Genomic DNA, 121,645 nt, shown 5'->3' with positions numbered 1-121,645 from the left:
ATAATACTGTGTGATCATTTTGCTTATCAAAAATGGATTGACTCTGCTGTCTTTTATAAGACACTTTTATTCCCACAAAAAACACAACAGAAATGTACAAAAGCAGCAGTCTTTGTACCATAGATTTTTTCACAAAAGCAGCAACAATCTTTCAATTCTTAAATTTGCATGGCATTAGCACTGATTCAGTAGATGGTCTAGTATACTTGTTCTGTATTCTCATACTATGATATCATTCTTCTTGAATATTCATCAAACAACACTTATCTCACACAGCAAGCATCACTCTCACGCCTCACAACAGTATATTAACAATGTTTCATATCTTTTGCAATTGTTTCATTAATCTTTATTTTTCTTTGCATGAATGTGACAGTAAAATGGGCCTTAACTGACTTTTTCACATTATACAAAATCTAATGCTCTGTACAATGTTTAATCTATAATACTGTACACTCACAAGTATACACAGAGTCTTTAACAAAAAGAACAAAAGTTTGACTTATAGACCCAGCGTGCAAATTCCGGGAATGTAAGTACATGCCGTTTAGATTTTTTTCCCCTACAAAATTCACATAAAAATCTATTTAGGTAATTATTTACATCAGATACAACATCCATAGACAACTTTGAACAACCACACATTCATCAACAAACCACCAATTGAGTGTATACTTTATATTGTACATATTACAAGGTGCACTTTTGATTACAATAGAGGAAGACAGCTACAGTATGGTTAGTCTTAACAGTGAGTACATACTTTTCAAGAGGAATGAGGATATGAGCTCTGAGTCTCGTTCCTTCTCATCTGTGCTTTTTGTCCATTTAATGTGCTGCTACTATAAGTATTCCATAAGTAATTTACCTTTAGGAGCCGTTAGGAGTTACTTTTCATAGCATGCTTCACTATGTTGTTGTTTTTACCCAAATAATTGTAGTTTTCTGCAGCAAAATGTTTTGCTTTTTAAATTATTTAACACAATGTGAAGAAATAAAAAATGTACATTATGAATAAACAAAATAATATCTTAATTTACAGTATAATGTATGATATGTAAGTGTGAATCCTCTTTTCCAAGTATAAAAATACAAAAGGGCTTGATTATACAAAACATAGATGAAGATTTATTTTATTTTTTACACATAAACAATAATTATAGTTACAGAGTTGTGTTATTATTATATGTCTTACAATACACCTCTGAAAGGATCTCTATTCTACAGCTTTTCCTGTTTTGTGATGCTTGTTTCTATTTTCAAGTCTAAATGATAATACATTTAATAAATGTACATTATTTAGTGTCATATACTGTAGCTTACTATTTCATATAGGTTATTTTGTGCCCGCGGTTCAAAGTCATGCTTGCAGCATGAGTTTCCTTGGCAGTATCTTGATACTTCACTCCAGCAAGGTGTCAAAGAGCATGTCACCTTCAGTTGGATAATCTGTCTTCTATTTTGTAACATAGTAAGTAGTACATTTTGTGTTAGGCCTAACAGAAAATCAGCTCCAATATTAACATCTATATTGATGTTCTTACTTGGCTATGACAAATACTGTGGGCTTGATGTAATAATGGCTGGGGCCAGTGAGCAAATGTTGTCCTATTTAGTTCACAATAATACACAAAACAAAGACTTTTACTCATAATTATGACAATGTATAAAGCCGCCTTGGTATCATAAGTGATTCTGTGGTTTCAATCTTGTTCCCTAAATCAACTACTTATACAGTATTCATTTGTTGTATTATATCCATGTACAAGGCTGTATTTTAGTACAAATAGCCAACATGATTATTGGACATCTCTATTCCTTTCAGTCCCTTGTTTGTCCCAAGGATGACACTGAAAATGCAGCATTCAGCATTTCCCTGTGTGTTTTGACCCTTTTAAAGGGTTGTCACTGAATAAAATAATCCTTAAAATCTGGTCCTTTTCACTCATTTGGGTAACATCTGGCAGTCACCACACCATGATTGTCTACAGATCCTTGGTAAGATCATTGGAACTATTCCATCCTTAGAATAATTGTATCTTAAGTCTTAAAAATGCAGAAACATCGTTGTTGGAATTTGGGGTATTTTTGGTCTGAGAGAGACCTGCAGTAAATATAGTTGAAACAGAGAGAGAACGCCAACGCCTCGAAGATTAAATCATAGCCCAAGAGAGCAGGCGAAATGGTTGTGAGGAACGCTCCAATTGGCAAGTGTCAGTTAGATTGTGAATTAGCCAGGAGAAAGGTTAATTGCAGAGGAAGTGATGTATTCACAGCTTAGTTCTGCTAAGGGGCTAAGACAATAGCAAAAGGGAAGTGATGCGTGATAGAAAGGCAAAAGGTTGCTTTTCTAATTCTTTTTGAAGGAAAAGGTAGATTTTCTAAAGATAATGCTGAAGTGCATCCAGTTGTGGGGTTAAAGTCCAAACTTAGATTATATGAATGAATAACTTTAGCATACCAATCCGACAACTTTAATGGGAAAACGAAAAATGCACCTTTGTGTATCAATGTTTAATCAAATTCTTGTTTAACATTTTTATTTGTTCTTTGAGCTCCTGTTGCATGAAAAATACAAATAGTTTCAAGGTGGAAGTTTAGATCATGAATTATCTTATGTTGTGGATCATGTTATCATGTTGTGCCTATCATGATCCAAGCTTAAATTTTGAACACACAAGTATGCCATCCTACTCAAAATGATAATAATAGGATAATAGTTGGAACAGAGTTAATAGTCAACAGAAGTGTGCAGAGGGAATGTATGCACAACACACAGTTTTCAGGATTTCAGCAAGCACACTGGTTACTCATCAAATACCTTAACTAAACTTTCAACCATCCTCTCTGATCTGATCTTTCCTGTTGCTGGAAGCAATTGACACGTCTTTGAAATGATTCTCAGGAGCCACAGGGGGCACTATGTGTCTGTTGGGCCTTGACGGCACTTACCTATATTGGCCACCGGGGATGCTGTGTTTGGTGCATCGGTGTGACAGTTGTCAGGCTCACTGGGAGATCAGAGAGAGCGTGTGGCTGTTGCAAAGCTGAGCGTAGGCAGAGCTGGGGAAATATTGCTGTGATCAGTAGCGAGATGCTGTCAGGGCTCTGGGACAAGCAATCTGTCCTGATTCAGCTTCTCGTTCTCCCTCCCTCTCTCTTTCTTTCTTTATCTCTCTCATTCTCTCTCTGTCTCTCTCTCTGTCTCTGAGGAAGAGGGGATAGAGAGGAAAGGGTGTGGTGGTGAAGAAAGCTTTGGAGAATAAGATGATCTTTTTATTTCATACAAATGAATTCCTGGAGGGAATAACAAACCTGAATTTGTTGTTTAGATTTCAAACGTATTATTCAGTAACCGTTTTGGATCCTAATATACCCTCTTGTCCAAACTCTAAACTAAACTCCCTCTTATAATCAGAATTTATGATTCATCTTTGCATGAACCAGTTAAAACTATTTGTTTGTCAAGACAATTTACATCCAAGAGTTAATGTACTTGTTTGAACCTCAAACTCAAGGGGGACTCCCACCAAGAGAAGGAAACAAAAAAAGTAAGGAGAAAAGCCTGTCTCACTGACTTATTTGGACATTCTTCAAGCTTGATCCGACGCCAATGCTAATGAATTGCTTGCCCTTTAGCGAACAAGAGATTTGGCCTCAGATTAGATGAGTATGGGCCCCACGCACACTGCTGCCATGGTGGTTTACCCATCCAACAGTTCAATGAGGCAAAAGGTTTACAGGGCCAAACAGACGAGGTTCCCATAAGACGAACAATGTGAAACTCCTATTTGAGCTGGGAGACGAGTACGAACAATGAGATTCGGGGAAGAGCAGAGGCATTCTTTTAAGGGTGCTAGTGAGTTGTTGCACTGATGTCGATTTAGATCAATGTCGGCTCTGGTGTGTTTGGTTCTAGTCATGACAAATGGGGCTGGAATGTGTCCTTGGGAGGCCTGCTTGCTCAGAGTGAGATAGACTGGTGTATGGAGACTTGTGAAGATTCCCGCAAGCTTTGGAAACAATGGGTTATGAAGGTACAATAACTCACAGATAAAGATATTGTACCTATAACGTAGGTCAAAATAGAAGTCATGTTACTGAAGGTATTGTAGCACCACAGGCAGAGTACAGGAGGCAAGGCTACATGATGACTACAGGGTTACCGGCCAAATGTTAAAACTACTGAACTAAATAACTATGCTCAAGTTACATGGGCAGGTAGCAAGAGAAAACCTAGCCAACACACACATTCCAATTGAAGGAAACTAAATACAACAATGTAGGTACAGTAACCTTACAAAGGTACATTCAAATCCTCTATGCAATTAGCTAATTTTACGCAAAACGTATTCAGCTGAAAAGGATTAATGTGATTAGGTTCAGGTTTCTGTGATCTCAGTTTTAAAGTAAAATACTATATCAACCCTCCATTCTCTACCTCTCTTGACCTTGACATTAACAAGGCAAGTTGAAAGTGGACAGCAAGTGGGAGCAACAATGTATTCTTCAGTATGCATGGAAATTATGTAGGCTACTGGAAATTATTTACATAATGTAGTTTTTTTTTTTTTACTTTGGTGTGAAAATGAGCTAGGATGAGCTACATGTGAAGGGAGGGAAAAGGGTCTCGTGTCACGATCCTCCTTCATGGCTCTGGGGCCATTGCTACATCTGCAGCTCTCAGAGTCCAATTGCAAATGTGGTTGTCAAGTAACGGAAGAGAAAGGTGCACCAATGCTCCCAAGCCATAGTATGCAGTTCCAGCTTATTTATCCGTAGTCCCTGTAATGCTTGTCAAATAAACTGTTACATCACAACATTTTGAACAAAAAAAATATATTTTCGTCTGTGTTTTAGAGATAAAGAGAATGTCACCTGGTCATTGTATTTACAACAGTAGGCAGTTTTGGACTTCAATTGTTGTCCATGTAGTGGTAGTGGGCTAAGCTATCTTATGGCACACTTGTAACTCTTTTTCTGCCAACTGTAATTGGGTAATCCTTCTCCATGTATACGCCTGAGGCAGTCATGTATTATGCACATCTTTTGATCATGACATGGACAACATTTCTGTTGAGGAGGTTTCCCCTTCCTACTCCTCACAAACAACACAAACACAAAGAAATAAAAAGAAATTACAGTCAGATAAGTGGTGGTGGCCTTGGGCTCTTTATGAAAGGTTATTGGTTTAAAAGCACCTTCTTTTTTTCTGTTGTCAAATCATGCTCCCATAACTACAATTTAAGAATGTCAGATCCTTATTGTACCCACGATATAATTGATATGTCATGTACAAGCATCTACTGTAGTACATCCAATGAATTCCAATATTATGCCTTTATGATTTGCATACAGTAAACCTTATAAATGCAACATGTATTTTGTTTGCTTGGTCACATACAGTTTACTATTGGACAGAACTAATTACTTATGTACTTCTTTACACAACAAACACTATACATGGTTGCAAGTGGATTGATGAACATTCAAGAAGACATCTAAAGCACCATGATTATACTCTTAGTAAATAGGAGTACCTTTTTTGCACAAAACCAATGCAATGTATAACTTCCCAAATAAGCTGCCTCATTTAATTAAAACTCAATCAATAAAAGTGTGGAAAACAATAACAGGAGGAAGCATTTCCCATAGTTGTTTTCACTGCAGAGCAAATAGTCATGAATACCATACTATTGCATGGGTTGTATTTCTTGTGACTGTAAGCTGCCCAGATGGTGCAACAATGTCAAGGTCAGCATGATAGCAATATGCTAGCATTTGCAATTGCTAATGGGCAGCGTTTAGGGGGGGGGGGGGGGGGGGGGTCTGTCCTTTTGGGGAGGTCGTCTTCACTTAGAAATACTTAATACAAATGTGCTACTTTGAAACAGATGACTGAAACTCATATCTGACCAACGATCAATCAGAATGTCATCATCACAACCCTACAGACCCCTACACAAGGTAGGTGACCCTTATAACTACCTGAAATAAATCTATTAGTTAAATCATAGGGTATGGATTAGTGCCATGAAGCCAATTACAGGATTGTGGCAGGCTCAGGTGCTAGCCAGGAGGTAGATGGCTAGCTGTTTTATCTTGAGCTCGCTATATTAAAAGCTTTTTTTTTCAGTTGAGGGCTACTGTAAGGTATGTTAAGGCTGCTCAAAATATTGGGGTTGAGTTGGAGTGTCTGCAGGATCAGATAAGACTACGGTTTTTGTAGGTTTTCATCTCAGAGGGAGACTGGCTGGTTGTGGCTAACCAGAGGTGTGCTGCACTAGGAAATTGACCCTTTATGTCATTTTTGATCATATTACATTGTCCGTAATGTATTCATTAATTATTAGTCTTTTTTTTAATTCCTTCCATTTTCTTTGCCTCTCATTCTTCTCTTTAATGTGTCTGCATTTCAAGCACTGTGAATATACGGCTGAAAAACATTGTGCTGAGAATTCAAGTGGGCACTTCACTACACTTTGAACACCGCACTACACCATTTGAGGGCTAACGACCCTTTAGCTTTTGAACTGTGCTTCATTCTCAGCTGTTAAGTAACATATAGTATTATATACTGTAGTATCTATACTACTGGACCAAGATTATCACTTTTTTTTTTACACAATAGGCCAAGACTTTGGCTATTGGGCCACAACAATATCCTAGAACAACAGGACAATGCTGCAAAATGAAAACATTAGTTTGAGGCACTGGGAACAGCCAATGATTTGGAGAAAGTGGATGTAGGATTTGATAGATGGAAGATCAAGGTATTGACATTGAGTTGTAGAAATGGTTCCGTGGCATTATCGATAAGAATGGTTTGAAGAAAGATTATGTAGCTGTATTGGCCTCTCTAAGGCATCGTTCACATTAGGAACCATGGAATAATCACAAAATTACTTTTCACAGACAAACTGAGTAATGCCAACTATTTAGGCATGCCAAGCACATCTACATCTGCCATTTGGGTTGTTACTACCAGTCAAAACAAAAAAACTGCATCACGTCAAAACTCCTGAAATTGTCCTTTGGAGTGGTATCTTTCCTCCAAGCCGTCTTGAATGAGCCCAGTTGGTATATCCTGGGTGGGGCAGTCATGGATGGCACACAATGAAGGACTGTAACTCTAAGAAGGGCTTTTCTCAGAAATGGAATACCTGTTGCTGGCCCTGGATCTTAGGAAAGTCCTCTTTCTGCTTCCTGGTCTTGGGCCTCTCCAGACTGCCCTGTTGGAGGTGCTTGAGTCGAGCTGCTACAGTAGGCTGAGGTCCCTTGGTTGGTCCTGGAGAGTTGCTGACAGTCTGGGCAGAGCATAGAGGAGGAGAGTTGGGTTTAATGCTGTGTCATCTTTCCCTTACTGTACTGGCAACGAGGTGGCATCCTTAGAAGATTGTATTTATGGACACTGAAACCGCAGGACCTGATGTAATTAGTCAATCAATCTGTTGAGAATTCTTACAGTGGAACATTTGCATTAGAAGGACCCTGTAATTAAATGATTTATATAATCTTTCTGTTGAGGCGTGTAAGTAGAAGAATTGTGAATGACAACATAATGTTGCACAGTTCAACATGGTGGACTTTGAGTTTAGCCAATTCAAACCAGGGGCGTAGCCACGGGTAGGCCTGGGTAGGCACAGGCCTACCCAATTTGTTCTAAGGCCTACCCAAAAACGAAAATATCTAAAAAAAATGCAGTAAATAAGTAAAAAAACTGAAAAGATGCCTATCCATGTTTTTCTAGGCCTACCCAAAAATGTTATTCTGGCTACGCCCCTGATTCAAACTGAGCGGATGAGATATTTAAAAAGTTATTTCTCAATCACCCTTTCCATCTGGAACTGTGACCCTAAACATATTCCATCACTGTTTCATGTTTTGACGGCTTACTTAGTAAAGCATACTAAGTTTAATTGTAGCAAAATGACTTTTAACTGAACAAAATATGTTGCTACTCCTGCCAGAAAGTCTAATCATCTGTCGGTCTGCAACCCAATGTGAATGCATTCTCCGTTTGAATAAAATGCAACTTTGACTCAATTCAAATTGCAGCTTTCCCTCCTTTGAGAAATCATTCATCAACTGGTTAATTTACTGTGCGATAGAAGGGCATTTGTTTTCCCTAAACAAATCACATGAGATCAACAATAATCGCATGGAAAGGAGGACAGAAAGATGCATATTCTTTTGAATGTTTAAACAGGTGACAAACTATCACAGTATAGATTCTAGAATGAGAAAATTAGTGCTCCATTAGTAAGATTGAATGCAGTCCATATGTCAGCTTTTAGAGATACATTGGAACTGTAGTTATGAAAGGAAGAGAATAATTAGACAAGGCAGTTGGATTTAATAGAATCTGTAATTGTTTCCTTCACTGGAACAAGCTAAGCGCCATGTTCTGGAAGGTATGACAGTAATTTTAAATGAATGAAGAGCCGCACCAAGGAGAATCAATGAACCATTTCATGCAGCTGTTTGTTTTTCTTTAAGGAACACCATTTTTTGACTGGTGGCTACAGGATATGGACAGGCTCCATACAAGCGATGAACAAACTGTTCTTAGGATGTTTGGCAGTTTTTGAGGATTACACACGTATGTTTCATGCTGTCCTGTATTCCTTTTTTTTCCTAGCAATTGGACGGGTGCATTTGATTCATCCTGCAGCACGTCCTGGGTGGGGCTGACTTAACACTCAGGAATGTTAGAAGCATGTTGGAGAAAGAAAAGGCAACGATGCAGAAGAGACGGAGAAGTTGAAAGTAGAGAAAGCACGGCAGGCAAAGGTTTTTTTTCGGGGGGGCAGGGTCGGGTGGGTCTGTTACCTGTCGTCCCAGAGACCCTGTGGAGCAGTGAGGGAGGTGAGTGGGCCTCGGTAGAGTGTTGGGCAGATAGTGGGGAGGGGATACTTTGACGGGGGCTCTCTGAAATATCTGGTGGGTGGGGATTGTCAGTGTGTGGGAGAGCGGTGTAAGGTTATCACATTGCCATTGAGCATACTGACAGCAACACATTTTAGGACAGCCACTTGGTTCAGAAGAGTCACTTGATTCCAATAATAGTTCTTTACATACATACAGTATCTGCATCAGAGCAAGCTCTTTTGCCAATGTAACCTCACATAAAGATTATTTATATTACTTTCTCTCTATGTTAGACATTGTGTAAAATTGGCTCCAAACAAAATATGTTTGAACAAAGGAATCAACATTCCATCTTGTATATCCTTTCCTATATATAAAATCCTCGACTTACACCAGCACATCAATGATCTAATCCCTTGCACATGTCAAACTTAAGAACTGTGACTCCCAAAAATATATCAGTGTGGTTTTCCGCTCCGGAACTGAATATTCCAACTGTATGTCTTGATAGAAGCAAATCATGAAAAACAATGTAAAATCCACAATGTAACCCCCCCCCCCCCCCCCCCCCCCCAAAACGGCCAACCAGCTCTTACCTCTAGTTCAGCTATGATCTTCTCCTCGTCATCTTCATCTTTGATCGCTGAAGCGGCGATGACAGGGGGCGTGGAGGCAGGGCGAGGGGCGTCACATGGTGTCCGCCTGAGCTTCACCAGGGTCTTGGGGACCTCGCCATCCTCTGACTCTGGCTTCTGTCAAAACGATAGTGTCACTACACCCACTTTGGCAGTTAAAACGTTTCGATTCTGTTGCTAGTCTGCGATGAGGAGTGGGGATAAAACATCGACTTCTAAAATGTCTCTGTGGAACAGCAATTCTGAATATCAAGAGCCACTTATTACGCGAATGCATAGCGAACCTTCTATGAGTGTTCCAAAGATGAATTGACAGTTATATTTAAGAATAGAAATGTATCCGCATACTAAATAAGTTGAATGTATAGTACTTAATGGCCGATTCACCTACCATTAAACTCTTGGTGGTGACAATAACCTCCCCGGTGCGGTTTGTGGTGATCCCATGGGCTGATGGGAAACTACGGCGAGGTGGTGGGGGAGGCGGGGACTTTGAAGGCTTCTCTGTGCGATACCTGGTCACTGTCAGCTCCGCTACAACCAACAAGCAGGTAGATTTCCGAAAATCCTGTCATGACAGTCGTCCCATACACTAACAACCACTTAGTCATAATACAAGAGTAGTCACTCGTTTCGAACGTAACGACAAATTAATCATCGCCAGGCACACCAGTTACTCAGCGAAAATACAACGATACATCATGATCACTCTGACACAATAAACGGAATAAACAAGAAAAAATGATTCGTTGTCATATTGGATGACTACCCTAGTCACAACACTCAACCCAAACCATGAAACCTAATCAGTAAGTAAGATACTGTAATGTGAAGACATTCCCCCCACCTGAACCACGACGTGAACCACCTTCCAACTTTTGGGCAGTCATCTGAACCTTACTCTGCTGCTGGTCTACACCGGTGGTAGTTGAGGACGAGCTTGTAGTAGTGGTAGAGGCAATAGCAGTAGTGGCAGCAGTGGTCATGGATGTAGAGGTAATAGGGGTGGTCATCTGGGGCTTGGGGGGCACTACAGGCTTGTTGATCTGCCGGGCAGCAAAGTCCAGGTCTGGGATGGCCTTCATTAGTTCGGCCTGGGTCTCCTCCAGGAGTCGGTTGATGTCCTGGGCGCTGAATTGGGTCAGACTGGCCCTCTTCTCCTCCCAGTCTCGTTCTGCAGCCTGTGGAACACATACAGAAAAACAGAGCATAAAACAACTTAGTTTGTGTATGTCGCATAATGTGGTTCCTCTAACCTTGAATAAGATTGTACAGAATGCACATCCATACATACCTACATACACACTAACACAGCATCAAAATACACAGGTAAGGTGTATGAGTATAGCTCACTGGTCGAGCATTTGATAAAAAGGTAGTAGGTTCCCATCCCCCTTGTGGGTCTTTATGGATAAAAGCGTTTGCTAAAGGAATACGTCACTATCATTACCAGTCGGACCTCCGCGGACACTGATTTGTCAGCACGGCGACTGGGCAGCTCGTCCAGAGCTCTGGACCTGTAGGTGGTCGCTGGCTGGGAGTCCTGCTCAGGACCCAGCGCGTCCGGATCACTGCCTGACATGGGCATCCAGTTGGACAGGCTGGCACTGCCCCCAAGGTCGTTGAGGCTGAGAGGCGGGCTGGACAGCATGTCCAGGTCTGAGCCCCGCCCCATTTCCTCGGCACGCTTGGCTGATTGGCTGGATACATCCTCTGGGCCCTTCCACATGCCCTCGGTAACTTGTCTGTACATACAGGGGGGATATAATACACTAACAAAACACATTGTGGTGTCAGGTGTCTGTGTAGTCCATCTAACCAAAGCACGAATCCAATACAACCCAAACATGATCTGGTTCTGAGTGGTCATGAGTGGTTCATGGTGTGAGACCCATCACATAACTAGATTTTAACATCTACTGAGCAAAGGGAATATGCTTTCATGTCTAGTTTATAAATCCTCGATTTTTCAACAATGCGAGTGTAGTAGTGCGGACTCCATGCATTACACATGTGCCCTACCTGATTGAGGCGGTCAACATTTAGAAGATGCATACTTGGTCAATGTGTCAGCGTCTGTGACTGCTGCCTGCCTAGGTTGGTCGTGGTATAACCACACTCAGTGGTCAGTTTATTGGAACCATACCTGCGTAAGGTGGTCAGCGCGTCAGTCATGGTGTTACAACGCTTCAGCAGGGCATCAAGTCGGTGTGGTTCCTCCTTCAGGAACTTGACTGCTTCAACTTCCACCCTAAGCACCACCCGCATCTTGCTCTGCAGACTGGGGAATTGGTCTAGAGAGGGGAGGGGGAGGCAGACAGAGAGACAAACAATGAGACAGGTAAAGAGACATAGAGAGCGAGAGAGAGAGAGAGAGAGAGAGAGAGAGAGAGAGAGAGAGAGAGAGAGAGAAGAGAGAGAGAGAGAGAGAGAGAGAGAGAGAGAGAGAGAGAGAGAGAGAGAGAGAGAGAGAGAGAGAGAGAGAGGAACAATATGGAAGAAGAGATTAAATTAAGGATCATATCATTTTGCTCTGTGAAAATGTGAGTATTATATTGCGCCAATAAAATGTGTGGAATTGAATGGAATTGAATTAAAGGCAAATGGGTAGCGAAAAAGACGGAAAATACAAAAGATGATTCCGAGAATAATAATGAATATGTCATGCGTCTGTGGGTGTGCACACAGGTCCATCTTCACGTGAAAGAACAGTTCATGTTAGTAAAGAATCTTCTTTTGGTCTCGTCACATTCCCCGCTGAGTGTCAGTGTAGTCTTGGCCCCCCTGCAGTTATCACACTGAGCAGAACAAACTGGGAGATTCTCTTTCGACATTCGACTATTTGAGGGGAATTTAGAGCTCGACACACACAGTCACACAGATGTCACCTTCCTTGTTAAACTTGCATCTGCCGTATTGTGGTTAAAAGTGTTACACATGTTCCACAATCTGCTAGTTGCAGCTGTACTGTCATTAAGAGGCAGTCACATTCATGGTAGGGGTGTGAATGCTCTTGTCTATTACAAATTCCGTTCACCTACGCACTGAGGGAAACAGCTAAGACATATTTCTAATGTGAGCACTGTATCTGGTGAAGCATATATATATTTTAATATCACATTTAATAAGAGGCCATGAGGACTTGAGTCTGTAAGAGCTCCACTCAATTTAAAATAAATTACATTTCAATTCAATACTTTATTTGCATGAATCGCTGAGGATTCGTGCCAAAGTAATATAACACAGAATGTTTTTAAATATATGAATAATGATTGCTATAATACAGTATAATGAGTTCTAAAATAAAATAACTCAAGATTATGCTAATGATCAAAAAAGTTAAGGTGGTGAAATTTTTATATTAAGAATTTGTAGAAACAGTACAGACATAAAATATTTGGGGGGAATATACTCTAACTAAATACAGTCCAGATCATCCAAATCTGATTCGTCCTTTGAAAATTCTAGAACAACCCACTCACTCTTGAGAGCTGTGAGGGTTTCCCCCAGAGTCCTCAGCTCTTTGCTCTTCTGTTCCACCTCTTGTTCAGTCACCAGTCCGTGGTTCACCGACGAGTTCCTCTGGAGTTCCTCCACAGACTTCTCCAGATCACTGAAACACCAACTACAGGTCACGACTCCAGAAAACTCAAATCCTGTGTCTACTTGTGTGTTCTGTGTTTCTGGAGTCTGTAATGCCAGCACCAGATGTGGAGGCTACAATACATTGCACAAACACTGAAACAAATAAACTTTTTTCCAGAACATGCAAGCTGTAAATTAACATTGTAGTGCTGTTGAATACACATTTAAGAACTAACTAACAAGAGTCCCTGAAATGTTTGGCATCAACCATGCGCAATGGATTATGTACCTATCTATAATTGTTATGTACCTATCTAAGAGTTGTTCAGTACAGCCTAAACTCAATGTATCTGAGTGGACATCAGATCATTACAAACATGCAGATGAATTTTTCCATGGTTGGTTATGAATCCTGGGGTAAAGAGGGTGCCTTAGCCATGAAGATGATTCGAGTTTTAGATTCTACTGCTGTTACTTTGATGATGATTATGGGCTTGGTTGGTTGGTTGGTTGGTTGGTTGGTTGGTTGGGTTTGATGTCTTTCATTCTCAAGGTTTGATTAATTGTAGTCTAGTTTTATCCTGTCACGGTTAGGCTTATTTTCGTTTACATCTTAGAGCTTAACTCACTGTAGCTGCTGGATGAGCAACTCTTCCTGGTTGAGGTACTTGAGCCTCTCCTCCTCCACCAGGAGGCGCTGTCTCTGGAGCGGATCCTCCTGGGTGCGCATGGCGTCCAGCATCATCAGGCTCAGCTCGGACTCAGTCTGCCTCAGCAGGGACTGAACCGAGTCCTGGTTCTCCAGCTGTGAGGTCACATGGGCAGGTGTTCATCTCATCAACACTGTACTGCACACACATGCACACTAACACACACCCATATGCATCAGATGGAGACACACACCGACACACACGGATGTATGTAAAATACATATTCAGAAGACACACACACACTCACCTGTATGTTGCGCAGCTGGGACAGTTGTTTACGCAGTGCGTTGGTGTTGTGCTGCAGGCCTTGCAGGTGGACCTGCATCTGAAGCCGTGACACTGTGATTGGCTGTGAGGCCCCCGTGGGCGGAGGTGGCATCAGGGCCAGGGGAGCCAATGGGGTGAGAGCTACCAATCAGATAGCAGGGTTTTGGTCATGTGGCTAAGGTTTATTTATTGTGACATTGGTTACGGCTAGGTTTAGTGTAATTGTACACCTGTAGTTCAGAGCAACATCAAGCATACGTTGAACTGGTGTACAAACAGCAAAACCTTTATCATTTGAAATTATTGAAATCTACTACATATTCTTATAGGGTATCAAATACGTTTCGGTAATAAAATTAAAGTATTGAGTCTTCACTGACATCAATCAATTCATGTTTTGCATCATTCACTGCAAAAAAACATTTTGTAACATATTTTGATATTCATATTTCCATGCATAATAAGACAAAGGGAGGGACTACAGAAGGCAATCAATTGCAAATAAAGGCAAAACACACTGCTGGTTCACTTGGAATGAATTATTATCAAATATAGATGAACCCTTATTGTGGTTATCCTTTATCTGCACAAGGTTGAATCAGGGAATCACTCACAACCCTGATTAAAGATATGGTTCACCTAAATTATCAAATCTTTCACTTGAAGAACATTTTATGGACTGGAGTACTCACACCCACAGCTTGTAAATATTCTTGCAGTTGTTAGTGGTCAGTATCAGCAGGAAAGTTAAAAGATGAGAGTGAACTGACCTTAGGTAACATGCGTCTATTCAAAAATAAGGAAGCAAATGCCATCTTTTAGGTGAACTATCCCTTTAAAAGGGTTGGTTAGAATACAAGGTCAAACAGAGTTCCAAAACACAATAGGAAGACCAATCACGCTGTACTAATACAGTGCACCTGATACCATGGAGAAACTAAACTTGTGATAAAATATATCCAGGGTGTTCAGAGAGCTTGGGTGTCTAACCACAGCTAATTCTAGAATGGGACTTTCAAGCGAGGGCATGTGGCTGTCACACTGTCCAGTTTTTTTTTTTATACTGCTTCATTCTTTTCAAAGTGACTTTCAAAGGTCCCACCAGATTTAGCACACAAGGAATAAAAACGAATTTTATTTAGCTGAAAAACAGGGATTATTGAGAAATAATGCCGTCTTTTAGACCAGAACTCAAAGTCTTGGATTGAAATGTTTGGAAGCTGGAAATCAGGAAGACGACTAACAGAAAGAACAGAAAGATCTCAATGCTAACAAAATACTAAAATAAATAGCTGCCTGGCCATGTCTTCATAATGATGGGATGGCATAACCATTTCAGCTTGGTCAAGATCACGACAACCATTGGACAGTACATCCCAAAGAGCAAGTCGCACATCACAACATGGGCTACAAGGCTATCCCACCCAGCTCTGAAATCAACGCCTAGCTACTGTAATACACCAGGCAGAATATGACAGACTGCAACATCTACTGTAACTTGACAAAAGCCTTTCAAAAGAAACTCACTTCAGACAAATCACGGACTGCTCAGTGCCATGTTGCTTAATGAGAGACTGAAAACAACTCAAGGACACAACCAGCACAGTACAGTGTGCAGCTTGTAGGTAGTGGTGTTCTAATGTCACCCCACCACACATGACTGAGAGCAGACAAAACATAATGAAACTTCCACCACTTCACACTGAACAGAGGGTCAACACGTACTGGACCGATTCCCAATCAAGACACTGAACACAGATGTGGATAATTGGAAATTCAGATCCATACACAGATTTTCTGCAGAACATAACGAGGGATAATGAACTCCACAGTGGAGTCAGAGAGACTAAAGAGAGACAAACAGAGGAGGAGGGAGGACAACTTTAGGACATAATACCTTTCTCTTTTTTTAACCGTCCAGCTAAAACAAGAAGCAGGCACGAGTTAATAGCAAAAGCGAAGACAGATACAGTGCGAGCTCGCAACAGCATGTAAGGCACATTGATCACATAAGCAACTCAGTACAATTCTCCTGGGCAAAGAAATATAAATATCAACGTCATGCAGTGGGATGGACTCTTTGTGTACGCTATGACAAGTTGTTTGGAAATGTTTCAACAACAAAAAAAGAAGGTCGTAACTATTGTATAAGTACTCACGGTCTGTCCCAGAACAGTCACTGGCAGTCTCAATCTTCTCACTGTCATTGAGAGATGAAGTGTTCAAGAATTTAGCAATCTGCACTGTATGCACACTTGCAGCTGGCAGTCGGTACTGAAGTAAAGATGCGTGTAAATTATATATTGTGGTGTATTGAGTGTTAAGGTGGGGACTTTTATTGGAGCACTCAAGGTTGACCAGCATACAAGAAGAGTGTATAAGTTTGTTTGTTTGTGTGAGTGTGTGTGTGTGTCTTACGGGCTGTCTGCATCGGGTCCCCTGCTCAGTACGCTCTGCAGTAGACCAGTCAGACTGGCTATCTGCTTCTCCATCGCTTCCATGCGCTCCCTTCACACACAAATTATGCCAACAGTCATTCAAACATTCAACATTGAAACTATAATCATTCTCATTAAATTCCGTCTCATATGGCATCCAATAAGGAGAAGGGCATAACAGGAAGTTCCCAGGGAGCTCCTCAAGCGTTCCCGTATGTATTACCAGCAACACTGACACATTCCAGACACCCAATACGCACCAGCGATGAACAGTGACAGACTGCTTTTCTTACCTGGTCTCTGTCTCGTTGCCTGGTAGAGGTGAGCTGAAGCCTGGAGCTCCGCCCCCTCCCTCCCCTCCCAGCCCAGCCATCAGACACAGCTGATCAGGCCCCAAACCCAGGCCGGGCCCCTGGCCCCTGGACTTGGGACTCTCCCCAAACACGGAGGACGTCACCGAGTCCCTCCGCAGGGTCTGCCTTCCAGGGGATCCTCGGCCAGGCATGGTGCCCGAATATGAGTCCCTCATGTCGGGGATCTTCTGCGGGCTCGAAGAGGGTGGCACCCGGAACCCCATGGCGAGCATAGAGGCTGCGTAGGTGTCGTTATACAAAGGTCCTCCGGGCCTGTAGAGGGCGCCGCTTTCCATCAACTCGCCTTGTAGGGCTGCTGCAGAGTAGGACGTGAGGGAACGCACTGATCCGGGACCCGGGCCTCCACCCCCGCCTCCTCCCCCGCGGCGGTACAGAGAGCCGTAGGGGTCCACCCTGGAGGGGAGGGGGGAGTGGGGTCCGGCGAGGCTCAGACGCCCCCCGTCCTGGCTTAGGGTGTAGGGGTCGGCGTAGATCCCTCCCCCGACCCCACCGTCACCCCTCAGGAGCACCACACTGCGGGATCCGCCCACCTCCTCGTCCGGTTTCACATCCCGACGTTCCAGGATTGCGCTGGGGGAGGGGCAGAAACCGCCCTGGGTGTGGTGTTGTTGGTGGTGCTGGGGGTGCTGGGGATGGTGGGGGTGTTGGGGGTGTTGGGGGTGCTGGGGGTGATGGTGTGGCCCTCCGTGGCCCCCGGGGGAGGAGTGGTGGTGCGGGTGAGGGAGGGAGTGGGTGTGGGGTTGGCCCTGAGGGTGAGGGGGGCCGGCGTAGGAGGAGGGTCGGCCACCGCTGTAGAGGAGGCGGACACGGGACGGGGATCCGGAGGGGGGCGAGGCTGAGGAGGAGGGGGGGTTGCTGAGACGACGGTTGGGTGGGGAGTCCTGGGGTGCATACACCATTTCCCTCTGGGATTGAAAGAAAGTTCATGTAAAAAGAAATGAAGAAATAAACATGAATAGAATACAATCCGCTACGAAAGAAATACTGCAAAGGGTAAAGACCACGGCTAAATACGAATGTACAACAAGTCTGTGGGAGGGGCATAATATCAGAAAAAGTTGACACTAAAGATGAAGATAGTTTGAGAATGGTTTCCAACATCCTTAAAATAGCCCCCTGTGGGCACCAGACACTGGACTAATGACTCTGACACCATGATTTCCATCTTGTATCTTAGCAACTGCTTCACATCTTACTTGAGCATCCTGTGATTATACCACACACACGTCTCTCAATCGCAAAGCCCCCAGTGTCACAAAATGTCTGTCATGTTTGGACAAAACACACAAATCTCCGGCCATTGCGTCAAATCCTGCCAATCAATCTCCGCCATAAGCCCTGTCAATCCATTCCCCCTCCAATCCGGTGTCTCCACAGTGCTCGTCAGCGCCGGTCATGGTTTATGACCTGTAATCAGATCGTAATCCAGGCTCTGCTGGCTCGCTTCCAACCCCACCCTTCACTCACCTCTGTATGGAGGCACACTAAAACATCCCTCACACGTAAAACTCAAGGTAAAGCCAGGTCACTCAATAAAGCTATAAAATGCTAGGGAGCTACACAGGGGTGGGAGAGATTCCCTTGGGAGATGGGGTAGTTGACCTCCAAAATGTACAGGGAGGCTGCAAATCATTCGCTCGTGTGCAAGCGAGCGTCCGCGCTCACTCCCACACACAGGGCCGTCTGGCTCGGGCGATTGACAAAAGCACAAGGGTCAGATTTATCTCGACCTTCTCTCCCTTTCTCACGCTTTTCATTTTGCCCGAACTCTCTCTCTCTCTCTCGCTTTCTCTTTACATCCCAGAATATACTTTCCTCCCCGTCCACCTCAAGCACAACGTCTTCAACGACAGCAACATTATGCTATTTGTTAGCAGTCTCCTTACAGCTCTTTTGAGGCATATTTTGACAATGCAACAGCACTGTTACTGTAATATCACATTACTCATTCATGCAGACACATTTAATAGAGACTGACTGGGTTTCATTTGTCTCCAGTAGGTTACATAATGAATACTCAAATTACCCGGTTTGTAAATATTCACTTAAGCATAATATCACTGTCAGACCCTCTTGAAGGCAACAGAAGTGTAAAGGATAACCCACTTGGCTGTGGATTTCAATTTGACACAATGGACAGCTTGTTAAATGAAACACATACATGTACATACACTCAGACATATAGATGTACAGTATGGACAGACATTTTAAATCAGCATTTTTCTATTGCACTGCATCTCAAACGTGTTGCCATGACAGCACAGTGTGCATTTGAGCAGCCAAACAGAGCCTTTTCAGGATGCACGCACAGAACACAGACACAACCCCACCCCCATACACACACTCACACACATACACACACTCACACACATACACACACTCACACACGCTATCACACACATATTCACATACACACACTAACACACTCACACGCATACACACACTCACACAAACTCACACACTCAGACACTCACACACATGCACACACTCACCCGGAGGTCCCCATTAGCCATATGTGGGTTGTGGTGCCCAGGATAAGTGCCATAAGTGGGCTCCTTGCAGTAGATCTTGATGACACAGCGATCCTGAACGTCTCGTGGGTCCTCCAACTCATAGAAGACGTTGCGTGTCTCATCTTTGATGAGCAGTGCTGTGCTGGGGCACCTGAGATAAGGACATGACAAGAGGCTTCAATCACATTTTCCCATATTTGCATCAACTGAAAAAAAAAAAAAACATTTTGAATCACAGATTATTCCACCATGAGGATATATTTTAGGCGAAATGTGTCTTTTTCCTGAGCCATCAAGTGTTCATGATCATGCCGACCACATGCTTAGCGGTGAATATACTGTTTATAGAAAATACAAGTTGTTGAGTAAGAGCAACCATTGCTGCATATTTTATAAAACAGTTTATGCGAGGTGACTGACTTGTTGTTGAATGAATTGTTCCTGAACAGAGATATTTAGCATATGATTGAGATTTACCTTTAGTAATTTTGCAGAGGCTTTTATCCAAAATGACATACAAATTGTGTTTACTGTAAGTGCTACAGATAATAAAAGACAAGAAGTGTACAGTTCTATCAGTGTTGTCTATCAGAGGTTGGAGCCAAACAAGGCTGTCTTTTACCAGGCACAGTGTAACAACAAGAAAATCACCACAATAAAACACGATCTGATACAAACAGCCACATATCTTACCGTTGTATAAATATAAGTACAACACTGCAGAACTGTGCAGGTGTTGTGTGTATTACATTGACAGTGCACAAACATCTCAAATAGAACAAACACAAACTGTTCTCAGATACCGCGAGAAGAAAAGAGCCGAGCATTAGCTCTGGTCACAATCCTGGTTCCGAACATGGTCGATGGGTATCTCTGCTCAGCGGTAGAGCATTCACCCTGTACCTCACTTTGGATAAGAGCGTCTGGCTCCGGTAGGTGAATGCACTGTGAGGACATGATACCTGAGCATAGCCATGGTGAGCCTCTGAGGGAACATGTGAACGATGAGAGCCCTCAGGGTCTCCAGGCTCGTCAGCTCGTGGGTCAGGTGCACCCTCCTGGTCTCCTCTCCCAACTGGAGGAACAAGATGCCTGCGGGTGCCGCAGACAGAGGATCGGAGGGGAGGGGGAGAGGAGGGGGAGAGGAGGGAGGAGGGGAGAGGGAGAGGAGGGAGGAGGGGAGGGGGAGAGGAGGGAGGAGGGGAGGGGGAGAGGAGGGAGGAGGGGAAGGGGAGAGGAGGGAGGAGGGGGAGAGGGAGAGGAGGGAGGAGGGGAGAGGGAGAGGAGGGAGGAGGGGAGGGGGAGAGGAGGGAGGAGGGAAGGGGGAGAGGAGGGAGGAGGAGAAGGGGAGAGGAGGGAGGAGGGGAAGGGGAAGGGGAGAGGAGGGAGGAGGGGAGGGGAGGGGGAGAGGAGGGAGGAGGGGAGAGGGAGAGGAGGGAGGAGGGGAAGGGGAGAGGAGGGAGGAGGGGAGAGGGAGAGGAGGGAGGAGGGGAAGGGGAGGAGGGAGGAGGGGAAAAGGAGAGGAGGGAGGAGGGGAGGGGGAGAGGAGAGAGGAGGGGAGGGGGAGAGGAGGGAGGAGGGGAGAGGGAGAGGAGGGAGGAGGGGAAGGGGAGGAGGGAGGAGGGGAGAAGGAGAGGAGGGAGGAGGGGAGGGGGAGAGGAGGGAGGAGGGGAGAGGGAGAGGAGAGAGGAGGGGAGGGGGAGAGGAGGGAGGAGGGGAAGGGGAGAGGAGGGAGGAGGGGAGGGGGCGAGGAGGGAGGAGGGGAAGCGAGGAGGGTTGAGAGAGGGTGCGTGAGAAAGATGGGGGTGGCAAATGTACACACACGTTATGCACAGTGCGCGGCCTACGCTCTCTGATCCCTCATTATCACTACTAGGATGGAGGGCAGAAAATGTATACTTTTGCCGTAATCACATTTGTATCAGTGCTACTGTCATTCAGTTAGTCACATTCAATTAAGCAATATGCCTCAGAGGCAGTGGTTTAAAGGAGGAATATTGTCAGGTTTAGCGGAAGCTGTAAAGCACGTCGCGTTCTGTAGCTGAGCAGAAGCCAAATACAACTGGACCCCTTTTGTCCCTAACAGTTCCAAATAAATTCAAAAGAATCCCAATTACAACTCCCGACACAATAGACTCCTGCGGTCATGTGTAATATGGGTCGAAACTACGCTGGTGACAAGCTGACTAATGTCTCCTCCGGTCCGGCCTCGTGGTCGTATAGCAACCTTGCTCGGTGAGGTGGTGACAGGGTCGCTGTCTCACCTGGCGCCCGGAGCTTGGCCTGGCTGGAGGAGCGAGCCAGAGGCAGGCTCTGGCGAAGGCGGTTCATCCTGTTGAACCCGAGGGGGATGTCTGCCTCCGACATGGTCTCCAGACTCTCTGCGGAGGCGAAGGATACCCTGCTGGCCTGGTCGGCTAGAGCCGGCTGTGTGGGGTTGGGTCGGGTCACGCGAGGGGTTCGGGCCTGTGAAGTAGAGAGAAAGACAGAAAGAGAGAGAGACAGAGAGAGAGAGAGAGAGAGAGAGAGAGAGAGAGAGAGAGAGAGAGAGAGAGAGAGAGAGAGGACAGTCACACACAGACAAACAACAAACCCTGAGACAAAACAGTGAAGTGAAACCAACAAATACACCACTGACCACTGACTGCAAAACTGTATAACCATGCACATTTCACACACAACACAAAAACTATTAAACTCACAAACCAACACCAGACCGAGGGAACAATTCAACTGTAGAGAAAATTAGACTGCATAAACCGTTACAGCATGGGACTTGCAATAAACCTTTCAGCTTCAAACACAATTTAATCAAAAGCAAGTTGAAATATTGAAGAAATAACATTTCCAGAACAAGAACGTCTGGAGAGCCACACATGTACATTTCCATTTACATACTGTAGATGTGTATGGGTACACTGGAGAAAGGGGAAGGATAGTGCTGGCTTCACCTGCTTCAAATGGAATTCAAGGAACCAAACAGCTCTGTTGGCTAATGCTAATCCCGAAAAGAAATGCAGGTACTGTGATGTGATGCTACTCACAGTAATGTGAGTGACTACTGATATTTCACCTGCCTAATTTAAACCACTGTGGAAAGTACATTCTGAGCGAAGAAGTCCTCTTGTTAAAGGGGTACCAAGAGCTGCTACTGCTGGATGTTTTTAATGAATCCTCACCGGCAGACATTTTCCAGCCCAAAGACTACAGTAATGAGCTCCCACAGTGCTCTGTGAACACTAGCCACGTTAGCTCATGCATCTGTTGTCTTCCCTACCCACTGCCATGGGCCCTCTTGGTATGTTGTGGCTGGCTGACTGCAGTCTGCACACAGAAATGACACCTATGGGTATGCTTACACATGCACAGGGCACACGCGCACACACACACACATGCACAGACATCACTTACATGCATGTCCTTAAGCATACAGTGTAATACTTGCATGTCCCCGTAATACAGTTTCCCGCAAACACACACATACACACACAACCATGTGTAACACATGCACGCATACACACACATCTGCAACAGCTTGCAGCTGACAGCTTGCGAGCAGTGCCCCTCGTTTGTGTGGATTTATGGTGTGTGTGTGGAAGTTCAAAACGGCGCACCTCCTGCCTTATTCCAGATAAGCATCAAGCTGCTGAGTAGAAAAAGTTTGCAGCTCCGGGGAATTAAAAGTTTGTGGCTATTCAGCTGCAAAAAGAGGAGAGTGAGCTTGCAGGGGAATTGGAGGTGTAAATAAAAGAACAGGAGAGAGAGAGGGAAGAAAGGAGGGTTCGTTTGGAACGAGGGACGGAATCCAGGACTGAAAGAATGCCTGTTTAGCGTTCGTTGTCAGAGCAGGGTATTACAAAAGACTAAACTGACCCTTACAGGGACTGGTTGGAGAGGATGTGTGGGCATCAAGGAGATGATTAAACCTACCTCCGATCTTCGGAGCCAAGTAGAGAACTGTTTGTTTCCCAAATGTGGGAGACATTGCTGTTGAAAACTGGATTCAATGAACGTTCTCAATTTTGCAGATGGAGCATTCTGGTTATTCCCCCTTTTCTAACCCCTATCCGAATCAAACCTTAGCCCTGACAACAGTAATTGACGCAAAATGCATTGTTAAAATATGAGGATGACGAGGCGGAGAGTGGAGGAAGAGTACGCAGTCTAGATACAGGTATGTCTGTGCATAATGCAGGAGGAGAGGTTGTTAGTATTACAGTGTGTGTGTTTGTGTGTGTGTGCGTGTACAATTGGAGGCACGTTGCCATGTGTTTCAGAGAGAAAGTGAGGAAAGGAGAAGGGTTGGTTCGAAGGTGGTCACAGAAACATATGGATTGTGACCAGGGGAGCAGGGGTGGGGGAGGCAGCCAGATCTCCATGGTGGCCCGACTTTCGCTCCCCTCTCTTCCCTTAATTAGTCCTCATCTCTGCAGACAGCCGCTGTGGAGAGGCCAGGGCTTCTCTCTCCAGGTGCTCATGGGAAGTAGAGGACAAGCTTGGCTAGGCTCGGTATGCAGTAGTATTATCCCTGCTGTGTCTACATTACTGCCATGACATTTTCACTGCGGTACTGCCCAATAAACACCCCCACATCCTTCCCCAGACAGCCCTCCTTTTCAATAACACTTTCCCAATGCCTGTGTTGGCTTGATCTTTTACAAGAGCTTGATGAATTATTTTCACAACTTTCAGCTCGGTGACAACTTAGGTAAATTATTTCCATCACATTTTTGAAGGTGTTAAAATGACTTAATTAAAATATATGAATGTTTACATTGCCAGGTACCCTAGATACTGCAGTCTTGCAATAGCTGGAAGATTACAGCCCACATCAAAACTCTCTTGTATGCACGGTAACTTAAACCTGTGTTATTTTTTAAATTTGTTTTTATGGATTCTTCCGGTGTATGACTGCGGCTGTCTCACCTGTCTTGGTTCAGTGATTTTCACAATGCTCTCAAGAGCTTTTATAAAAAGGATGTATCGAAAAGACAAAAAGGCCTATTGCTGCAACAAAACATAAAACAAGTAAAGTGTGGAGGAAATTATATCTACAGTAGATCACAAAGATTACTGCCATAAGCAAATATTAGAAAGCCGAATGTATGTAAGTACAATAAAGCATTACTGGCAAAATAATGATACTTGATGTATCAAAACAAAGGCTATAGATATTTAAGAATTTGCCGCTATTACTTACTCTCAAGAAGCCATCGCATATTTGAGATAACCAATAGAAAATAAACTCACATCAATTACTTCTTCATCCAACATCTTTCTGTGTTACTGTTTGTCTGTTTGGGTGAAAATGCAATCCAATCGATCAAAATTACTTTCCAACACTCTCTCCAATCGAAAACAGCTAGCGCTCATCTGAAACTCCACATATGGTTCTGTCTGTCAGTAGACTGCTGAACTTCATACATCAGTCATGTTGTCACAGTCCCTTACATCTCTGTGTATATCGATGTATGTGTCTTTCCCTCAGTCTATCACCTCCACCTCTGGTAGGTCAGCCTTACCATGTGAGGTTCCTCTGACCAATGAACAGAACTTACATTTTGACGGATGAGACAGCTGTGACCAGCTGTGCTGCCGGCACCTTCTCCGGGGTGACCTCCCCCCACCCCACCCCTTCTAGATTTCATGGGCAATACCATGTCGCAGTCCTGGAATACCGTTCCACTGAGCTCTGTAACTGAGGCAAGATGCCCAATCTCCAGTTTGAATGGATTTATTTAAACCATTTCATGTACTGTTTGAGCTCAACTAAATGCAGAGCAGCCTGGGAACGTTAATTCTCCAGTTTACTCACTTCTCTACCCACCCACCTGCCTACATCTACCTATGTGTGCAACCCGGTTCAGTTAGCACACACTCACATCCTGTGATGCACAGTACAACAGGCAGTGTATTCCTGGTGGAATCCAACGATTGCTCCAGTTAACTGGAGGAGGATACCTTCGAGCTATTTGCCTATTTGTAAGCAACAGTAGACACAGAGTGTGTGATCAAACATGGATTGAGGTTCGGCTTTTATAAGATGCACGTGAAGTAAAAAAAACAAGATTGATTTGGTCAGGACCCTTCTTGTTTTCTTGGATTTTGTTCTGTTCACCAGCGTTCCTCCTTGTTAATCGCTGCTCTAAAACCTCACTGTCTTGGCAGATCCCCGCCAAGTGTAGATAAGTGATTCTGGCTGCATGCCAGAGCATAAGGTCGCCAGCAAGGGGGTGCATGGCAGCAGGCAGCCTTTTAGGGAGAGGAAAACACTCCAGCTATTCTCCGAGTCGAATCGGGGAATGGCGTTTTCCCACCTGACGCAGCAACGACATACAGCGAAGGATAACAACAGCAGATGGCATGATGCTTTACGGTTGAGTTGCTTGTTGGGATATCCATGGCAAAGAGCGAACTGGTTAGGATGTGATTTGAGTGTGCGACCTTTCGTATGACACAGACGTTCTCTCTTGGGCTCTCTCATGCTTTCCCAAGTGGTACTGAGACATTTAAAGATGTGTAATTTATGTGTTTTTTTATAGTTTGTTCTTTTCAATCTCAATTTATAGATATTGTTGAAAACAAGGTACCCTACTATCTATAATAAAGTCATTTGTGTTGTAGCTGCTAAGGTACATTAAACTGACGTGTCTTCAGTAATCACCTGTAATGTAAAACAGGCCCTTCTTGGACAGCATCAGGAAGGCCTTTAATTGGAAAGGTGTCAAATCATCTTAATTTGTCATTTTAGTTTGTCATTTTAGTGTGTATTCCTGTTTTGTTTCCTTTAGTACTTACGGCAGATTGATGATACTTTCTAACAAACTGAATTGATTGTGTGTCAGAATGGCTTTCCCCCGTGTGAGCCCCCACACCAGATTCCTGTCTGCGGGCTCACAAGCCCTCCATTCCCAACGCCCACACACCCACCCCCCCACACACACTCACACACACACACTCCCCCCTCCATGCCCCTCCCTCTCTCAGATGCAGCGGTGGTTGCTAAGCAGGACTCTGGCAGATGATAGGCTGCCAACTGGATAGATCAGATCAACTAACGGTCTCCAAGGCAGAGTATAAGTGAGACAGCAGGATACAAAAGAAGTCCTCACCTCTGTGTCGAGGACAATGACTTTGTGGGACGGAGCATGGGATAATTGTAATGATTTTCTCCAGTGCACCACAATTACATGTAATGACAACAATTTTGGAGGCTGTTGTAATTTACCATCCAGTGCATTAAGATGACATGTTCTTAATTTCTCCTCCTACCAATGTATGTTATGGATTCTATTGTTCACGTTTTGTGTGAAATCAATCATTCCTTGTAACACCATTCATACAATGGTTTTCAAATAAGGATTTTGGTCAATCTTCAACCAAAAGATCTTTGTATACATCTAAGAATTGCCTGGTTGCACCACAGAGTTAAAGATACAGTGTAACTCCTTCTGGGGAAAAAACTGCATGTGAATACTGAATCAACATTCAATAAGAGTCTTTAGGTGTAGGCCAAGCTCTTCAGTATGAACGTGTGTTGACACAGTCTCGGCTTCAACAGTGGCGAGGGAAGTGAAGACAATATACTCTGAACATTTTTCCCAGTCCTGACAGACATACAAGACCCTGAGCATGTGATCTAGACTAAGGGGTATTCATATTTGTATTAGTCAAGCTCAGAGCTGTTAAAAAGCTTGTGAATTATGCAGCTGCAGTCCTCTGTTTTCTCAGTCGCTGGCTGGGTCTGTCACAAACACGGGCACCGCTAGCGTTTGAATCCAACCGGACCCCACGGAGCCTCAGTTTAAACAGGCTGTCAGTCCCTCGTTTTAGGAGGAAAATGTACAAAGCGGGATCGGGGTTTGTGTATATGTGTGAGTGGTATGTGCGTGCGTGTATCTGTGTGTGGGGGGGGGGGGGGGGCGCTCATGCAATCTAGGTACATGCTAGATTGACAAGGTGCCTTCCTAGGCTGTATGGGTTTGTCTGCCCACTGCACAGCCTCCACGCCCTTGACTGTGCGCATGTGCCCATATTTAATACGCTAATGAACGTGTGTGTGTGCGTATGTGTGTGTGTGTGTGTAGAGCTTAGTATGTTTCGAGAGAAAGCGAGCCAACGAAACATCAAAGGGGACCAGTAAGAGGACATCACAAACACGCCCATGTTCACACAAACTCGCACGCGTGCACACGCGCACACGCACGGAAGAGCACTGCTGCAGGGATTTCTGTTGCATCAGAACAGGAGCAGAGCAGACTGCCTCTCTCTCCCCGAGAGGAAAGGGAGCGATAACCGATCCTGTCGAAGCTCGAGGCCAGCAGCGGACTGGGGATTCAAGAGAGCTCGAGTGTGTGACGGGGGAACGAGATAACGGCGACGGACTGGCATTTGAAGGAACTCCAGTTATGCAATGGATCGGAATGGGTTGTGTGACGTCGTATGCAAATGAGAATGCAGTAAATGACAAGAGATGTGTATTTGAGACCACATAACAGGAAGCTACAATGTCTCTATAGTGCACGAAAGTGATAGATGCCATGCTTCTACACACACACACACTACAGTGTTGCTATTTCGGTCACCATATGGCAATTATAAATGAAATGTTTTGGTGTTAATAACAGCCTATTGAAATACACTATTGGAGTTGTATCTGGAATATTGCAATGCACTAAGAATTTCAACTCCTGTCTGCACTACAAAGCTTCAAGCCATAACACATACATGGGAGCACAGAGTACTGTATGACCCCAATTTCTGCTTCCTCACACTATTTACCTCTAAGTTTTTGACTCGATTGGACGATTTCACTGATCGCTTTTAAGACACTACAGGGTCTTGCCTTGCCCTTGACTCAATCACAGAGCATCCTTCTGAGGTGATGAACAGCCTAAGATCATCAGGCTGAGAATTCTTGGCTTTTCCAAAGTCTAAAATGAGAACCAAGGGAGATTGGGCCTTTGCCTTTAAAGTTCCTGGGATAGCTTCCCTGAGGAGATGAGGGCTGTAGGATCCGTTTCCTCTTTGAAGTCACTTTACATTAATACCATACTTTTCACAATTTGATTAACATTTTTTTTTCTTTTTTTTTTTTTACAAATACAGGAGTTGATAATTGTATTGCTGTTCATACACTAAACCAAAAAGTTGAATGTGAAAAGTGTGCAATTGATTTACATATTGTTGGCCATGTATGCAGACAGGCCACTTTCCATTAAATATATATTTTTCAGCTAAGTCAGCTTTTGATGAATATATTTATTATTCTGGTTCAAAAAACCTAAATCAATATATGCAATCATTTATTGCTCTATCTCGCTGTATCTCCCCTCTCTCTCATGCATGATTATATATATCTCACACATGCATACACAGACACACACACACACACTTAGTTATTCGGTCAGCAACACTCTCTCACCAGTCAGATCTCCCTCAAAAGGGAATTATTCATGTTAGCATGACCTGCACAGACATATTTAAGGCCCTCCAGAGAAGCCAGAATGTGCTGTCATCTAGGTTTCTGTCATATCATGCATATCGGCAGTGGGGACTGACATTTTGGGAAGCAAAGGGATTTTCTAGGTGCTGCATTAAAACTGCTTGTGTTTGCATTTACTGTAATGCCTCCTGGGGGCTGAAGATATATTGTTTAGCAGGAGTCCAGTGTCCAATGGTTCTGCTTAGACATTTATCCTCCTTGTGAAAAGGATAAAGAACACAGTCGAATACATTAGGAGGTTCATAAGACGGCTTCATACCATGTCATGCATGACAGGGAAAAGGGATGTCTAAAAGGCCTAATTGGTTGTATTGCATAGAGGCTGCTTTGATTGAGTGAAAAACCCTGTCAATTAATGTAAATAATAACATACGTATTACAGCGCATACAGTACAATGAGGCAATATTTATTTTATTTGATCACTCTGTCCCCACTGTATCAATAGGTGCTCCAAAGACTAAATTGATTGTGGCTTTAGTTTAATGGCAGTACAGTAGAAATGATCTACGATATAAGAATTGCACAGGTACTCCGGGATGCAAACTAAACAATTACTGAGAATGACAGGGAAGTCTATGTCTAGGGGAAGGACTACAGTAATCGTTTATTTGGCCATTGTCTCTGGATGTTAATCCATGTATTTACCCTTGTGGGTAACACTTTATAATAAGTCAACGCTTTTTGGCATTTACAAAGTGTTAACTAATAGTTAGTTAATCCTTTATAAAACATTTTGAAACATTAACAATACATTATTAAATAGTTAATAACCTTATTATTAAACACTATGTTGATCATTAATAAACACTGTTAAAACATATGTATTTTATTCATAATACAATTCATAAGGTGTTTGATAACTGCATTATCATACTTTATAGACAGCTTGTTAATATACTTGCAAACCAGTAGTTTAAAAGGTGTTAATGGTACATGAGCTGGTATAGAAATCATTAGCAAATGGTGAACAAACCATTTACATTACATTTATAAAGCATGAGTAAATAACTAACAACATATTTACTTTTTTTTAAATGGCTGTAATAAACTGCAAATGTTTAGCTACTCCTCGACAGGTCTGCAAACGCCTTTGAAAGCAGAGATTTGTTTATCGTTTTAACAAATTGAGGCGACAAAGCGTTTGCTGACCTGTCGAAGAGTAAACATTTGGTTTCTTATATACTACAACAATACGTGGGAAGATCCCAAATCAAACACGGCAAATCTGGAGCAGACGCCATCTTCAGAGCAATCAGCTGCATTTGTACTGGTGACGTCACTACATCTCCAAGGCAACATATCAACAACTCTTTTGAGAACGTCTTCTGGACCAATAAGAACAGCATATTGGTTCAATTGCAACAACAGTACGAGCGTTCTGATTGGCTAATGGGTAGTCATGCCATCCGCGTATTCATAGTCTATAAACACTATGAATACGCGGCTGATACGTATTCTTATTGCCCTCCGCTGATGTCATCTTCAAAATGAGCGAGATCCAGATGACAATGAAGACATCAACAGCGACGAGGAAATTCTTAACTTTCTAAAAGAGCAGAAAAGTGTGAACACAGAGAGATAAACGACAAGCGCTAGGCAGATTGCTAGGTTTGGTTGCTCATATTTCAGATTGGTTGCTACAGTAGGTGCTAGTAACACCTGAAACACACCGTGAGAAGACTAGAGCTGAACAAAACGACATGTTTTAAATGAAAAGAGTTAAAAATGCATATACTTAATGACCTCGACCGTTCAGTCATGCCGGGAAATATCAAACTGAGGTTTTAACGTATCGACCGCTGTCACTCGGTTAGTAGAGCTAATTAGTTAGTAAGACACATGCCTGTCATCACTTTAATAAAATAGTAATCTTGTGTATCACATTGTGTTGTGTCTGTTTCCTTTTGAGAAACGTATGTTCAGCCTTGTGAATGTGAGGTTCGAGAATGGACAAGAATACCTTAATAAATAACTTATAAATGTTTAATAAGGCTTAGATAGTTCACACTTTAGATTAGGTCACGCAAAAGCCTTAACTAACAGTTTGCTTTATAACTTGCATTACTAATCAGAAGTTGCATCATTAGTAAGTCTTTATAAAATAGTTGTTAAGATATCTGTTAAGTATTAGTGTACATAATGTATTCGACTTGGCGTACATTAATTAAAAACATAAGTAAATATGTTGTTAGTTATTTACTCATGCTTTGTAAAGGTAATGTAAATGGTTTGTTCACCATTTGCTAATGCTTTCTATAGCAGTTCATGTACCACTAACACCTTTTAAACTACTGGTTTGCAACTATATTAACAAGCTGTATATAAAGTATGATAATGCAGTTATCAAACACCTTATGAATTGTATTATGAATAAAATCCATAATATTTAACAGTGTTTATTAATGATCAACATAGTGTTTAATAATAAGATTATTAACTATTTAATAATGTATTGTTAATGTTTCAAAATGTTTTATAAAGAATTGACTAACTATTAGTTAACACTTTGTAAATGCCAAAAAGCGTTGACTTATTATAAAGTGTTACCCTATTGGGTATAGTATAGCGCGGGTATTCAGCACTGGACAGCGCCGAGTGGGCCACACTCGAGACAGCGGTTGTTTCAACTGGTTGCAGCTGGCTGCCCCTGATGAGGGACCACACCTGAAAGTGATCTCTCACCAGGGGAGCGTAAAAGTACTGGGGAAGCAGCCTCACGGGAGAGGAGATAGGAGAGACACGGCTAATGGTGTACTGCAGTGTCCTCACAGGTGTCAAGGAGGAAGACTGTAACCGACCGCCTGGAAGCTCAAGTCCGACATCCCCTACCTCACCCACACTACACCCCATCCACCCACCCTCACCTCACATCACCCTACCCCACCTCACCCACACAACACCCCACCCACCGACCCTCACCTCAACCTACCCCACCTCACCCTACACCATCCCACCCACCCTCACCTCACCCTACCCCACCTCACCCACACTACACCCCATCCACCCACCCTCACCTCACCCTACCCCACCTCACCCCACACCATCCCACCCACCCTCACCTCACCCTACCCCACCTCACCCCACACCATCCCACCCACCCTCACCCTACCCCACCTCACCCCACACCATCCCACCCACCCTCACCTCACCCTACCCCACCTCACCCCACACCACCCCACCCACCCTCACCTCACCCTACCCCACCTCACCCCACACCACCCCACCCACCCTCACCTCACTCTACCCCACCTCACCCACACTACACCTCATCCACCCACCCTCACCCTACCCCACCTCACCCCACACCATCCCACCCACCCTCACCTCACCCTACCCCACCTCACCCACACTACACCCCATCCACCCACCCTCACCTCACCCTACCCCACCTCACCCCACACCATCCCACGCACCCTCACCTCACCCTACCCCACCTCACCCCACACCACCCCACCCCACCCACCCTCACCTCACCCTACCCCACCTCACCCCACACCACCCCGCCCGCCTGAAGGTACACACACTGATGTTGTTGCAGACACATATGAGCTTAGCACACAAACATATAGTACACCCACATGCACATGCACACAGCATACAGGTTGCCGATTTCTCATCATAAACAAGGCCACACAAGGAAACTCTTTGCCATGAGGTTACTACTGTCCCATGTAACCCAACAGAAATACATTTTGTTCTGCTACGATTGTGAAGTTTACTGACTTAGCGATAAGAATAGAAGAGAATACCTACCATCTGTGTTTTCTCTGTTTCTATGAGTATGTTTAGTTAGTGATGTTTTGTCATTTTAGCTCGGTCTCATCGTTTGGAAATAGAGCTCAGTTTGATGACTAATGCATATGTAAGATTGTACACCAATAGTAAATATATTGTCAGTACACAGGGTTTGTGATATAATTAAATGGTATCAAGTATTTTTAGGTATAGGTTATTATGAAAGTGTACAAAGGCACAGTAGGGGGAGGGGTAAGGGGGGTCGATACTGTAGTTGAAGGTTGTGTTAGTTGAAAGTTGTTACCAAAACAAGATAAATGTTAAAATCCACATACGCCTGGAAAGCCCAACCTCCCCCATACCATGTTTCACTTGGTAATAACTTGATGTAATAACTTACTGTACCGCTAAACCGCAAAAAAGTGTAAGTTCACACATTCTTATGTAACTACAATGTATATTGCCATGGTAGTTCATGTAACCTTAAAGTAAAGTGCTGCCCCACACAGTAACATATTCACATTAAAACACAAACAATCTTAGAACTAACCTTGAAGCTCCAGTAGTTTGGCTGTTGCTAGGGAGGGAGGAGGGGTGTGGGGGGGGGGGGAGTGAAAGAGAGGAAGAGAAAAGGACTAGTGTTAGACATGTTCCCAACCCTTAAGCTGGACAACTGTTTTCTCCTTGACAACTGTGAGTCAGAGATAGAGAGACAGATGGAGAGAACCAGGGGACAGGGAGAACGGGAGAGAATGAGAGAGAAAGCCCTCTCTGTCAGTCTCCCCACAGGAACTGAGATAATACAAGAGTGACTAATGAAGCTTGACAAATCCCAGGAAGTTTGTTGGAGAAACTGGTCAAACAAGTTTGGTATTTACTGAAAATTCAGCTCCACTTCAAGAAAGATCCATTTGATCAAATACACATACATATAAACATGTTTGTCATATTTCCTATTCCATCAGGATTCAATGGGAAAATGAGTTCCTAATTATTGTGATGATAGCCAGATTAGCTTCCGTTGTCCTTCATTGCCATCATAATAGCCTTTTAATTGCTTGTAATTGCTTCTCAGCAATTAATCAAATGTTTACAGTGACTTCACACACACTAATGATATACACCAGCTTCTGATCAAACCCCCATGCATACCATTCCCACAATTAGCTGGCTGCAGTTCAGAAACGGATTAAAGCAAATAAACAGAGTGGATTACAGAGCTTGACTTTCTAATGCAATTTGGATGGCCTCCTCTGAAAAGGGCAAGGTTCATTGAATCGATTTCGATACGAGGTTTGTGCGTGGGTGAGGGGTTCAAGAGTGCCCCACACTCCTACTGTAACAGTAGGGGACAATGGTAATTAGCTCCTGCAATATGGTGTGTTTCGTGGAGTTGAAAGCCTGTGTTGCAGTGTGTGAATTATTCATTCAAGAAAGGTGCGAAACATCAAATAGTGTGGAACGTCAGAAAGAATGCCTTCAGGAGCACAAGCAATTTTGGCTACCAAGAAATAATATTCCATTGGGTCTCTTGGAGTAAACCCTATCCATCTCACCTTAACTGGTCCAATCTGGGGCACCCTGAATCATTTTCCCTTCCTCCCTCTAAACAAAACCTATGTGGAGACCAAACCACGAAGCAGAACACTTGCCTACTCTGCAGTAATATTTATGTATGGTAGATTGGACTTGTCAGTCATCTGAAGATTCAATACGAGCAACACAACCCAATGAGAAAAATATTATACTAAAATCACATATGAGGCCTAAGCTTAAACTAACATTATCTATTATGGTACAATAGGTCTAATCACTGTATTGTAGAGACACAGAAAACGTAATTATCTGTTTCGTTTTTTAATTAAAATAGAACAATATTCCTTAGATTGAACCAGGTAAGACAGATGTAGGGAGTATAGGAATCCAGTGAGCACAAACACATATGTCATAAACAGTGGAGATTTCATGAGAAATTTAAAATTTACAATGGGATTTTGACTATTTGATGGATTTGTGAAAAATAAAAAAACATCAAGAATGGTAGCTCACTGTTATAGAAGAGTACAGTGGTCTTTACATATGAGGATTGAAGACATTTTCTGATAAGAAAATAATGTACAGTTCCTTATTTTCAGAAAATGAAAAAAGAGACTTGGATTCAAGAATGGATTGCTTGAGACCCAGAACATAACCCCTGATGACTAAGACCCAGACCCAGAACATTAGTGGACCTAAAAATGCTTGAGACTGAGTCAAATAGACCAAGACTGTACAGTACCTGCTACTGGAAGCAACTGAATTCTTAACACATTGTTCCTACACTATGGGGGAATCCTAAAATCCTACCAGCAAATACTCTGTTGCCTGCCACCCTCTTTGGATTTGGACGGGAGGAAAGCTAGATGAGGATAGACAGGAGAAGAGGCAGGAGGAGAAGACTTGGGGATGAAAGCGACTGAAGCCTGTGGGCAGCTTTGACCCAGATACAGAGCTTTTGTGTGGCCTGCGGGCTTGTGTCCGAGTCTTCCTGATCATGTGTCTACCTGATCATGTGTCACACAGACACGCTCTGCCACCTAGATGCAAAGAAGACTTGTCCTTCTGCTCAAGACCAGGACTGACTTGGTTGACCTTGGTGTACATTATCACAGTACAAGGCAGTGGTGTAGTTATTAAGTCCAATACTTCTGTACTGTACTACATTATCCTATACTAGTTTACTGTCCATACTACCTCTTCATATACTCATGTAATCATCATCATGTACTCATATCTTCCCATGTCTACCCTACCTACATATACACACTACACTGGCACCAAGTTCCTTTTGAAAGATTCTAAGCTGGAAGACGCATTGTTTCTAGCGTACGCACATCGACACACACACACCATGACGTCATACAGTTACAGTATATCTGGCATGTTCCTCAACCATGGGTTGATGCATCATACTGTATCTTACATTTCCTCACGGGTGCCTAACAAGAAGGTGTTCCACAACATAAAATTGTGCCCCATACAACATTGAACTGGTCCCCTATGCACCATGACTCAATGATAATGGCCAGCAATATCACACAGACTCTAATCCCACAGTCCACGTAGGCATTGTGACAGAGACACATAAAGACAGATGGAGAGAGAATATGTGTTTGCGTGTGTGTGTGAGAGTGAGAGGAGAGAGAAAGAGAGAGAGAAATGTCTGACCTGCATGCCAAGTAGCTGTCTCTATACCCTCCCTCCTCTTTCTCCTTCTCTCACTCCCTTTCCCTCCCTAATGCTCTACCCTCACACACAGACATACAGACACATAAACACATGACCATGGTATAGCCCCCTCCCCTTCTGTCAGATACTGCGGCATCACAACCACACCTGGCTGACACCTGAATCACTGACATCAAAACCTGGCAACCCCAACACCCAACCACACACAAACACTGTCATATGCAAACAGCAAACACACACTGACACACAGATAAGAGAAGGCGAGTGGTGTGCACTTAATGTCTCACCTGCACTGGTCTCTCTGCACACACATGTACACCACCTGATTGGGTTCACACTCTCACACACACACACACACACACACATGCACACACAAGTAGGCGTCAAGCAGGTAGCACTGCTTGTTATATAGCCATGGCACTCTCTCTCTCCATTTCTCTCTCTCTTCCTCTCATCCGTGCTCTGTATATTCCTAACGCAGCAACATTTATCTTCACAGTAACGCCAGCCCACAAAAGATTTGAAAGCGTCTCTGCGGAATAATGAATGACAAGGACGGATAGGTAGATATATACCTTTGCTACTTAACGAGCCCTCCGGCCGACTGGCGCGTCCCCTCACTCCACAAGCCTCCCTCTTCCTCCTCCCCCCTCTCCATTTTCTCACTGCAACGGCGTGTCTTTTTCCTGCGCCCGGAGGACCGCTAAATCCCTCGCACTGGTGCCGTAGTAACGCCTAGCAGCGTATCGCTCCTCACACACTCGCTGTCTACTCCCGCTACGCAGAGACAGCGTCCTCCCTCAGTCTCTCTTACTCTCCTCCTCTCTCTCTCTCTTTTCTCTGTCCGCTGTTGCCAGTCGCTCTCCAGCACCAGGCATTGCCAGCCATATGATATCATTGATTCGCCTTATAAGGGAAATGAGGGTTGCCGTAGCAACCCTGGACTCCACCTGTTTCTCTGGTTCTCTTTCTCGGTCTTCTTTCTATATGTCTTACACACTTTTGTGCAGAGATAGGTGGTGTGTGTCACTAAGGTAAATACAGAACAAATGAAAAGCAAAGAGAGGGGGGGAGGAGCGGAGTGGCTCTATGATGGATTGAAGTATTCCCATGGAGGTTATTGGTTTGAGCAATGGAGGGAAAGAGAGAAGGGGAAATGCAGGGGGGGGGGGGGGGGTGAGAAGAGTTAGGATTAGCGGTTTACACAGTGACAGTTCGGCTGGTGCACTGATCCCCCCCTACTGTTGCAGCCATCAAGTCAAAAGATTCTAGTTTGATGGATAGGTGAACAGAGGGACTACGTGGTTGATGAATATTTCTCTCGAACACCGTCCATCTTATGATCCCTTCTCCATCTCACTTTTCTTTTGACAGTTGCTGACAGTCAGCCAACTGATCACCAAGTTATATGGTCCTCATTCTCCAGGCTCCCGTCTACCATCTTGTGTTACTGGGTCACGGACCAGAAAAGCTAAGTATGGTTTGACCTGCCTGAAGGACTACATCGGCAACAGTGTGTAAATGTCCTGGAGTTTCAAGTCTTGTTTAATACAACCACTACGGAGAGACGACTTCCAAGAGCAAGCAAGGGCTTGTACATTTCTGCATGCGGCAAAAACCCCATTACCTGTTGGCGGCCACAAGGTGCCGACCCCTGGGACATGTTGCTGGGGCTGTTGGGGTATTTGTTTTTCTGGAGATCCATGAAGGCGTCTCGTTGGCGCTCTATGTCGGCCTTGTGAATGTTTGTGAGGGCCTCCAGGCTTTTGGTGGCGATGGAAGTGTGCCGGCGGTCCAGGGATGAAGCCAGCCCTCCGTTGTTGCTTTCGGGGAAGCGACGGGCAGTTCCCCCGCCACCCAGGGTGTGGTAATCCCGCGGAAACTCTGCATCGCCAGCGGAGATCATGTGACCCTTTCTCTTGTCCCGACCTAGAAAAGGTCAAAGGTGAGGGGGCTTGGGTCAGGTTACAGAGGATGCTGTTATTAAACGATGGATGAACTATCAGACAAATGCCAATGAACATTGTCTAATTGAAGCTGTGAAGGCTTAATACAATTGCATTCTGAAGGTCAAAAGGACATTAGAATTCATTGTGTATTCTTTGAATATTACCTCAAATATTGTATTGACCAGTATTATATAATCTGGTAAAAGGTAATATGGAAATTATATTTTAGATGGATCAAATGCATTGAGCTCTTTTAAAACCTGTGTATATGTGATTCTGTCCTTGTACTGTGTTAGTTATTCTCAGCCAAGATTGCACACGCACAAACATGCAAACATGTGTACAGGAAGACGCTCTCTCTCTCTCTCTCTTCTCTCTCTCTCTCTCTCTCTCTCTCTCTCTCTCTCTCTCTCTCTCTCTCTCTCTCTCTCTCTCTCTCTCTCTCTCTCTCTCTCACACTCACACACACACAAAGTACATCCTTTGCCCACACACTGCAGCATGTGCCACAAACTACAACGGTCTACCATCATAATGGGGACCTCAGGGTAACTCAACTGTCACAGGGTGAGGTTTGAGATCTTTAAGGTGACAGTGAATTTGTCACCCAGACTTGTCAGGGCCGCTCTGTCAGCAAGCATTTCATGGAACATTATCAGTCCCTCCTCTGGGATGAACATCATAGCGCCACCTTGTGGCCATAGTTCAGAAAGGATATTTTGCAATACATTACAGTTTTTCTCGATTGCTAACACACAAAAATGGTATGTGTAAGCCATCCCTACAAAACCATTTTGCCAAATCCCAGCAGAAAGACCATGTACTCCAATCTTTAAACACAATTTACCCTTTGGGAGTCAGATGGCTGAGTGGTTAGGGAATCGGGCTGGTAATCAGAAGGTTGCTAGTTCGATTCCCGGCTATGCCAACCAAATGACGTTGTGTCCTTGGGCAAGGCACTTCACTCTACTTGCCTCGTGGAGAATGTCCCTGTACTTACTGTAAGTCGCTCTGGATAAGAGCGTCTGCTAAATGTACCCTTTTTGACACATTTCTCAGGTTCATTCACACTTCTTTGCAAAAGCCTAAACACACCTCTTACTTTAAGACACAATTATCACCATTATGTCATTCAGAAAACACTGTCATTTGATAAGTAAACCCAAAACAGCGCAATTCAAACACCCTTACCAACCAATTATCCATGTGTAAGCATTAACAAGCAAATATACTCAACAAGCAATCAGTGGTTTGGAATAAATACAAGGGTAAGCTCATCTGTACTTTGAAATCATGGATGAAAATATCAGAAGAAAAGGAAGAATTGTCCAAATGAGAGGAGGTGGACAAGGGAGAGGAAGAGGCAGAGGAAGAGGAAGAAGAACAACAATCTCAAATGAGATCCATGCCACACTATGACAGAAATCCCTATGATGATTTGTTTATTTCCTTGTTTTCTTAGCCTTTGTTCCCCAAATTACAATTTACAGCAATACATTTGTGTTGTTGACTAACAGTACTACTATTTGTATACTGTGACTACTACAGTAACAAGAGCTCAAAATGCAATTGCTGTATAATAGAAAATAAACAGCCTGTAAGAAGGACAAATGCAGTAATTGTGAGTTTTATGATTTACATCATGTCAAACTCATGAGGTGGAACATATCTAAAATTCAGGGACACGTTATAGTCAATGGTTCTTGAAAACCTTTTTACAGTTTTTCACAATTGCTAAAACACATTCTTGAAACAGTCACCGATTTTCTCAAAACTGTAAACACAAAACCTCATCTTCAAGCACTATTTACAAAACCTCTGAATCCTCTTGCAAAATGAAACTTTCGCCTCAAAACACTCTTACCTGTGCTCAAAATCAAGCTTTCGCCTCAAAACAGATTTACCTGTGCTCAAAATCAAACACTGCTCTCAAATCATAAACAAAGTGATCAAAATGATATACACCATCAAGCAGTCAGTAAACAATACACAAAAACATTGAAAACACATTGTTCAAAACATATAGTTCTGAAGGAGAAGTACATTTTTACGTAATCTCAAAACAAATTTCATATTTATCCGTCATTGTCTTTTGATGAACGACAACATGTTCTATCAAAGTAGCTCAAAATGTATCAGAAATTACTACTCTGCTTTGCTCTTTGCAAATTTTTTTGTTCTTTCTCCATCCTTGTACCTCTATACAGTACTGTACCCTGCATCTCACTACTCACAACTCACTCTTGTTCTTTGTTGATATGAACCTGCAACCAACCAGTCAAAATCTATTGAGCAGTCAGTACTGTTACTGTAACAAATGGAAAGCACAATGTTCAGGGCCATACAATTTGTTCATTGTACAGTATACAGCCTACAATGCACTGTACTACAGTATACAATACTACAGTAAAAGGGACAAAAATCTAAGGAGTAAACATGTGATCAATGTGCTTCTTCTTGTCTTTGGGCTGGGTCAGGCCAGAGCACTTCGTCGACATCACAAGCAATATTTTCCCACCTTCAACAACCTGTTTGCTCTCTGAACTGGCTTATATTGGTTGTGTCACATCATTTGAAACAAGTGAAATCAATTTTGAGTGGTTGTGTTTTGTCAATGACATGTTTTCTCTATTTGTATTTGATTGTTGCCATTTGTGTTTACCAGTATGGATGACATGTGCATTAGAGTGCAGAATGTGTTTTGAGAATGAGAATGTGTTTAGAGTTTTGCTGAAAAGTCTATGTGAGATCTGCAAATTGTGTTTTACCATGTGAAATGGTTTAAGGTATTGACAACAGACTGCACAATTAGCTACATGAGTTCAGGCAACTGAGAACTTTGTTCAGCCGATGGGTTTTAGTGTTTTAGCAATTCAGAAAAACTGTATAATAGTGTTTTCAATTCCTCCCAGCAGTGTCTAAAGGGTATTCAGAAGGTTGAATTTATTTGAGGGCTTTGTGTGTATTTTGAATGCAAAGTTAGGTTTATACGACAGATAACATGGTTTTGACTACAGTGTTTGATTTTGGGTCAAAAGTCAAGGGTTTGGCCAAAACAGTGTAAGTATGAAGATGTGTGTTTAGAGTTTGGAGAAAACACAGTACACATTCAAGAAATGTGTCTTAGCAATTGAGAAAAACTGTAACAGTAAGACATCATGTAATACAAGCGTCTATCACAGTCGGACCTAAATGTAATTCACCCATCCTAATTTAGAGTAGTGCATTATAGAAGATATGCATCCAAAAATCCCTGTGTGTTGACAGAATATCAATTTTCTTCGTCGTTCACTGATGGTGTAGTTCCCCAAAGCCTGTGTTTGAGAGCAACACGTGATGTGAAATGAAAGGATCATGCAATAAGCTGCTCTCTAAAATATATAGTAGCTTAGCTGTTGAGCACAGTTACTCTACTGTGTGTTCAACTACCTGAACAGCTGACGCTACTGAATCTATACAGTAACTCACGTCTCTTATGGCTGTGCTGATAGAGGGATCCTTATTGATCTTCTCATCTGAAGCCCATTACCCTGTCTAGGGCTGTGAAAATCCTTGTGAGCTAGCAGCCTAGACTGTAACTCAAAAGCTATTACTTTGTGGATATAGACCTACATGGATGAAACATCTTTAGGCCCTATAAAGTTGTTGCGACACATGTCAAAACGTCACCTCTAATCCCAGACGAGGACTTCCTTCATTATGCACAAGGATTCGTAACAACCAAGAAATCCAACAAGATTTATTTAAATGCTGTCTATTTTTTTATTTTTGTCTAACCTTCCATTCAATTCTTATGGGTTATATGCGATGTTGACTTTAGCGGTATTATGCACATTCTTGCTTTTGATTGACAGCTTCAAACCCCTGCGCTTCAGGAGGGTAGGGAACATGGGACACATGCTGATTGCTTAGGTGCATCTTGCATGAATACCCAAACCAAATGATGGCTTGATTGTGCCATCATTTTCACCCTTCAAATTTGACAGATCATCAACTATCCTCAGTCCTCTGAAGGGAAGAATGAATCACTTGTTTCCCTGGGTTTGCTAGTATATCGCATATCAGGTTTCACTGGTGAGCAAACCCTAACTGGAGAATTGGTTGTGTTTCCATCCAGAGGCTCCTGAAGATTGTGAGAGATTGTTCTTCCTTAGCAAGTACAATTGTAGCATACTAATAACACTAAGGTGGGATTTATTCCAGTCAATTATTCTAGGTCTGTTTTTATAATTGTGAATAATGAAATTACATGTCAGTGTCTTTAAGGGGTGCGACTGATAGTCCAATATGGGAATAACCAGAAGTAACTTCCTGCAAATTACATATTTAAATGCCTGTTATGTTCCTCTCTTCAAACAAACCATTGTCCATTGCTTGGAACCCTGGCCAGGGTACAATCCTTTTTTTTGTTAGCATGTTAGAGTTGAGTTTACTCCTGTGTTACCTCGTTACATCCCTCTGAATGGTATAAGCTACAGTGATACTACAAACTATTACAATGCACTGATAACAGCTTCATGATTTTCTTTATCTCTAAGTTTGTAGTGCGGCTTGGTTTGTTGGTTTTGTCTCCATCTGCCTGAATCCAGTCTGAAGCTAACCGGGACTGTGATACTTAACTTGGAGCCAGATGTAAAGCTCAAAATGGGCAGAATTCCTTTGGGTAGCCATGGCAAAGATGTGCATATAGGACTGAGGGAATGGCAAAAATAATTTGGCTACAATCAGATCCTATGTGGAGCCTTGGGCAATCTCCTACATTTCCATTGTAAAGAAAATATAGAATGTAGGACAGTCTATTCTATATGGTTTGACAGAGACTGACTGTACATTTTATTGCAATGTGCACAGCAACACCATGCGCTGAAAACAAGTTGTGGACATTGTTTTTTTCCCCGCTCCTCAAAAGTGAAGCCAAAACATCTAGATCGCCCACCTTGTGGCTGACTGCAGTACAGGTCGTAAGTACCGTCCCCTCCATGTTACCAGATGGAACATGAGCCAACTTTTTTTTCAAAAGTTGGTTTCTGTCATTATAGGTTGTTCTTATCACGCTGATGTCTATTCAAGTGCAAATAGTTTTCACTTGAAAATTTCTGATAGTTTGCTCGCACTTGGGTCTGTCGAGCTCCACCACTCGATCATTACTGCGCAGCATCTGGCTCCAAATGACATCACCAGCGCAAGATGGCAACATCCCTAGTTTGGCTTCAATTTTGTACACTGGGAGGAAGCGTCATCCATTCTTTTTACAGTCTGGTCTGAAGTGATTTAAGTAACGGTAACCAACCTAAGGCTTCTTTGTGGAACCTATTGAGGTTCCATTGGTCCTCGCTCAGTTCATTTATCTATGGGGATAAGGCTGTATCCCAAAACGCTTCTTTAAAACCTCTGGCATGAACTTATTACTGGGACCAGTGTGAGACTTAATCAGCTGTCACCTCAACGCTAGCTTCTATCATTACCTGTTTTTGAATGTATGCCTGAACGTTAATTGCACCATTAATACAAGTGATGAACAACATTGTAATATCTCCAGACTCATTCTGTTGAATATTTTATAACCGTCATTGTAGAAAACTACAAGGTCATTTATCTCTGCTCTGTCTAACCCACACAAAATCCACACTCATTCTATACACACACACACACACACAGAGGCACACACAAACAAATACACATCTACATTTCCTCATTTTTCCAATGTCTGCACCCACACACATTCATCCAAACAGACTTGCAGACTTTTTTTGGTGTAAATGCACCACTATCGTTTCCCTGTTGATGGGAAGCTGGAGAAGATTCATCATACTATGTTCATTAGAGTTAAAGCAGAATCTAAAATCGAGTGAGTGATAGTCACTGCACCGGCCATGTCATATTTCAGCCAAGCTAGACATCTTCCAAATGGCAGTGCTCAAGGCTACGGCCAAACATTTCTCATTATAGGGGAGCACTACAACCTTGGTCACCAGTGGCCTGGGTGTGACACAGGCCGTTTGTTAGCTTTACGATTTCATCTCAGTGAGTCCTAATAATTTGTACCTGTCCACAAGTAGTAGAAGAGTGTGCCTCAGCCCTTTTCACCTCTTTCTGTTGCTCCTTCCCTACGTTATTGTATACTGTACATATCGTATGTTGTTCCTGACTAGAGCCGTGCAATCTGCTGGCAATCCTTCCTTCCTTCCTTCCTTCCTTCCTTCCTTCCTTCCTTCCTTCCTTCCTTCCTTCCTTCCTTCCTTCCTTCCTTCCTTCCTTACTTCCTTCCTTCCTTCCTTCTTTCCTGTTTGCCTTCCTTCCTTCTTTCCTTCCATTGATCCACTCTTTCACTCAACTCTTTCATCACTTCTGTCTTCTCGTTTCAAGTTAGCCAGTAATCTACTGTCCAAAAACTTCCAGCCCCATGGCATTATTCACTGCCTTTCCTTGCTAATTTCTTTCTTTACCTGAGAGCAGTCATCAGCTGAAAAGGCAAGGGAGGAGGTTGGTGAGTGAGTGAGAGTGGAAGGAATGATTTGTATTGCTCAGAATTACACAGGACCTTTGTAGTGTATCTAATAACAGAACAATGTCCAGTTAAAAAAAAATCAGGGTGTTGAATTATGGAGCAATTTTTTTTGAAAGAATGTTTCTTTGTACTTAATTATGACTCGTCCATATTGTTCACAGAGTCTAGACATTCACCTAAATATACATATTATGTACAGTACCTGTATAGGTAAGGGTTAGAGAAAAAAAGAGGGAGAGGTAGAAAAGAAGAAAAGAGACTGAAAATCCTATCCTATTTCAACAAGAGTTAGCACTATTGCCATGGTGACATTTTGGCTGTTCTGTTTTTGGCTGTTGTGGTTGGTTGATGACATTCATACGCAATTGTTCTGTGTATTACAGTGATTACATTCTGCAAAATGAATACTTTAAAGGATGTTTATTCCGATTAAACGATCCTGCTAAACTTCAATGAAGCCAAATGTCCATGCCAATGTTGATTACACTTAGTGTCCACAACAGATAACATTTACATTTAGTCATTTAGCAGACGCTCTTATCCAGAGCGACTTACAGTAAGTACAGGGACATTTCCCCCGAGGCAAGTAGGGTGAAGTGTCTTGCCCAAGGACACAACGTCATTTTGCACGGCCAGGAATCGACCCAGCAACCTTCAGATTACTAGCCCGATTCCATAACCGCTCAGCCACCTTGACTCCCTAATGTAATCCCAGATGTTATATATCAACAAATGAGTGGGTTTATTTTCCAACGAGGCAACATTTGAATAAAGAAAATATAATACTAAGAGTTATAATTAAAGTCAAATTGCACTCTTGCTGGTAAACTCATGTTTCTCACTCCCACAGCAATTGCAGACCCATCACCCAATACCACAGTCATTGAAGAAGTCTCCTAATTGACCCAATTGCTGTGAAAGTACCAAGTCAATTAAGTCAATTGCCAATTAAGAGTTCAAGACAAAATCAAGGTATTTATTAAAGATGTGGAAGGTGCAGGTGTCTGATGCACTCAAGTTGAGCATCTCAGAGGACTGGACAAAGAATACAGGAATGAAGGGCAGTTAAATAGTATGACAATGTGGGAGGGTGACAATCAACACACGTAGCTTGGCACAGAAAGAAGATGCTGCATTCATGGTGCTAAATAGCTTTTGTTTAGTCTTGAGGTCCTCCTACAAAATGGCCTTGACGTTCCTCCTATTTTCCTAAATTGCACGGTAACAGTGTGACCTCTGACCTACAATCTAGTGTCACAGACATTTCCTCGTCGCATCTTACAAAGAACTAACTTATGGCTATGCAGGCATAAGCAAGCTTTGGCAAACAGTACAATGGGAATTTATCAATGCTACAAGCAACATAATTCATAGATAGGCATATTTCTCTCCTGGTCATGATCAAGGATCATGTTCTCATGAGCTAATATAGCAGGGTATAGATCAAACATTGTTCTTTATATTTTGAACATTCAAAAACAGTATACAAATAATAGAGTAATCGTTATTTGTAATCTTTGTTATTGTTAATTGATCAGTGGTTAATGACAGACCTCCATCATCCTATATCAGTATGTCATTTGGCAAGATGAAATGCTACCATTTCACGTAAATACGTTTTACAGAAAACTGTGAAATGAAAATAATACCAGCAAGACTGAGGCGCAGACAGTTGAACAGTTTCAAGGCTTCTGTACAGAACTACATGTGGTGTTCATGTTTTAAAAATCTGCCAAAACGGTGGGAGTGGATTTGGTGTTTTTTGGACTGTCAGCTTCACAGTGGTCATTCCATGCCAGTGGAACCTCGTGAGCCTCCTATCATTAACCACATTTATACTTGGCTCAAGACACAGTGCTCTAACCCACCAGCTGCAGCAACAGCGTTGAAGTACACTTAACCTTCCATGTGGTGTTTGTCATGGGCCTGGCCACAGGCCTGGGGAAAGGCTGATGACGGATCCCTCTCTATAGCACAACCAGGCATAGAGTGTTTGTGGGGGGCTGATGAATGGAGCTCTACTGCCTCTGCTGTTTGTTGCTTAAATGCTTTAGCAAATGTAGATGTAGTGACTGATGTGTGTAGAGACAGCATGTGTGCGTTTGTGTGTGTGTCTGTGTGTGGGTGTGTGTGCCAGTCATCTCACAGAACGCAAACCTCAGAAACCTCAGAACAAAATACTGACACATATTTGGAGCGGCCTAAGATAAATGTGCGCTCACAGCCAAAGGGATTGGTTCTGCTAGAGATAAACATCTCCTCATGAAAACTCAATGTCCTCTGGTGAAAAACGCAAACACATCTTATTACTCTATTCCCCCTCTCTCCCTCCTTACTCTCTCTCTCGTTCTCTCTCCATTGTAGTCCCTCCCCTACCCTACCTCTCTTCCCTACCTCTCTTCTCCTACCTCTCTTCCCTACCTCTCTTCCCGACCTCTCTCTCTACCTCTCTTCCCTACCTCTCTTCCCTTCCAACCCTCAACCCCTCCCTCTCTTTATGTTCTCCCATTATACTCGCTCAATACCACCTTTCCACATGAATTTAAATCGTATGCACTTTCATCTTATGCAATATTCAAATCGCCTCTGGACAGACAGAATAGCCAATGACGATAACGCGAGATATTAGGACAGTTTAAGCGTGTGCTGTTGTGGTATTCATAGATAGTGATTGATATGCACAAGTCCTCATTCTTCAGTTGCATTCTTATGTTTGACAGCTCAACAGGGAACAAGTGTAGGTGGGGAAATGTGGTTTGAGTGTGCAGCATTGCTTTTTGTAAGTATACTGGGCCTTGCAAAAGTACTGCAGATGGTTGTCTTGGAGAGAGCATCTAATGGCCATGTTAATTATACTAGGAACATGGTGTTCTGGTAGGGTGACAGGAACCCAGAAACATGTTTTTTAAGTACAGAACGTGAATGTTAATATTTGCACATTGAAATTACATTTACATGACATTACATTTAGTCATTTAGCAGACGCTCTTATCCAGAGCAACTTACAGTGAATACAGGGACATTCCCCCGAGGCAAGCAGGGTGAAGTGCCTTGCCCAAGGACACAACGTCAGTTGGCATGACCAGGAATCGAACTGGCAACCTTCGGATTACTAGCCCGATTCCCATACCGCTCAGCCACCTGACTCCCTATCCCTATTACTCTCACAGTTATTAACCAGAATGGACTTTTGGAGGATATAGAATGAAGAAATGTGTCTCATTCTCTATATCTCTCTCTCTTTCTCTCTCGTTATCTCTCTGTCTTTCTCTCTGTCTTCATCTCTCCCTCCTCCGTCTCTCTCTTTAGCATTCTTTCTCTGTATCTCTCTCTCGCTTGCTCAATCTATCTCTCATTGGCTAACCATCACCATGTGTGCATGTAATCAGTCAAACTGATCATAGATCTGTGTTCGAAGAAGGCTTCCACCTTCCTTTAGCTGGCTTAAAGTCACAATGAGTAATTAGTGTCATTGACTGAACACAGGGGCTCGATGAGTCAAAGTTCATGATCCATTAGTGTTGACTCATCAATGACTAGGGCTTGACCAGGGATACAGGCCAGCTCTGTGACAGAGTAGGGTTCCAACAGCGTGAGGAAAAATATGATAAGTGACTTGCATGTATACTTTAAGTTTATAAGTATATACTTCAGTAAAGGGTTAATAAAAAGTACATCCCTTTCTGAGTAATCCAAAACAGTCTTTCTACTCAAGCCCTGTGACAGTCTGACAGATGGGGACTGAAGTTTTCTATGTGGGGGGTGTGAGGTGTTATGTCTGTGTCCTGAAGTGTTTTTCAGCTACCGCAAAACATAATATATGACACAGCAATTGTGTGTTGGGCGGGCAACAGCTGCCTCTAAGAACATCCCATAATGGGAAAGGAGATACAAGGGGAAGGAAAAAAAACACGTTTGTTCATATTGAAAGGCCTGACATGAACGTTTTCTTGAGGCACATACGAGTTCTAGGGCACCTTGCAGATGGCTTCTACCACGTTGAATTGAGACTTGAAATGTAGACTTCATAGTGTGCACAGTGCTGGTTATATCACCGCAGGTACAAAGCTAATGATTCTGTCACATATTAAAAGCAAAACACCCCAAAATATGAAGTAAACTGTGCTAATTAAAATAACATTTTGGTGTGGTTAGTTTTTCCTTACTCTCTGAAGCCACTTGTGTAGTTAATCAAAGTAATATGCTGATTTCACTCATTTTGCCCAAGCGTTGCCTCAAAATGTGCTTTGCCTGCAAATACGATGTGCTGAGGCCTTTCGCGGGGCAGACGATTCATAACTGGCAACATTTGGCATAAATATTCAACAATGGTCATAAGTCAACTGCTACATGGAAAATGAAGTAGTCTAGGCAATTAAAAAGACTGATATGCTCAGAGGAACAGGACAGCAAATAGGAAATTGATTCAGCTTAGAAGACAGTTAAACAGGAAGAGAGAGAGGGAGAGACTGGGAGATAGCCTACAGAGTGCTAGAGAGTGCTGCAGAGATACATACAATATATATACAGACATATTGAGTCATGAGATCCAAAGACAAGGAATCCCTACAGTATGTATTATGCACTGAATTGACATACTATGTGAATACAGTGCATAGGTACATAGATGTATACATTTTACGCAGTCTCACTTATCTGTCAATGACTGGTAAGATGCATATAGTAAATTAATTTTACTATTAATAATAGATAACTTTTTTTATTATCTCTCTCATTTGGTTTAAAAAATGGACAGACCTTTGAAATCTAAATAGTGATATGGGCCACTTCAGGCTGTTTGTTATCAGATATATATCTCCTTTATCTCCTCAGAATCTGAGCAGAATGTCTTAGCCATTTGCAGTCTAGACAGTGAGACAGTCAGGATCTGTGTGGGTCTGTCTGGATGGGTTGGGGGCCATGACTAATGTAGTAGCCAGCTGTGCCAGCTCCCCTGGGTGGCAGAGTTTCAATCAGACACTAGCTGCAGTGGGCTTCCAGCCAGACTAGAAGAGAAGACTTATATTACTGACCAACACTGCTACTTTGCCTCAGTATCACTGACCAATACTCCTATACTCCTGTATCACTGACAAATACTATGCCGCTGTATCACTGACAAAACTGGTACTCTGGTACTTTTACTCCTGTGAGACTACTGCCCCATTTCAGTGCAGTGCAATGAATTGGCCTTACATCACTAACCTGAACTCTTCAGACCTAAATCATTACATCAGTAAGTAGTGCTTACTGTATATCACATACACTATTAGTACCACTGTCCTGCCATAAATTAGAGCAATATTAAGCAACACAATGTATCACTGATGTCATATACAGTATGTCATTGGCCCAAATCAAGTATCCACATACTTCATATGAGCGGCAAAAAGACTGTACTTAACATAATTAAAAGTCATCAAACAGTACATGTCAACATTACGATGGGTCAGAAAGACATGGTACTTTGTAAGCAGGATACAAGTCGGATCAAAGAAATCTCCAAACAAAGCTCAGTTCCTCCGGTTCGGAGCAGCAAACCTGCTGCAGGGCTATGACTTCATTCAAATCCATTTTCAACAAGAGAAAGCCCTCCATCACGGGGGACTGACAAACTGCTATCAAACTGGCATCAAAGGAATCCTGAAGTCGAAGATTCTGCAAGTCTCGGATTTTCTGAAAACACGTCAGCTTCAAAAGGGCTAAATGGAGATGGAGTCAGGGCATTAATCTCCCAGGGATGAGAAGCGAACCCCGGACATCACTGAAACGGACGTGCGTTCAGACAGAAGACTCGGAAACTTACACTCAACGCTAAATATGGAGTATGAAACCATCAGCTTTAAAATACCCCTTAGGGGTTCTCCTTTCAGTTTCCTACTTTGAAACCACAAACTCTGATTCCACAAACATGAGTTAATTGCCCCAAATTAATATTGCACCCAGCTACATGACCATTTGCATCTCATCTCAATTAGTTTCCTACAGCTCCATAAATATTCATGATCCCTACCAGTTACTGAAGAGACAGAGTGGCAAAGGCTAACCGAGCCGTTTTAAGAGGCCACGACTTGGCGGATAGTTCCCCACCGGGCAGGCATCACATGGTGGAAGCACTTTAAAAGTGTCCCGTTCGATAGTGCCCCCCACGCAAGGTCAATCCAGGTGATAGCCTAACTTGCCGCATGCCACTCCACCCTTGAGGAATAGGGTAGCGCTAAAAGATTTGAGCTTCTCACTCTCCCTCCTCTCCTCTCCTTCTTCAACACGTCCCTTTTTCGCTTCCTTCTCCTGGGCAATGCAAAAAAAGAGAAAAAGCCAGCTAATCTTGGTGCATGAAGCCTGCAACACTATTCTGCAGCTTGCCTGCTCCTTAGCTCTCTGTAGCATTCTAAATCCAAGTGATCCATAAAGTCTTAATTGAAACAGGAATGAATGGACCATACCTGGCTATAGTCCTGTGCTGGTGTATCCTTTTGCAGAGTCTCTACATGGCGGTGGAGTGCGTGCGTATATGTGTGTGTGTGCATCTGCGAGTGTGTGGGTGAGTGTGTGTATTGAGCTCTACTGAGAAGATAGAAGGAGTGCACAGTGCGGTGCTGGAGATTGGGAGGTTGGGTTCTCTGTGTGCTGAGGCTGTGTGCTGAGACTGTGCGCCTCTCTCTCTCTTTCTCTAACTCTCTTGCTCTTTCTCCCTCCCTCTGCCACTCCCCCCCCTCTCTCTCTCTCTCTCTCTCTCTCTCGCTCTCCCTTCTCTCTCTGAGAGTATAATCCTTTCCACAGTCTACAGGGACGAGTCGCAAATGAGTCTCTTTTCTCTCTCTGTCCTCCCTCTCTCTCTCTCTCTCTCTCTCTCTCTCTCTCTCTTGCTGTATCTTGGCTGTGCACATGAGCCTCGAGCAGAATTATCCTTCCCCGAGCCTCCACCTTCAGTAGATAAGGGCTGGGATGCGGAAAGCTGTCTCTCTCTCCATTAACGTCTACATGGCTCTATCTTTCTTTTCTTTTGGGAGGTTTTGCTAATGCTGCCCAGTGTGCAGCTTCTGATTAGACTCTCTCTCGCTCTCTCTCGCGCGCGCGTTGTTTATACATGCATGTTTAGTTGTATTTACTTACTCGACAATTTTCACACACTTGTTTACGCTGTGATTCTTTATGTGTTGAGGTGCACCCCACCGCAGTCTTTCTGAAGCCCGTAATATTGATCACAGGGATGTTTAAATGCTTTATGTTTCCCTTTGTGATGTTTGTATATCAGACCTGTGCTTAAAATGTGATTATATATTCCAATAGAAAAGACTTGTTTCTCGATTCAATAGGGTTTATTCTGTCCATGTTCACTTCCATTACAAAGCACATTTCTCAAGTTTATGAATGTAACTTGTAATGAAAGGATGAAAGCAGCAGTGTGCCTATTCTTAGCCCTTGTGTGTGATACTACAGTAATCAGGCACTCTCTGTTTAAAAACAGCCCCGTGCATAGGGATGGAGCTGTAGTAGCCCATTTATTTTCCTAATTCATTGTGACAGTGAAAGGGGAAAATAAACCCAGCCATTGAAGCAGCAGCAAACTGGCAAACGATATTTGCATTGTGCCAAACATTTAGCTACATTTTGTCCAGCTAGTCTACTATGCAGATAGTGTAATATGTTATTGTATATTATCCTAACTGGACAGAAACAGAGGGGAAGAAATCGAGGGATCATTTCGATATTTCCTTGTTGTGGTAGGAGGAGGATAGAAGGGTGTTTTCAGCAGTTGTAAAATCCGACCTCCCATGTAGGAAAATAGCTCATTACTCCAGACTTCTTTTTAGATCCAGGCGGGAACGCTTGTAGCAGAAATATGGAGGGAAAGACCCACTTGTCATCCCAATGAAATCAGTTTGGAGGCTGCCAAGACAGTCGAGGAGGGGTGGTGTGAGGAATGAGGTTCTTGCGCGTGCACGCGCGTGTGTGTGTGTCTGTGTGTGTGTGTGTGTGTGTGTGTGTGTAAAAACCCAGCTAAGCGCGATGTAATCAGCAAGCACTTTCTTCTTTTGCTCTTCCACTGTTCTTACTCCATCTCTTGCACACAAGCACGTTCTAGTCCTCCACCCAAGGTTTCTGTTCTTTCTGGTGGACAGATCCATCATGGAGGATTTATGTTGCCAAAGTGTGTTTTTTTATGCCGCCATTACTTGATGGTATGAACATGCTCTTCCGTTTACATTATTCTCTCATCCACTCTCTCTCTCTCTCTCTCTCTCTCTCTCTCTCTCTCTCTCTCTCTCCTCTCTCTCTTTCTCTCTTTTTCCAGCTTTTTTTGTTTGCTTCTCTCTATCTCTGACTGTCATTTATAATTTGCCGTTGAGAGGGACAGCAAGCGTATAATCATTAAACGAACAGCTTGTTACACGTTGCTCACTGTAATTTAGTCATCAGCATAACTAGAGCCTTTATTTGTCTGCTTTTTATTCGACGTGTCAAAGCCGTCCCTCTCAGAAAAACAAACACGATGGAAGGGTCACACCTGTCACTTCCAAGATGTGCTGACAGGAGCCTGAAGATGCCTGCCTGTCCTTCTCTTGCTACTTTGACAAAGTGTCACTCTTTATTTTTTACAAAAATGCCCCATGACACCAGTTAGGTCTCAGTTTCCTTCCCCCAAAAATTGTACTGGGAGTACGGGAAGTTTTGATTAAAAATAGTTCAAGTTTAGGTACAAAAATTATGCACCATGGACAACACAGGCCCCAGTGACAATTACGTGTTCTTGGAAAATGGAAGAACGTTTAACTTCAACATTAACTGTAAATTACACATCCTGAGACAAATATACAATTAAAAACTGTGTTTGACACCACACAGGTGACTGAATCTGCAATCTTCAAAGGTCACGGTAAATGTATTTTCTCATCTAGGGGTCTGTTTTTTTTTTAATAAATATAAAAATCGTGGTGTTGTACATTGCTATCCGGTACTAAGCAATAGGTTTGCACGAGAGTATACAATGATGTTGACTGTCATTTAGAAGTTGAGTTGAAGCATGCTGAATGCATCTGTCTTCTGACTGATGTCAGCCCGCTACCTCCAGCTACCATGAGTTGAAGTAGACTGTGAACGATACGCAGTGCAGCACATCCTTTACTGGGGACAGAACTGACTCCCCACCCCCGATATCCCCCCTCTTTTAATCCCTCCATTTCTCCTCCTGGGATAAGCATCAGCTTCCAGGGACAGCCTGACTTTCCTGAAGAGACGGATAAAAGTAGCCTAATCAAACTGAATTTGGATCTCCTCAGAGGTAATCTGTGGATTGATAGGATCTCTTCACAAGCTCTATACTAATGAACAGGCCACATGGAAAGAATAGCGGACCAAAGAAATCTCTAATTTTTTCTGCTTCGGGTAGTCTTGCATCGACTTGTAGTTATTTAATCAGTGTCAAATAAAATAAAATGTACTTGTATAGCCCCTATTACAAGCAATGTCACAAAGGGCTTCACATACGCCCATAGAACTGCCCCTCAACCAACCTTAACCCTCAAGGATATAGTGTCCTTTGATATAGTACCTGAGTCACATGGGTGCATTTTTCTATAATCCAATCCCCCCAACCTCCACACCCTTCACAATGACCATTAAAGTCAGTGACAGTAGTGGTATCTATAAACTTGATCATGTCTACGGTGTGTCTTTAAAACAGACCTTTTTGTCTGGTATACATGTGTTTGCTAATACTTGGAAATGAATGTGCTGCATATAGTTTGTGTAAGGCTGTCATTCATGTTTAATGCCATCAATATTCTGTTAAAATAAAGACATGCAAGTCAAGTCAAAAGTCATCTCCCCTGCTGGTACCTGGCATGAAGGAGCCATCTCTTGTTTGTGGAATACTGCATTTCACAACCTCTCCCTCTATTCTCAAACATCTTTCACACTCTCTCTCTCTCTCTCCCTCTAAATCCTGTCCCTGTCAACAAACTAAACAAAGTGACCAAAAAAAACACTATTTGATTCTCTTTCCTAGTTCCTAACCATTGCTATTTCTGTGTGACAGACTTCCCTGTAACTCTTTTCTTCTCCAGTCAGCTTTGCTCTTTCGTGTATCTGCTATGTCACACTCTCTTGGGGGTTTTGACAAGCCACAGAGGTAGGTTAACTCAGCTTCAGAGTCACACAACACACGAAGAGATCAATTCCAGGCATTCAAAGAAATCAATCTCTTCATCCCTGTACACACAGCTCATCTCATATCTCACCTCCTTAATTCACACAGCCCACAGCTTATTCAGAAATACAAGCAAACGGAATAATATGGCAGGCAATTTAGGACAAAGGCACAGCACCAGGATAAGGAAAACCCTTAAATGCAAGAAATGCTAGCAATAGCGTCATTTATGTATTTGTGCAGCGTTTATGTGAAGATCTATACGTTACTTATAGTGACAAATCTGCTTAGGTCAGCATGAAATAGGCTCGGAAAATCAATATAGTGCATATACTTTGACGGCAACCTTGAGAGTAAGCCAAAACCTTTACAGGGAGTGCAGTGAAAGCTATCTAAAGTTACAGTAACAATAAGCATAATATCATCTTGAACATAGCTGAGCATCCATCTCCCCATGTGTCCATCTTCTCTTTCGTTCTCCTCAATCACACACACACACAACCTTACCTACAGTATGACAGCCAATACCTTCTTCTCTCTCTCATTGGGATTGCTGGAGACTACCCACAATCCAATGCAATATCAACAAACTCTTCCATTCAGCAGTATTTATCCAGCAGTTCTCAACCACACAATTCAGTTTCTAAAATTGGATTTACTACGTCTTACTAAATACTTGCTTACTACATATATTTCAATAGTTACACTTCAGCCAGTTATAATTCATGCAAGATACCCATCAAATACATTAAGAAATGTAAGGATGAAGTGAAACACCCAGAAATTGCACCCTTACAATGCATAAAACAGGCTATGGCAAAATACAAAATCTGACTCCAAAATTGCCATCACTCAAATGTGAGTGGTGTGAACCACAGTAAATACTTCTATCCCCGACATTTGAGAAAAAGGCACTCAAGTTAAAAATACCTGCTACTACAGAATGGACGGAGATAGAGTTGACATGCCTGGAGATGAAGAATTGCCCATTCTGCACCACGACACTTGTATAGAGTCCTGTGCCGTCTCCCCCTCTCTCTCTGTTCTTCTTACTCTCTGTTTTCTTCCCCCTTCATAGTAGTTCTTCTTGTCTTTGATCTTTCCTCCTCTGGATTTTATTCCCTTGTAGTCTCTGCATCCATGCTTTTTCTGTTTATATCTTTAGCAGTGGCCATGCTGTGTATGTGTGTGTGTTGGAGTGCCTGATAGGTATGGTGTGTGTGAGTGTGTGTGAGTGTGTGTGTGTGTGTGTTTGTGTGTGCGTGGTGGGTGGGAGAGTGGGCGAGAGCAAGCATGCTAGAACGCAGAAGAGCTCCAACCCATGTCTTTGCATGACCACTGAATAATCTCATGTTTTATTGATGGGAAACCCTCCCCATTCCACCCCTCTTAAAGGGGTAGTACCCCTCCAAGATTTGCCTTTGATCTTTGTCATGGGTTAAGGAGGACCATCTGAAGTAAGGATTTCAGTGAGCCATTTCAAAGGAAAGACTTTCAATTTTGGAAGATCAGTTAAGTTGTCACATTTTCATTCAGATACATTTTAGGTTCGAAATAAGATACACATTAACGACCATACATCTTCCTGGCCTGCGAAGTGAGATGGCAGAATCGAGATTCAGGAAAAAGATCTGAGGTCTGTATTTAATTGTTTTAGAAGGGGTGTCTCAATTAATTCTAAAAACAAAGCAGGTCGAACATTCCATGGAGAGGATGATAGCATTTACAATGAAATGTTTTCTATACAGGTAGAATACAGGTAAATGTGTGTGTCTGCCTGTGTAATGAATGTGTGTGTGTTTGTGAGTGTTCGCGCATGTGTGTAGGAATACGTGCCAGGCTGGGACAGACACAACGTCAAGCCTGGGTTCCAGTGGCCAGTAACTCAATCCACGATTGAAGGCTATGAATTAATGAGAAGGAGCCAGTGTGTTTTCAGGGTCAGTTCTGGAGTGCATCATATTCTGCATGAAGCGAAATGACACATACTGCTTGCAAGCTAGAGTCAGCTGTGAGAGGAAGCATGACTCTTTCCTCTTGTTCTTACTCAAGAACAGATAGGTAATGTCTCGTAAATGCCTACAAGATCGTACGTTCATAGGTATGTATTTATACTCATTGTCTTGTTCCCCAGCTGTCCAGTGGTATTTGTTTGCCCGCTGGTTAATAAAACATGATGATAAATTAAAGATGGAGTCGCCTGGCATTATGGTGTAGATGGTCTCGTACTAGTCACCAGTGAACAATACATTCTCTTCGCCTCCAAGCTGTTCTATCTCTCTCTCTCTTTTCCTCTTGTGGAAATTCACAAAAAAAACGTTTAATTTAAGACAGGGGCAAAAGAACTGGATGTTCTACTTGTTACTTTAAACACTATGTAGTATATTTCAAAAGGAAAAATATAACTTTTACTTACATTATCCGATTTTCTTGGAAATAAGTTTAAGAATGTCAGTGACACTATAAGCACGGGAGGTTAAAAGTATTCAAAGTTATGCACAGAAAATGTCAGAGGGAGAAATATTAGAAAGAGGAAGGAGGGAGGAGAGAGGGAGTGAGAGAGTGCAGAGAGGAATAGTGGGAGATGTGGAGAGCATGCTAAGTGTGAGAGACTGGTGGCAGAGAAAGAGAGAGGGTCCTTCTGCTGAAAGAGAGAGACGGACAGAAGAAGGGTACGATAAATACAGAGAGAGAGTGGAGATGGGGAGATAATGACAGATCCATTGCTGCTCTTTGACTGCGAGAGCCACTCCTCTCTGTCTAGGTAGTTGAATAATGAATCTGGTGGCTGGCAACTATAGACATATAGTAACACTACATTCATTAGTGGGAAATAAAACTAAACATTCACAAACACAGCCCCCCAAAACACTGTATACTATATGTATAATCTATACTTGCATACAATGCCTTTTGTCTTGTCCTTGGGTTAGAACATCTACTAAGGAGAACAGGAGAAATAAGGATTTATATTCACACTGTGGGTAAAGGATATTTCACTTCACAGCAGTTTTTCCATCCCAGTTTTTCTCTTGAAGAAATGTATTTATTCAGAGGAATGATATAACAGCAAACGCCAGGTAGTGATATGCAAATTAAAGCAATCATACAGTATCTACCATCACTACATTCTTGATTGAAAACATACAATGGACCTAGACCTGGAGCTCAACATAGGATTGGATGTCAGACCATCCTCTCCTTTATGCCCCTTCATATACATGACTATCCAGGCCTTTGGGAGAAAAAAAAAACTATTTCCATGGCAACCGGTCTATAAAAGGTGGGCAGGTATTTGAGTGTATGTAAAAGGTGAGCCCAGCTCACTGGTTTTCAGTCCCGCACTGACTGTTCAATAGAGAACCCAACAGGGACAAGACATGTGGGATGTGGGAAATAACATGGACCACAAACACACGCATTCTCAGCATACAGTAAGCAGTACTGAGGCAGTAAAGTACACATTGTTGGAAAATGCATCAGTGTCCTGAATTCCTGCAAACTGTAAGCTGTTCTAATGTTGTGATTTTTAGAATGCTGGTCCTTTTTTCTCAGTTGAAAATAGGTGCCTTTGTATTGTGCTCTATGCAAACATGTAATAGCGTGCAAGTAATTTTTTATTATGAATATATATATTATAGGTACATAAAATACAGTTTGATAGAATCTCACAATCTTAACCTTGGAATTCAATTGTTTGAAAAGGGGACACAAAAAGATTAACTGGCCTTGTGTATCGAATAACTTGGTGTACAAGCTTAACATCTAGCAACACTACTTGAATATATGAAGAATGAGAGCAAGTGCAAGATTCAAAGGCATACAGTAAGTACATGTGGAATGTCATTGAAAAGAAGGCTGCTAATCCTTAAGCTTTACATGTGAACACAGCGGGACACTAAGGGGTGAAGCCAAATGCTTCTCAAGCAAAAAAAAAGTTGTAAGGCACATCAATACAGGTTTTCCCTTCACCAACAATGTGCAAATATATGCAAGTTAAGAGTGCTTTGTGTTATATTGATTTATAAGGACTTATAGGGTCCATATTTGAGAATTATACGTTCACTAAACATAAAGACACATTGAAACAAATCACCACGAATAAGCACAAAGCCCCATCTTTCAGAACACACAGAAGACTGACTAGACATGTTAATGTACCTTTAACAACTCAGCTTCATCAGGTTTCTGTTACTGAGTGGTCGAAGAGACAAACACGTATATTTATTACTGAATTGATGAAATATTCACCATTATTTTGTATTTCTAAATAACAATCTTTTTTTCTCACTGTAGACGCCTTCTGTCAAAGTAATATTTGTACTATTTGGTGTTAAAGACTGCCCTCTAGAGGCCGAATGTTCCACAGTCCACTCAGGTTATTGTGCTAAATCAAATGACTACATCACAATGCAGTATATCAGGACCACAAAGCTAGCTGTTTCAGCAAGTGCAAGCAAAATTGCCTAATTATACAGTCATCACAGGAAATACAACTCATTTATTGTAAGTGTAAAACTAGGAGACATCTTCAAAAAACAATATGGCCATAAAACTGAAAATACATCATAAAATAAGCTACAGCTGGTGGGTAGAAGGGGGTGTACTCTGATCTGCATTTCAACTATGAATAAAAGGAATAACATTCACCTGACAATTTGACCTGAAAATGAATAATTTAATTCTGTTAGTGATTATTAACAGAATAAAACTGGATAATTTAAACATGATGAAAGAGGATCAGTTTAAAGAACATAGGGAGGGTTCAGGGTCAGACTTCATTCACCAGAAAACAGGAAATACACAGTTGTCAGACTTAAAACCATCTTGGCTACCACAGTGGTGTTTTTTTTATGTGTCGTCAGTCTCTAGGCTACATACATCTAGGCTGCCGCACCATTGGTCAGTCAGAAGTACCTATGGTCCTACACAGTCTCCCTTACTGGCAAAACAGGGTTACCCAAGGACAGCAGCAGGGGTCAGAGAGCTACACAGACACAGGGATGTTTGAGGCAAACAGGGAGACTGCCTTTGTTGATCTGGTGGAACTCAACCAATTGGAGCAGGTCGATGAAGAGCGTTTCTCCGTCGTTCATGGTGTAGTAATTCCTACCTCCCTCATTACACTGTTTGGTGGGGGCGGGGGGGTGACAGGCAGGTTTTACAACACAATACTGTTCCGTATGATTTGCTAAACATTAAACAGCTTGTAAAGTTCCAGACAACCTCTATGTTAGTCCTCGTACAGTTCAAAAACAGTGATTATCCGTGGATGATTGTAGTGAATTCAATACAATTGAAATACAAACTATGAATACTCAGATTTGAAAAAAAAGATAAGAACTTGCAACCTCTTGATCTGATCAAATGATCACTGATACCAATTCTTCACAGTAAAGTCTAGACAGGAACTATGAAGCTCCTTAGCTACTCAATTATTTTTATTGGGTTCTCTCAGAAAATACCCTAGAATGTTTTTATGGTGTGATGGTGTATTATGATATAAGTAAAATAAAATAAATGTAAAATTAAAAATGATACTATATTTATAATACAAATGAATATGAATATGATTTTATTATTTAGCAGTATTTATTGCATCTGAAGACTGGAAGATTGGATTGAAGATCCGTATATGTTTATTGTTTGCACCTTCCGGCCACATTAAATTCCGTGTATGTGTAACCTACATGGTGAATAAAACCAAATTCAGATTCTGAGATGAGTCAGTACTTAAAATGGTGAGTTGAGAAAGTGATGTATTTTGAGAAACCAAAACCAAGGACAGGAGGGAGACCAAGAAGATGAGGGATGAAAGTACTCACAGGAATGACGAGGTAGTGTTTGGTCTTCAGCTTGTGACACAGTGAGAGGACGAAACACTGGGTGTGCTGCTGGCTTTCACGGATGAGGAACATCCTACACACAGATGAACACACACGTGTACACACACGCATCCAGAAACGCGCCAAAACCACAAACACACAAAGAAATAGCTGTGAATACTTGCCATTGTTGTCCACACAAATGATTGGGTCTCCAATGTCTACCCAACCAATATTATATTAAGTTGGAAAGGCAGCTAGAAGCAAACAATATACACTTCAAGTTGATGAAAAAAAAGAAAAGAAAGGAGCAACAAAAACAAACATAAAGATACACTTAAGCAAAAGTCAGAGGAAGGAGTGTATTGGGGGGGGGGGAGGATGAGGTAAGGATGCACTCACCCATCCACGTGTCCCTGTTCCTCTATCAGCTTTTCAGCCTCTTTTCTGGATACACCACCATGGAACCAAGGCTGGGTCCTGTGGATGGCTGACATCCACACAGAGAAAGAGAGAGAGAGAGAAAGAGAAAGCGGCTGAAGACCTTACTCGTTACATGAAGGTCCACAAAGCCACAGATACATAAAAGGTATCTTAGAGTGGGTTCATGTTGGTCTCCAACTTACAGGAGGGGCGTGATCCCGGGCTGGGGCTGGGAAGGCTGCACCTCAAGGCCTCTCTTCTCTACCACAGAGCAAAGACAAAAGGATCTAACTGAACTGCATTACACAATTAAAATGCACAGTAACACTAATTGTGGCATCCCCAGAGCGACAGAGCCCAAGTCGCCTCACGGCCGCCTGTTCCCTGCTCCCCCACTCCGCTGACTAGCCACATGGATGTGACTCATCAGATAGTCAGCACGGAGCTGACTATCAAAGGAGGGAGCCCGAGTGGAGGAGATTCCTCCAGCCCGAGTGGAGGAGACTCCTCCAGCCCGAGTGGAGGAGACTCCTCCAGCCCGAGAGGAGGAGTCTCCTCCAGCCCGAGTGGAGGAGTCTCCTCCAGCCCGAGAGGAGGGGACTCCTCCAGCCCGAGTGGAGGAGTCTCCTCCAGCCCGAGTGGAGGAGTCTCCTCCAGGCCGAGAGGAGGTGACTCCTCCAGCCCGAGAGGAGGGGACTCCTCCAGCCCGAGTGGAGGGGACTCCTCCAGCCCGAGAGGAGGGGACTCCTCCAGCCTTGTCTTGCCTTTTCATCTCGTTTCATTTCATTTAATCACCAAAACCCCTCTTTATCTTTTTCCTTCTTCTGACCCCCTTATCTCTACCCCTCCATCCTCACCCTCCAGGCCTGCCCCTCTTCTCTCTCTGCACTCTGGGCCTCTCTGGGGTTCTGGATCACCCGACCTCCAGCCTTCCCCGAAAAGTCCATGGCCACAAGGCTGTCCTCGCACTCACTTTGCTGACCAGCACGTGTATGCACACAAACACACACACACACACACAGGGAAGATCAATGTTAGCCCACTGATATAATACAATGTAATGCATGTGATGCTCACAAACTTCAGACAATTCAAGCAATGCTTGAATTGAACAGGACTAAACATGAAGCAAACACCACACACACACACAGCAATGAATACATGTAAATGTGGGCAGCTGTTGACTACACAGGATATTGTCCTGCCGTGTTCTTAGCTGACCTTGGTGTCTGTACACAAGGTCCCCTCTGCACACTGTGGTGTCGACTGGGACAGCTGGAAGTTGTACTGAAGCTGACTCCCATACTGTCAAAGAAGATTGAAATGTAACTATTTAAAAAGGTACAATAGGCACGATTGTTTCCGTTAAAAAGTTTGGACCCTGTAAACATGTTGTGTAAGCCAACAAGGCCCTCTGAGAGTTGATTAGCAACACTGACAGTTCAGTGTTAGCGGAATGTCAATTTCTAATTTTGGAGCATCTCGCTACTTTCCATCCAATTATGTTCCAGAAATCCTGTTCCAGCCAATTGGCTTTAGCAAGGAGAGCGTTCCTCTTTGGCGTATATTGTGAAAACACTGTCAATCAAAGTTGAAGGAAAGCGTGGAAGTTGATGCAATTTCTCATTTTGAGAAATGGCTCAAAATGAGCCAATCATTTATACAGATTATTTTACTTTTATTATTTTAAATAACAGTTGAAGTTGAAGTGAGTTTACTTTACTCCAAAAAGTTACCTATTGCAGCTTAAGTTAGAGTACGGTAACTTCATACACATATTAAGTTCTAAGGTCTAAATGTCACGTACGAAGCATTGGTGTTGTGACAATATTTTAAACAGTTGGACAAGATCAGTACCTCAAGTGGAGGGATGTTTATGTTAAGTCTCTTCTCACCTTGAACAGTCTGAAGGCTGAGATCCAACAGGTGCGGGTTTGTTCATTCTCTGCACACAGAAGCGTTAGGTTCTGAGCACGAAATCCATCTTTACAAGGCTACAGACATAGATACACACACACAAACACACACACACACGTCACATAAACTCTTTGGGCCTTTGGGTATTTTATAGAAAATCACTGATTGTTTTCACAGATACATTTTCACTCTGTTGGGGTGAAAGATATAACGCTCCAGTTAAGAACAGAAACAGCTTGACACATAATATTGTGCAAATACTGTTAACACAAACAATGCATGTACAGGGAGCAAATGTCATGTACAGGCAGAAACTATTCTCTGCTAAAATACTTATTTTAACATTTAGAAACATCAGCCAGGGTAATGTAACATGTTAAACTCTTACCTTGACACAGAAAGTGAAGTCAACAGGGGCTCCATAGAGCTTGCGGCTATTGGTGACTGTGTAGACAATCAAGTCCTTCAGCTCATCTATACACTGAAGGTGGCGCGGTTCCTGCAGAAACACAGACACACATATGCGTGACATCGGAGAGATAAACAACCAAGCACACCAGCAGACAGTACATGGCCTCCAGGACATTCTCCAGCGCTATCCCTTGATGTTTCAAAAAAACCTGGATGACTTCATGATTCCATGAAGATTCCCCTTTTGACATTATTGCAACATCATCAAAGGCAGTTGCAACAACACGGAAACAACCGTTGCCGATCGCCCAAACTTTTGTTTTCTCAATGTCTCAGTCCATTTGACCTTTGACCTGCTGACCTTGGAGGAGCCCTTGATGGAGAAGTAGAGGCCTGAGCGTCTAAGGAAGAAGAAGACCTTCTTCCAGGTCTTGCGGCTGCGCTCCTTCATATGCAGGAAGCCCTGGATCTCTGGACACGCTCCAGACATGTTCTGGGGAAAGGAAAGATGTTAGCAAAAATGTGTACAACAGAGCAGTATGTTCAATCCACAATGTCTGGTAGTTTTAGTCTCTGTGTTATTAGTATCCAAGAAGAAAGAGTATACTTATGTCTTTATGTGATGTTCTTACCTTGCTTCTATAATCTTAACTGTAGCATTTTGAGATTTGATTCAAATGTAAAGTGCATTACAAATAAAATCTATTGTTATTATTATTATTATCATTTAATGCTAGCTTTTTTCTTTCGTTATAAGCTCATTAAGCTTTCATTATGTTTATATTTTTACCTTTAACTGAAAGAGTACTTGTGTACAGATGTACAGATTTTGTATATTCACATCCTTATTGAAAACGTTAATATACAGTATGTAAGTATGTTTGCATTTTTTATTATTTTTTGTTTGTTTGGATTAGTAGTACGACATTTCAAACTCAGACCTAACACAGACTTATAACGTTTTAAATTACAGCAGGATTGGGAAATGTATTTTTCAAGTTACTCTTTTTTTTTTTTTTTTTACAAATTTAAACAGCTTAAAATAAGAAATATTTAAATACATTGCACTAAGCTAGACAAAATGTTTGAAAAGGGGAATCTTAACGTCTTTCGGTTCATTCTGTCCCTTGCACAGCCTGTCATAGTGATTCACGTCTAGTTGATGCAGAGCTAAATTTGAACAACAGCCTTCACAGTAAGGATTGGAGGCTGAAGATGCCGGCCTCCATTTTTATTGGCTCACCTGAATAAGCTCTGATGATGTCATGCCCTTGGTGACATCAGCGCTGTCAGAGATCATGTTCTTAGGAAAGAACTGCTGTAAGTGGAGCCGGCAGTTAACAAACACATTTGTGAGGCCTAAAATGCATTCATTTCAGACAACATTAATGATTTAGTAAACCAGTTTATGTGTGTTAAGGTGTTTCTGGAATAAAACTGTTTCAATACTAGAAATATTGTTAAAGGCTTGTTCGTGACAGTTGTGGGTTACAACATGTGGTGGTAAGCCATTATTCAAAGCAAACGTTTACCTGGATATAACATTTACTAACACTGTAAACGCAGCTCAATCAACAAATTCAAATGCATGTGAACACTGAACAGACAAAGATCTAAATATACATTGTGAGTGTGAGTATACTTTATATGTGTTTGTCTGTGGGTGGGTGTCATCAGCCCTGTCAATGACGGCATGAGCAACATGATGAATGTGACGAGAACAAGATCCTAACACTGATGAGGGACTCAACCAGGAAGTGTTATTCAAGAAAGTGCCACTCCCACACTACAGACAAAATCCATGGAATACAGCCACATGCAATTCATTTTTTTCCTCAGACATGATTTCAGTCAAAAGTGTCTAGAGATTACCTGTGTTTCGAATATACAGAAAGTAATGAATGTGTTATGTATGGAGTAGAAGGACATTTGGTCTCTTTGTGGGTCACAAATCCAGAACACAGCGAGACATTGCAAACTGACAGTTCCAAGACCAGAAATTGAGAATCAGGTGTTTCCTTACCATAGGTTTCCTGAAGAATTCATATTTGGCATAGTTTTTGCGGAAGACGAGCTTGGTGTCGCCCTCTGGGTGCCACCGAGCCTGCACATCCTGCACCACCTCGTGGTCCTCCAGACATCGCTCTGGGAGTTGCACAAGGGCAAGTAACTCTTTCAAAAACATTTCGGATTGACCTGAAATCTGTGTCAATCCCTTTCTTACACACCTGACATGATAAGTCTTAGTAACAGAAATGATGATTTGAGCATATTTCATGCTCTTTGCAGTTCAGATCTTACACTGATATAGGGGCACATTCATGAGTATAGGGGCCCATGAGACAAGCATCATCTAAAGTGCCTGTTTGTTAAACTATGCTATACAGCACTAATATACTGATCTTACCCAGACCCAGGGCTTGGTGCAGCTCAATGAGAGCCCAGTTCTTCTGGTCTGAGCAGTGAGCTGTCTGGACTAGTATCTCACACACCTCCCTGACTGTAGCCCCCGCGGAGACCCATAGACACCTGCTGTGACTGTCCTCTCCAAACACCTTGACAAGCTGGAAAAAAAAGAGAGATAAGGAAAAAGACACTGAAAGAGGAGGCGTTAAAGAAAGAGATAAGGCGTGAGATAAATATGAGGAAACTATTAACCCGAGTGAGTCACACAAGGATGCACTCAAACACAAAAAATATGCCATCCTCATCGACAATTCCCAGTTGTACACAGGTGTAAGGAGAGTACGTGGACAATGGGTAGTTATAGCAAGAGAATAAAGCAGCTTTAAAACCTGGTTCAGCCACAATACAACTCATCAAAGGCACAACAATGTTGGGGTCTGCCATGAACCAGTCGACAGCTTTCAAACTGTCAAATATCAGCCTTAATTCTCTAAGGTCTGACATTGGAACCTCCCCTTAAACTTGTTCACAATCCTAGTTTTGCTCTCCAGGACTATCTCTTTGTGGTATCCTGTCATTCACTGCTTTATACTTTCTCTTTCATAATCCACATCCAAGGTCAATCAGGTTCAACAAAAACAGCATTTTGAAAGCACTAAACATTGCCGATTGACAAATCATGAATTAATTCAGACTTGAATGACATGCTGCTCATAGGTGATTTGATTTGTTTGCCTAGTTAATAATAAATGTATTATTTTATCAATTTGAATGCACCGACAGAAACAACAAAAAACCATTCAAATTCAAAAAAAAAATCTATCTCATTTTCCAAGAGCTACCTATCTAACTTAAAGGGAGGTTGAGGAGAAAAAGATAGAGAATGATACCTTATTGTCTATTATAAACTCCTCAAAAAAAGTTCAGAAAAATGTTATTTCGGTCGATTTCCTTCCCTTCAGTAACAATACCAATTGGTATTGTATTTTATATAGTTGGAAAGCCTGATTAGTCACCTTTACAACGAGGTAGAACTTGTGAAGATCGTGCATTCGTGGAATGAGCAACACAGCTAACCGTGTGGGTAGCGGCCTCAAAAAAATGCCAAAATCCCCTGCAATATTCTTCTGTTGGTATTCACTCTCGTTTTGAGCTTCAAGTGGGATCAGTTTGGGCATGCTGTATGTGCCAGAGTGACCAACGCAAACATGTTGGTTGACTTGCAACAAATCCTGGTTGAGGAATGGGATGCCATCCCACAGTAGTGTGTGACCAGGCTGGTGACCAGCATGAGGAGGAGGTGCCAAGCTGTTGTGGCTGCGTATGGATCTTCCACACGCTACTAAAATGAATCAAGTGTAAAAATGGCCAATATGTGTTGTTTTTTCCTTATTACTGTGGGAGTGCGAAATCATCCAATCCACCAAGCAACTAAAAACGACAGTGAATACCAACAGAAGAATATTGCAGATTTTGGCAATCTTTTTGGGGCCGCTACCCACACGCTTAGCTGTGTTGCTCATTCCACGAATGCACGATCCTTACAAGTTGTACCTCGTTGTAAAGGTGACTAATCAGGCTTTCCAACGATATAAAATACAATACCAATTGATATTATTGAAGGGGAGGAATAATCGACCAAAAAAGCGTTTCCAAACTTTTCTTTAGGAGTTTACTACATTTCAGCCACTTCTCTCCCTTTTCTTTTATTGCTTCTGCCTTACTTTGATTACTCCAGAACAGGTCTGATGGGACCTTCAAGCAGCATGGCGTAAACCCCCCCACCCCCACGCATGTGTCACCAACTGTGTGTCACCAACTGTGTTTAAAGCCAACTTTGGGTTATCCTGGGGCCAACAAGGACCGGTTGACACAACTCAACAGTCTGACAACTGACGCAGCGTCTGGTTTCTCGGCCAACCCCTCACTCACGCAGACACAAACCTGTACGACCTGAAATCTGTCAATCAACAAGAACAGACTTGTTCCACTACAAGGTGACGGCAAGAACAATTATGGTTATGTATTTGGGAGCCTTGTGGGGGACATGGAAGGAACATTACTTTTGGAGGAAAACTCTTGGTTCATTATCTTCCCAATTTGTTCATTCAGAAATGTTTTCTTGCACAAAAAAACAGCTACTAAGCTTAGCTCTGCTGTTGAAGACCCACAACATATTACCAACCTTACTGAAAAGTATGCAGTATTAAGTATGCTATTCTAGATTACCTCAAGGCACTACAAATGCTTTAGCAATGGTGACAAAGCAGTGCAATGTCAAGGTGTCCCTGTTCATATAGGCCTAAAGAGTAGATAACCCTGTGCTGTGCAGTGGAAGGACATGAGGGGTGCGGTGTGTGCCCCGGAGTGTCTATGGCAGTGTAATAGTATGTCTGACGTTAATTACAGACAAGCAGCGCCCGGGGCATCTGCCAATCACGTTCACCCAGAATGAGCACACAGCACTGAGTCTATCACCCAATATACCCCTAACACTTTATCTTCAATCTCTGCCAGTCAATTTGAAGTGCAGGTTCATTGTGTATACCTTATACTTTTTCAGTGGACGCTTAAGGATTGGTTATAGTGAAACAGTCATTCACACCTCTGCAAATCCTAACTTAGATCACACTGTTGTAAATGGTTTGTCAGTTGTATTAAATAGGCTAGCTCTAGATCTGGGAGAAACATCAGCAATTGATGGCATTTCTCAAACATCTGAGGTTGGTGAGCACTGGCTGAATGTTTACAGACAAAAAACGTACATGAGTGTTACTTGATTGAGGTGAGTGTGAACCAATCAGGACAGGGGACTGAGAAGGGCTGCAGAGCTCTGGAAAAGGATTTGGTATGGATGGGACGGAGGACGACAATGGCCTAGACCCTTTTGTTCTGAGAGAAAAAGCAGTGGAAAACAGGAAGACAAGCATTCAAAAACATTGTCTTTTTTAAATACATCCTATCCTCTGACAATATTTTTTAGCAAACATTCAAATACATTATAATGATATTTGAATCAGTGACAAAGTCAGCTTTTTGCCAATATTTGTGATTCTGTGTTTTTTTCTTGACTGTTGATTCCATCATCAGAGTATGAGTCAACAGAGTAGTGTCAATGAGTCCATTCCATACCACAGTCTTGAGTTTATTTAGTAATGCTGATAATGTTTACATGCATGTCTATCGGGTTGGCTTTAGTGACACATTTGAATATGGAACAAAGAATTAAATATACTTTGAAAAGAAAGTTTTTGTTATCATTATTTTCAATGATGTTTAATATCAACATTTTATTTCCATCTGATTCGGAAACACACAGACCAAGGAAACCATAGAGACCAGCATATTGGATTGTGTCACATTATTTCTCTACTTCAGAACAAGACGTCTAAAAAGTTGTGTAAGTGTTTGTAGGTCTGTGTGTTAGTGGTACCTGCTTTTAGTGATAACGAGGGGCTGGGAACGTTGAACAGGAGGAGGTCTGGGTACCAGGGGAGCCAGAGTAAGGGTAGAACTGCCCAGAAGCTCTTCCTCTCCATGGTCCTGCTTACTCTCTGAGCACTCGAAGACCTCTGTCCATGGCCCTTCAACCTCCATCACATGACCTGAATGGGTTAGAAGCATGCATGCACACAGACACACACACACTCAGTGAGGGAGGGGGACCATAATCTAGCCGTATACAAAATTAACATAATTTACCTTAGGCGCAGATTGTTATCAAATCAGATTCATACACAACAAGCAGTATTTCCACAGAACCCACGCAAACTTGCACAGGATTATTTTATCTGTGACTGAGCGGTTGAGTGTGCATGTGTATGAGTGCGCGCATGTCCATCTATATGTACACACTTGGCAGACTTTCTGGCAGCTGAATTGGTTTGACTCACTGTTGCTATGCAGAAGCTGAATAGAAAGCATGTAATGGATGAGGAAGAATGCTGGTAAGCTGCAGTTTCGAAAGGGACAAATTGTCTGGATCAGGCCAGGCAGGCAATCCTGGGTAGGGTGAAGTGTAGTAATTACCCATGTTTTCTACATAGCAAACAGTGGTGGGTGGCAGGGCCTTTTACTGAAAGTGCATACAGCAGCTTCACAAAGGCCTTTTGTATGGCAGCTCTGCCACTGTATTGGGTTAGGCTTGCTGCTCCTTATTTATGAGACAAATTAGTGTGTGGTTTGGCGTGGTGTGTTTCGGTGAGCGTGTCTTCAGCCAAAAGCACAATTGAGGTTCATCAGATCAATATCAGTGCTCTCAAGTGTTACCAGAAGTATGAGAAATGGCGAAAACGTTATATAAACATTTGTCTCATTAGCTCCTAACAAATATTTTCTTGAGATATCAACCTGTAGTCAATATAATTCTTTGTATATGTTTGAGTTTATTTGATTTTTTTTAACTCAAGGGTTTAGTAATTCCTTTGGATATTAGTCGTCGTCTTAGCTTCAGGCAAATAATAATGAGGTCATACTGTTCTACAGAAGGTGCACACCCTGCCAATTCTATAGGGTTCAACAGTTCAGCTGAAAAGGAGACCTGACAATAAACACGGTGTATGTTCACTTTGTACCATGAATTAGTTACTGAAACACAAATGAGACATCTGTCATGTTACCCAACAAAATCAGCCACATACGAATAAACACCTTTTAAATCGTTGCTTTTGATAGAAATGTTGTGGGTGACTATAGCCCGACTAACAGCTCAGCTGGTTGTCTTGAAATGATTCACACAACAGGTCACAATAATTGCACCTTTTATTTAAAAAAATAAAAAAGAGCATTGCCGTAATTCACCTGTGGAGTAGGCAACAATGGCTTCAGTATCGCTCACGCACCTTGCTCTCTCGCTGTGTTGTTGCACGTCGTAAATAGAAAAATATAGAAAGAAAACTTACCCTTCATTCAGGATGTTTTCAGGCTGTTTAGGAGGCTATCAACTGACAGTCATGTTGAAAGTACGTTGATAGATGGACGGTAAAAAAAAATGGTTACTCTACTTCTAGTAGGAATCCTATATCTGAAAAAAGCCGTGAGGACCCGCTGCTTTCTCAACAGTCAACTCTGTCCCATACCTGACTCCAGAGGGAGGAGCGTAGTTGTTCCAGCTGTACAGCAAAAGGTGCGCCTTTCTCACTTACCAGCACGACGTCTTGGGATAGAACTGAACAGGTTCAGTCCTACGAAATAAATTAGCACATGCCTAAACCATTCATGAACAATTTGTATTTATTTAACAAGTTTCCTAATGGAACTGTGAACATGGTTTCAATTAATTTGATCGTCAATTCTTTAACATAGCAGTTTTGTTTTAGTCTAAGTGTTGGATCAAAAAAATAAAAGGAGAAAAGTCTCAAGTTAACACATTCTTCACACCAGGTGTTCGGATCAAATTATAATGTTTAATGTGTTCAGGAAGCCCCACAGAAACAGTTTTGCAGGTGGAACTTGCAGAATTACAATCATTCTTGACATAAGTGCCAGCATAACACCCATGACCGCACACTGAAAAAGGGTGCTTAGCTCATAACCAGTTAGCCTCCCCCTTCTCCCGAGTCCACCGCAGTCCTTTTAGCACTGAGGATGAGGGGGACTGATACCAATACCTGCAATGATGTGGTAACTCAAGTATGAAGCATGTGTTGTGAAAAGATAGTTGCTTTTGCTATCATACCCTTTAGCTAGGTTTCCTTCATTAGCCTGAAGTCTTACATTAAGAGCCTTCATATTTGGTGCTTTCCTTCTTCCCAACCAGGAAATTAGCAAAGCAGGCTGGGTACAGCCTGCTGAGGTACTGCTGACGACCTTTTGTGAAAAACCTCATGGAACATATTAAGGTAGAAAACCAATCTAGAGCGGCTAGGCCCCTCGGGGTACACTACTTTCATATACAGGATTTGTCATACTGCTCAATTGCATTTGGTTCAGCAGTTAACAAAGACACTAGAACTACACACAAAACAATACGTAACATTTCATTGAGGAATAAAGTTTGAAGCCATTGAATAGTCAGTGAGAATTAAAGCAGCCAGTTTTGACCACCTTTGAAATGCATTGGTGACTTCATTTTACATTGTGGGCGCAACCGTTTTCATTAGTTGAACCTCTGGTATTGTGTTAAATAGGTACAATAAATCAAATCAGTCAATTAAAATGTCAAGTGTACACATTTTGAAAATGACAGAGGAAATCATGTAACATTTATTGATTTTAAATCAAAGCAAATCTGACATCTTAGGGAGTTATCCTATTGTTTGTGCTTCATGGTCTCTTGCAGGGGAAAAGGGTAGTGTTCACTGGAGAACCATTGCTAAGAATTATCTGTAATATAATAATGATATAAAAACAAACAGCATGATTTTCAAATGATGCAAAGAATGATCGAGGATGTACGGGGGGGGGGTCTCTGTGGTCTCTTCGATTTGCTTCAACCTGATACAGGTTACAATGCAATTCATTTCAGTTTTCTATTTTCTTTTACAGCTGGGTCAAAACAAAACACATGTTTAAATGAGCATGCTATTATTTAGTCTCTACACTGGTTGTACAAATCATGTAATATATTAAATAGCCACTATGGGGAGGGAGGGAGCTGGCACCCTTGCTCTTTCTTTGCCTAGTGAAAACCATGCTTGCTGGGGGGGTGAGTAGGAGGGTGGTAGTAAGGGGCCGTGCAAGATCGAGAGTTGGGGATAGGCTGGGCAAGGTGGTGAATCGGTGGAAGGGGGGGGGAGGGGCTTGAAGAGCCAGACCACTGTTACCACAGGAGGTGTGTAAAAGGCACGCCAGGGTTACTCCCAATCCCAGCTAACGAACACAGAGACGCCTTCACACCCACACACACGCGCACACACACCCGACTGCAAACACACAATAAAACACACAGGAGCAGCACAGGCTAAAACCCCGTGAGGATGGATGAGGAGAGAAAGAAGATTGGGGAGGGGGGTCGTTATGTGAAACAGACCAGAATGGAGAGGGAACTGGAGGGCTAGGGGCTTGAAACCGGTGCTGCCATTGTGTCAGACAGAGAAATAATAAAACAAAAAACAAATAGGTGGAATGGATCATTTCTGGTTCTTCAGCTGGTTGGACAGCCAGTCCAGGCCCTCGTACAGGCCGTCCCCGCTGGTGGCGCAGGTGGCCTGGATGTACCAGTTGCGCTGGCGGAGGGAGTGCAGGCCCAGCTTGTCTGTGATCTCTGCAGCGTTCATGGCATTAGGAAGGTCCTGGAGAAAATAAAAAATCAATCTGTCAAATATGCAGTAGTGCAGACTAAATTAATTGAGCTCTGTATCTAAATCTTTTCAAATTGAGTAACACGCAAGGAACAGGAAAAAAGCAAGGTAAGTGAGTATCACAGAAACACATACAGTTCGAATGGGGTCCCCATTATCCCAGAAGATGACATATTCAAGGGATATGAAACAGACAGCGCTACAACTCACCTGTTTGTTTGCGAAAACGAGCAGCACAGCGTCTCTCAACTCGTCCTCGGCGAGCATTCTTGCCAGCTCCTCCCTCGCTTCGTTCACTCGCTCCCTGTCGTTGCTGTCCACCACAAAGATGAGTCCTGGGGAGGAGAACCGCGGTCACATGGTTGGAAAGCGTCAAACATTGACTGAACTTATTTTTATGAAGTTCATGAAAATACACTCCTATCAGGGGGGCTGAGGAAACAGGGCGAGTTGGAATTCCGTAAAAGGGGAAACCTGTTTTATAATTATTACCTGCGGGGAGTTTAGTGTCTCACCTTGAGTGTTCTGGAAGTAGTGGCGCCACAGTGGCCTGATCTTGTCCTGACCGCCGACGTCCCACACTGTGAAGCTGATGTTCTTATATTCTACCGTTTCAACATTAAAACCTATGATAAAAAGATAAAGAGTTAGTTACCCAAAGAACTTCTATTAGCCTATGCAATAGATTGATTTAATTCAATCCACTCCTATCGTCACCAATATTTTTGCTGATGTGTCTCATGCAAAAGTTCTGAAAACAACAAACCAGGGACTTTTCACATGGCAGGGGAGGTCATCAGTCAAGGTTACTACCGTTTTTTTTTACAGTTAATAAACTAGGCCAGGTCTGCATTGCAATACTCATAAGACATTGAGTGGTGGTGCAGGACAAGCTCTATAGTTAAGATGCAAGACTGAATGATCCTCACCAATAGTGGGAATGGTGGTGACTATCTCTCCTAGTTTGAGTTTGTACAGGATGGTTGTTTTCCCAGCAGCATCAAGTCCCACCATGAGAATTCTCATCTCCTTCTTGCCAAATAGGCCCTTGAACAGGCTTGCAAACATATTCCCCATGGTGGTAAATCTGTAAATGAAGAAAGATACATTCTAGTGAAGGCAAATAAACAAGTATTTGAATAACATCGTATGCTGATTGTGGGACAAAGTGAAAATAACAAACGTCACTGATATGAATGTAATCGTGAATTGTGTTTTTCAACAGCTAACTACAACCACTACTATTGGGTCATTTCTTGATTCTGTTAGTGATATCGACCTGTCCTGTCTAAATACCCTACAAGCAACTTTAAAAAAGAAAAAAAAATAAGCCAACTGAACTGTTCATTACATCTTGCGGTTATAAAGCAGTAGGATTTAGGCTATGTGCATCCTTAACGGTACCTTGGTTTCGAACCCTTCTCCATATTGTTATATAGTACAGCTAGCAAGCTAACTCATTCTAAAAGTTAAATCGGCCCACAAAACAAGCTGCAATGACAACTCTAACAGTAAGTGGTTAAATACGTGCGTTTTAATCGTAGACATGTTTTTAGACCATATGTTCATAAGTCTTCGCTTGCTATATTCCTTCTGCAGCGCAATAACAGTATGGTGCATTTAGCCAACATGTATATCCGGCAGAGCCAGTGCAACCTCGCTGGCTAGCCATCACTCTGTTTGTAGCATAGTGTATGTGGAGCAGCCGACAGGGATGCTTATCTATGCGAGCTAAGCTACCTTCAACAATCTAGCTATACAAACAACGGAAATACGAGCTTTGCTATCTAAACTAGCACTAACCAGCAGGTGATTCACCGGCTAAATTAGGCCTATCTAGTTCACAGGCAAGATTGACTTCGCACTAGACGCGCGTTAAATTAGGACACCGTAATTTAAATGTGATATTCTAGAATAGCTTGCTACCCGTTTTAATTGTTTTGAACGATTAACAATCCATTACTCGTCAGCCACAGGCTAGCTAAAATAGCTAGCCATTTTAGGGCGTATGCTGGTAGCATAACCAAAAAGCTAGCTAGATTAGCTGGCTAGTCCGTCTCGGACGCAGTATCTAGTGCTGCTAGCTAGCTCAGCCATCATCTCTGTCTGACAACTTGTCTTAACTAGATATCATTGGGTTTGTCACCAAGAAGATTGCATAGTCAATTAGACGATGCCAACAAGCCGTGGGTATTTAACTATGTATTTACACTCAAGTTAGCTAGTAATGCACGTACTGTAGCTAGGGTTACCGGCCCCTAACGTTCCGATTGCTAGCTAGGCTAAAGCTAGCAGCTGATGATAATGGCTAATGCCGCGTCAGATGTAGCCAGAGGAAATGTGACGTCATTTCAAAAACGTATAACGGGGAAACGAGTCGTGTGGGATCAATTGTGGCTAGGTCAGATACGAAATATGTACCTTACAATTACAAAACGGTATTTCAACGCATATTTACCTTAGAAAGACGGCGTCTAGACCTTTCACTTCTTTTCCACTGTCACTCCAAAATGGCGTTTTGCGCAACTCGACAGCGAAACCGGCGTTTGGGAACTTCCCACTAAGACATCATCCAATCATATCATCCACTATGCGAACGAGTCCATGCCTTCTCATCACACCGTCCTATCACGGAGCGGAAGGGATTTGGGGACAACGTTGAGGAAGTGAACTAAGGAGGTTGTAACAGTGGACATTCAAGACAAGTTTATTCGGGTCTCGACCAGTCTTTCAAAACATTATTTGCAGATGTTGTTAACTGTCCTCTATATAACTTGTGGACAGTGTAATGTATTTAAGTCGGGTGCCTGTTGAGTCAGTGTCAATTTTTCTAAACAATTTGCAGTAATGTGACCTTGTTTCATAGACCACATATGGCTACTCACGCGCATCCATGCAATGAAACGTATCACCTGCGGTAAAACTACTGTATTCTAACGTCATCATTTGTCAAGGACTGATTAATCTACCGCATAGTAATTAATGTGACTTGATAATGTGCAGCCTATATAGACAAATCCTGGTGAGCGAATAGTTTGACAGTATGGTACCCCAAGCGGAAAAAAGGAAGCCCACAGAGTAGCCTACTTATACTTTGTTAAACTTTAAAGGCAGGATACTGCAAGTTTTGCGAACTTAGCAATTTTAGCTCGAGTTTGAAAGGATTCAAAGCAAAATATCAGCCACTTCTCCAAAACACACAAAAGCTCGGCCTGACACCTGCCAGGAGGTAGACAGACAAGTGCCCCGTCCAATCGCTGCATTCGGTCCGAATGCCGTCCAATCATTAGTGCCGGTCTGACCTTAATTATTGGTTGTGTTTTTGACAGTACTGCGACGCCCACAGATATTGGATTGATTACATTTTGCTATCAAACCTTTAGCTGTATGGGAATCAGCATTTTGAGTTTATTTTAGCATATGACAAAAAGTGCTTCTCAACATTGCCTACCGTGCCTTTAAGTATAATTGTTTTCACTTAGGACCCCAGACCCTAATGCAATTTGACTGTCAAACTGTCAAAATGATCCTGATAAACCTTTACATATCAATACAATTTATTTAACAAGTAAAAAATATTTCAAACACAAGCAATGGTCACCGGATAGTCATGAAAATATATCTTGACAAAAAAGTAGAGGTAGCCTACATAGTCCAAAAATGTCCACCAGGCAGAATTACTGCATAAAAGTCAGTAAATCATAATAATACATGACGTTCATTGTCACATTGATGGAAGTGCTTTGAATAAAGTATATACAGAATGTGAATAGAGTTTATGACATTCATTAATCCCGAATCTCCAGCTTGCCCTCCCTGATTCTCCAGTTCCAAAGCTGGCATCCATCTGGGGCAGGAACACATCGAAGCCACAGTCCTGACTCCTGGATCTCCTGTTGGAAGGACACAATCTTCCTGTCCAGGGTCTCCATGCTGAAGGCCTTAGCTGTGATCTGAATAGGACATATACTGCATATCATTCGTCTGATAGATAGGATATTAATATTTCAGGCATGACTTTAATCAGTGTTTGTCAGTTAGTCAAATTATAAATATTGAGTATCCAGTGACCTACAACATCCCTATGGATACCAAGAGCAGTACAAAACTTGTTTGGTGCATTCAAATATATATCTGGGTGTATCTTTGAAGCCTGATTAGGGCTAAAAAGACATTTAATTTAACAATATTTTCCACAATAGAATGACTGCACCTTAGAAACAGGCAGATGAGTGTAGGATGGAAAGATTCATATCAAGTCAATATACTTACCTGTTCACTGATCCCTATGGCAACGTGGCCTACTTTGACCTGCCGACGTTCTCGTATCCTGAGACACTCGCCACCAATGTTCTCAATCCATATATCAACACCTAGAGTAGATACGCAGAAAACACTGACTTATGGACTAACCAATTAAAACTGGCTGGTAAAAACCAATCAGGTGGTCAGGATGTAGGATTCTTCAACAATTAAAATGCACTGCCATATCTGATTTATCTGACAATGAAACTCAAAAGGTCCATTTCTGACCTCCTACCTTCAAAGCAGTGAGATTGCGTCTGATTGGTTGAGAGCAGCCATTCCATATGTCCGTCTGTCTGGCTGTTGTAGGAAGAGAATACCCCTGAACTGAGGTCGTCTGACCAGCAATCCAAGTCCTTTGTGAACAAGAACATTTCAAGAGAACAGAATAATTTGTACTTGACTAATACAGAATGCATCCAGATGTGATTCGTCTGTGTGTTTGAATGGACACACCTTGTCTGTGGCGTCTATATAGGAATCGTCAGTGTTGCTTAAACAGGATGGGGGGTGGTCCCGAGGTTCAGGTGATGGGGTCTGGGCCACACTTCCCACAGTCACACCTAGGAAATACAGTATCAAGAAAGCATCTTTATTCCTATCTCACCAATTATTAACAGCCCAGGGTCTCTACATCGAGAAGATACTAAACAAAGTCATACATAGTGCATACTAGGACCTGAAACTGAAACAATAGCGAACTTAAGATTTTGGACTATGAATAACGAACTGAACATTCCGAATTTGATAGTGCCTATAGGTGTTAGGTCCTGACCATCTCTGAGGTATTCTAGTTCTGGTTCCGATCCCCAAGACTGACGAGTCGGCTGGCCTTGCCGTAGAACAGGGAAGTGGGCTTGTAGTACACGGAAAAGCTCAGTGGATGAGGAGGAATCCCATTCTGACTCTTCTTCTTCCAAATCGCCCTCATAGTCCTTCTCATCATCCCGCTTTCCCGAGGCAACCCTTTGTTTGGAATATTCCTCCTCTCCCAAATAAATATCCACCTCAGAATCCGTCTCCCATTCCCAGTCATTGTCTTCCGTCTGAAGGTTGTGGAAGGAACTTGAATGTGATTCCCAGCCCCCGGCTTCCATGGAATCTGATTCCGATTCAGAGTACTTTTTCCATTCCGATTGTCCCTCCTCTGCGTCAATGCTGTCTTCCTCAGCTGCCATGGATCTCCAAGGGCTCACCCATTGCATTGTGGATGCCGTTTTGGTGACTACTTGTTTATCAAGTGCAGATGGGATCCTGAAGGATTTCCTGCAAGTTAAGATGCAAGACTGAATGATCCTCACCAATAGTGGGAATGGTGGTGACTATCTCTCCTAGTTTGAGTTTGTACAGGATGGTTGTTTTCCCAGCAGCATCAAGTCCCACCATGAGAATTCTCATCTCCTTCTTGCCAAATAGGCCCTTGAACAGGCTTGCAAACATATTCCCCATGGTGGTAAATCTGTAAATGAAGAAAGATACATTCTAGTGAAGGCAAATAAACAAGTATTTGAATAACATCGTATGCTGATTGTGGGACAAAGTGAAAATAACAAACGTCACTGATATGAATGTAATCGTGAATTGTGTTTTTCAACAGCTAACTACAACCACTACTATTGGGTCATTTCTTGATTCTGTTAGTGATATCGACCTGTCCTGTCTAAATACCCTACAAGCAACTTTAAAAAAGAAAAAAAAATAAGCCAACTGAACTGTTCATTACATCTTGCGGTTATAAAGCAGTAGGATTTAGGCTATGTGCATCCTTAACGGTACCTTGGTTTCGAACCCTTCTCCATATTGTTATATAGTACAGCTAGCAAGCTAACTCATTCTAAAAGTTAAATCGGCCCACAAAACAAGCTGCAATGACAACTCTAACAGTAAGTGGTTAAATACGTGCGTTTTAATCGTAGACATGTTTTTAGACCATATGTTCATAAGTCTTCGCTTGCTATATTCCTTCTGCAGCGCAATAACAGTATGGTGCATTTAGCCAACATGTATATCCGGCAGAGCCAGTGCAACCTCGCTGGCTAGCCATCACTCTGTTTGTAGCATAGTGTATGTGGAGCAGCCGACAGGGATGCTTATCTATGCGAGCTAAGCTACCTTCAACAATCTAGCTATACAAACAACGGAAATACGAGCTTTGCTATCTAAACTAGCACTAACCAGCAGGTGATTCACCGGCTAAATTAGGCCTATCTAGTTCACAGGCAAGATTGACTTCGCACTAGACGCGCGTTAAATTAGGACACCGTAATTTAAATGTGATATTCTAGAATAGCTTGCTACCCGTTTTAATTGTTTTGAACGATTAACAATCCATTACTCGTCAGCCACAGGCTAGCTAAAATAGCTAGCCATTTTAGGGCGTATGCTGGTAGCATAACCAAAAAGCTAGCTAGATTAGCTGGCTAGTCCGTCTCGGACGCAGTATCTAGTGCTGCTAGCTAGCTCAGCCATCATCTCTGTCTGACAACTTGTCTTAACTAGATATCATTGGGTTTGTCACCAAGAAGATTGCATAGTCAATTAGACGATGCCAACAAGCCGTGGGTATTTAACTATGTATTTACACTCAAGTTAGCTAGTAATGCACGTACTGTAGCTAGGGTTACCGGCCCCTAACGTTCCGATTGCTAGCTAGGCTAAAGCTAGCAGCTGATGATAATGGCTAATGCCGCGTCAGATGTAGCCAGAGGAAATGTGACGTCATTTCAAAAACGTATAACGGGGAAACGAGTCGTGTGGGATCAATTGTGGCTAGGTCAGATACGAAATATGTACCTTACAATTACAAAACGGTATTTCAACGCATATTTACCTTAGAAAGACGGCGTCTAGACCTTTCACTTCTTTTCCACTGTCACTCCAAAATGGCGTTTTGCGCAACTCGACAGCGAAACCGGCGTTTGGGAACTTCCCACTAAGACATCATCCAATCATATCATCCACTATGCGAACGAGTCCATGCCTTCTCATCACACCGTCCTATCACGGAGCGGAAGGGATTTGGGGACAACGTTGAGGAAGTGAACTAAGGAGGTTGTAACAGTGGACATTCAAGACAAGTTTATTCGGGTCTCGACCAGTCTTTCAAAACATTATTTGCAGATGTTGTTAACTGTCCTCTATATAACTTGTGGACAGTGTAATGTATTTAAGTCGGGTGCCTGTTGAGTCAGTGTCAATTTTTCTAAACAATTTGCAGTAATGTGACCTTGTTTCATAGACCACATATGGCTACTCACGCGCATCCATGCAATGAAACGTATCACCTGCGGTAAAACTACTGTATTCTAACGTCATCATTTGTCAAGGACTGATTAATCTACCGCATAGTAATTAATGTGACTTGATAATGTGCAGCCTATATAGACAAATCCTGGTGAGCGAATAGTTTGACAGTATGGTACCCCAAGCGGAAAAAAGGAAGCCCACAGAGTAGCCTACTTATACTTTGTTAAACTTTAAAGGCAGGATACTGCAAGTTTTGCGAACTTAGCAATTTTAGCTCGAGTTTGAAAGGATTCAAAGCAAAATATCAGCCACTTCTCCAAAACACACAAAAGCTCGGCCTGACACCTGCCAGGAGGTAGACAGACAAGTGCCCCGTCCAATCGCTGCATTCGGTCCGAATGCCGTCCAATCATTAGTGCCGGTCTGACCTTAATTATTGGTTGTGTTTTTGACAGTACTGCGACGCCCACAGATATTGGATTGATTACATTTTGCTATCAAACCTTTAGCTGTATGGGAATCAGCATTTTGAGTTTATTTTAGCATATGACAAAAAGTGCTTCTCAACATTGCCTACCGTGCCTTTAAGTATAATTGTTTTCACTTAGGACCCCAGACCCTAATGCAATTTGACTGTCAAACTGTCAAAATGATCCTGATAAACCTTTACATATCAATACAATTTATTTAACAAGTAAAAAATATTTCAAACACAAGCAATGGTCACCGGATAGTCATGAAAATATATCTTGACAAAAAAGTAGAGGTAGCCTACATAGTCCAAAAATGTCCACCAGGCAGAATTACTGCATAAAAGTCAGTAAATCATAATAATACATGACGTTCATTGTCACATTGATGGAAGTGCTTTGAATAAAGTATATACAGAATGTGAATAGAGTTTATGACATTCATTAATCCCGAATCTCCAGCTTGCCCTCCCTGATTCTCCAGTTCCAAAGCTGGCATCCATCTGGGGCAGGAACACATCGAAGCCACAGTCCTGACTCCTGGATCTCCTGTTGGAAGGACACAATCTTCCTGTCCAGGGTCTCCATGCTGAAGGCCTTAGCTGTGATCTGAATAGGACATATACTGCATATCATTCGTCTGATAGATAGGATATTAATATTTCAGGCATGACTTTAATCAGTGTTTGTCAGTTAGTCAAATTATAAATATTGAGTATCCAGTGACCTACAACATCCCTATGGATACCAAGAGCAGTACAAAACTTGTTTGGTGCATTCAAATATATATCTGGGTGTATCTTTGAAGCCTGATTAGGGCTAAAAAGACATTTAATTTAACAATATTTTCCACAATAGAATGACTGCACCTTAGAAACAGGCAGATGAGTGTAGGATGGAAAGATTCATATCAAGTCAATATACTTACCTGTTCACTGATCCCTATGGCAACGTGGCCTACTTTGACCTGCCGACGTTCTCGTATCCTGAGACACTCGCCACCAATGTTCTCAATCCATATATCAACACCTAGAGTAGATACGCAGAAAACACTGACTTATGGACTAACCAATTAAAACTGGCTGGTAAAAACCAATCAGGTGGTCAGGATGTAGGATTCTTCAACAATTAAAATGCACTGCCATATCTGATTTATCTGACAATGAAACTCAAAAGGTCCATTTCTGACCTCCTACCTTCAAAGCAGTGAGATTGCGTCTGATTGGTTGAGAGCAGCCATTCCATATGTCCGTCTGTCTGGCTGTTGTAGGAAGAGAATACCCCTGAACTGAGGTCGTCTGACCAGCAATCCAAGTCCTTTGTGAACAAGAACATTTCAAGAGAACAGAATAATTTGTACTTGACTAATACAGAATGCATCCAGATGTGATTCGTCTGTGTGTTTGAATGGACACACCTTGTCTGTGGCGTCTATATAGGAATCGTCAGTGTTGCTTAAACAGGATGGGGGGTGGTCCCGAGGTTCAGGTGATGGGGTCTGGGCCACACTTCCCACAGTCACACCTAGGAAATACAGTATCAAGAAAGCATCTTTATTCCTATCTCACCAATTATTAACAGCCCAGGGTCTCTACATCGAGAAGATACTAAACAAAGTCATACATAGTGCATACTAGGACCTGAAACTGAAACAATAGCGAACTTAAGATTTTGGACTATGAATAACGAACTGAACATTCCGAATTTGATAGTGCCTATAGGTGTTAGGTCCTGACCATCTCTGAGGTATTCTAGTTCTGGTTCCGATCCCCAAGACTGACGAGTCGGCTGGCCTTGCCGTAGAACAGGGAAGTGGGCTTGTAGTACACGGAAAAGCTCAGTGGATGAGGAGGAATCCCATTCTGACTCTTCTTCTTCCAAATCGCCCTCATAGTCCTTCTCATCATCCCGCTTTCCCGAGGCAACCCTTTGTTTGGAATATTCCTCCTCTCCCAAATAAATATCCACCTCAGAATCCGTCTCCCATTCCCAGTCATTGTCTTCCGTCTGAAGGTTGTGGAAGGAACTTGAATGTGATTCCCAGCCCCCGGCTTCCATGGAATCTGATTCCGATTCAGAGTACTTTTTCCATTCCGATTGTCCCTCCTCTGCGTCAATGCTGTCTTCCTCAGCTGCCATGGATCTCCAAGGGCTCACCCATTGCATTGTGGATGCCGTTTTGGTGACTACTTGTTTATCAAGTGCAGATGGGATCCTGAAGGATTTCCTGCAAGATGTGTGCTCATTCTGGGCCTTGCTGTTCACCTGTTTCTCAGATTTTATAGAGCTGGAGCAGAGGCCTCCAACTGGAGAAAGATAAAGAGACACAAAGAGAGACTTCACGATTTGTGTGTGTTTTCTCTCTTTCACATGTAAACATACAAGAAGCACTAAGCAAAGAGGCTGTTAAATGAACCATTAACACTTCACATCTGCTGCAGTTGGTTTTGAAACCCCGAACCGCTACTAACTATTCTTCTGAAATAGATAGTATCTTTTGTTTTGTACTCACAACATCGACAAATACAAACATTTTTCAAAGGTAGTTTTTATATGCCAAGGTTTTGACTGTTCTTTGAAACAATACCTGCCCTCAGGGCATGGGTTGTCCTTTTCCTCAGATCAGTGGCCGATGCTCTTCTGACGGGGTCTTTCTGTAGTCCAGCTTTGAAGACCTCAGCAGTAAAATGGTTACAGCTGGCAGGCACCTCCCACAGTGGCGCAGGTTCACTGACAATCTGAGCAATGGGTGAAAATATATATGAATCTATTCATTTTAATTTGTTGTATTTAACAGACAAGTAAAAGTTAAAGAAAATTATGGACATATTGAGTATAGATATGTGCAAGGGAGGCAAGAAATGCCTTATGTTTCATTATTAAAGTTTTAGTTGATTTAGAACTAATGGATTACCAAACAAGGGAAGAGGATTAGGGCCACCGAGCTGATAGTACTGATGGTACTCTGCACAAAATACCCATTTATTATATACCTATCATTTTTGTTGTTGCCGATACGTTTCGACTCGTTTCTGACCTTGAGACACAGTGGATGGGAGTAGTACCGGATCCATGGGTGGCATCCATTGAGCATGTGCAGTAACATACAGCAGCTGCTCCACACATCTGCTTTGGCACAGCGCCGGTCTCCTCGTGCCACCTCTGGTGCCATGTGGCTCTCTGTGCCAGGGAACCCTGGCCCTGCAATGAAAATAAACTGTTGAGTTGATTTGTCAGACTATTGCTTTTTTCAGACGTCTTCATTGAGGCAAACCTTTTGGGGGTCAAAATGAGTAGAATGGATTATCTGCTTCAAATATCCAAAGGCACAGTTACAAAGTTCTTTGAAACCTTTTTCTATTTTACAGCTAATCCAACTGTTTCATCTTGCAACTGTGCAAATGAACTGTTCTGTGAAGTGGTGATCTAACTATTTATATCCAGTGGACAAAATAAATGACAATAGACAAAATTAAGGATCGATTTGATCAGAAAGGTTCTCCAGTTGACCCAAGTGCTGTACATGGCAATAGTGATTGAAGTGCCTGTCACATCTGAATTCACACATGTACAACCTACCTATGAAGGTGTTGGTGCTCTGGAAATTGCTGTCTATGGTTTCAGAGAGACCAAAGTCACACAGGAAAGTGTCCATCCCGTCCACAGACAACAGCACATTGTCAACTGTAACAGGACAGAAACAGAGACAGGAAATATGGTCCAATGTAGACAGAGGTAACTTCACAATTTTGATAGAGCAGAGAGTGTAGTCATACTTCCAAGGAGAAATTGCATTACCTACATAATTGGATGTGAGAACAAATCTTGAGACAAGAGTCAGCATTGTTTCAAACTTTGTCACACTACAGAGGAAAAGTCTTAGAGGGTGCACAACTGCTCCAAACGTCTTCCAACATTAGACTTTCCAGAATACATGCCATGATGCCGCACTCTCCCGCATATATATTCTTATAATTGGTCACTACCTCCATTGGATTTAGGAGTACTGACTTACGGCATGGAGGATAGGGGAACAGTAAGGGACCAATGCTTAAAGTATACTTGGTACCTAATATTGGCCATTGAAATGCTGGTGATTTGTGTAGCAGGAGTATGAAGACTTCAGGGCACAGACATAAATGTATAACTTTTTTTTTTCAGGATTGGACACGACTGCCTATCCTTGCACATCACTTTCAGTAGAGTTTTTAAAAGTAAATGACTTGAAATGATTCGACCTACCTTTAACATCCAGGTGCAGAACATGTCTGTGGTGTAGGTGCTCTAGCGCCCCCAGTAGCTGATGGAGGTAGTGCAGGGCAAGATCTTCAGGCAGACTGCCTCTCTCTCTCAGAAGCTGGGCCAAACAACCTGGGCAGATCAGGGAATAGGATTACATGCTCTGTGCTACTGTGACTAACATTGTGTTGCTACAGGATACCTTCCTGTTTAAAAATGGCACTATAAGGAATCTGAACAATTTCTTGTGCAGTGTGCATAAGTGATAAGATAATAACTGATTTGAAAAATCAATCCCCCTTTTTGATTTGTCTGGTGCATTTCTTGTCATTTAAATGTTGGGCATTTTAAGGATGAAACATTTTGAGAGAGATACTTCAACTATGCTCTTCCAGGGTTTGGGGGAATGTTCACCTGGCTTTAGATCCATGAAGAGTGTGATGTTCATTCCCTCTCTCACAGCACCAAAGAGCTCAACAACCCGAGGAGAGTTGAGAGCACTCCATGTGCTCACCTCCTCACTGCTGAAGTGACTCAGTGGGATCTAATATGATAAAACAAAAACTGTTAAAAGGGCTTTTAGGATTTAATCCGATACATGAAAAAAAAATCAAACAACACAATGAAAAGAGTTATGGTTTACGGGCAGGAAAAATCCTAAACTGCACCTTTAATGAGATTTTAGACATTATTTCCCAAGACAAATTTAAACATTATAATTAACACAGAATAATAATGGATTGAATTGAATGGGAGTCAGGTGGCAGAGCGGATAGGGAAGCGGGCTTGTAATCAGAAGGTTGCCAGTTCGATTCCCGGCCGTGCCAGATGACGTTGTGTCCTTGGGCAAGGCACTTCACCCTACTTGCCTCGGGGGAATGTCCCTGTACTTACTATAAGTCGCTCTGGATAAGAGTGTCTGCTAAATGACTAAATGTAAATGAATTGATTTAGCAAATAGTGTGTATGTGTGACCTAATTCCTCTTGGTTTACCCTCTTGGCTGCACACTCAAATCCTGTGGATTTGTCCTGCACACAGAACACATCACCATACGATCCATTCTGGATGTGGTGAAGAATGTGGTATTGCTTTCCTTCCCTGTATTCAGACTTGCAGACTCGGAGTTCCTAAAAGCACACACACATTCCTAAATTAAGTGATTCATAAAGTACAAATCAAAAAGCTACTGAAATACATTTCAGAAGTTGTGCCACTGTGTTTAACAACAGGAGGATAAGACCAAGGGTCATCTTACCTTATGGAACATGAGGCCTTCATTGGGTTGCCTGTCACTCTCAACTAAAGCCTCTCTCACCACCTCTTTGAAGAAAGTTGAAGCGAAGCGCAGATCCCTCTGGGTAACTCTGCCCCGTAATCCCTTCACTGATTCAGATTCTCCCCATGCGCTGTTAAGCACCCCATCAAAACTACAAGACGAGCCGGAGACTTCCTCCAGACTGTGACTGGAAGAGTTGGTTAAAACATCTTCACTGGAAGCGGATCCTGACTCATGCTCCAGGCTGCAGGTGGATGTCAAGTCAGACACACCCATGAGGCTGCCAGATGCACCCCTTTGAACCAAAAAGTTGTCTGACACACACATGATGCTGGAAAGGCAATCTGACACATCCATAATGCTACAGACAGAGTCGGACACACCTCCTATACAGATGGATGAGTCTGATTCGCTCTCGTGAGTACAGAGAGATTCGGACACACCCAGATCCTCTGAACTACAGGACGAGTCCGACACTTCCCTGAGTCCGCAGTGGCTGTCAAAGAGTAGCACATCATTTAGTCCACAGCCATTGTCACAGACATTGGCAAAGCTGCTGCAGGTTGCAGACACCCTCCCATGTCTACATGGTTTAGACACGCCCTCTAAGCTATAGCCTCTGGTGCTGCAAGGGTTCCAGTTACTGTCAGTGTGTTGGGGGCCCACAGGAAGTGGCAAGAAGTCAGGTGCCTCGACCGCCTCTTTGTCTGTCGATCTTAACCAATCAATCTCCTGCACCCATAAACCCTGGATCACCGGAGGCTCCTCCCCTTCATCCCTCCTCCGTCTCTTCTTATTCTGTCGTTTGCGATATTTCCTCCTCAAGGGACGGTGATGGACTTTGTGTGGAGCTGCATATTCCTCTTCATCAGTGTCACTTGTAAAGATTGATTGCTTGGCTATGGACCTATACATGTATAAACATACAGAAGTAAATGAGTGGATCTTGAAATAAGTATCTTCAGACTTAAAGCAAAACATTTGATAATGTCAACTTTTAATGAACTCCCCCCGAAATGTACGAATTATTTTTACTCATCAAGAAATCGGCAGTTGATTTGTAATGTAGTCAAAAGTACCTGTACCTTTTGGGGAGGTGAGGTCGGGAGTAGGGACATTCAGTGCTTGTGGGGCTGAACTCTTGGCAGCCTTCACCTTAAAACACATGGTTCAGCATCAAAGGTAACCCACCATAAACCAGCTTCAGGATCCTCATAACCATTTCTGGCAAAAGTAGTCCTTTGTTTCTGATGCTAACAAGTATAGACTTTTAATACAACTGCTAGGTGTCAAAAGGAATAAAAAAAGACTAATGTTCTGAATTGAATCTCCAGTCAATAACTTTTCCCTGACAATGAGTGTAGTTTTCCATTAAATACACCAACTTTATATATTTACCAAGTTGTCTGTTAACAAGTATAGCAGTGTCATCTACCTTTGAATGGGTCAGTGCACTGATGGCAGCCTTACCCTCAGCCTGAGCAATGATGGAGACATAGGGGGTCTCTTCAGAGTTCCCCTGGCCCCCTGTCCCCACCTGCTTGGCAGTGCCATGCTCCATCAGCAGGCTGAGGTGAGGGGCAATGGTCTGAATCAGTAAGTTATTTTCTTCTTCTCCCTTGACGCCATTGTCCTCAACGACAAAGGACAGCCCTGACCCTCCTTTTACTTCAATGAACGGTGTGTTGGAGTCGAACATTCTGGGGATAGCCATTCTTCAAGCACTTGAGTGTCCACTTAAAGAAACTGAAAGAGAAAGAGAAACACTCTGGATAAGAGCGTCTGCTAAATGTAAATGTAGAAACGGGGAAGTGTTATTGTGTCTTCCCATATACTGAATAGTGAAAGACTTTAACAAAAAGGTACCCAAGGTTAAAATATAAAATGCAAGGCTGTATGAATTTGGTTCATGTTTTGAGAAGAACAGGAAAAAGACAATCTAACTTTGTCTCTAAACTCTGAGAGAAATGCAAAAGTAAATTATGCATTTGGCAGGCACTTTAATATGGTGGCATTTGGCATGGCTGGGTGTGAATGAACAGACACCACTGGTGATCCAAGCAAGCAGAGTATAAATAGCATGCAGAGATGTGGCACTCATAGAATTTGCTGCATGCTTTCCACTGGGCTACCCAGCTGTTCAAGTCTCTCTTCTTTTGCACCCGCCATATTGACAAGGAAGTCTGAGATGAAAACAATTTTTGGGTCAACTTAGCTGAACGTAGCTTTATACTGTAGGTCTCTAAAATTCCAGTCTGTACATACACACCTGAATATGACCAACTCTATTCAATATCGTTGAGAACGTGTCTATTTCATAAGTAATTTTTTTATAAAATGCCATATAATGTAACAGAAATATGCATAAATGTAATGTCTGGTCACGTATACAAAGATAAAGCATCATTACAAAGTGCACCTCTGTTACAAATGTTAGTCCTAGATAGTAAGTTCTCCAGTAGCTGCCTCAACCCTTTGCTTAAACGTAACTTCCGACTGCTGGACTGAAATAGCATACGTTGCCTTTGTACCTGTAACAAAGTGATTCTGTCCATCTCCCACTCTGTCCAATGTGTCCCAAGCTTTTCCAATCCTAATCCACCATCCCCTGTTTTCCACCACTATGAGATATAGCAGCATTTACCTAGATTAAAAATCATCTGTTAGATTAGAAATATAACCGTAAGAAGTTGCATACATACCCCAAAAACGTAAAAACACTGTTGCTCCTTTTCAGTTTGATGTTGTCTTACTTGTAGTAAAGACAGATTGTAGACTTTGACCAGGTATACAGTTCTTGTATCCCATTTGTCCAGTGTGTGTATATGCTCCTGTCCTGAGTGAAATCCACCGGCTTTTTGCCGGCAGGCCCCTCTGATTGGTCGATTTATCTGTGTGAGTTATGAGACAGTTTGCACCCCCTTATTAACACCCGCCCCAGTCCCGCATAACACACACTCATACACAGATACCATCTTTGAAACTGAGCCTCGGGCATGCTGTATCCATAGAAACAATATTTAGCCCATACACTGTAGTCCCTTGTGTAGATGAGAGGATATGATAAGTTTAAGCAGCAATATAGTTATATCCTCTTAACATTTGTGGAAGCACTGCAGTCTAACGTGTATACCTTTAAGATCAATTAGAATAAGGTAAGGAGTTATTTCTGGACAAGACAATCAAATGATACAATACTTCTAGTGACTTCTAGTTAAAACCACTTGAGAGGTTGTATAATTGCTGTAACCTACATGAGTAAATGTATCATTTTAAAATAAACTTAAATGATTTAAAACATTTTCATTGAACACAGATGGAAGCAAATTTGATGAATGGTTGCCTTACACCCAATTAAAAAGGGCTGTTTTCCAAACATAATCTTAGTCCCAATTCTCAGATTGCTTATCTAGGATGAGGACAGCCTGTCTGTGCATGTAAATGTAAAGCTGATTTTGGATAACAGTTTTTACTCTGAGATGTGTGGTGAATACCAGGCCTTAATGTCATTTTAATGTATGTTTAAGAAACATTCCCTTAGATTAGGAATCCAATTCTAAATCTTTCTACTGTATACTTATGACCCATGGACTAAAACTTTAATGATGCTCTTTAATGAAGGATTAGGCTAAATCTAAGTCTAGGACAAGATTAACTAAACTGCTTGTTTACGATTAACTTGATGACATTTTGGCTAAATCAATGCCTCTAAATTGATCTCTCAAAAGCATTCAAATGAGATTAATCTGTTTCCACTGAAGAGTTTGGTACAAAAGTCTTTGAAATTGAGCTTTACATTAGTGCCAAGTGGAGCTAAATTAACATAATCTTTTATTTATTTTAATACAATTGACCAAATAAATGTAGCCCTTCTGTAAAAACAAATGAACCGTTGAACAACTCATGGCACTGCATTCATGCAAGTCAGCTCCTTGGCATTAGTTCAACAATGCTTCCCATTACTTCTGCCCACCAATGCACATTTGTTGCCCCAAATCCCCATGAGAGGAGGCCAACATTCCCATGAGAATTAGTAGCATGCCAAAGGAGGGAGGGGAAGTGGGGGAGTTAGAAAAACTAGTCTTCCCACAACTTTCTCCCTGGCAACATCTCAATGGAAAACCAATGGTCCAATGAGCGGGCTTTGACAAGCACAAAAAAGCAGGTCAATGGGTTTCATCAGTGCACTCTGCTGCCCTGACTTTCTCATCACAGTGTCTATACATAGAGGTGATCAAGGTCCAATAGGTCCTCATTAGTGATCCGTTCAAATATTAAGGTCATTTTAACACATTTTAAGATCTGTTCAATATTTAATTGTATGTTAAATTGTACTTGACACGTCTGATTTAAAGCCCCTAATGTTGTTTACATGAGGGTCAGTCGTCAATGAAGTTGAGTACTATACTTCTGACTATAGTTAAACTTGTCAACAAAAGAGGCAAAGAGATGCATTCATTGCTGGCATGCCTCATTTAGGGTTAAACATTCCCTTTTACCCATTGTCTTTCACAGATGCTGATTTACAGTCAATGTTTCTTTACAACCACTAGAGAGCACTACACCAGACACTGGCTGGATAATCCACTTGAAGTGGTCTGCCATCCAGATAGCAACAGATAGTAACTGGGAGATATGGACACAACTGTGCTATGCCACGGTTAGAGCTACTGTTACCGTTCATGCCTCTACATGCTTTACACCTCTTGTTTTCAACAGTTGTCATAACATCTGACGTATGAGAGGATGTTTGGGGGGGAGGAGGGGGGGGGGGGGGATTGGGGAAGGGCAAAAGGGAGCCCCCTCATGGCTCCCCTTTATTTATTTATTATTTTATTATTACATAAATAATCTATATATATGTAGTAGTGTGTCTGTATCAAATAAATAAATGTGGAATTATTTTGAACAATTTTATTTCACCTCAATTCGCATACACTCATCTGTGATAAAAGGAGATCATACATTTCAAAAGCACTAAAGCCAAATAAAAACCTAAAGCCGAAATTTCCTTAATTTACAGACCTTCACTTAAACGAACAAAAATATCAAAACAACCACTAGTCAACCTAGAATGCAATTAGAGGAATGGAGGTGTGTAGTGTTTTAGAAATCTATACTACAAAGACATTTTTTGGGGGGGATTGAATCAAATAACTAGCACTCCTTGTTTCAAGTACTGTTAAATTACCACTGTTGAAATGTTGAGACCAAATAATTGTTTTTAGCAGAGCTATTGCCTAGTGTATATAATCAATGTTATTGACAATCATGAGAAAAATGGCTGACCAAGGCTTTTGCTAAACTGAATGTACTGTTTCTGTAAAACATTCATTTAAATATACATTAAGCTAAATGTCTTCAATAATATCACTATACTTTATCAATGTCGTTATGTTTAAATGGGCTTGAGGAGCAGAATCTGTAATTATAATGCTGGAAACCTGTTCAGTAAAGAGAGCTTTTAAAATCAGACAGCAAAATACAATCAAATCTATCAAAATCACAGTCATCGTTTCACCCTTTTAAATGGTTACTTCTAACTACAGCAAAGCACTACCCCAGGTTTGTGAAACGGTGTTAAATGGTTTGACATGGTATCATAGTATTTATTGTGAAATTAATCGCCATTGACATCTCTCACATGCATAGAGAAGTGGAATGGCAAATGGTCATTTATAAAGAAGAAAAAGCACTGCAACATATGGTCAATATAAGCAGCCTGATGGTCAAATGTCTTAGTCTCCTCCACTTATACTGTTGTGTGGGTCTAACAATAATAATAATAACAACAGGTACTAGGTGGACAGAACTACAATATCTTAAGATGGGCAAGGAGGTAGAACTGAATTCCATTTTCTAAACAAGCTTACTTCTCAAAGGGTGCTTGGAAAGTAGAAACACACTTAACAACTATGATCGCTGGTTGAAGATGCTGAATTGTCAACGTCAGCGACCTTGTCAAAAGGCAGACATATGTGAATATTCTGAAGTTCAACTGTCAAAATGAAAGACAAGAAATGAAAAGTTCGTTCCCTTGACCTTCATGAGTTGTGGGTTAATGTGTTTGAGGACAGGAGGATCAGTGTGTCCTGGTTGGCTCAGAGTCCAAACGGAAGGAAGTCGCTCTTTTTGTCCGTAAAGAAAGTGCCCCAGGTCAACTGAGCCTGCATTGAGCAACCCCCTGCCACCAAGTCACATGTGTATCCCATGGGGCAACAGTGCTTCCCGTCTAAGCAGCATACAGCCTGTGCAGAGCAAAAAAAAATTGGTTAAAAAATTGTTGCAAAAAATATGACTTAAGGCTGATAAGGTTACTGAAGGCAGCATTTAAATTGTCTATTCAACAAAATAGACACCCTGTTTACATCCCTCAGTGCAAAACTGGGGACAAGTTAGCATAGAATGTATTTTACAGTATTTCACAATTGCTCAAACACTGAACCACATTCTCTGAACAAAATTATCAATGGCATAAACTTATTTGTCGAATCAGTCACTCTTTTTGCAAAACTCTAAACACATTCTCACTCACTAAAAACATTTTGCACTGTGATGCACTTATGCAGTAAACACAAACTACAACACAGTTGTCATCTGTAAAACACAATGACTCAAAATTGTTCACACTTGTTTCTAATGGTGGTTTGGGACCATATCAGCTTTCACCGTGGTGTCCGTATACAAGAATGGTTCAACATCAACCAGAATTTTTTACTGTAAATGTTTGCCTTCCACCATACAGCCCTTTTCTCAACCCAATTGATGAGTTTTTCACTGCATGGCGGTGGAAGGTCTATGACCGAAACCCATATACCAGGGTACATTTCCTACAGGCAATGGAATTGTCCTGTGGCGACATAGGTGTGGAGTGTTTAAGGCTGGATCCAGTTTTTACCCCGTTTTTTCATTGTTGACAGTACCAAGTTGTGATTGTTACTATCATATTTTCTTTATTGCTAAATACATACATAGCTAAATACATTTAAATACATATTTACATGTAACTACATGCCCTGGATGCTGTGTTATTAATTGTTCTGTGTTGTGTCTAATGATTGCTCCATAGTGTTGATATATTGATTTGCTGTGTTTAAATTCTGAGCTACTGAAGCAGAGACCAACAAATTAAAGGCTCCATGGATCCTGTGAGAGACTTGTTGCTCTTGTTGGTTAGTTGTAACGGTTTCAAATTCTTGTACTTGCTGTGAAATATTTTACTGTTGATTGTTTTGTCTACAGGTACACTCTTGCACTCTTGTGGAGTTTCATGTTGTTCAATTGTAACTTGTTTAACTACATGCTCTTATGGTTCTTCCCTTTGGCACTTATTTGGTTTTCCACAATGTATGCTTCATGTTTTGGCTGCTCGCAATGTTTGGGTCTATCTCGTTGTTATGATCAGTGACCTATGCTCTTTTGTAAAGCTCTCTCTTGGAAGTCGCTTTGGATAAAAGCATCTGCTAAATGCATAAATGTAAATGGTTTAGGGGCGAGTATTTGATTTTGCCAGAAGAGTCAGAGGTTTTGGAAATTGAGTTTGAAGATTTGGTTTTGTGTTTACAGCTTTGAGAAAACGGGCGACCGTTTCAAGAAAGGCGTTTTAACAATTGTGAAAAACTGTAAAGGGCTCTCTCTCTCTCCATTTCCAAAGTAGATCCGTACCTGAGGTGAGGGGCAGCATGCCCACTCTGTGGCTGAGGCCTTGCAGCAAGTGTCCTGCTTGGTACAGCGAAACTGCCCCGTGCCGTCACAAGGAACGTCCCCGGCTCTGTCGGCGGCTCTCTGCCGGAGCTCCTCCACTCTGCTCAGAGGGACGCTGTGGAGCAGCGGCCCTTTCATCTTCTTCTCACAAGTCCCTGTCTGCATGTTGCAGCTGTAGCCCTGGGGGCAGCAGTGCTCGTGGTCTGTGCAGCAGACAGCCTGAGAGGCCATGGGGAACAGACATAGACAGACACACACACGCGTGCTAAGTAAACACTCAAATTCATTTACATACTGGTGGCATGCAATTATCAGGCTCATGCCAGACCCCCAAATGTACTGTGAACTCAGACTGTAGTTAAAAGTAGAAAGCCATGGTCAAAAAGGTTTGCATTCAGATCTATGTGTAATGTAGGCTACATGAGAGGTATTGACAAAAGACATGTATGCTTACAAGCTAAGGCTCGATTCCAGCATGGATAACAATCATTCTTAAAACCAAACACTTTTCCGGTCTCCTGTCTAATGTTCTCCTGTGTCTTGCACCATTTTCTACATTAGCCCAGCATTATCTCAAGAACTACAAGTCAGAAGTTCGTCACACCATTCGAGTCGAATGATATGCCACAAGGTTTCGTAATCCATTTTGAAATGGCAGTGATGGGCAGTGCCTGGAGAAGTTTTTCATCGTATTCAAGTGCCGGCTAAGCCCTAAAATTAGGACATTCCCTTAATCAGTCTACAATTAAGTCAAAAGCTACCTTGACCAGCGGGCAGCAGCCCCACTCTCCTGTGGGCAGCTTACAGCAGGTGGCCCCTGAGGCACAGCTGCTTTTGTCGTCACACTTGACGTCTGACACGGCATTGTCCCCGGCGAGGGACTGCTCCTTCCTGTACCAGGGCACGCTCAGAGTCCCCTTGGTGCAGGAGGTGCGCTTGGAGTCGCAGGTGTAGTCGCTGGGGCAACAGTGGTCGCCGTCAATACAGCACACTGCCTGAGGGGAAGGCGGGGGGACAAAATGAGCCTGTGTTTCAAAGTCAAACCAGACAGATTACACTCATCAAAGTGAAATCTCCATAGAGACTTGTCTCCAAGTCTACTAGCCTCCATTTGAAGACAATCATAAATCAATAAATCCCTCATTTGCATTGAAATCTAGTTTTGCGATGGATATAACGCTAATATTCTTACATTTGGCAGAGGGCAGCATCCCCACTTGCCAGCCTTGTTCATGAAGCAGCAGGTGGTGTCTTTGGGGCAGCTAGTATGAGCGTTACACATGTTTTTGGCTGTCCGGGGTTCAGGGGCATTGAGATGGGCAGACGCCCTATTCAGTGCTGGTGTCTTGCGCACCCAGGGCACATTGAGAGCACCGGGTTTGTCACAAGCCTGCTGGGAAACATCACATGTGTAGCCTTTGGGGCAGCAGTGCTCGTGGTCGTCACAGCATACAGCCTGAGGATCAACAGGACAGAGTCATTTTAAGCACACCCAACCTGTCATTCATGGATAATTCTATAGTTATATATTATATATACACAATACATAAAAATGCATGTAACATGTTTTAGTCAGTGCTGCCACTACAGTTAAAAGCTAAATAGATTTTGAACAGCTGTACATTTTTGTGTTGCCCCAAACTGGCAAACCTTTGAATTTATCATAATAATGATTCATTCTATTTGTAATGCGTCTTTCTTGCACTCAAAACATCACAGTAGGTTCCAATCACCATTTTCTGACATAATATACAATAATGACAATCACACTCAGATTCACTATAAAAAATAAAACGTATTGAAAAGGTTTGATTGCTTTTCTTAAAGCAATCATATCCTAATGGAAACAGGTAGCGAGTTCCACAGTTTAGGAGCAAGCAATGCAAGAAAAGGCTCTACCACCCATGGTTTTCAATTTCCCAAAAAGTTCCTACAGCGAGATAGAACCAGCATTTTGAAAAGCAACTGTAATAAAGGATTTTGAATGAATTCTGGAATGGCTCAGAAAACTGTTTCTATGCTACCAGAATCCTTTAGGTCTACTGGTAGATGACTGGGTTTCAATGTGAAAGAATAGTCGTTCGAGCCACACCTGACAAGGCCACTATCTTCCATCGTACCTTGGTAGCAAAAAGGTCAGAGTTGCGACTACTTAATCATAAATAACTGTGGATCAGAGTACAGTACATTTGTAATCGAATTGGTTTAAAAAATCTAGACTGATGCATTTAATGTTCTGTTTGTGCTGGACAATTTTGAATGTGTGCACTTTGAAATCGTGTTCGATTGCAGAAACTGAATAACCTCAATCCTGATTGGCATGGTGTGCGTGTTATTGTATGCCCATGGTTTGCCCGAGTTTTATTAAAAGTATGGTTGCACCTGCACATTCCTTAATTATGCTAAAAGGTTCCAATGTCTTTCTGGATTTTACGAAGCCGAAAAGTATTCAGTTTTCTACATGCATGGAAGCAACTGAAATTCCATGCAACCAGAAATACATGTGAGGTGACTAGTGAAGGACTCATGACAGCACAGCTCTTCAGATATTCTGCATGCACAGGGATGTTCAGTTTGGCATGTGTGGTGTGTCCTCACATGAGCGAGGCGACAGCATGCATGTGTGGTGTGTCCTCAGATGAGCGAGGGGACAGCATGCATGTGTGGTGTGTCCTCACATGAGGGAGGGGACAGCATGCATGTGTGGTGTGTCCTCACATGAGGGAGGGGACAGCATGCATGTGTGGTGTGTCCTCACATGAGGGAGGGGACAGCATGCATGTGTGGTGTGTCCTCACATGAGGGAGGGGACAGCATGCATGTGTGGTGTGTCCTCAGATGAGCGAGGGGACAGCATGCATGTGTGGTGTGTCCTCAGATGAGCGAGGGGACAGCATGCATGTCTGGTGTGTCCTCACATGAGGGAGGGGACAGCATGCATGTGTGGTGTGTCCTCACATGAGGGAGGGGACAGCATGCATGTGTGGTGTGTCCTCAGATGAGCGAGGGGACAGCATGCATGTGTGGTGTGTCCTCACATGAGGGAGGGGACAGCATGCATGTGTGGTGTGTCCTCACATGAGGGAGGGGACAGCATGCATGTGTGGTGTGTCCTCACATGAGGGAGGGGACAGCAGGCCCACTGTCCAGAGTTCTGCTGGCAGCAGGTGGTGCCACCAGGACACATGGTCTCTTTGTCACACTTCTCGTTGTCCCTTGCCAGGGTTAGAGCGGGCACCTTTGACACCCATGGCAGGGAGAGGCCAGAGCTAGAGGGATCGTCACACGTGCTGGCCTCCATGTTACACACAGTGTCGTGTGGGCAGCAGTGGGTGTGGTCGTCGCAGCACACCGCCTGAGGGGCAATCCAAAGATCGATTCAGGTCAGTTATTTATCTTCGATACTGTACAGAGTAGGGCTGCACGATGATGGCCAAAATGATAATCACGATTATTTTGATCAATATTGAGATCCCGATTAATTATCACGATTATTTGTTGATTTGAACCGAAACAACTTTTTTTGTCACATGGGCTAATTATACCATGCAGTTCGTCAGTGATAAAGTAAGGAAACAGCACTTGATCGGCCATGACTGACGTCAACGCAGCAAACCACGAGAAGCAGGAATGTCCGACTTTACGCAGCCATTTATAACTGCTCCCCAACTGCAAGCTGCAACTCCTCGCTGGTCGTTTCGTGCAGCCGCAGCTGAATGCACCTATGGTTTACGGAGCGCTAGCTTTGCCAAAAAAAAAATATATATAATAATAATAATATTTTACATATCGCTCGATCACGCGAATTTGATCGTGGGAAGCCAAAATCGTGATTACAATTTGATTAATTGTGCCGCCCTAGTACAGAGCATACAGGAATGCATTTATGGTTAGGTGTGCCATCGGGATCTTTCCTTCAATAAGCTAATGTATATTTGATTCCAAATTGTGTATTTTGAAACCAGGCACAACTAAATTGTGGATACCTCGAAGCCATTCATTTGAATTAGCTGGAGCTCTTGACAGCTTCTGACTCTGGTCAATTGAAAAGCTTCCAGACTGTGCCTTTCAGTATTAAGCAGCAAGGTTGTAGCTACATTTTCCATTGTCGAAAGACAGTAATCCTGAAAAGACATTGATGCCAACTGCCTGGAAGTGGGTTTTTTCTGCCATTCCTTTGTGGAGTCGCAACAGTTTCATTCCTACCTCTCGAGGCTAGGCGGAGACGCACCTTGACCAGGGGGCAGCAGGCCCACCCTCCAGCGAGGGTCTTGCAGCAGGTGGCTTTGCCCGGACAGAAAGTGGACGCGTCACACTTGCTGTCGGGTGTCGCCGACGCCCAGGGGAAGGCGGGAACCTTGGCCAACCAGGGAAGCATGGCGTTGCCGTCAGGGTCGTCACACGTGCTGCTGGCCAGGTTGCAGATGGTGTCGTGGGGGCAGCAGTGGAGGTGGTCGTCACAGCACACCGCCTACGGGGAGGGGGGTGGGGGGAGCAGGGGAAATGAGGGTTACAGTTATAATAAATGGGTAGACAATAATCAGATACGTATTGGTGGATTGGAGCAGTTTTCATAGTTTGATGTTAGACACAGTCCAGTCTTTATAAATTTACATATAAAAAAATAATCACATTTGTTTTTTTTTTGTCCTAATGCAAGAGTAGGAGAACACAACACATTATGAAAGTGCTATGCAGATGACAGACTTCTGTAATGGCCGGACCTTTGTTACATTTGCAATTTGGTCATTAGTGTGCAAAGGGCATTAGCATGAAAAGGATAATAAATGGCTCAGTGCTTTAATGTGACAGTGTATTTAGAGCTGCCAGAGTCCTGCTTCCAACAAAGTGTCATGGAATTATAATAATTACACACAATCATGTGACACCAGGTTAGCCAGGTTAACGTTTTTCTTGAGTACTAAACTCAATTAAAACAGATAGGTGCACACAGGCGTGGAGACGCACACAATACAAAATGCTCTTACTTTGGGTAGGGGGCAGCAGGCCCAGTCACCCTGTAGGGCTTTACAGCACGTGCTCCCATCAGCGCAGGCTACAGACTCGTTGCAGGGCACAGCGTTGACTGGAAGACACACCAAGCAACCACAATGAGGCGACTGTACAAAAACCTTTTGGAGAAGAAATCTCAAGAAAGGATTAAAAAAAAAAAAAAAAAAAAAAAACAATCCTCTCATCACACAGGGTGTCTTTAATTTGGGGGAATGAAAGACAAAATCAGTTTATTGCTGATAAAGTTCATCCTAAATGCTGACCTGTATTCTGGAGGGTGGTCACTGCAACTCTGGCAGGGATTTTGGTGGCCATTGAGGTCTCACCGTTTGCCGATGTACACTTGCTATGGGCCAGGTCACACGTGGTGTCCTTGGGACAGCAGTGGACGTGGTCCGAACAGCACACAGCCTGGACAGAGGGACGCAGAAATGTGCTGTCTTTCAACAACAAAAAATGTTTGACTAATTCCTTCTTCACCCTCTCTATATTGTTGTCCACAGATTCATGGAATACAGTGTATCTAGGTTAAGTCAGATATGAAAAGGCATATCATTGATGAGGTTAAATATTAGAGTAAACAAGAGAGGGGGATTTCAACAGTCATTTCAACCCCTAATCATGACAGTTTAACAATGATTTGTTCACGAATCCTCCAGAAGACAAAAACAAAAAAAATCTGCCGAAACATTAACGCTGTAGTACTAATGCATCTCAATAAATGCCTTTCTTCTCTTTTTTCAACACCTAAAAAGGATTGAAGTGCATGAAAGGTTCTGAAACTGCATGCAGGTGCACAGTGCTTACATTGAATTCATCATCATCATTTTCCCGACTAGGGTGCTTAAATCGTTTTGAAATGTACATTTCCTGTAGGCATGCGAATCTGGTGTGAGAGTGAGACTGGGTTGTTCTACTGGAGACTCACACTGGCCATGGGGCAGCAGCCATAGCTCCCACTGCCCATCTGACAACATGTGGTGTCGTCTGGACATGTTGATATCTGATCTGGACACACCACTGGAAGACAACGCAAAATGTGATTTAAGGATCAAATTGACATCATTTGATGGTGTGCAGGACTAGTATGGTTCCCTACAACAGATCAATCCCAATTCCAAACTATTTGTATTCTGGAACAGTACCACCTGTTCTTTTCAATCCTCAAATTGTGGGGTTCCTCAAGGTAGCATTTTCAGGTCACTACTCATGAAACAGTTATATAAATACTCAAAATAAATATTCAGAACATTTTTGTCACATGTACGAACAGAAAATTAAGTATAAAAAGGTTTTTTTCCCCACAGTGGGGGGAGTATTACATACAGTAATATGTTTTATAACTACATGCTTTGCAGAGAAATGTTTACCAAGCTACCTTACACATAATTCTTACCTATAATGCACCTCAAGTACCCTCATGCATTTATATTGTACTGCATATTGTTGACTTTTTATGTTTAGCAAACTGAACAGTGAAACATGCTTTACACAGCTTTCAACATGGCTTTAGGGTTGTAGAGTTACACAAAGAAAACTCACCATCATTGGGTATCGCCAAAAACTTCTTGGCTAATGTGAAATGTGATTCAGGGGAAGTGCACATCTCGTGTTCGAGGTCACAGGTGGTGTTACTAGGACAGCAGTGTTGGTGGTCGCTACAGCACACCGCCTGAATCCAGTATCCAATCAAATTAAATTAGACCCCCGGTCACCCATGACTACATCGAGACAGTTTTACAATGGCGTCTAAAATATATGGTCTTAAAAAGAACAAATGTCTACACAAACATTTTAAGATTCAATAAACCATAACATTTGACAGTAAAGTAGATCTAGATGATGTACAAAATGGTTAAATGTGCAAAAGAAAACAGCTTGTTTTATGATAAACATTAAATGCGCCTGACAGTAATTCCAAAACTCCCAAGTATGAAAAGGTCCTTTTGCATGACATTGCTTCCTTGTAAGTGTGTGAGCGTGTTTACCTCTGAGTAAGGACAACAGCCATAGTCTCCACTGGTGAGCAGGCAGCAAGTGGTACTCTCTGGACACCTGCTCTTACCACCTGGGCAGGTTACTGCTTTACTCACAGCTGCAGAGACAGAATAAAGCACCATAAGAATACTAGCATAAGACGCTGTTAGCTAGCACAATATATCTCCACGCTTTTAGAATTCAAACTTACTGCTAAGGCCTTCAAATTGAAGGGGTATAAAAAGGTATATCACACTATAAGACACAAAGAACTAGGCAAGAGAATGGCATAGAGCAACAAAGTATGTAGACTGAAATACTAGCTAAACTACACAGACTGAGGTTTGTTCTGGAACAAACGCATAGGAGGGTGTCAAGATAAGCCTACGCACAAAAACAGACATTTTACAGACAGTATACATTGGTGATGTCACACACATATTGGATTACCTGGCTGATTGTGTTTGGCTTCTCTCCTCCTTGCAGGTAGCTTTTCAAACATAGGGAAAGACTCCAGGGTAGGGGAAAAACATTTGGAGTGAACAACGTCACATCTTGTGTCCTCAGGACAACAGTGCATCTTGTCCTCGCAACATACAGCCTGGCGAGGACAGATAAAGATGGGATAAAGGTTGGTAACATTTCTGAATAGAACATGTTTAAGTACATATATTCCTGATGGGGTCACAGTGTAGGATTTATTTCTTCATGTTTGTCTGGACAGGAATCTTGCTCCTCCTCTTGGAAACAAAAACTGATACACTATCGTTTGAGTTAATAATTGCTATTTTGCAACAAGCCCATGGCAGTGTTCCCCCCCTCCCCCAGAGATACCAACGATACAAAAGGAACCTACTGGGCTGATACTGCAGGTGTCAGCCTCAGTGCACCTGGGCATTATTTGTTAAAATACAAACTCACCACAAATGTTTATTTGGATACTTTCAACCAGCTCTAAACACTGTTCAAAAAGGGGTAATCGTTGCCAACCGCTAAGCGACAAGCCCAAAGAAAAGGTGCTAAATTAAATTAGACCCAAGCAGGCTTTCCTATGAACACAAACTTGAACATTTGACTTTGAGGGACATTTTGTATCAACCGTTCATCTGGTTTCTGTCAGACAAATGAGTTGGATATATCTCCGTCTTCGTTACTCGTGTACAAGTGAATGGATTGGGCGCCATACCCTGGCCAAGGGACAGCAGCCCCAGGAGCCGTCCAGAAGCTGACAGCAGGTGGTGTCGTCTGGACACTCGGACTCTTTATCAGGACAAACGACTGCCTTCACTTCCTGCCCTGGTAGCTTATGTAGTAACAAGCCATGCATATCAATGAGAGAAATAGGCATGTTAAAACAGCACAGGGAAGTATATGTATATGTGCGTACAAGTATATTTTAGATCTCAAAACAGACTTCTATTCAAACACATCCTTTTAGCTTTTCATTTGTTGGCGAAGCTAATAATTGACTCCAGTTCAAATTACTTGTGCATTTGGTTAGAAGCTGTTGCCATAAAAACGTGCACTGCTGAAAATATTAAACTCCAGCACTCCACGTGTTCAAAAAGTGTGTGTAGTGTTTTTGCAGACAGCCATTAGCCTGCGACCGCTATCTATTGATAACAATTGCAAAAACATGCAGTTAGTATGAATAGTTATCTGCATGTTATCATGCAACTACATTTCTTGCACTAAACAGTCTTGCAAAAAAAATTTGGAAGGAGGCTGACTACCCCCCACTTACCTTAGAGCCAGTGGGATTTTTGGCAGGGACCTTTTTCACCCAAGGCAAAGAGATTGTTTTATTCAGGCACTTGAAGTGGACCAAGTCACACACAGTCCCCTCATAGCAGCAATGCAAGTGGTCCTCGCAACATTCAGCCTAGGACAGAAAGATCAAAATGTAATTATTAAAAGAAAAAAAGGTAATAGGCAAGGGGATTCAAAAATAAAATATTGATAGCTTTCCTCCAGGTATGCAAGGTTTCAAATGCCAAGAGAATGCCTGAATATCTGACAGCTACAGTATTTTAATACTGTTGCAGCGCACATATACAATTCTGGTGAAAACACTCACTTTTGGTAGAGGACAGCAGCCATACCCACTGGAAGGGGTCTTGCAACATGTGTTTCCATCCTCACACATTCCACCATCAGGGCAAATGAGGGCAGAGGTGAGGCCCACCAGAGCCAGGAACAGTAACCCTACATGCATTTTCTGTGGAGAGAGTTTGTCAGTGTTTGGGTACTGTAGAGAAAAACTTTACTTTACTTACCTTGCAGTTCATATAGGCATATTCTGTATTCTGATCTAACTATAAATATGAGGTGTTAAGTAAAGACAGTGTTTATTAATGGTCAACTTACTAAATTACTTAGCTAGCATATCATTCATGCCGAATGTCATGCTTCCCAAATAAAAGCCTAATCAGCTGTGTATTTGTTCTAAGGTTCATGTCCTTTATTTGCAAACATCATTCTGTGCTGCATCAGAACTTCACACAGAAAACTAATATTTGATTGCTTAAGAATGTTTCAAAACACCCTCTACCTGCCAAACATTCCAAGGTAACAATAGAATACGTTATCTGCATAAACTTTAAAACCACAACATGTTTTTCTTTGAGTGTGAACAACCTTTTATCAGCTAACTTATCTTGTGGGGTAATATATGTGGACAATACAGTACTATGAGATTGAGGGCTGATAAAGCAGGTCTGATGTATTCATTGACTTAGGGAACTTTTTACATGTTCTTCGTGTAGCAATAGTTAACGAGGGAGCTAGTGCTATCTAAAACAAAAAGATAGTTTAGCTAGCTAGCTTGCTAGCACTAGCTACATCACTAGTTACAGCTGGTTAAAAAAACAGCAAAACAACATGGGACTGGTAGCACTTTGTCGACAGACACAAATATGATGTGGCTAATGACAAGTTACAGTACACCAATGCCTATAATGTATCGCTCAACCGAACATACAACATAGCTCTTGTAGCCTAAATACAGTGTGTTTCTTAGGCTATCTTGATCTAGATGTATTGCTAGTTAGCTAGCCGCTGACAATACTGACTAAGCTGCTTTATTCATTTACCCCTTGTGTGACTCGACATAACAAAGTCCCGTAATGACCAAAGCTGCAGCTCGCTACTGTACTGCACTTACCTTTAAGTTTGACGTCGACGTGTTAAGTGTTACATGTATGTTATCTCAAGTAGTTCGCGAGTATTCTCCTTGAAATCCGGCGACAGTTTAAGCTAAGCTATCCTAACAATCTGACCTGTTGGTTGATATCTAGCTCGTGCTAGCAACATAGCTTTTCTAATGTACAAATCACATGACACTGCACATCATGTGACTTGTGATTTGTAGGTTAAGACAACCAAAGTTTCCACACCCGACTCAAGTCATGCAGACATACTGCTTACAGGTCCTGTAATATTTACCATAATGGTTGGATTTATGCTCACTTAAAAAAAAGACATAAAGACTGCAATGACTGTGTAAACAAGTTTATTTCTATTGTACAGTTTCAATTTACAGTGTAACTGGCCAGTGCGTTTATGAAGCAAATGTATTTGAACACATAATGTGTCCTCTCTCTCTAGGTGTTGATAGTGGCCCTTTTCGAGAAGGCATGAGTGACAACACAGTAACAAATTCATATCTAATCTTTTAGCATTTCTTTTTGCATCATAATTTGTAACATCTGTACGTATGCATGACTGTTGAAGACAATTTTATAGCTTATATTTGTATCGTAACACCACCCAGATAAAATCTCACAGGGTGGGCTTAGGATAAATGTTTGTACTGTATTGATTATGACTTCAAAGCATTCCTTGTTTGATAAAAGCCTCACGAAAAACCTATCAATGAAATCACATTGCACTACAACAAAGCAGAAGTAGACAGCTGAGGGCAAATTAACCCTTGATGACATGTTCCTCTTGCCACTTTCAATTACATCACATTTCAATTTGCACTGAATTGACAAAGCCTTATCAACAGCAAGCTTATGGGGGAAAGACAAAACAACAGCTTAAAACAGTAGATTCAGAACACAAAGGAATCTGAAAAATGGGACTATACAACTCTGCATCTCTATAGTCAGTCAGTGCAGCCAAATCGGTATGAACTGAAATATTGAAGATTCAATTCACAAAAGCAGTGCACTTATCTCGATTGTGTGTGAGATTCAAACTCTACAGAGTAACTTCCAAGTTTGTGGACCATTTTGAGAACTTTTTACCTTATCACTCAAATACTATTTCCAAGTTTTGAAACAACTATGGCATCCTCTGTGACTGCATTTACATTGTGAATATATGATTCACAGTTGTTAAGAGTCATAGGCAGTGGTGATGCTAGCTACAGTGAGAGCATATTGGTCAGCATGTTGTTCTTGTAAACATTAAAGACCGGAAGTGAATTTGTAAAGGTGGAGCAAAATTCAGTGAATTTCCATAGAAGCATTTGTCTGTTTGGCAACATTTAATTATCTATCAAATCTGTGCCAATATCTTTAATATCCTCAATAAGGTTCATTAAAAACACTCTACTCTACATATTACATGCACATACAGCTCATTTACACAAACAACCTCAAATAGTTCAAACTCAAACATTTTCAAGTTTGATGAAAAATTATAGGAACTATGAAAACAAGGGCTTTTGAGCACTTTCAATTATCTATTTTGGCAGGCATCCTCTCCTTGGAGTTCAATGTGTGTGTTCTTAAGAGGATGCAGTGTGCTTATTAGTACCTGTTTAACACAGGCGCATTTAGGTGACATGACTATACACTGACTGCATTTAAAAAGACCTGCATGCCTATCACTGAAACTCTTGTGAAACAAGGCACTTTCAGGAGAAAGGTGGTGTGGAAACTGTCCGAATCCAACCCCTAATTATTCTCTGACACTTGACAGCTCCACAATAGTTATTTTGACCTCTTCCAGGCTCAGGGAGTTAAAGTCTCAGTTCTACACAAAGTGTTTAGGGAATATAAGGTGGGACAGCCTCTGATATTAAGCAGGACCAGACATTTGAGAGAGCTTGGGTTGCCTTCTGCTTGTCTCATACATTCATTTACCACCTACCAATACCAATGGGTCTCTCAAATGCCAATGAATATCTACACAATATTAGTATGTTTCTGTCAAAAATAAGATAAAAGGTTACAGGAGAAAGGCAGAAATTGATCATGTTGGCAGTTGGAGTTTTAAATGAGTACTACATACTTTGAACGATCAAATTTGTATGACAATACATACTATAGTGACAGAATAAACAGGAAATAAATGTTGTCCCAGAAGAAATAATGCACATTTCACATTTAACTTTATAGTATGCACAATCCATTGACTGAGGGCCAAATAACAACACTATCAATCAATATAAATCTCTAATATAGAAATGAATAAAGACATAAACAAGGAATAATACACAGTTTTGGGATGGGTGTTCTCTGGAGGAGCTATCTCCTTCTCATGATCCAGTGATGACTACCAAAGTTGACAAGGATGACACATCTACAAACCTCAAAGTGAGCCTTCAAAATGTGAAACACTAGTCCAAGGAATGAAAAAAGTCATTTCAGCTTTCCAATATAAAATTTGAAAAGTATCTTCACATTACTGGGCAAGTTCCATTAGTTTAGTAAGTGATTAGTAAGTGCTCTAGATTAATACAACCCAAATGGGTTTTTTTGTTCTGAAAGATGGCTATTTCCAAAGTTAGTACTGTTATGCAATGACTCATTCTTAAATTTAATGATTGTAATCTCAAAAATCATTTTAAATTAAAGGCTTCAATGAAACCAAATGGCAACGTAAAATGGTAGTGAGCCTAAATATAAAACCTGATCAAAATGGAAGGATTCATAAATAACCTTTATTGAGTCAAGCTTGATTGTGCTTATTTTTAATTTCTTGATGAACTACTTAACCATTTTCTTTATTTGTATGCTCTCAGGTGTCTCCTCATAGCTTTTGGAACCTCCAATGTCCCCCTTAGCCCTAAACCAAAGCCTTACTTCTTGGGGTGAAAGACCATGAGAGGCCTATCTTCAATTTTTTGCCACGGACTCTTCTTGTTTTCATCCTTGTCATCTGGATCGTCTTCAGGGCTGGTCATGGAGTCTCGACGGTTCTCGCTGTTACTGCTGCGGCTGCTATTCACGCGACTTCGGCCCCTTCTAGGAATGGTGGAACCCCGAGACGACGGGCCGTCATCCAGAAGAGGGGTGAGGGAGTTCTCCTCAGGCGACACTGGACGTCCTTCACTACTGCTAGGCTCACTGTGATCTGGGTAAGCTAACTTCGAGTAGGTCTTTCCACCACTGTGGCCTTTGCGTCCTCCGGTTCCCCACCGTTCGTCTTTGCCCTTCCGGATTGCTGCAGCCTTGCGTTCTTGAGGGTCCATGGACGAATCGAGGTTGATGTCTCGGATAGCACTGCTAGTGGCACTAAGACCACCGCCGCTGAGGTCATTCCCCACGTCAATGTAGGAGTGGCGCACATGGGCATTGGCACGTCCGTCCATGGAGATGAACCACGCCCGTGGGTGCTGCTTCACCCCAAGTTCAAGAAGCTTCTTCTCTGTCAGAGCCTGGAGTTCACCATTCATCTGGGCCATGGTGGAGTCATTGAATAGAACAGGTATCCTCACGGGACCACCAGAGGAGTCGGAGGCCCAGCTAGGTTCTTCAGAGTCCTCCCCTTGAGAACCGGACTGTTGCTGTTGCTGCTGGGACTGTTGCTGGGAATGGTGGTGCGACTGGCCAGCACCCATAGGTGTCCCATCCTTATCCTGCTGCTGCTCCTTCCCATCTTTCCCAGAGAACTCAGAAGACAGACGCATGTAATGGGCCGGTATTACTAAGGTGGGCACCATGCTTCTGTACATGTTCTCTTTCATTTGGTCGATAGAGCTACAGAAGATGATCTGCCCAGGTTGGGTGTTAAGTGAGGTCGGTCTGGCGAGGTGGTCAGCTGCAGCCGCAGAGTACTCCGGAGGTTTGTCTGACTTGTCCGACATGTGACCTTGAAAACGAGGCGGAGACGGGGGGTCGGAGGTGTATCCCCGGTTGTCGTTGGCACTGTGATGGCGGTGGTATTCCGAGTCTTTGTCTTCCATTGGGCTGTAGCTTCTTGAGTAGTCTTCATGTAACAAAGGGGGGTCTAAGTTGTTGGTTTCAGTTGCGCGAGTTACCTTCATGGGGAAGCTTTCACCTCTTTGAGGTCCTAAAGCATTTTTCCCCTTTGCATGTCGTAGCTTATGAGCAGGGACATGCTTGGAAAACTCCTCCCGTGAGCCCTGGTAGTCTCGAGATGGGGATGAGTCGGATTTACCAGGGTCATTAGAGGGGCCAGATTCAACATGACCGCCACAAATGAGGTTGAGTCGGGAAGTGGAAGTGCCTTGGTCACGTTTGGACCCATTCAGGGTAGAGGCGTGGGGCTTGCCTTGCTGTCGTCGTGGTTTTAGACACTTACGTCTAAAAGAGAACGCAATGAAGAAAATGTTATGATAATACGAAGTGAATTCAATTATATTATATTTAATAATAATTTCCTTAAAATAAATACAACTGATCCAGTTGATTAATGTATATGTATACTACTCATTTTTTATCAGTACAATGATACTTAGCACCATCATGGCAGTAATGTAGGATCAATGTATTGACAATGTTGATAGAAGGCCAAAATGAAGACCTGCGTCTATGCTCCCCACACCTGCAGTAGTAGAGCAACACACACAGCAGGATGAGGACAAGCAGAGCCAGGGAGCCCAGGACGGAAAGCAGGAAAAGGGTGTGATAGGTGGTGATATCCCTCAGGCCAGGGTGACCCAAGCCCATGCCTGGAAGACAAACCAGACCCTTTTTGTTTAAAATAAATTATTAATTTCCCTTATTGCTGTTCATTCACTTCAGTAGGCCTTGTGCATTCACATTAATGTAAGGGCTGAAGGTTTTAGTTATTTTTTCTGTACACTAGTAAAGGTACAATAGGTATGATTTTTCAGTATAACCATAATAATTGTGTCCACATAAAAATGTTTTGTAAGCTAATGAGGCCCGCAAAGTTGTTTAACAAAGCAGACAGCTCAGTGTCAGTGAGTCCATTTCAAATTTTGTAGCCTCCCACTACTTTCCAGCCAATTAGGTTCCATTATTATTACACAGACAAAAAAGGTATACATACAGTGAAACGTCAAATGCATAGGAAGTGCCTGAGCTTACTGCAATTAGACTTAACATATCGACATATCTTGCCAGAGACAAATTGTACAAGACAATGTTATGGCTGAAAAGACCACCTCACGGGACAGGGGATCCCCCTCAGGAGTGGTACTGCACCATGCCATTATAATCTAAGCAACATAGCAGGAAATGCAGAGAAATCAAAACTAAATTGGAAACAGATAGCTTGAAGACATTACCTGCAGATGATGGAAAGGCTGCTAACCAATACCCCAACTGAGGAACCACCACATTCCAGATAAGTTGTGTTCCCTCCTTCTTGATGTATCCAGTACCATTTCTGACCCAAAGACCTAAAAAAGATCATAGGAAGCGAAAACATTTAGGCAAACAAAATGACATAACTGAGAATCTGAGATAGACTCAATGTTCCACCAAAAGTGTGAATGACTTAGTAATGTTAATGTACAATGACTATAGCAACTAGAGTAATCTATATTGTTCTATTATTATAACAACCTTCATTGTTTTGTTATCTTCCTTGTTTTGTCGCATTACAAAATATGGCATTTAAAAAATAAATGGACATTAAAACAATTGTAAGAGGTAATCCACACCTGTCTTGGACTGAAACACCCAGGAGGGTATACTGGTGGCGATCCGGGTGCGGGTATCCGATGGCAGAGGCACAGAGACATGGATTGGGTCAGATACCTGGATGGCTTTGCCATCACGGTCAAACAGCTGCACACTGACCACTGCCAATGCTGTTAGATCGGTCCATCCTGTTTCGGCCCCTGCAAATAAGCAGACATTTGTATGCTCAAATCACGCTTTTATGTTAGCTTACCTTGGCAGTGTCCTTTTATCAATTTCATTTAATGTTTTCAGTAACTGCGCTAGATCAATCCAAACAAATATTTTTATAGCTGTTTCTTTCTTTAATTTAGTGTTTAAAAAAAATTGTGAATCGAGAAAATATAGCTCGTCTTTTTTTTTTGCTTAATTTGTTATTGACAAAACTAGTGAATGGTCAATTGTTTCAACATGTTCACATGTACTTAACAACTAGGGTGCAAACTGGTGCAAACCTGAGCTGTTGGTCTCCTGACCAAGCAGGTAAGGAAAGCCCCCTATCTCATACTGGCTCTTGGCTGTGGTTAGCACAGCTGACAGAGCAGTGTAATTAGAACTGCCTGACAGTTGAAGGGACTTCCTCTGGAGCTGAACCAATGGCTGGTTCCGTGCACCTAAGGAAAAACACACAGAAACACAATGAATAGGCTTTATTGTCTTATTAAAGCTTGATCATACAAACACATATTTAATAGTCCCCCAATCCTTTAGATTAGATTTATTTCACAGCAATTCGATTTTTTGTTTTTTACTTGAATCTAAAGTAGGCTATTTTAGACATGACTCTCCAAAAAGGAACTCATAAAATGTAGCTAAGCATTCATTAAAGTTGTTGCTATGGTGACAGGGACAGGCAATCTGAAAATGTTGGGCTGAAAACCTCTGGAGGTGACAAGTGAAAATGCACTTCAAATTTCAGGGGAGATAGATTGATTCTGGATAATACATTTCACTGGAAGAAAATAAATGCTTCAACAGTTTCAAAGGGTTAACATTAAAGTTTAAACTTGACAAATGTATCTAGAAGCAAAAAACAATATTTTTGCTTGTCTAATCTAATCTACTTACTTGTCTAATCTAATCTACTACTAAAGGGAAAATATCAACAGATTCTGACCTGGGGACCCACACAAGATCTGGATGACATCCTCATACAAGATTAGGGTTCCTGGCCTCTGGACGAGAAGGTACAAGCTAACAGATGCATACACTGGAAGGGAATCAAGACAGAAACCTTTTGAGTTTTGGAGCAATTATTTTGCATTTTCTGGCATGCACAAATATATGTCTAACACTAGGCTTACGTAAACAAGGGGACCTGGGCTTGACCACTATTTGCCATGTTAAATGAAGGCATAGTCTCCTATGACTGATTATCAGATGTCCAGCTGATAAACATAATCTTTGTGTAATCACATGTTACATTTCATTTAAATCTGATTACATGCTAATAGCAGAGTTTCAAAGTAGATTAGTGGAGCTTATTCAAGTATGTGGCATTTCAATAAGAGACTAGTATGGTGGGCAGTGCACTTTAACATTATTTCATTCCATCAGGCAGTTGACTCGTTCACTGTCCTTCATGTATTCAATTTAAAAGGTGTCAGCCATAAACCACAACATCTATTCTATTCAGTCCTGAAATTTAATAACATAGCTTTCAAACATGAAGTGTCACTTTGACTTACAGGGAATCCGGTTTGAATGCCACGGGACAGAGTTGGTGACGTAATCCTGTTTGGACGCTGAGATGATGACCCAGGTGTCTGGACGGTACAGGAAGCTGACTCGAAGAACGCCATCACTGCCCGCCCTGCTGGATGCCAAGACAGACTGGTTCCCATGAACCACCACATCAGCATCAGCCAAAGGGGAAAGGTCACTGTTGTCGAACACCTGAACTCTGATCTCGACCTCTGGAAGAGAAGAAAATATGTTTCAGACATAGACACCTTAACTGTACCATAGCTGGTCAAGAAGGTGTTCCATTCTCATCATTATTTGGGTTTTCAATATCTTAGCAATATAGTCATAAATATGTGAATGTTTGGATAGTGGCAGGATATATGTTCACTGTTATGGCCATTTTCCCATCTTTTTTGGGTCTTGCTTCAAATGTTTCCATGGATACAAGGATTCACAGAGCTGACAGTTTGAAGTGTGTTTCCAATGTAGCAAGCAAATGTAACCAGATACAGACTGATACATAGGCCTAATGTGCATGTAGGGGATTATTTAACATATTTCTTTCAACACAAACACGTGTGTGTCTATGTGAGAGAGAGAGAGAGAGAGAGAGAGAGAGAGAGAGAGAGAGAGAGAGAGAGAGAGGGGGGGGTGTGGGGGGTGTGGAAAACTTCTGATCCAGAAATGAGGATGTAATCAAAAAACATCTGAGTATTTTATAGGGTTAATCACCTGCGCTACTTTTGCCTGCTTTTTGTTTAACTGGTCTTGATAATCAATCTCGTTACAGAGCTGCAATTACTGGAGTCCTTTGTTTAAATATATGTGTTGGTTATTTAACATAAATGTGTGAATTGTTTACTATTAGACAGGAGTTATTGATTAGTGCAATACTGTTGTAGTACATTACCATAGCCTAGTGTTCTCTTCATTAAAGCAGATAGCCTAGAGATAAAGGCCTACCTTAATTAGATGGAGGTACAATGGACATTTAACACTGCAGCAATGGTAGGCTTCTGACAAGAGTCGGTTCAGCAGACTTTCAGCTGTTCTGACAGCATATATACACATTTTATTGGAATGCATTTAACACTTTGTCTACTGCAAAGTATGTCCATGATCTATAAATCCAGGGTGAGCATGACATGCAAAATGTACCTACACCTAGGCTATTTGAAAACAAAGGACGTGTGAATGCATGATTTCAGTTTGATGCCTGCTACAGGCCGCATATAGCCTAATGCCTTAAAATAAAGTAGGCTACTCTGCCCAGCGCTAAAATAACCGAATACGTTAACGATTTATTCAATCCATAAACTAAACAGGTTCTTCTAGTTGCCCCTAAAACTGGCTTGCTCGGGAAAACGCTTCTAAACCCGATCTACGATTGTATCTTCTACTGGAAGACGTTAGATAGCTAATTGCAAAATATTAAAAAAATATGAGTAGGCTAGGTTTAGAATTGCGTGGAAAACATTCGCCGTTCAATTAAATTACGTCCTGTATAATTATCTGTGTAGATTACATAACAATTGTCAACAAAAGCCATAAATATGCAACCACTCCCATCTTTCTTATGCTGCATCCCATATGGTCCTTACCAAATGCTCCCTGGTCTGGAAGAGATTTGGCGAATGCCTCCCAAACCGTCGAGATCAAAATAAAGAGGAGCCAACGAGAGATGTAGAAAGGTGGCATGTTTCTAACTACATCCCTATTTCCAAACTGGAGGCCATACATCCATATTTCTCCTTTAGCTATGCTCTGCTCATCTCTCGGACGCCTATTCTCACATTTGGATGCTTCTGAGACGCTATGTCTGTCGGCCTACCCTTGTTTTTATTGTCTGATGCAGAGGGTACGTTACCCTAAGATACCCTCTGGTGGCCGACATCAGAATGACAAGAGTGTTATCTGTTGTTATCTGTTAGTTAAAATATATTTGTAATATATATATTTTTTAATAAGGCAGTTTATAAAGTGAAGCATATAACTTTTGTAGCAAACAACTCAATCTTCCTCACAATTAAGTAGATTTGTGACCATCCAAGAGTTAATATAAATACAGTATTCAACTAGCAGTAAGTATTTAATTGGGTGTGCTTTGCCTTCGGCAAGGGCACAACCTTTGTTCTCTCACATATATATTATTATTTTTATTATTATTATTTTTATTCTTTTTGCCCCCCTAAAACTCAGTCAATATTTGGCCTACATAGACAACGTAGGTGTCAAAAGTTTCGTCTTGGTAGTGATTGAGTTGCTTCTATTGGAATTTACGTTCCGTTGCATGGTTTGGGCGTAGGTTAAGTTTTTGTGGCGAAAAGTGAAGCTAACGGTGGCTAATTTGCTAGCCACAGTCACTGACGTTACTAACGTCACTACGTCACGAAAACACGCGTGACTACCTTTGCCAGAACATTCGTTTCGCATCTGTTAACTTGGGGGATAGCTAGGCAAACTATAGCTTTACTGCAAGGCAGCTGCAGAAACGCCACAAGCAAAGAGGCCAGGGTGATAAATATTTACTCATTTTACTTTGTGATATGACACACAATTGTGATGTGTAATGTACAATATAAGCTGATATTATTAAGGAAGTACATCTACTTTCGGAAACAGTAGTCTACTATTTCACTGAAGTATTAGCATCATGACATTAGCCTGTGTTGCCCGGGCAACACATACTACAGTGGTCTATGATGTATCTGTTTTCAATCGTTAAAATAAACATTCCTCACATATACATTTTCGTTGTAGGATTTATTCTGACATTAGTAAACGATTTGTTGGTGAAATTACCATTACCTGTGGTTTCAAACCAGTGTAGCTCACTGCAACGCTGTAGCTTACGCGAGACACACTACAAAAATATCTAGCTACAGTACACAGCTGTTTAGGAAGTCAAACGGCGACAGAAAATGTTCGGCACTCCCCTTACTTAAATCAAAAGTCTATCTAACTACTAACCTGAACTTCATTGCCACAGCCTAAACGTTGTCAATCTGTTCATGAAAATAATTAATTTCAGCCTAAACCGTACAACGGAACGTTAAATCCAATTCAACCAACGCAATCGCTACCAAGACGAACACAGCAGTAGTCTAGTACTGTACCGTAGTAGTACAATTTACCGGGGCAGCTTCTCCACACAGGGCTATATCGCATTTTGCGTTGTTACTGACAATGATCGCTACCAGTGAGCTTTTTATGAATGAGCAATTTTCCACTAAATAAATGTCAAGCTTATTTACGTTTGGGGGGGCATATTTTCAGTTAGCAGATGGTACCGTTTGAATCGCGATTCCATCTTCTACTGCCGGGTAAAGTCGTAGAATAATCTTCAAAGGGGTTGTTTATTCATGAATGAATGCAATATGAGTAGGCTAAATGCCTGAAAATATCATGAGAAGGGAAAAACTTAAAATGACGTTTAAATCATAGAGATTAGGTCAATTTTTACACCGGTCTGCACTAATGTCACGAAAACACGCGTGACTACCTTTGGCAGAACATTCGTTTCGCATCTGTTAACTTGGGGGATAGCTAGGCTAACTATAGCTTTACTGCAAGGCAGCTGCAGGAACGCCACAAGAAAAGAGGCCAGGGTGATAACTATTTATTCATTTTACTTTGTGATATGACACACAATTGTGATGTGTAATGTACAATATAAGCTGATATTATTAAGGAAGTACATCTACTTTCGGAAACAGTAGTCTACTATTTCACTGAAGTATTAGCATCATGACATTAGCCTGTGTTGCCCGGGCAACACATACTACAGTGGTCTATGATGTATCTGTTTTCAATCGTTAAAATAAACATTCCTCACATATACATTTTCGTTGTAGGATTTATTATGACATTAGATTACAAGTAAACGATTTGTGGGTGAAATTATCATTACCTGTGGTTTCAATCCAGTGTATCACTGCAACGCTGTAGCCTACGCGAGACACTACAAAAACATCTACACAGCTGTAGGAAGTCAAACGGCGACAGAACATGTTCGCCACTCCCCTTATATCGCATTTTGCGTTGTTACTGACAATGATCGCTACCAGTGAGCTTTTTATGAATGAGCGATTTTCCACTAAATAAATGTCAAGCTTATTTACGTTTTGGGGGGCATATTTTCAGTTAGCAGATGGTACTGTTTGAATCGCGATTCTATCTTCTGCCGGTAACGTCGTAGAATAATCTTCAAAGGGGGTTCTTTATTAATGAATGAATGCAATATGAGTAGGCTAAATTCCTGAAAATATCACGAGAAGGGAAAACTTAAAAGGACGTTTAAGTCATAGAGATTAGGTCCATTTTTACACCGGTCTGCCAAATGTATTCGTTTTGATTCAGCCTGTCAGCTGCCTCTTGCAGGGGAAATGAGAAGACATCATATTTCATTCTACACTTCACTCGTATTTTGAGTTGTAAATGAGCAGCAAAAAAAAGATGCTTTTAAATCTATGTAATCTTTATAAATAATAAGTAGGCCCGATGCATTTTTATATAAAATATACAGACCCCTGTGCAACCGACGCAAGCAAGCACACCCTACAATTTCCCCAGAAATTGTATCCTCTCTAGTTGGGTGTGCTTTGCCTTCGGCAAGGGCACAACCTTTGTTCTCTCACATATATATTTAGTGTGTTTGCTGCAAGCAAAAACACTATTGTTATTCTGCATACTTATTATTGGGTGTGCTCAAGCCTTCGGCGAGAGCACAACCTTTGTTCTCTCACATATATATTATTATTATTCTTTTTATTCTTTTTGCCCCCCTAAAACTCAATCAATATTTGGCCTACATAGACAACGTAGGTGTCAAACGTTTCGTCTTGGTAGCGATTGAGTTGCTTCTATTGGAATTTACGTTCCGTTGCATGGTTTGGGCTTAAGTTAAGTTTTTGTGGCGAAAAGTGAAGCTAACGGTGGCTAATTTGCTAGCAACAGTCACTGACGTTACTAACGTCACTACGTCACCAACGTCACGAAAACACGCGTGACTACCTTTGGCAGAACATTCGTTTCGCATCTGTTAACCTGGGGGATAGCTAGGCTAACTATAGCTTTACTGCAAGGCAGCTGCAGAAACGCCACAAGCAAAGAGGCCAGGGTGATAACTATTTACTCATTTTACTTTGTGATATGACACACAATTGTCATGTGTAATGTACAGTATAAGCTGATATTATTAAGGAAGTACATCTACTTTCGGAAACAGTAGTCTACTATTTCACTGAAGTATTAGCATCATGACATTAGCCTGTGTTGCCCGGGCAACACATACTACAGTGGTCTATGATGTATCTGTTTTCAATAGTTAAAATAAACATTCCTCACATATACATTTTCGTTGTAGGATTTATTCTGACATTAGTAAACGATTTGTTGGTGAAATTACCATTACCTGTGGTTTCAAACCAGTGTAGCTCACTGCAACGCTGTAGCTTACACGAGACACTACAAAAACATCTACACTACACAGCTGTTTAGGAAGTCAAACGGCGACAGAACATGTTCGGCACTCCCCTTACTTAAATCAAAAGTCTATCTAACTACTAACCTGAACTTCATTGCCACAGCCTAAACGTTGTCAATCTGTTCATGAAAATAATTAATTTCAGCTTAAACCGTACAACGGAACGTTAAATCCAATTCAACCAAAGCAATCGCTACCAAGACGAACACAGCAGTAGTCTAGTACTGTACCGTAGTAGTACAATTTACCGGGGCAGCTTCTCCACACAGGGCTATATCGCATTTTGCGTTGTTACTGACAATGATCGCTACCAGTGAGCTTTTTATGAATGAGCGATTTTCCACTAAATAAATGTCAAGCTTATTTACGTTTTTGGGGGCATATTTTCAGTTAGCAGATGGTACTGTTTGAATCGCGATTCTATCTTTTGCCGGTAAAGTCTTAGAATAATCTTCAAAGGGGGTTCTTTATTAATGAATGAATGCAATATGAGTAGGCTAAATGCCTGAAAATATCACGAGAAGGGACAACTTAAAAGGACGTTTAAGTCATAGAGATTAGATCCATTTTTACACCGGTCTGCCAAATGTATTCGTTTTGATTCAGCCTGTCAGCTGCCTCTTGCAGGGGAAATGAGAAGACATCATATTTCATTCTACACTTCACTCGTATTTTGAGTTGTAAATGAGCAGCAAAAAAAAGATGCTTTTAAATCTATGTAATCTTTATAAATAATAAGTAAGCCCGATGCATTTTTATATAAAATATACAGACCCCTGTGCAACCGACGCAAGCAAGCACACACTACAATTTCCCCAGAAATTGTATCCTCTCTAGTTATTATTATTTTTATTTTTTTTCTCCCACTTTTTTTCGTCGCCTACTCCTTTCACACGGTTTAAGCTAGAAACACCGTTCAAACTTCATTTGATAAAGTCTGAACTGCTCTAGTGTGCTATTACTTTTCTCATTGATAACTAAGTTTTTAAGGTATTAAAGTTGTATTAAAGTGCTAAAAAAAAATGAATGGGTTTCAATGGTTCAGAATGTTCAAGTCAAATTCAATTGTGAAGTCATGCACTGACACAGAAGTGTTTCTCACAGCGTCAATTTTTGACGCTGTTTAAAAGTTATGACTGAAGTGATGAGTGGGATAACGCAATTCCAAGCTAGCGCGATGGCTCTCCATAACTAAAAACGGTTCTACTTTTTTCCACAATCGACCTAATTGGCCAAACAAGGTATGTACATTGAATTTAAAGTGTACATAATCTAGCTATATTATTTTTCTTTAAGAAAGTTTCACAGAAATCTGCAAAAATCGAGGCTCAACACTGTCATCCGACTCAGCCAGTCACGAACAGCCAAACCGGGGTCACGAAAGGTTTACTGCAGCTGGCGTTACTACGAACAAAAGTTTCGTAACTGAAAAGTTTTTACTTTTAGTTGATGATATTGAACACAGACGTTAAGAAACTTGTCTTTACCCTAAATTTCTTCTCCGTTTTCAATTTGAAGCAGTAAATCTAACACAGTAGGAATTCTCCCACGACATCCGCTCGCTCTGCTTTGACAAATGTTTTCTCAGTCCACCATACATTAGACAAGCTAATTTTCGAGCACTTTCAATACAAGATACAGGCCATGTTAGAGTTGATATATATACATAATTGTGTGGGCAATGTAGAACAGCAGACAGATTGGATATATGATCTTTTGTTTTAAAGTTATGGCCATTCTAGTGACGAGTGCTTACAACGCTAGCTACGACTGTCATCATACAGTACTGTAGCTGCCATAGAACGGCGAAACTGGCTACTCTATCGTTCGTTACCTACAAACAAATGCTTCGTAACAGTATTTACTTTTTATCGGCGATATTGACAACAGAGGTTAAGGAACTTGTCTTTAATCAGAAGATCGTCCGTTTTCAATTTGAAGCAGTATCTAGCTTACTGTAGGAAATCTCCCATTGCATCCTCTCTCTAGCTTCTTCGGCTAAAGATGGACGACAATGACGATGCATGCATTATTCACGCCTACGGTGTTAATACAGTCTTTAAAAATACCACTTTGACACACTTGCAAGAAATTATCCGCTGGCTAGATGTAGCATGATCTTATTTACCACCCACAATAGTTCTGCTTTTTTGCAGCAGCAACATTCTGAGTGAGAGTAGCTAGCTTTTCCAGTTGCACAACAAAGTCACATAATGTGACGAGATTGAATTAAAAAAACTCACCAGGGACAACGATAACATCGGCAAACCTGCACTATGGATTATTATTATGATGTCATCTTTAAATTAAGTGTCTGAACAGGACTGGTTGTGCAGGCACACATGATTAGTTTCTCCTTCATATTGAACCTAAAACCTAGATTCTAGGTTAGAAATGTTGACAATGACCAACAGTTGCTACGTTACAAGAAACAAGGAACCAATCCGATTGGCCAACGCTCTTCACTGATCCACTGTTTAAACTTTTTTCTGTTTCTACATCTTTCAATTATTAATACTTTTCAGAATGGGTTTTATTCGCCAAGAAACATCACACAGACAAGGAATTTACTGTGGCAGGAAGGTGCACACATTAAATATATAAGAATCTTAAATAAGAAGTGTACAAGTCTAACTAATACTAAGGTTTAAAAATGTAAAAGGTTTAGAATTAAATAAAATAGCTCTAACATAACGCTTTAACATTTATGAAATTAAATAAGATACCCTTTTCATCACTCTTTTTTCTCCTTTTTCAACCGTGAGAAAATATTGCAATGCATAACAATGACATACTTTAAACACTGTCTCATCATTTTGGTTTCAAAGCAACACTTGTTTTCACCTTCATACTGCTGACATACTTTTGCCTGCTATGATATTGATAACTGTTATGCAATATACTCATCACTATATTTGCTCATTTTTCTAACTTCAAACTTTTTTCTGTTTCTCAATCTTTCATTCTTTAATACTTTAAACTAGTGGTGTGCCGTTATCGGCGTTAACGCGCTGCGTTAACCTGAGACTCTTATCGGGCGATAAAAAAAATATCGCCGTTAATCTATTCTCAAAGTTGGGTTGGGAGCTGGGTCTGTACTACGCAAGCTATAATGACTTTCACCTTGATATTTTAGCGCGGATGTATACCTTGCCGAATTGCACTGTAGAGGGCGAGAACGAGTCTTTGAACCTGTGTGTATGACTTGTGTATGAAATTATCACATCAAACAAAACGTGCCAACATGGATGCAGCTATGAAGCCGCCTGGGGGGTGTTCCATCAACGTCGATTAAGGAAAAGCTAGACTTATCTCGCCAAGTCTCACTTACTTTAGCGAGAGTTCCGTTCCATTAAGGTGGCTTATTTTAGTTCTAGCTACGTAACCAAGGTAACTTATACTTCGGAACTAGCATGATCCGTGTCAGGCTAAAAGTGAAGCCAAACTAAAACGTGTTGCAAATAATTTCAAACAGGCGGAAACAGAATCTCAAAAGACAGTTCCGTCGAGTAAATTCCTGCGCGCAAACCACTTTAGTCCGTGTTCGGAAACGTAAATTCAGACTTTTTGAAGTGCAGACATTAATGATTTAGCTACATGTTTACTTAATCTCCAAAAAATATATTAATTTAAATAAACAAGTTAAGAAATAATGTCACTTTTGTTTTCAAAAGCCATTGGTTAATTGACATAAAATAAGGACTTAGAAACTAAGCAGAGCGTCTAGACAAGTTACAATCAATTATGGCGTATCCGTTCTTTGACAACCTTGTGGTGGATGAAGGTGCTCAGATTATACAAAGAGCGTTTATCCCACCAGCCCCAAGGGTCTTCAGAGACAGAAGTAATGGTTCCCTGACCAGTATCTGTGGAAGAAGTATAGGTTCAGCAGGCCCAGCATAGTTTATCTAGATAAATGTAATTGTCATTCTTAAAAAAAAAAAAAAAACATAAATATATATATGAAATAACACTTTAGCAACTCTTAAGGATGGCAATGAACACATAAGAGCAGCCTACCATCCTTTGTAAAAAGTAATAGAAAGGAGAGTAGACTATAATAGTAGAAAGGAGGGTAGTAGACTGCAGTCTATGTAGGTAGGCCTAGACTATGTAGTCTGCTGGAATCACACACAAGGAAGCAAACCCACTGTAGCCAAGCCTTGACACTGTTCAGTCTGTCTGCATCTGTCTGTGTCTTTGCATGTGGGACATTCTTGACCGGGCAACTATGCCAGGAAATATGAAGGGTATACCTTGCTCCAAAGCAGTACCTGAATATTATCAGGTAATCTTGAAACACAAAGAATCAAGGAGGACTTTTTATTCAATTGTATAAAGTATTTTCATTGTTTAAAGTAGCCTATATGTTGACAAGCCTGTATATTACCTCTCCTCTGGCTTCCCCAATATTATAGGTGCAATATACTGTCCCCATGGGTGTATCCAGGCCCATTGGAAGACTCAGGGGGTGACTGCCTGGTGCCCCCATGGTTGAAAGCGTTTCTAAAATGCCCAGAGTGGCAAAAATTAGACCAAGTGCCCTACTGTCTGACATTCACATTGTGAAATATGCTTGAGTGCACAGGATGCCCCATGCAATAAATGACAGTGTGCCCTCTATAAATGTAAAAAGAGTTCCTTTATAGTATAGAAAATGTGATGCAGTACCCTATAAGGTGCCCTTACAATGGCCTAAAT

General features: G+C 42.0%; 7 protein-coding genes across 12 annotated transcripts; all 7 read right to left on the bottom strand.

Annotated features, from left to right (window-relative positions):
• Positions 1-7,038: 7,038 nt before the first annotated feature.
• srcin1b (SRC kinase signaling inhibitor 1b) lies at positions 7,039-37,768 on the bottom strand. The gene is made up of 18 exons (XM_067245094.1): positions 37,490-37,768; positions 33,185-33,211; positions 21,658-21,859; positions 20,356-20,485; positions 19,373-19,544; positions 16,800-17,785; positions 16,487-16,576; positions 16,228-16,268; positions 14,049-14,209; positions 13,721-13,896; positions 12,989-13,119; positions 11,653-11,800; positions 10,957-11,278; positions 10,354-10,687; positions 9,898-10,040; positions 9,468-9,623; positions 8,833-8,940; positions 7,039-7,307 (listed from the first exon to the last, which is right to left on the bottom strand). Exons 1-18 carry the CDS (start codon positions 37,766-37,768, stop codon positions 7,149-7,151), a joined length of 3,765 nt encoding a protein of 1,254 aa, XP_067101195.1. The 3' UTR covers positions 7,039-7,148.
• A 20,305-nt stretch (positions 37,769-58,073) lies between these two features.
• On the bottom strand, positions 58,074-70,720 carry grb7 (growth factor receptor bound protein 7). 4 transcript variants are annotated; one of them, XM_067245591.1, is made up of 15 exons: positions 70,356-70,720; positions 68,888-69,059; positions 68,220-68,346; positions 65,456-65,612; positions 65,072-65,193; positions 64,292-64,366; positions 63,410-63,541; positions 63,026-63,136; positions 62,616-62,714; positions 61,942-62,025; positions 61,578-61,697; positions 60,924-60,981; positions 60,700-60,787; positions 60,298-60,391; positions 58,074-59,598 (listed from the first exon to the last, which is right to left on the bottom strand). In XM_067245591.1, exons 1-15 carry the CDS (start codon positions 70,360-70,362, stop codon positions 59,452-59,454), a joined length of 1,593 nt encoding a protein of 530 aa, XP_067101692.1. In that variant the 5' UTR covers positions 70,363-70,720; the 3' UTR covers positions 58,074-59,451. The 4 variants fall into 4 exon arrangements, with proteins under 4 accessions (XP_067101692.1, XP_067101694.1, XP_067101695.1 ...); XM_067245593.1 differs by having other exon boundaries at positions 65,072-65,179; positions 65,541-65,612; XM_067245594.1 differs by lacking the exon at positions 61,578-61,697.
• A 925-nt stretch (positions 70,721-71,645) lies between these two features.
• On the bottom strand, positions 71,646-75,223 carry arf2b (ADP-ribosylation factor 2b). The gene is made up of 5 exons (XM_067245595.1): positions 75,154-75,223; positions 73,625-73,782; positions 73,211-73,321; positions 72,906-73,030; positions 71,646-72,686 (listed from the first exon to the last, which is right to left on the bottom strand). Exons 2-5 carry the CDS (start codon positions 73,770-73,772, stop codon positions 72,525-72,527), a joined length of 546 nt encoding a protein of 181 aa, XP_067101696.1. The 5' UTR covers positions 73,773-73,782; positions 75,154-75,223; the 3' UTR covers positions 71,646-72,524.
• Positions 75,224-75,447: 224 nt separating this feature from the next.
• LOC136950480 (mitogen-activated protein kinase kinase kinase 14-like) lies at positions 75,448-78,238 on the bottom strand. The gene is made up of 5 exons (XM_067244836.1): positions 77,776-78,238; positions 77,457-77,563; positions 77,236-77,356; positions 76,968-77,068; positions 75,448-76,648 (listed from the first exon to the last, which is right to left on the bottom strand). The coding sequence occupies exons 1-5, from the start codon at positions 78,203-78,205 to the stop codon at positions 76,484-76,486; spliced, it is 924 nt and encodes a 307-aa protein (XP_067100937.1). The 5' UTR covers positions 78,206-78,238; the 3' UTR covers positions 75,448-76,483.
• Positions 78,239-80,128: 1,890 nt separating this feature from the next.
• Positions 80,129-89,074, bottom strand: LOC136950479 (mitogen-activated protein kinase kinase kinase 14). Its single transcript, XM_067244835.1, has 15 exons — positions 88,936-89,074; positions 87,704-87,979; positions 87,319-87,388; positions 86,213-87,140; positions 85,950-86,084; positions 85,370-85,499; positions 84,959-85,087; positions 84,296-84,400; positions 83,754-83,917; positions 83,304-83,454; positions 82,453-83,022; positions 82,134-82,240; positions 81,913-82,033; positions 81,645-81,745; positions 80,129-81,325 (listed from the first exon to the last, which is right to left on the bottom strand). The coding sequence occupies exons 2-15, from the start codon at positions 87,945-87,947 to the stop codon at positions 81,161-81,163; spliced, it is 3,120 nt and encodes a 1,039-aa protein (XP_067100936.1). The 5' UTR covers positions 87,948-87,979; positions 88,936-89,074; the 3' UTR covers positions 80,129-81,160.
• Positions 89,075-91,132: 2,058 nt separating this feature from the next.
• Positions 91,133-104,227, bottom strand: grnb (granulin b). 3 transcript variants are annotated; one of them, XM_067245335.1, is made up of 16 exons: positions 104,091-104,227; positions 103,005-103,145; positions 102,672-102,809; positions 102,114-102,230; positions 101,378-101,528; positions 100,939-101,045; positions 100,493-100,622; positions 99,879-99,970; positions 99,214-99,361; positions 98,926-99,023; positions 98,169-98,408; positions 97,056-97,292; positions 95,130-95,393; positions 94,699-94,932; positions 93,899-94,156; positions 91,133-92,481 (listed from the first exon to the last, which is right to left on the bottom strand). In XM_067245335.1, the coding sequence occupies exons 2-16, from the start codon at positions 103,140-103,142 to the stop codon at positions 92,335-92,337; spliced, it is 2,499 nt and encodes an 832-aa protein (XP_067101436.1). In that variant the 5' UTR covers positions 103,143-103,145; positions 104,091-104,227; the 3' UTR covers positions 91,133-92,334. The 3 variants fall into 3 exon arrangements, with proteins under 3 accessions (XP_067101436.1, XP_067101438.1, XP_067101437.1); XM_067245337.1 differs by lacking the exon at positions 97,056-97,292; XM_067245336.1 differs by lacking the exon at positions 102,114-102,230 and having other exon boundaries at positions 104,091-104,199.
• A 194-nt stretch (positions 104,228-104,421) lies between these two features.
• Positions 104,422-113,199, bottom strand: LOC136950505 (protein FAM171A2). Its single transcript, XM_067244885.1, has 8 exons — positions 113,061-113,199; positions 111,462-111,689; positions 110,891-110,983; positions 110,229-110,387; positions 109,755-109,934; positions 109,377-109,490; positions 108,668-108,794; positions 104,422-108,426 (listed from the first exon to the last, which is right to left on the bottom strand). The coding sequence occupies exons 1-8, from the start codon at positions 113,197-113,199 to the stop codon at positions 106,959-106,961; spliced, it is 2,508 nt and encodes an 835-aa protein (XP_067100986.1). The 3' UTR covers positions 104,422-106,958.
• Positions 113,200-121,645: the final 8,446 nt, after the last annotated feature.

This window comes from Osmerus mordax, chromosome 10, assembly GCF_038355195.1.
Source record: "Osmerus mordax isolate fOsmMor3 chromosome 10, fOsmMor3.pri, whole genome shotgun sequence".
NCBI lineage: Eukaryota > Metazoa > Chordata > Actinopteri > Osmeriformes > Osmeridae > Osmerus > Osmerus mordax.
Note: the sequence above shows the minus strand (reverse complement) of the source record. Positions and strands in the feature narration are given on the sequence as shown.

What these genes read in the sequence shown, in the direction of transcription:
- srcin1b (XM_067245094.1), bottom strand. Translation starts at nt 37,768, where the DNA reads ATGATCTCCGCTGGCGATGCAGAGTTTCCGCGGGATTACCACACCCTG. An exon ending in TGGCTAATGGGGACCTCCGG is followed by an intron (nt 17,786 to 19,372) that starts GTGAGTGTGTGC and finishes TTTCAATCCCAG; the next exon opens with AGGGAAATGGTGTATGCACC. An exon ending in TGGTTCACGTCGTGGTTCAG is followed by an intron (nt 10,041 to 10,353) that starts GTGGGGGGAATG and finishes TGTTGGTTGTAG; the next exon opens with CGGAGCTGACAGTGACCAGG.
- grb7 (XM_067245591.1), bottom strand. An exon ending in CTCGTTATCACTAAAAGCAG is followed by an intron (nt 68,347 to 68,887) that starts GTACCACTAACA and finishes TTTTTCTCTCAG; the next exon opens with AACAAAAGGGTCTAGGCCAT. An exon ending in AATTCTTCAGGAAACCTATG is followed by an intron (nt 64,367 to 65,071) that starts GTAAGGAAACAC and finishes CTCCACTTACAG; the next exon opens with CAGTTCTTTCCTAAGAACAT.
- arf2b (XM_067245595.1), bottom strand. Translation starts at nt 73,772, where the DNA reads ATGGGGAATATGTTTGCAAGCCTGTTCAAGGGCCTATTTGGCAAGAAG. An exon ending in CACCACCATTCCCACTATTG is followed by an intron (nt 73,322 to 73,624) that starts GTGAGGATCATT and finishes TTTTTATCATAG; the next exon opens with GTTTTAATGTTGAAACGGTA. An exon ending in TCGTTTTCGCAAACAAACAG is followed by an intron (nt 72,687 to 72,905) that starts GTGAGTTGTAGC and finishes TATTTTCTCCAG; the next exon opens with GACCTTCCTAATGCCATGAA.
- LOC136950480 (XM_067244836.1), bottom strand. Translation starts at nt 78,205, where the DNA reads ATGCAATGGGTGAGCCCTTGGAGATCCATGGCAGCTGAGGAAGACAGC. An exon ending in GCAATCTCACTGCTTTGAAG is followed by an intron (nt 77,069 to 77,235) that starts GTAGGAGGTCAG and finishes TATCTACTCTAG; the next exon opens with GTGTTGATATATGGATTGAG. An exon ending in CCATAGGGATCAGTGAACAG is followed by an intron (nt 76,649 to 76,967) that starts GTAAGTATATTG and finishes TGTCCTATTCAG; the next exon opens with ATCACAGCTAAGGCCTTCAG.
- LOC136950479 (XM_067244835.1), bottom strand. Translation starts at nt 87,947, where the DNA reads ATGGCTATCCCCAGAATGTTCGACTCCAACACACCGTTCATTGAAGTA. An exon ending in ACTAGAATACCTCAGAGATG is followed by an intron (nt 82,241 to 82,452) that starts GTCAGGACCTAA and finishes TGTATTTCCTAG; the next exon opens with GTGTGACTGTGGGAAGTGTG. An exon ending in CCATAGGGATCAGTGAACAG is followed by an intron (nt 81,326 to 81,644) that starts GTAAGTATATTG and finishes TGTCCTATTCAG; the next exon opens with ATCACAGCTAAGGCCTTCAG.
- grnb (XM_067245335.1), bottom strand. Translation starts at nt 103,142, where the DNA reads ATGCATGTAGGGTTACTGTTCCTGGCTCTGGTGGGCCTCACCTCTGCC. An exon ending in GCTGCTGCCCCATGGCCAGT is followed by an intron (nt 99,362 to 99,878) that starts GTGAGTCTCCAG and finishes CCCTCTGTCCAG; the next exon opens with GCTGTGTGCTGTTCGGACCA. An exon ending in CCTGCTGCCCCCTGGTCAAG is followed by an intron (nt 97,293 to 98,168) that starts GTGCGTCTCCGC and finishes ATTGCCCCTCAG; the next exon opens with GCGGTGTGCTGCGACGACCA.
- LOC136950505 (XM_067244885.1), bottom strand. Translation starts at nt 113,199, where the DNA reads ATGTATGGCCTCCAGTTTGGAAATAGGGATGTAGTTAGAAACATGCCA. An exon ending in TCCAGACCAGGGAGCATTTG is followed by an intron (nt 111,690 to 113,060) that starts GTAAGGACCATA and finishes CTTCTCTTCCAG; the next exon opens with AGGTCGAGATCAGAGTTCAG. An exon ending in TCAGGAGACCAACAGCTCAG is followed by an intron (nt 109,935 to 110,228) that starts GTTTGCACCAGT and finishes GCTTATTTGCAG; the next exon opens with GGGCCGAAACAGGATGGACC.